Raw genomic sequence first — 114,523 nt, 5'->3', positions numbered from 1 at the left:
ATTTTTCTACAGTTTTCCCCTGTCTACGTCTACAGCAAACGGAAAATGCTCGAGAAGCAGTGAGATTGCCTAAAATGAACTGGATTACAAAAATAATTCAAGCAACTTAGTGACAATTAAAGTTGATACATACTTCTGTTACACTAAAACAAATTAGATGATGATGTCAATGATGGGCCTGTATAAAACAATATGTAGTTTTCCAGATCATTCTATATGTTTTGTAAATCTTTTTCCATAAAAAATGTCGAGCATTTGGTGAAATATTACGAAAGTCTAAAATTATAAAACATTGCCAAATGTTTAATGTGTATTGATCAAGAGTATCTCTAACTGGAACCAAAATGTGTAAATAGTTTTAATGCCGCAGCTGATGTGGCTGTTGTGGCAGCCTCGTGTTGCTAGTTGCAAGCAAGGCGGCTCGGTTTCTTGCAGGACCTCCTTTTGCGGTCGTCCTTTGTCATTCGACCGAAGACTTGCTTGCGAAGTCCAAATCCTATTTGGCCTACAGCAAGAGCAGCTGGCAAGGCCAAGGCGAAACTTTGGGCACCACAGCATTTACTTTCGCAACAAGATGGGCTTGTGCTGCTGATGCTCGAAAGTTGTCCGCCATGTTCGGACATTTTTCCGACGCTGTGTCAGCTTCAATTTGGCGCGGGATTAGCGCCGCTACCAGTTCCAATAGCATTTCCGAAATATTGATTAAATGCACAGGAGTGTCCCAAAGAGTCGGATATCCAGCACAGTGACACACATCGACCGCAGGGACAGATTTGTTGCTGTTGTGCTGACTGATTAGCGCCTTTGCCAAGTTGCTGTTGCTGTTGGCTGGTGGCTGGTGGCTGGTGAAGTTGCTCTTGCTGTTGCTGTGAAAATTGATGAGCAATTAAGGTTATTGACCAATCGCTCGGCGAAGGGTTGCTGGCTTGCAGGAGTTGGGGCGCAACGCTTCGCTGCCTCGCTGCCTCGCCGACTGACCCAATCACACACATACGAGTGCATATAGGATGTGGTTGTGCACTGAGCACAATATTTTGGCCCAAGCACAAGGCATAATTATCTCAATGCAAGAAAAGCTTAAAATGTGTAAGAGAAACCAATAGAATCGTAAGCTTAGAGTTTTTAACAAAGAAGCCTGAATTGACCACTTTTATCATTATGCTAGTTTAAGTTATCTCTTATCTGTATACTTGTGGGCTAAATTCCAAGGAAATATCCAGTTTCGCTCAGTGAAAATTTAGTCGCAGAACCATCGAAGCGACAACAATGATGACAGCCAGCCAGCCGAGCAGCAGCAATAACCAGACCACTTGCTCATCCTGCGACGGATGGGAAGCGTCAAACGGAAACGGAAGCAATTGACTGAGTGACAGGTTCTGCGATCCCGCTACCCGCATCCCGCACCCCGCACCCCGCACCTGAAAGGATGGGCAACACCCTGATTAACATTAACTGATTTAAGGTGAACGACTAACCTAAATCCGCGGCAACTCCGTTGGCAACGGAGCCGCAACTTTAGGCGCAAGTGGAGCGGAAGGAGGATGTGGCCAACAAACGAAATGAGCAAAGGACCTGCAATTAATTTTGCACATGCACTTGCCACGCCCACAACCAACCTCATCACCAATCCTACAGCCACATCCGCACTCAAGTCCTGGCTCATAAATTAAGTCAACAAAATTGAGCATTTAATTGTCGGCACACAATCCAATAAAGGGAACGCTGTGGTCACCAAAAGGGAAGCGCTTTATTTGATTTGCCTCTGGGCGCAAATATGAAAAACTTCAATTTAATTGCAAATAATAACAGGTAAAAGAATGGGTCAATATTTTCCAGACTTCAGGACTGCATCATACTGACGTAAGTATTTGTTTGCCATTTATGTACAGTACAGCTTGAATGCGATTGAAATTCATTTCCACTTTCATTTCACTCAATGAAAACCGTTATAATGCCGATGGGATAATGAGTTTTCGTTCAGAGAAGTTGTACTGCTCGCTTGCACACCCCAAAACACGTGGCCGGGCGACGAGTTAAAAATAAAGCAAGGACCTGTTGAAAAGGGATTAAGTCCACCTGTTTGTGTTCCAAAGCCACACACACACACCCATGCACGCATGCAGGACTTTTCAGGACGCTTTGAAGTCCGCTTAGTTACTGAATGAATACCTACAGTACTGGAGGTGGCGATTGACCGTGCTCGAACTAGTTGCGTGGCTACTTCCCCATGTCCCCAAGTCTCCATTCCCCAATGGGGCCGATCCTGTGGTAAAGAAACACAAAAATATGCGGAAATAATGAACTCCATTGCTGCAGAAGAAATAGTTAAAGAAACTTAACAGTATAAAAACAAGAGAGCACGCTATGGTATAGTCGAGTTCCCCGAATATCTGATACCTGTTACTCAGCTAGTGGAAGGGAGAAGGAGAGTCTTAAACACAGCTTTGGGCGGTTTGTGTGCTTTAGAGTGGGCGTGGCAGAAAGTTTTTTGGCAAATCGATAGAAATTTACAAAACCAATATAAAAATAAAAAAAAATATCAAAACATTTTTCAAAAGTGTGGGCGTAGCAGCTTTGGGCGGTTTGTGGGCGTTAGAGTGGGCGTGGCAACATGAATCGACAAACTTGCGCTGCGTCTATGTCTCTGGAGTCTGTATGCTTAATCTCAACTTTCTAGCTTTTGTAGTTCCTGAGATCACAGCGTTCATACGGACGGACAGACAGACGGACATGGCCAGATCGACTCGGCTATTGGTGCTGATCAAGAATATATATACTTTATATGGTCGGAAACGCTTCCTTCTGCCTGTTACATACTTTTTCACGAATCTAGTATACCCTTTTACTCTACGAGTAACGGGGACAATATTAACTTTTAGATGACCAAAATGTGATTTAGAGGAAAATCGATGTTCACAGAGAGAACTTTATAGAAGTTTAGATATATTTCAAATTTTTGACCCAATTCTAGTACCTTTTCATTTTTTTACAGATAGATGCAAATAATTAATTTAAAAAACTTAAAGAATAATATGGCCCTCGAAGTTGTTTTGGCGTATAAGACAAAGCTGTTTTAAAAAACGAAACACATTTCAACACTGACAGCTTTTGGCGGTTTGTGGGCGTAAGAGTGGGCGTGGCAAAAAGGATTTTGGTTTCTAGCTTTCGTAGTTCCTAAGATCTTAGCGTTCATACGGACGGACAGACGGACATGGCCATATCGACTAGGCTATTGATCCTGATCAAGAATATATATACTTCATATGGTCGGAAACGCTTCCTTCTGCCTGTTACATACTTTTTCACGAATCTAGTATACCCTTTTACTCTACGAGAAGAAGTTTTTTTATGCGGATACTTCTTTCATTTTATTAAAATCTAAAAGATAAAGTGTTGTGCTTATTAATTAAAAAAACTTGGCAAAATACAATTATTTTTGTAACACATTATTTGTATTTTTCTTTTGTCCAAATGCAGACACTCTACTGTGCAAACTAAGAACGAATGAATGAAATAAAACGTAAAAAAGTAAAATATGAAAATAATAATGCTTTTAAGTAATAATTTTCTAATTGATTCGTGCTGTTTTAGTAAGTACTTTAAATAACTCTAACACTGATCCACATTGGTTCCTTTTCCCAAAACCGTAGTATGGGGACCATTTTGCTAGTTCATTGGCAAACGTTTTGATTTACATGGGATGCACAAAGAAATAAAAAAAATGCAAGGCAATAAATAAGAAAAGTACATAAGTAAAAGTTGTTTACCATGCTCATAACTGCATGGTAGTTAATCCTTTGGCTCCCTTAAGTATGCAACAGTTTTCAAGGCGCTTTGCAATTGACTGCTTGACGCACTGCTTGGCGACTGCTTGACTGTGAGATGAAACATCCATGGAAAACAACTTTTCCCCCGCACACAAGTCCTCATTCGGAGGTTGGCAAGGCTGGACAAAGTTAGAAGTGCTCTAAAGGTGGACCACACAATTTGAATACATGTTTAAGTAAAGTGATGAGCCCTTAAAGACACTGAAAACAATATATGATACAAAGGTGATTTTCCAAAACTTTATAGGTGTGTTTCTTATATGTGTCTATTCCGCTTAGTTTCTCCTAAAGCCAAAAAAATGTTAAGTAGTAGGAATACTTGATATTTGGATTTACGTTTTCTTCAGTGTGTAACTATAACAACCCGCTGACAGCACAGACAGAAAGGAGAGCCACATCAAATATTAAAAATGTCGTTTGGCTAACTTTGCAAGAGTTTTGGCCTGGCCCGCGGCAAGCGAATGGGAAAGCTGGACATTGTCCTCTTGGGACCTTGTCCTGTTGGTCAGAAGTTGGATCCGGATCTGCGGGCACTTGCATGCATTAATTGCAGTCCCCCTATCTCACCCATCTCACCCATCCCACCCATCTCCACCATCTGTTTGCACCCAAGTCTGAAACTAAATATTCCTGAATGCTCAACCGCATACTGTCCGTTTGTTGTGGAGGAAACCTTGGTGATTCTCATGGTCGCCAACTTGAGGACAAAGAGCTTTAACTAACTTTATTTCGATTCCAAGGCTTTATAGCGAGCTTGAAATGATGCCCCACTTGTATGTAAATATAACATTACGACAATTGAGCAAGCTATGGTTGAGTGTTTCGACTATTAGATACCCTTTATTCAGGGAAATTATGTAGCGGTGATTATTTTAGAAGCTTATAACATTTAAATAGATGGTCTAACTTGAATATTTTTTATACATATATGTACATATATGGTATATGGATATTAAAAAAAAATTGCCATTGTTCCGGTGTTTTCCAAACTATTAGGAATATTTGATTACATTCCATTAACTTACCTTTTTATTTTTAAAGTCAAAGCGTATGTCGTTAAAAGTTTCGGTATCATATATGTATATATATTCCAAATATTCCAAATTGTATATTGCACAATTTTTGGTTCCGGGTATTAAGAGTTCACCGCATCAAGTCCGCTACAAGTTCAATAATGGTGCTAGTCAATACATGTTTTTATTTCATTTCCATTTTACTTTATTTTTAATTATGCTCAAAGGTACGAAATACATTGAACTATTTGTTTTGGTTTGGTTTAGTTCGGATTGGTTGTAGTTTTGTGTATGATCTATGTCGATCTGGGGATTTGTTGTTTCTAATCGTTAACTTACATACATGAGACAAACGTTGGGATCGATACAATACAATGCGCTTCAATTTAGGGGGAAATACTGTGGGTGTGAAACCAAGGTCCTGCTCTATTTCCAATGTAAATGGTTTAAATAAGTCGAGAATAGAGTATTGAAACCTCCATGAGCGGGGGTTAATTTTTTGTTTCGTTTCTGTTCCACGGACAGGTCTAGTGTATAATATTTTGGATATAATTATGGTTTTTGCAGGCGATCGTTCAGTTGTATGTATTTCTTATACTGGTTGGTTGGGTTATTATTATACCTAGCTAATGTTCAGGGTTTAACAAAATTAACCTTTGGGCTTTTATTATATTTAACTTTTTTGATTGATGCACATGCATGAATTCAGGCACATAGATACAAAAGCAACAAGGACTATCAAAGGTCTATGGGTAAACTAAATGAACACTTCTTTCGACTAACCAGCATTTCGGTTACGAATCCTTTGACAGGAAGTTTATGGTTGAGGTGACAATTTAGGCGGGAACTGTATGTAAAATTTGTAGTGATTGCTATAGGTTTAAGAAGGTTTAATCAACGATGGAATGTTCTCTAACTTTGCATCTAGCGGGGAGTAGCCACAAACATTTTTTTCGTTAACTACCCATACATAATTGTACATATGTATGTATGTACCAGTATATTCATGTACATATCGTCTATTTATAATCTGCATTTTTCACACTTAACGCTTTTGGGCTTTCTCCGATTTTTTTCGGTAATAATCTCTTAACTGTAGGGTAATAAAAAAATACATCTTTCTCCATTTAATAATTAAACATTTCATACAGTTGTTATCCTTCTAATTCTCGTTTTTGTTTGTCATTCGCCTAATCCGTAGTTTTAGCGTAATACAATTTGCAACTAGACTAGATTTAATTAATGTATAATTTTTGTATACATATATTTCAATTCTCTTTCTTAGGGGTATTCTTCTCGAGTGACTTAAAAAAATACAAATCAGAAAAGGTTTTTCTTTTGGCTACTAATTTCCAAATAAAAGAAAGCTAGTACAATATGTGTATGCCAAATAAAATACTTAACAACAATTTTGGCTTTAATATTAGCATATAAAAGTATTTTTCCATTGTCACAAACCCAATTTAAGGACAGGATAATCTGAATTAATGCCCGATCCTATAATTGAAGAATACCCATACCCAAATTGATATCTCCTTCAAATAGTATAGATATAAATAATTCTGTATAACGAGTCATGGCATTCAGGTTCCTCAGATCCTTTCTGTCGGATTTCCTCAGCATTCGTTCCTCAGTATTGCCTAAAATATACATCTAATAATACTCAAAAACACAAGTCTAAACATTTCATCTGGATCCCTCTCAAACGGCCGTTTCATGATCCGTTTCATCGATCCTCCCAAGGCGCCAAGAGTTCGGATCCCCAGCTAAAAGGTGTAGATAAAAATAAGAAAGAAAGAAAAAGAACAGCATATTTACAATTATTTTCGTAGTAATTTGATGATAAAAGGATGATAAAAGGAGGCGAAGACTAAGTTTCCCACGTTTAAGGAGCACTTTACAAATACGTTTTGCTTATCCAAGGCAATGGAAATAACAATTTAAAAACTTTTGCATGCACAATCTAAAAGCAGGCACACGAACGGTCACACTACATAAATTTGAACACTGAACATTTGAACTGAGAGAGAGAGAGATAGTTGTATACACAGAGAAAGAGACGAAGACACACACAGGCTAGCATACATACACAGTGGGCTGCAGTTGTTGTTTCAGAATACAGGGTCTACTTTTGAGACCCTTGCAGAGGGAATGGGGTTTTGCTTTTTGTATGCAGTTGCAAATGCAATCGGACCATTATCAATTAGTCTCTCAGTTACAAAATAATTAAAGTTTAAATTGTAAAAAGGCTAACACATAAATCTTTGCAAAAGGAACGTTGATGTCTTAAGGAAAGCAGTTAAAGAAAACAGTTTTTGAAAAGCTTCAACCTAAATGATCTTTATTTGTATATAACTAACAGCTGACAATGCTTTTGCTTCCCATCAACCGGTGATTTACAATTCATGGAGAAACCGGCTCACTATTTTAAGGATCAGGCAATATTCGGACTACAAATTTAATAGCAATCGGTCTGCAAGGGCACTTGTGGTTTCGGTGACCGAAACTTAGGATCCATTTCCCTACAGGACGTTCGACTTACCGCAATCGTAATACTTCGATATCCTAGGCAGGGCTGTTTCGTGGTGGTTGTTGGTTTTGATTGGTGGTGTTGTTGTTGTAGTTGATTAACGTTTATGATGGAGTTTGGTTTGGAACGTTTACGTTAGACATACAACAAAATTATAGTCACCGAAAAAATAGAAAATCAAATACATAAATTTCATCACAAATCAAACATAGATATAAACTTGTTGTTGTTTTTGTTGTTGTTGTTGATCGTGGGAAATCAGTAGAAAACGTGGTTAGGATAAAAGGGTGAGAAAATCGATAACATGAATACATGTAACACAGAAACAACTTTGATTGCGATACATTATCCATCACGTGATTAAATATTACACTAGTAAATATACACTATTTCTAAAATAGATGTAACACCTGCCATCTAATTGGAATCGAATGCCATTTTTAGACGCTCTAATCGAATTGCAAGTATTTTTAGATTCCCAGTTTACTTTCGCGTGTCTATCACTGGTGATAATAAACTAAGTTGATACAGAATAATAATACATATTTAAAAAGCACTAAGGCCCTATAAAAATATATATTAAAGCGTTTCATCTGCAAAATTATAATAGAAACTATCCTCTTGAACCAAACCGAAATAGTAAACCCAGTAGTAAACAAAAGAGCTAGGGTATCCATACTCAGTTACATATTCCCAAGAGGTGCAACTCAATACGCCTTTAGTTTTAAACAGGTATTGCGAATGGGCGCAAGTGTTCGGGCAGGGGCGTGGCCGGGTGTAGGGGGGCGTGGCATGTGCGTACTGTCGTCGGCTGCACTTTGTGAGTGAGTTTATGGGCATGCATGCTGCAATTTTGATTTCCGTATTTATTGATTATTTGCAAAGCCGATCGATCGGAGCGATGAATGCTGCACGCCCCGCACAAATCCATACCCTATACAAACGGAATCGTTCGCAATCGGCACGCGGCGATCGCGACAACAGCCAAATTGTTTAATTAAATAACAAATATTGTTTTGTTTTCCTCGTGGCGGCAGGCCAAATAATGCGAATTAAAATAAAAAACATATAAATGCCATTAATGATGTCAAATGGCCGAGCGCGTGCCTATGCCCTTTAAAACGAAACTCGAATGCGGTTCGACTATTGGATTAATCTGCAATACTTCATCTTGATTATGTGTTTTTTTTATTAGCTTTCGGTTTTTGGCTTGTTTACATTCACATTGATTCCATTACGTTTATTACACTTTCTTGGGGGGAGTATTGGATTAGGGGGTTCTTGGATTTACGGGTATTCGGGATTATGTACAGCAAATATATATAGCGTATGTACAACAACTTAGGCTATGTATTGCTTAACATTATCAAATATTATTCGATATTAATTCTAATTAGTTTTCACGCTTTCTTCAAGCTCAATTTGTATGCAAATCAATCAACGAATCAACGAAAAATACGTATGCATATAGAAATACAAAAAATAATAATGTGTTAATGGATAGATTTAGAGACTTGATGGATGTGCCAGCACAGTAAATTTCCAGTAAATGCCAAGCGGTAAGAAATCAATTTAATCAAATAAAGCGTTGAAAACTCCTGGCCCAGCGGAAAAGTTCATTAATCATCTATCACTTATCACTACACTAGACTGATCGATCTTGAGATCTGGAATCGGCAATTGAAGCTGAAGAAGAGCTGTAATCAAACCAGTTCGCATACCAGTCATTATGCTGGTGAATACTCATCATAAGTTCTTGGAAAATGGCCTGCGTCTACAAATGTTTCCTTTATTACACGAGTGTAAAGTCGCTTTAGAAGATCGACGAAGTGGTACTTAAAACCTTCTTCCATTCGTGATCAATTACTACTATAAAATATTTGTATATTGCGTTCTATATTTAAGAATACTAAATCCAATTCAAACTCAAAACCACAATCAATTAATTTCAAATTTAAACCTTGGTTGGCTTGCTGATCGTCCATAATCGCAAAACCCACTCAAACTGAAACTAATTCACGTGCAATCAAGTGTCTTGTCTGACTACAACTCAACATACAACCATGATCAGTCAAAATAAATTACAATTCTTACAACTGGTTTGACTACAGTTAACGATAGTTTTTGCGAAGGATTCAGGGAGCATATTGAATTCAACAGTGTTGCTAGTGTTGTTGTGAGTTTCCTACATGTTTTTGTATTTTCTTTTGCAAATAGTTGGTTTTTACCGTGGGATACTAGTATATTAGCACGGTTTTAATTAAATGGTTTTAGAGCAAAAAGATCTTTCTTGTTTTTTTAACAAGGGGTACATGTTATGTTGATGTCTACACTGCTAAATAGAGTTGTCAGGTGAAATTACAAAGTATTTTAGGCAGTGATGCCAGTTTCCTAGATTTTAGTTAGTTCCCTTACTATACAAATATATTAATTTTTTTTCTCTTTTTGATGAACAACTCTGCTCTTTGCTGTTAACATTTTTAAAAAGCTTGTGTAAAATCTTATGGCCTTCTAAGTGACAACACGATGTTTTAGTATATTTCCGCTGGGACGAAAAGTTTATGTTTGCCAAGACGATTAGTTTACATAAAACAAAACCTCAAGTCTCTGGCTAATTGTTTGCAGTAGTGGGGTAATACAAAGTTGGCTATTAGAACGATTAGATGTGTTAGATGTTTGTTTAGCTAGTGCTAGTTGCTATACTAGATATGAGATGATTATATATGGGACTCGGGATGCGGATTTTGATGGATAGCTATCCATCCAGATTTCTTCGACAGCTCTTTTTGCTTTTCTGATGATCGTGAAGTTGCTGTTGTTGTTGCTGTTGTGGTTGTTGTTGCTGCACATGATTGATGACTGACTGATGACTGATGGTGGTTTGCATGTGTGGGTGGTGTTGTTTATCTGGTTGTTCTTGTGCAGGTCAAAGGTGAAAAGGGACGGATGGGTGCTCTGATTTCTGTTCGTGGCAAGTTGAGCAGCAGCAGCGGGCGATTGCATAAATTCAGATTGCACTTTGCTCGATGTTGTTGGCGCTGATTGTTGCCTCTTGTACGCGTTGTTGTTCTAGTTGTTGTTGCAGTAGTAGTTGTTGATGTTGTTGTTTGTACGTGCGACCAAGTAAAGGAACATGCTCGTCTAAAATTAGAGTTTTGGCGTAGAAAAGGTAAAAGAAACGAAACAAAAAATCAAAAATGCACAAAAAATACACATAAAATGTAATACAAACGAAAATGAAAATTATAAGTTAAACTATGTTACGGTCTTTATTTAAGTGAGGTTAGGTTGTTTCGCCATGCAGAAAGCGTGCAAACAGATAGAGGGCGAGAGAGAGAGGGAGAGAGAGACATAGCGACAGGGGGGAGGGAGACACACAAAGTCGAAGTGGAGAAATCAAGAGCCCCACAACTTCAAAAATGTTAACAAAAGCGTGGGGAAGAGCTAACCACAGCAGCGGTCACTAAAATAATGCCGAGAGTACATTTGAATTATCCTAACAACACCATTTCAATAGGATATATTTTTGTTTTTTAGATTTAATACATATATTTACATGAGACGGTAATGAAATGCTTCAATGTTTAAATTGGTGATTATGACTTTAAAGACTGCTAATGTAAATGTCAATAGATTATTCAAATTTGTCTATGTTTGCATTTAAAGGTTATTTGGTTTAAGCATGTTTCAATTACAAAGTTTCGTCAAAATCTGATCTAGGATTTAAAGCTTTGTTAATTATTCTTGCCTTAGCTGAAATATTGTTATTAATTTCAGCCTGTTAGGTGATTTGGAAAATGGTTAAATAGCTTATTTCTGACATTGTTACTATTTTGTTAACCGCCGCTGTACAATATTAGGTTAACCGTGTTAAGATGGCTGAGGAGCCGACCGGGTCAAAGGTCAAGGGTCAAGGGGACTGCACTCACCCTGTAGCTGCCGGTTGATCAGGGCCGTCAGTCCGTGTCCCACATCCACACTCTTCTTGAGTATCAGCATGGGCTTGTCCTCTGCATCCTCAGCATATCCACCAGAGGGCAGGAAGCCATTGCTGGCTATCGACTCGCTCACCTAGAATCAAAAGGGCATACCGATTACCAAGTCTGGTTTATACATAAATAATAGCTTCTTCATTGATTAACATGATAAAAGTGCTATTAAATAGTTATTCGTTATTAAAGTTATTGAAGAAGGAACTAACCTGGGTGACCTGCATCAGCTTCTTGACCACATCCCGGCCGAGAATGTGATCGAAGACGGTCTGCAAGAAGGGCTCGGCCATAATTGACAGTTTGAGCTTGTCGCGATGCCAGATCAGCACGCGCGACTCCTCCATGGCCATGATGGAGACCTATGGGTATATGGTATATCGTGGAACAAAAGTACCCATATTGGTTAATGAGAAAATTGAGTTTGGTAAGAAAGAACACCCACCTGAAAGTAGTCATCGGTCGAGACGCCAAACCATTCCGGCGAGTCTAGGAACTGATGGGGAAACACAATGTGCAGGGCGCGCTGATGCTGCGACACCACCAATCTGTGAATAAAAGAGCATCAGTATTAGCCATCGCAAGCGCGGAAATGAATCCATTGAGCACTCACTTGCCGCTCAGCACCAGCGACAGGCTGTCGACCTTGGTGACCTTCTCCTGGGCGTAGACCTCCTGGTACTTCAGGGCACGTATCACCTTCATGCAGTTGAGCACCTTCTTGAACTGGTGGCGCGTCACGTGCAGCGGCTGGAAAAGTGCCAGGTACACCTGCAAATGGATCGATAATGTTGATGGTTATTGCGACAGCTACAGATCAATTTAATATATTTATTTGCATACTATATACCAGGTATTTACTGGTGTTCAATATTTGTTCGTTCAATAAATACGAGTATTCGTATTTTGACTTTTAAGTACTACTACTTAGCGCTTTTCGCTCCTGGTATCTTATTATGACTTATTATGACTTATTATGATTATTAATAATCACATAATCACATTAAACATAATGTACGCAATTAAATAAATATTTACCGACAAATGATTAATAGTCCTTAGCCGGAATGTGTAGCTTACACCCGATAAAAGCAGCATTATTTACTTAGAAACCCTGTTCTTATTTGTATTTAGTTCAAGCTAACATAAACGCAAAGTTTCTCTGAAAACTTTCCACCTATTCTTCCTAAAGCATCAATGGGTTCTAACTGCTGGCCACATAATACACCGAGTTAATGTCCGTGTGCCCAATAAAGTAAAGTGGATGCGCAAATAAAAAATGCAATAAAGTAACGGAAACTTCCGATTTTCTTGGCCAAAAGACTCACATGGAGATCAATAAGACAACAATCTCTGTTGCCAAGTAGATGTTGTTACACTCGGCACTGAAAATCAAACAAACAAACAAGTAAAATAAGAAAATATTATCGGCGATCGAGAGTGTTAACTGCTTTGCATTGCGTCAAGTACAACAAGAGCACGCCCCCTTTTCCCACCTGGTTCTCTGTTCTTATTTAAATGAGGCTACACTGGGAGAAAAGACGACTTCCAAGAACTTCTCGTCCTTTTTATGACGCAGAAACCTTTCGTATAGTTTGCAAGAAACGATGTACCACAAAAACCCAAAGACAGAAAGAAAAGAAATATGTATGTATGTATAGTAAGTTCTTGAAAAATTTAGAACTTTTACTTTAATGGTGAGAGTTTTCTTTCCGTGTGCTTATGTGGCGTGGGCGTGGATGAGCTTTGGGCCAGCTAGATAGTGCTGCGACCAGTTTTTGGGTACCACCCCACCCAGCTCCCCAACCCCTCGATATCGAAGAGCCAAGACGACGATCACATGGCCAAAATGTAAGACTCGTGGTAGCAACAGCCGCACACGACAATGTTAACTTGTTGCCATGCAAAAATATCGTGTGCTTTGCTGACGCAGCCGTTAGACGAGCCAGCTTCAAGCTGAAGCTTGAGGCTATAGCCCCCGATCCCGATCCCGCCCTGCTCCACAGGTGGGCTCCCATGGATCGGGGCAGTAGCAGCACTCACAACTGCAACATCGGAGGTGGTCGCATTGCAGCTCGCAACATGAAACGCCAGCAGTTTTCAATTTTCTGCTACCCTATGTGAAAGGTATATGGGTTCAAAGTTTAAACATACATTTTGTGCACTTTCTGTGCCATTTTCAAATACAAGAAGCAAACATATTTCAGACATTTTCTTAAGATCCAAATGATTTAGCAACAGAACTATTTATATATTGGATCTATTATATCTTTATATTGGATTTATGTTACCATTTGATGAACAACAAAAAGTATTTCGCTTCAGTAGGTTTTGACCAGGGTAATGTAAGTTATGACATTTTAGTCAGAGTTCAACGAAGTCGACTTTACACAAAGGACTTTCAAATCGGCCCGAATGCGAATGCGAATGCGGTTTTATTTCGATGGGTATTCGTCGCTTAATTTTTTCATACCGAGGCGACGCGCAGCAATAACATTAAACATTAACGAGCATGGCTAAATAAATAAATAACATAATCAAGAGGTTTGCCCGGGCGTCGGACAAATTGTGATCCGGGGCAGGTTTTGCTGGCGGATCCAGCGAATCGTTTCGATTTGCAACAGTCGCCGGTCGCCAGTCGGTCATCGGACATTGCCGCGGATTCCCGAGTCACGTAGGCCAGTCTCCACAGAGCCACAGAGCCACTGAGCCACCGAATCACCGCACCACCAAGCCACTGAACCACTGAGCACCACCACCAAGCACCAAGCACCAAGCGCAGCTCAGAGAGTCACAAAAAAGCTGTAAAAATGAAAACCAAATCCGCTGAGGCGCTGAGAACGAAGAGTCGCAGGCGCAGATATGTTTACACTAAGAAAAAAACTGCCCATTAACCAAATTGTCAATGAAATCAGCTCAAGGGATCAGCTGTCCAGCAGGCAAGCAATCAAACGTATAATACTTTTATTCAGTTTCCGATCAACCACCTGCAACTTAAGCAGTTAGGAATTAATTAAGAACTCGAAATATTTCAAGCAATTAGGGACACAGATTGAAATAGCTTAATTTCTTAGTTCATTTAGTCTACAAACGTGCGTCTTATTGACCAAAATTGCTCTCTGTGTACAGATGCGGCAGATAAGCGGCCCCTAGATGATGATGAACTGCCTGCCGGCTGGACAGCTACATATACATGATGGACTGCCGTCGAATGGGAATATGAGAACCCGGGATGGGGATGGGGTCGTTATTCCTTTGCTGTGGGAAACAAAGCACAATTCCGTTGTACAGCTCGCAATTTGCAAATTGAAATCAATGAAAGCGAAAGAATGCCACAAAAAAGTACACATAAGTATTAAAACCGAAACAGAGCAATTTGCGAACGATCGTCGGCCAGAGATAATGCTCTGCTCTACTTTGGCCAATCTCTGAATGCGATCGGATCAGCTTCGTCTCGAGGCAGATCCAACTGACTAATGGCCAAAAAGGTTTCCTGGGCCTGAAGCCATGAATGAATTGAATCCTGTTAAAGATGAATTGCAGGTCTGTTAACTTGGCCAGCGTTTCCGTTTACCGAAATGGGGAAAGATAATTCAACCGTGCGTTATAAATCAATGTTATAAATCAATGTTATAAATCAATGTGTTATCTAAAGACTGTACTTAATAATGAACTTAGTTTAACTTATAAAATACTTATAAATGCATTAATCAAGTAATGTGGGCCATACCCTAGATAGCACTAAATCATAACTTAACAACCAACTATTTAGCTCTCAAAAGCAACAAATTATCCTAAAGGCCTAAATCTGCATAATTCAGACTACTAATAACTCATTTCGCTTAACAACTTAAAGAATTCTTCTGGAATTCTGGAATTCTACCAGCTGATTGCGTTAATCTGCCCACCCAAGCCCAGCCAAAGATCACTGTGAAGAGCATTCTTCGCTCGCAACCTCTTAATTGCGAAGAATTCTCCTGGGGCATGCCGCAGATGACGATCGATCCATTATGGGGGACACTTATGCGGTTTAATTATCGCTGATCGGGTTTAATTAGTTCCCCCACTCGATCGATCGTTGATTTAATGGCTCTGTTTTATGTCTTATTCCGCTTTTTCCGCTTCTTGTTCGCTCCTAACTGACCTGCCCAAATACGCATATAGATCATAGAGAGAGCGATAAAGATCGGTGCGAAAGGCATTCAAGAGCCATTGAACCTGATGATGAGCCCCCCAAAGAGAGGCTCTCTTCCGCCTTCGCCTTTAAGAGAGTCGCAGAAGTAACGGCCGGTCGGCAACAGTGGGTCGTAAAAAACAAATAAACGCTAACAAATGTCGATCGCTGCACACGACGGCGTTGTGTGAACAATGGAGCTGGTAAACAAAATCAAAATCGATTGCCGTCAACAAGCAACTGCTGCTGATAACAACACTGACCAAACTGCAGCGGAGTTCCATCTCCCACTCTCTGGAAGTTTTCCGCCACTTTCTGGTCGCTTATCATGCCAGAAAAGCCGTTAAAATGGCCGAGCAAATGGTGAAATACCAAAATTGGGCATTTTCACCTGCGGCGGAAATGTTGATAACCTGTTTGCGGTATGATGCACACCTAATTATATTTTTAATACGTTTGTTTACATTTCAAAGTGCACTTCTTTCCTCTCTTTGAATGACGAAATACTAAGACTACGCATTTTTACCTTACTTATTTACAGGAATTCAGGATAAATCTCTCGTCGATAAAACAAAAATTTAGTACTAGCATTCAAGAAATCTTACAGCTTTTATGTCGAGTTTTAGGTATATCAAGCAATTATTATTCTTCAGAAAAGGCTTCAGAATCTTTTTTTTAAGCGCATATAACATTACTAATAATAAAAAACCAAGGTATAAATATTTCTTCACTTTAAACAGTCCCCAAATTGATTCCATTTTTTGTTTTGATTTTTCCCTATTTCCATCGCTAATTGAGCTGTCAGCGATCTGCGCCTCATTTTCCAGGTGATTTAGGTGACTCATGTGACTCCAGAAAGGAGGCGGTGGGCGTGCCCGCACCCAGTAGACATAGCCCATATATCTGGATCTGCTTAGGCCGCTCACGTGGGTCGCTGTTTTTGTTTTTTCCCCTAAGGGATTACGCCGCATTCGGGAAATGATTGAGTGGAGGCGCGTGGGTGGGTGTGGCAAAGGGGAGGCTCTGGGGGGCGGAAGAGGGTGGTGTTGACCATGTCGTGGTGTTGATCATGTCGCCCTCTTCTGTTGGATCAGTGCCACATTGGACAGCAGACGCTGACGCAGATGTCTTTCAGCAGCCCTCCATGTCTTTTTTTTCTGCGTCAGGTGCAGAAAGAAAAACATTGCCAAGTGTCGCCTAGTCATCTACTGGATCCCCCAACCCGTTCTACAAGCCCCCTCATCCGGCAACAGTTATTGGCCCATATGACGCGAAAGCCGGCCGGCACGTCCGCATTTGAGGCAAAATGGGGTGGAATTAGCCACAGTGCCCAACTAGGGAATAACGAACCAGACTTGGCCCACGTACCCCTGCTGCCGTTCGAAGAAACCAACAAATAAGCTAAACTATAAAAACTAATCGAATGACAATAAGATAATCAAAAATATTCAACGAAAACTATGAAAAAGTAAAGCGGAATAACGAATGACACAGTCTTGAAGCTTCACGATTATCGTAAATGTTAAATATTACCGAATACAAGACGTTTTTATAATTCCGCATTTTAATAGTTAATCTTCGGCATCTTCATCCTCATAACCAATAGTATTAACACCACATTGCTATATACCATGGAAACCATGGTTGACATAGAATGAATATCAATTGTATTCGGGCATTTCTTATTTTTTACCGCATTCCGTGCCACGTGGCCTAATATAATTTATAATGTAGTTAATGTCAAAGTTCTATGAATAGTTCTCTTAATCGTTATATCATTAACAAGTCCATATGTCATAAATAACCGACCTATTTGATGATTGATTTAGTGGTAGCGTTGTAAAATGTATATTATCGGTGATCGGTGTTATTCAATAGAACAACTGTAAGGAATTTAAATTATAGACTTTTAAAGGAACGTCTTAGTATAAGAACATTCTCATGTCACTACTTAAGTACAGGCTGCCTAGTTTACGGTTAACCTTTAACTTCAATGAATATAAAAACACATAAAATATATTCTGCAGTAACATTTTTCATTAGCAACCTTTGATCTCGGAAAATTGTTTCCAACTTGTTATGGATCTTTTGATTTGTTCGACTGACTGATTGATCGATTGACTGCCATTTGCAGATTTTCGACTTCGAGATTCGATTCATTCATTCATTTATTAATAATATAATTGTTTTTAATTTTTTTTTTTTTTGGTGCCGACAACTCGCGGAACGTGCGGCACATGACAAGGGGATCTCCTCGAATCGATAAGATGTACATGGAGAGTACTTTCTATATTCGATTCCTGGCATGGCCGATCGCGTCGATCGCCGATCGATGGCTGCCCACAAACTGCTCATTATCTAATTGCGGTTCACAAATCCCAGTCGCACTCCCAACCATTTCGATCCGCTTCGATTTGTCTGGCCGGACGTACATAGATCCCTCCTCCGATCGATTTTGGCCAATCGCCTCCTTATGGTGCATACAAATACTGCCATTAATTCCGCTTTTGGTCACCCAATTTGGCCGGACATCGTGCACTGCCCGTGATTTCTTGCCAACTCACCGTGGCTTTCAAGAATCGCGGTTCTGCGGATATATCGCAGGGTGCTGCGGTGGATCGGGGATAATGCCAGGCTACGGTTCGCTGATTGGCCATGATTAGCCTTTACGCGCCCAGCTTAATCAAATGACCGTTAATCAAGTAAACAATTCGTTTAGTCTATTTTTTGCCAGCACGTTCGCATTGGCCTTCATTTTTTTTTTTGCATTATTTGGGTGAAAGATTGGCCAGATCGGAAGAACTGTGGGGGACTTTGATCTGATCTGACCAGGTGCGGATCTTCGCCGAGCCCCACTGAATCACTGGGTGATTCACCCACCCAGACTTTCCTTATCATTAGCATTTCGTATCGGTCTTTGGGCTACGGCTACGTTCTAAGATTCTACGAACTAATATCAAGTTCTAAACGCATTTTGATTGCATGTATGGTTGGTAAGAACTTGCTCAAATGCTTTAATCATCGCTTTGTAATTTATATTCATTAAATGTTTAGTGGTGATACCCTTTCCTCTAGAGATTTCCAACTGCAACTGATCGTGCTTTTTTCAAATGATTCAGCAATGATTTCTTGCAGATGTCTTTCGTCAATGGTAAAGTTTGAAATCCCACAAAATCCGAGGCCCGCAAAAGTTTTTCCCCCCGAATGGGTAACAGATATTTCGCAGATATATATTGAATATCCGTTGGGAAGTTTCTCCGGAATCGAATCGAAACGAAATAAGAACGAACCACTCGACGTCAGTGATCGAAAGCTTGCGGCATTCGCCGAATTTAAACCGACGACTCACTGGTGATAAACCAGAATCGGTGGATCCAAAGTATATACTATGTAGATATGTGTGCATCAAGCGGGGATTGCTCGACCGCTGTTGACGTCGCAGGAATTCAAGGCATGTGCATTTCCCGGTGGACTCCACACTTTTTCGGCGCAACATTGTTGGAAAGTTTTTAGCGAAAAAAAAATTGAATGTCTGAAGGTTGGGCCACAAACTATTCACATGTGGCATCCATTTGTCAGGTGCTTATAAGGCGGCATATAATGCCAAACGATTGCAGCGTGACAGCCACCATTAATTGAGACTTACTCGTACTGGTGATAAGGTGGCGGCTCTCTTAAATGGTACCTCTGTGGATTTAAGAGACCCCCAGCAGATGCCCAGCCTCCCAACGCCGCTCTTCTGGGATAATCCACATCGCACATTGCATCGCACAGTGGGGTTTGCAAGCCGGCTTAAGTGGGTTAGCACCAATGTTAAAAAGAAAACTACAAACTACTACTGACTTAATGGAAACTGGAAGTAAATGCATTGTTTTACTATTGTTGGAAACCAATGTCTTCTAATCATAGACCAATTGACTTATCTAATCTTTTCTGTTCCTTAAGATTTATTGTCTGAATGGTCTGAATGGTCTGGCTTACCAGTCGCAAAACAAGTTTGTATACGATAGTTCATACATTTCTACATATTTTATCAGGGTAACTAACTGATCTAACACGATCATAGATCAAACTATTCAATTGTTTGATATGATATTTATTTCAATTCGTTAAAAATATAGATGGGTATACAGAGTTCCCATTTTATTGGTTGTCTTAAGAGTAATTGCTGAATTATATGGCATAACACATAATTACACATTCGCTCACAATGATTATACACAGTGCACTTTTATAGGCGATACAAGAATGAAGCGTTCTATCCATCCAATTGCGTGTTTTTCACATCGATGCGTTGCAAATCGGTTATACAGAGGATAAGAAAGCACGCGATCATGGTGATCTGGACTACTGGACAAGCCACTGGGTGCCGCCATTGGGCCCACTGTTGCATCAGCTCCGTCGATTCGATTTGAGTGCGAAATGTGGATCTCAAAGAGAGAGCGAAGCGTTCGCCGCGTCCAAAGAGAGCGGAAGCAGAGCGGGCAGCGCCGTCGGCGCAAGAACTGGCGTTGTCGGCGGTATATATAACACCTAATGGCAGCGGCGACTTCCCATTCAAAATCGCACACCTCAACGCGCCACGTGTCGCACTTGGTCCCCCCGGAATCCAAAAAATAACCACCCCAGAAATTAACCCAACCCCACGTTAAAATCGTAATCGTAATTAAAACCCAAAACCCAACCCGAAAGCGCGGTGTAGAAAAATCCCAAAAACCAATATCCAAATACAAGTATATAACCAAGCAAACGGAAAGTTAAGTAACACCAATACAAATTTTTTTGCTGTGCGAAGCGAGACAAAGAAGAGTGCCAAAAAGAATAGAGAGCATCTAAAGAGGATTACCAATTGAAAAAGGAGCCACAGAAACCAATGCAAAGATGTGCCACAATTCAGGGATCGTGGAGAAAAACAACGAGCAGCAGATCGAACGCTACATGGCCTGTGGGATGCCATCGAAGGCGGTGAAGAGTGTCAAGTACACGCTGAAGAAGCGCGAGAAGAAGGAGCAGCAGAGGAGAGATCTGCAGAAGGATCTGCACAGGGAACAGCAGTTGCTCGAGGAACTCGAGCTGAGCAGCAGCAGCAGCAGCAGGGCCAGCGACTCCTCCTCCTCCTCGGTCTCCGGCAGCGATAGCGAGGATAGCGGCGTAACCGAAACCGTTCTGAAATCGGCGCCAGCGGCGGTGACGACTCCCAGTCCAAAGGTCAGCTCACCGCCACCCACACCCAGAAGCGACCTCCTGCGATTCTGCCCGCGTTTTCGTAAGCTGCAGCAGGAGCAGCAGCAGCAGATGCTCAAGGAAATGGAGCTGCAGGAGGAGGAGACCCTGACCAATGCCGCCCTGAAAGCTCAGCAGCAGCGCAAGCTTAGCTCCATGGAGCCGTCAATGGATGACGCCCTGGCCATCGGCACCCAGATGACGAGGCAGGTGTCCGAGCGAATCACCTGCCTGGTGGCCCAGCTGCAGGCCAGCCGCCTCTACACGTGAGTCTCCCCCTTAAGCTCCATTCTCTACCTCTATCCCCCTAAAACACATCTATTACTTTTTAACTGGACTCCTAAGTTGTTTTATTTCAATTACCTACTGAAAGTTCAAGAGATAGAGTTCCGTTGTAACTTTCTAATATATTCGCGTACTACCAGACAAATAACTTTAGAATATTTAATACAACATTTTTCTAGTGCATCTTTTAAAATACCATAGCTGCTTGTTCTTGTTTTTTAACCATGATTATTATTATTTAATTGGTTCTGCTAACAACTCAGTTGCGAAAGCAATTACCAATTAGTTTTTCTCCTTAGACGCCAAATATTTTGTATATTAGATCTTTTATGAAGTAAATATTTACGGGACAAAATTGAATTCCCCGAAGTTAAATTAGTTTGTATATAGTATAAATCAGTTATTTTTTAGCGGTCATTGGTCGACATATTTCACGCCCCCCGTTACTAAATACCAATAAATTCATCAGCTGACAGAAGGAAACCCTCCATGCGGCACTATCTGTTCTTATCAGTTCATTGTCACGGCTGTGGATCATGCTGATCACGCCCCTTGTATTGATATTTATAAATGCAAATATAGTCGTCGAATTTTTCCACCGTCTGCTGTTGTCTAGGGTGCACACAACCGTTATGCAAACAGCGGACCACGGAACGTCTGCGGTTGGTCTATTGTAACACTAAAAGTGCGTTCCTAACATAAGAAAAAAAACAATATCTAACTGCACAGAACACCTTAGGTTTAATAATATAACTTGAATGCCACAGCTACTAAATTGAATTGCAGCAAGCCCAAATTTATGAGTAGCTTCGGAAATTTGTTGGCCAGATAGCAAAATACAACGAGGCCCATTAAACAGGTTGTTAGCACCCCATTGATAATGCCTGGCAGCAGACGCCAAACTCGTGATCTGCACGATATCAATCGTCACAGTGGAACCCCAAGAAAAGGAGCAATTGAAATTTCACAGCCATATAAGTACAATATATGTACGTGTCGACAACCTGCCGAAGATCCCCTTCCTAACCTTAGTTAACGAAAGCCCCAATTTCTGCGGGTGATTCACGGGGATTTGGGCCTCTAGGCCGCATTACTAACGACAAGTGCGTGAATCTAAAAATACGATCTAGTGATATTCGCCTTGGCCGTAATGCTGGCTCAATGTCAAGCGATAATTCAACCCTCGGGGGGGCCCGGGGGTGTATCTCGATACGGTCGTTATCTTGCGGCCAGTGGGGCGCTGTGACGACAATTGGCAAGTCAATAGAGTTCCCTAAGACCCCCTGAATCACCCGCTCTCGTAGGCTCGCTCTCTCGCGTGGTTGTTGCTGGAGTGCAAAGTGCGATCGGGTCCTACGTCATCTGGCAGAGCTTTCGCAGGCGTACAGTCAGGGTCACAACAGTAGCACACGAGGAAAATATTGAAACAGAATTGCTGCCGAGGCAGGACCCTTACCAGTCGTTTAAGTTAGCTAGTGGCAAATTTATAAAAATAATGAAATCAATTATTTGTATTGTACGTTTCTGAGGGCCTATTATGTTGACAATAACTGTATTGCCTTCCTGTCTTTGCTCCTCCTCTGTCCGTAAATCAGCCGCGTTCGCCGCGTTTTATCGTTTTATCAGCTGGTCGCCAGCTGATACAACTGAATTCGCCCCAAGTGCAAATGCAAAACTGCATTATCCACGCTCTCGTTTTATGATTACCGCCTAGAGATTGCCAATTTCTGGCTTTTAGTTCTGGTGCCCACGAGAGCAACAGAGAGGGGTATAGTGGGGGGCGGCGAGAATATACAATATTCGGTTGCATGCGTTTGCGCACGTACGCCACTTTGGCTCTATTCGCCGAGCGACAAAAACAAAAACGAACGGCGAAAAAAGTGTGCAAAAAAGACATAAAAACGTAACAGACGGATATGCAAAATGCCAGACTAAAGAGAGGTGGGGAGACGGAGACGCAACAAATGCGTAGACACGAAGAGAAAGAGATAGCCATAAAGCGAGGGAAAGGGAGACGGCGAATTCGCACGATCGCAATCGGTGCAAAAGTTCGCCGCAAATCAAATCTAATCAGACATGAGGGCCACGTGGGTACCCCATAACCCATTTTCCCGCGGAGTTTGGACCATCGGCAATTGCGTAGCCATTGCATTTAAAAATTCACAAGAGTTGAACAGGAAGCGTCACAACAGCACTTCAATTGAAAAAAAAAAACAGAGATTGCATGGCCTTGGGACAGAAACACAGCTAGAACCCTAGTTTTAGGTCATAATCGATAATAATCGACAATAATGGTAAATAGTCGATATTGTATAATTTATCGAATTTACATTTCGATCAAATTCCGATGTTCCGCTAGCAAGTTAGCTTCTCTTCCTTCAATTAATGTTTAATTCCAATTTTAAATTCTTACTATTTTACGTCTGCCTGCTTTTTACTCATCGAATACGACGCTCTATCATTGCAGAATTCTGACGCGTACGACACAACCAGCACACTTGATAGCCGTTTGCATATTGGCCTTTGTGCTGATGACTGTGGGACGCGACCTCATCGACCCAACGACAACAGTTACAACAGAAGCAGCAGCAGAAAGCGCAGCATCGTCTGCAACAGCAGCATCGACGAGAACAGCAACGGGCGGAGTTCTGGCGGCCTTGGTCTTTCTGGGCGCCTTTGCCACCCACTTTGGGTCGCAGATCTGGATGACATTTGTCTCGGGTAAGTCTCCTTAGATCGCAGGACTATCATGATCATCAGGGATCACCCATGAGCATCCCACACATTAATTGTTTCTTAGATGAAGCCCATATTACATTACCATTCAGGACATTCATTGACCCATCTCAGCGAACTGTACTTTGAAGATGCTTTTAGCCATAACTTTCAGATGGCCAAGGTTTCAGCATATAATATGGACTGATCACTGATAACTGGTTCCATTGCCAAGATCAACTCCCATAATTCATTTCTTTTAGCCAATCCACACTCGTTGCATTTGAGCCAGTCCGCCATAGATCGTAATTACATTTTGTAGAGTCGCTGGAACTTTAAGCGGATTATAAGCAAATCTAATTTATGCCATATCCTTGCAGGACTCTCGCTGTATTTCTCTCTGCCCCGCCACGTTTTCGGACAGTGCCAGCAGATCCTGTTCCCGCGCTACTTCGCCCTGAACGCCATGCTTAGTCTGACGATGCTGGTGGTGTATGCCAAGTATTTCCTTAGTGGATGGACGACATCGGCGGGCATCCAGATGGGATCGCTGGCCCTGGCGGCGGGAATCGAGGTGGTGGTGCGCCTGTATCTGGTGCCACCGATGCTGCAGCTAATGCACGAGAAGTACAGGATCGAGGATGCGATCGGCAGTGGCCAGGAGGTGGGCAGCCTCGTCCAGGGCGACCTCGTCGACTGTCCGCACTATCAGCGCATCCACAAGGGATTCCGGCGCATCCACATGACCATCGCCATTGGCAACATGACGGTCATGCTGACCACCTGCCTGCAGCTGTATTTTCTGGCATCGAAAATACGCCTTAGCTAAGGCAAGCCCGGAGTGAAGAATTTATAGATTTAGGATCCCACCACATAATGCATACACACATCATTACTACTGTATTTCCATGTTCGATAATTGTCTCAAATTCTATATTGCTTATTGAACACCATCCAATCCCAAATGCCCCTCCTCCGCCCCTCCTCCGCCCCACACACCAACACACCCATACCGACGCACGAAAATATTTAATTTCTCCCAAGGACGCCTTGTTTGCTGCGACCTTTCAATCTGATTTCCTGTGATAAACTCAGCCCGCCTCCCAATACAAAAAACACCTACCCAAAAACCACAGCACATTTAGCCTATAGTTGATAGCCAATAATTTACAAGGAGTTATTAATTAATAGCCTATTGATAATTAATTATACTGTTTTTTTTTTTTTCTCATTCATTAATTTTCTGCTGTTATTTATTAATCCACCAAAAACTATGTTTTTCTCTGTTTTAAGTGCGGATTTTAAGTGAATGTAATTTATATTAAAACAAAAGAAAAACAACAACAAAAGAAACAAAAACAAAAACCAAAAAGCACAAAAAGAAACAACAACACAAAAAAAAATAAATCAATAAAAATATCCAATCAATGTGTACAATTTAAAAGATTCTTTTTCTTGCGGTTCATTAACTCTATAAAAAGTTGTCATGTATGTAATTGATTTAATCGATTGGGTTGCCTACTTCTCGGCTTTAGAATAAAGAAGTGTAAACTTCAAAAATTACGATTACCGGAGTATGCCTGTATACTTTAAAATATTTAATTTAAATACTTTAAATCTGCATTTATAATTGCAATTTAAAACTTAAAGTCATTAAGATACTTCAGAACTAGTCTATAATGTAAATCCTTGTTTTTGTGTTTATGGTGGTTAATAGTGTTAATTTGGGCATATATCACTATCACTTACCGCCTCGATTTCCTGCTCGAATCTCACAGGCCTCAGCCGGCACAGCACCACGACGAGATAGATGAAGTTGACAAAAAGTCCCATGCCCGACCACAGCATGACGTCCGGTGCACGGGCCACCAAGTAGCCATGCATGCCCATCATCAGGCAGCCAATGAGCAGCATGGCCCGCATCCACAGGGATCCGTAGGGACCGTGTGGAGCCAAAAAGGCTAGGAAGAGAAAGGCCCAGCCGAGCTGAAAGTACAGGTGATGTGGCCCAAGGCACTGTTCGATGGACCAGTCGCCGGGATTGATCGATCGCAGGGTTCCATTGTTGTCCCAGGTGATCGTTCCGCTGCTGGCGGCGCTCGTTCCCGCCGTGCTCTGCGCGATTAGAGTGCCGGCAGATGCCTCTGCTCCAGATCCCGAACTTCCTGGTGCTCCTGCTCCTGCCCCCGTAGCTGCTGCTCTGCCCATGCCGATGCCCATCACACTACTGGCGCTGCTGCCGGCACTGTTGATCAGGGCGCCCATCCCAACGCCCGCTGCACTGCCCGCCGTGCTGGGCATTTCGGTTATCCCGGTTATCCAGGCGATCCTCCTCCTCAAGCTGTCTTCGTTTCAGTCTGTCGCTCTCCTCAGCCTGATCGTTGAGCTATTCTTTGCACCACCTTTCAATCTCTTCAATTGCAAGAAGCCTAGCTGGTTGAAATATCCGCTAACTCAACCGCTTGGTTGTTGTCCCCGCTCTGTCAATGCTTAAAATTTGTCTTCCTCTCTTTGCTTACACTTTTCTATTTCCGACTTTCTAGCCTTCAGCTCTAATTGTTGTTGTGGTTTACGCACGGTTTCCTTTAACTTTCGTGATGGTCTTGTTATTGCTGCTGCCCTTTTGAAGATGTTTGTGCTTTGCGGTTCGTGTCTCAAATATACAGTTACATGCGGTTCTTGTCCTAGCTAATTTAAAATTGAATTACATTTCATTTTACTGCTTAAGCCGCATAGTTCATGGCCTTAAACTCTCGATTCCTTCTTTTTTTTAGTTTTCAGCTGGGGCTATTGCCGCTGTGTAACCTTTGATGTGGCAGTTGCTGCTGCTGCTGCCGCCTGTCACATTTTGCATCGCTTAGGCAGCTGCTGAAATAAATTAAAAAACGTCAAAAAAATTTGCAATAACTACCAAATTAGCCAAAGAAATATTTAATGGGTGGGTGCTGAATAAATACGATGGTAATTAGCTACGCCAGTTCATTAATTAATTGTTAATAAATATTGCAACACGGTTAAGTTCCGTTGTGAACTTTTTCAGGTGCTAGTGAATGCCCCAGTTCTCGGAGATTAGCCACTTCCATAATAATTAGAGTAAACTACGACAAGGATAACACCTGACTACTGATTAAAGATGTGTACATTTTTGGCGATCGCAGATAAGTTTTAACGAAAAACTTGTTCACCTAACATCCCTACAAATGGGAATGGAATGCAATTCAAACGAATTTCAAATCAGTAATTTGTCATTGACTGCTGAAATTAATATTTATAAAATACTTGCCATACAAGTGGGATACATTACATTCCCGCGGTGGAATTTAATACAACTGATTAGGAACAATGCATACAATGTGCTGAAGTAGTCATTGGAGTAAAAGTAATTGTAATAATAAACATTTAATATGATAATGAAACCCGGCTGACTAATCGTACAAATGTACATACATATGTGGACACATGGTTCCCCAGATATGTAGTTTCTATTACTTCAGCGACTTCTTCCCGTATCTTCAGATCAAGACGCACCCAAAATTCCGCATAAATACTCGGAAATTCACAATACGGTATATCATGCGAAAATCTACAAAAAATCACGGTAATCGGGTATAAATCATACCAAAATCCACAGCAATTCACGGAACCAAAGACTATCTGCAATGTTTTTTTTTTTTTTCGGCCGACAGAGATCCGCACAACCTGTTTCCGACTCGACCAGGCCAACAAAACTTGGCCAAAAACACTCCAGAGAGTATATACACATATAGAACAAAGCAAACAACGGGTGCGAGTTTTGTTTGCTGACCCCAAAAGAGAACGGCAACCAAACACAACAAATAAAAGCACTGGGAAAGTGGCCAAAAGTGGGCGAGGGCATGGTCTATACGGCCTGTGGTCGGTGGTCCCCATATACATAGTTTATGGTATTGGGGTTGGTCTGGTGAGTGCGACTGGAAAACGAAACATTTCCGGCCTGGACATGAATAATAAAACAAAGCCAACGAGCAGGAAAGATAGCGTGGAAAGAAAAGGGAGAAATGGTGGATAAAAGAGCGACAAAGAAGGGCATCAAAATAATCAATTTGATGTCGCAAAGTTCGTGGTCGCCCATGCACAGGGAGAAAGCATTGAGGAGGATGACATTATTACATTTTTCGAAATTGCCTAATTCATAGTGTTTAATTCATTAAACCTATTGACCGAAAGTTAAACAAAAGTCAACCGAAGATTATCAAACTTAAAGGATTTCTCTCAGTGTAAGTATTGACAGTGGTCAACCAACCGATGAAAGACAGTCCGATGTCCATGATGACGATCATAATGCGCTAGTGAGTGGACTGAGTTGACGATTACTCAACACTTTGCATATTGGCTGCACTGCCACAATGTCTTTGGCGTGCGCTTAATAACGATAATGATGATAGTGGCAAGTGACATACATCAGTCACAAAAACAAACAAGGCCAACACTTCCTCGTCATTATCATCAACTCTTCGGGGGTGTGCAACACAACAAAGCAATGGAAATCAGCTGTGTGTTGCCGAAATGCACATACCCTGAAAACGAAATAAACATTTACCACCAAAAATAGGGAATCTCGGATACCTACAATGTTCAAAACAAACCTTACGAAAAATTGAAAAATTCTTATTGTCAACATATTTATGTCGGGCCCCAAAGTGGTTCGTTTTTTAGTATAAGCGAGCGACACCTGGCGGTGGTTATACGTATTGCATATATTGTTTGTCGTCATTTTTTAAACTTTTTAAATATAGGCGTCACTTGAATCTGCAACCTCATAGTTTACGGGATCCCAACGTTCATACGGACAGGCAGACGGACGGACAACCTGAATTGATTAGGCGAATTGATCCCGAATATATAAACTTATACGGATATAGTAAGCTATCTTACTCTTCGAGCTACGGGTATAAAGTTATTATTGGTATTCAAAATCGTACCCTTTATTGCACAAAGATAAGAAAAAAATGAAAATACTGATATCTGTTTCGTGTCAAAACAAAAACACTCGGACATTAGGGTAGACATATATGTATTTAATATGGTGACTGCATCCAAAAGGTTCAAAATGCTTTCTCCCGAGCGCGCCCAAGTTCAGAAACTATAAATACTCTCTATAAAGGGTATACCCACACCAACGCATGCACACACACTGTGTGGCAAGAACAAAACTGTGGGCAGAGAAGATGAAGTCATCGTTTTTGTTGCCTTGAAAAAAAACACACAGCTCGAAAAACAAAAAAACAAAAACAAAACAACAAATGCAAATACAACTAAGCGCGACTTCGCTTAAATTAAAGTCCATAACCAAAAGTAAAATTGGTACAACGCGAACGAAGCAAGTCCAAAACTTGACAAAATAAAAACAAATATTGCGTTGCGAGGGGAAAATACAAGTTAAATAAAACATGAAACTAAATGTTAAAATAAAAATAGCTGTCAATGCAACTATGAAATGCCCCGCATAAGAGTTGAAATTAATGCTAAGAACACAAAACCAATTTTTAAATAAGAATAATATTGGCCACTAAAACACTGAGGCAATTTAATGACAATGTCTAAAACGAAGAATGAATAATTTTCATGCGAAAATCCCAATAGGTTGTGGCTAATAATTGCGAGAAAGGAAAAGTCGCCGGGTGAAAATAGGTGAAATAGGGTGGGTTGAATGACATGTCAGTGGCCAGTGACAATATAGGAAAAGTGTGGGTTTAATGGCCGATATGGAGTCCCTCTCGACTTCCCCAACCCTTTAGTTTCCCACTTTTTTTTTCGTCGTAATTTCGTGTCGAAGTCATCGATTGCCTTTGTCCAGCAATTGATGTTTACTCGGTGGCAATCAACGTAAAATCGTTGTGGGGGGCATCTAATGAGAAATGGCATTTAGCTATTACATATAAGCGATTTTTTGTTTGAATTTCGCTGCAAATGATTATAATTGTGGAGAAAGTCGCGTCACATAGGTGGATATCAAGCGAAATGTAAAATTACCCTTCGTTAGCATAGGAAAAGAAGTATAAATTTCATTTCTATTCCATACATATACCAATATTAATGTTCACTAACAGCACCAATTAGGTTCCCATTGGACTTCTTTTAAAATAGGTATTAAATTCAAAAGTCAGCATTAGCTTCAAATTTTAGTTGGGTCTAAAAAACGAATTATTATTATTATTGTTAATATTAATATTGTTAAATGTCACAATGCACGAGTGCACTTCGAGCTGTTGATATTTGTTTCATCAATTGAATTGGCATTCAGATATCGATAAGGAGTTATCGGCAACCCGCACAATTCCATATCTCGCCCGATTCTAATTGGTATTTGGCCCGCAGACAAATTGTGGTCGTAATCCAATTGGAAGCGGAACTTGTATGGCAACAATTGGAAATGGAACCGGCGATAGAAGGGAAAATGAAATGGAAAACAATAAAAAAAGAGAGAGGGCCAAAAGGGAAGATCAGGCATTAAAGTCATAAGCTTCGAAGAGGCTTAATTACGTGGAATTATTTGTGTAAAACACAACGCTTTCTGCATTTCTTAAGGGTCCTCGACTGTTTCCCTTTGTTATTTGTAATTTTTAACTACATACTTTGGTAGGGTAAGTGGAGACTGGTATGCCGAAAGTGAAACGGCGGCAACTTTTTGCTGTCCTCCGTTTTTTCCCTCGCCAATTTCCGTTTCCCACGTGTAAACAAAAATAATAATAATAACAATAACCAGACAACAGGCAACATTGTCTCGCCCTATATGCCATATTAAATCTTACATCGTTTTTATGGCCCAAAACGGGCCAGCCACAGCAAAAATGTTCGAAATTATTTCGAGGCGAAAGCAGAAATAAAAAAAAACACTTAATCACTCATTGGTCATGTATGTAAATTGGTTAGGAAATGGTCGACATAAATACACATAATATACATGGAAAATTGATGGATTACCTTACTAATGATCTACAATAATTTCCGGCTGCGTCATAACTATTAGTGACAGGAAATTTTCTATTGTGAAAATCAGTTATCAACTGTTGAAGTAAGACTTTCATCCCGAGGCAACCACTGATAAGGAAACATTTTGATACTTCAGACTTCAGTCTTTTGGCACATATGGTCACTTATCTTATCTGAATGCTGCTGTAGATGCGATATCAAATAGTTTTCAGTTATCCAACAGTTTGTATGAGGTTTTAACTTTAAGGTTTGTTTAGACTTAGGAAAGATTTTGCTAAGTAAAGCAGTTTGTTTTTAACTTTTTGAAGTGCACAGCAATTTATGGTTTATCACGTTAGATCTTAGAACTTGAATTCGAAATTGGAAACTCATTTTAGAGCTATTCTCCACTATTCGCTCATTATATCTTTAAATAGAAATTTTACCAATTCATCCCCATTTCCCCTGCTCATAAGATCGTCAAGTTGAAAGCTAGAAAGCAAATCATCCCAATTGGATCTTACAATCAGAAGTGAAAAAGTCACTTCATCGATTTTTTCCCAATAAAACAATGAGATTTTACTCCTTCTGTTCTAAATTTTCGATTTTTTGGGAGCTTGGATAATAATAAATTGTAGCTCCTCGATCTTCTTTCCCTTTCTCTCGCCTAGGCACACAACTTCCATAAATATACGCACAAACACACACACATACATACAAGTTGCATGCCAGAAATGCCATGCAAATGCAAACACCCACACACACACACACACACTGAGAGAGAGAGAGGGGGTGGGGTGTGAGTGAGTGGGGGGCCCAGGGAGGAGAGAAAGAAGAAGCAGATGCAGAAGTTGGAGTTTGTTGCTTTTGTTTTCCTTCTCATCCTTCCCCCGCCTAAGCCAACAGTCGATTTCCTTCTTCTTCTTGGATGCGTGCTGGCAACTGCAATCGCTGCCTCTGCCGGCGCCGCTGCCACCACCCGCACGCACACATTGACGTCCCGATATATACATATACATAACACATGCATTTTTAAAAGCGTGTTGATGTTCGATTTTTCACCATTCTTGCTGCACTTTACACACAAACAAACATTCGCCATCGTTATTATTTAATTACTTTTGGCGCGGCTTCAATTAAAGAAAACCAGCAACAACAACGCTGCGAGTAAATACACACACACACAATACATATGTATATATTTATGTATATATTACACATAACAAAGCTGCCACTAAAAAAAAATAAAAGATTCGAACTAGCAAATCTCACACACGCAAATAGGCTTGCCCGTGTATTTGTGAGAACAATTTGTTAAATATTTGACACGTGAGTTTTTCATTGTTTAAGGTACAACTTTTTCTTCTATTTACCAGCAGAAGTCAACTTGTATTTACTCCGATACGCGTTTTTTTCGGGGATTTGGTTCTCTCGTTTCGATTGAATATACATATATCTCGAATATCTGATAAATATCAGTAGTTTTTCACTGAAAACCGTGAATTTCCTGCCCGGCGATTCATCCGATGTTTTCTTGTCATATTTTGTTCGAGATTTTTTTAAAACGCAACGAAAACACGAAGCAGCGGTGCTTTTATATGGGAAATATATGGCAATTTAAACGGCTGTCGCTCTCTCTCTCTCTGTCCCTCTCTCGCTCTCCCGCAATGAAAACGAATTTCGCGTGCACAGTGGTCGCAATACACTACAATACACTACACTACCACTAGCATATTTTAAGTTTGACAATTGTATTCAAGCTAATAGATTTCAAGGCAACAAGTTAAATTTTCGTAATTTATCTGAGAACAGTTACGTTTTTTTTGTGCTTACGGTTGCTTTAGTCTTCTCTTAGCATATACAAATGTCCTTGCCTTAGTTTCAAACTTTCGTTTAAGCGCATCTCATATATTATGACAAATTTTGATCATAAACTAAAAAAACACATATCCCACTGTGCGGTGGTTGAAATAGGTTTTTCGCTCTCTTCTCTCTACATCGCGTTCGCTCCCACGGAGAACCAAAAACAGCTGGGATATAAGCGCAGGAACAGCCGGTTATGAATTGCCGATTTGAATACCAGCCGTGCTTTTAGTAACTCACTAATAGTAACTTATCATAAATTAAGAATTAACTGTCGAAGAAACCGCAATGAGCCGACAAAGGTAGTGAATAAAGGGAAACAATAAAAACGCGCCAGCTGCCAGAGTTGTCACCCCTAATACCGATAACAAGGCAATAGCACGCAATAATCGATTGCACTCTGCGCTCTTTGCCACGAATTGCAAGTTTGCGATTCCGTCGCATTCAAGTTTCAGCCATAGTTTTGTGCAAAAACGTTAGTAATAGTAAGTTAGCAGTGCGAAACAAGTAATCCTGGACACCCGTAGTACGAAAAAAAACGAACACCGGTGACTTGGGGGCTTTTGCATCGAATTAAGCAGCGCCGAAAAAAGCCGGCAGGCGGAAGAGCGAAGAAAATGACGCTGGACGTGGGCGGCGTCGCCAGGGGACTGCTCACCTGGGACAAGCAGGAGCACCTGGTCAAGCTGGCCATTCTTATTCTGGCAGCGGTTTTATGTGAGTAAATAGCGCTTATTCGGAATTAGCCGAGTGGGCGTTGTGAAAAAGTCAAACATTCGCATCTGGTTCGAGCTTCTTCGCTATCGATAGCTACTACCGCTTGTGATGGAACTTTCTGGTGAAATTAGCCAGAGACGGTTGGATAAAATCGGCACGCTCTCTAACAGCTTACATTCACAAATAAAACAAATATTTTTTTAAAGTTTCTAAATTTTGGAACTTTATCTAAAAAAAAAGACCTAGCTATAAATATCTTCCCATTGCCATGTTGTAGAATATCGACTTTTCAGCCCTGCGAGAATATCGATAGCTCGATAAACGCTGGCATGTGTCATCACTTGCCGCCTGTCTTCCTCTTGCCACCGCCGACTGAACTTCCTTTTCCTCTTGCATTTCTGGGCAGCATTCGCCACACGCTTGTTCTCCGTGCTGCGATTCGAGAGCGTGATCCATGAGTTCGATCCGTACTTCAACTACCGCACCACGCGGTTCCTGGCGGAGCAGGGCTTCTACAAGTTCCACAATTGGTTCGATGACCGCGCCTGGTATCCCCTGGGCCGCATCATCGGCGGCACCATCTATCCCGGACTGATGCTCACCTCGGCAGCCCTGTACCGCCTGATGTGGCTGCTCAACGTGACCATCGACATACGGAACGTGTGCGTCTTCCTGGCGCCCTTCTTCTCCTCGCTGACCACGCTGGTGACCTACGCCCTCACTAAGGAGATACACGTAAGCCACCATCCCTTAAAGATTCTAGTCCATATAATCGTACTTCTCCCGACTGCCTAAAGTACAACTTTTGACACTAAAACGTACATACATAAATAATCATGTAACTAAACAATAGTCTTCCTTTAATTGCACTTGGCACCGTGTATTGTGGTAAAGTAACCAGTTCTTGAAATATATAAAACTATTTTGGGGCCTAATTCAAACTTGAAACCAAAAATCTATCTTAAATAGTCTATAAATAATGATATAATGAATCGAGTTAAGGTAGTCGGGCAGAATAATATTCCGTTTCGAGGTTAAATTCCACACGTGGTTCTTATAGTTCTTTCCTCTTTGTAGAGCACTGGAGCTGGACTGGTGGCCGCCGCTTTGATCTCCATCGTTCCGGGTTATATCTCTCGATCTGTGGCGGGATCGTACGACAATGAAGGCATCGCCATTTTCTGCATGCTCTTCACCTACTATTTGTGGATCAAAGCGGTGAAGACGGGCACAATCTTTTGGTCGGCAATGTCGGCCTTGGCCTACTTCTATATGGTTTCCTCGTGGGGAGGATATGTCTTTCTGATTAACCTAATCCCACTGCACGTGCTAGCACTGATGATTACCGGACGTTTCTCGCACAGGATCTACATAGCATACAGCACGCTTTACTGCGTGGGCACCATACTGTCGATGCAGATCTCATTTGTGGGATTCCAACCCATCCAGAGCTCCGAGCACATGCTGGTAAGTGTAACTATTTTGTGTAATGCTATGCAGTCTAGCGATGTGTGATCTGTTGTGATGAATACATTTTAAATTCTTGATAGGAAGAGTATGAAACATAATGAGTACCAAAAACCTAGCTGAATTGATCACTAAAAGAACACAAATTGAAATTAATTGCAACATCAAAGCGAAGGGAGTGTTTATCGTTTGTTTTCCTTTACAGGCATTGGGAACCTTTGGCCTGTGCCAGATTCACGCCTTCGTCGACTATCTGCGCTCGCGCATTCCCAAGGATCACTTCGACTTGCTCTTCAAGACGTTAGTTTCCAGTGTTTTAACTGTAGTGTTCATTGTGGGCACTCTGCTCACGCTTACCGGGAAAGTCTCCCCCTGGACCGGCAGATTTTACTCGCTACTGGATCCGTCCTATGCCAAGAATCACATTCCAATCATCGCCTCGGTATCGGAGCACCAGCCTACATCCTGGTCGTCTTTCTATTTTGATCTGCAGGTAGGTAACGTGCTAGTTTCGTAGGAAACTGAGCTTAAACTAAATATTAACTAAACTTGCAAACTCCTAAATCGACTATTTGTGCATTCAACTATACAGTGCCAATATCATATCTCTCTTTGTGTTTAATGAATACTTACCAAAACAAAATAGGACTTTTTTTTACCTAATGCAATTAAAAAGATCTTTCTGCCGAGGATGAGAACTCAACCACGATGCGAATGAGATGCGCCTTAATGCATTGAGTGATTACCTTGCACTTTGATCGCTGAGGCAGTTAAATAAATATTACTCCTTTTCACTAAACCATCCAATAGGTAGTTAATTCATTGGTTTCCTTTTAAATTTATCTTGCAGATCCTAGTGTTCCTCTTTCCCGCTGGCCTTTATTTCTGCTTTTCCAAGCTGACGGACTCGAACATCTTCATTATCTTGTATGGCGTCACCAGTATTTATTTCGCCGGAGTAATGGTGCGTCTGATGCTGGTCCTGGCGCCCGTGATGTGTGTGCTGTCCGGAATTGCCATTTCGCATCTGCTGGCCAAGTATATCAAGAGCGTGGATGCTGGAAGCTCGGCGAAGCAGGGAGTGGAAAGCAAGCGGCAGCACAAGAAGCTGGAGCAGCAGACGGGAGGCGTAAAGAGCGAGGTGGCCATTGGATTCGTGGGCGTCATCACACTGATGTTGATAGTGTACACGCTGCACTGCACCTGGGTCACCTCGGAGGCGTACTCCTCGCCCAGCATTGTGTTGAGTGCCAGGTCGCACGATGGCGGCCGTATCATCTTCGATGACTTCCGCGAGGCCTACTATTGGCTGCAGATGAACACTCCGGAGGTGAATATGCAGTTTAGATTGCCCATTTGTCGAGTGCTCTGTCAAGTTAGCCATAGAAAATTAAAACATTGTCGAAATGCAATCATATGTGGCTTGTACGTCTGAATTTTCATCTGGCTAAGTTGGCAACACGAGATTTTCGCATCCTTATGATGACTACATTGTAAATTCTTGATAGGAAGAGTATGAAACATAATGAGTACTAAAACAACCAAGCTGACCAAACACAGTATTCCTTTCATTTTGAAAATATACGTTAAGTCCGCGTATTGACCGTTTCGTAATGTATTTTTCAGGACGCTCGCATTATGTCCTGGTGGGACTACGGCTACCAGATAACGGCCATGGCCAATCGGACGATATTGGTGGATAACAACACTTGGAACAACACACATATATCGCGCGTTGGCCAAGCGATGGCCTCGTCGGAGGAGAAAGCCTATGAGATAATGAGGGAGCTGGATGTGGATTACGTTCTCGTGATCTTCGGAGGGCTCACTGGCTACTCATCGGACGATATTAACAAGTTCCTGTGGATGGTGCGCATTGGCGGCAGCACGGATCGTGGTGCGCACATCCGCGAAAAGGACTACTATGCGGCCAACGGGGAATTCCGTGTGGACAAGGAGGGCTCACCTACTTTGCTCAACTGTTTGATGTACAAGATGTGCTACTATCGCTTCGGGCAAATGTACACGGAAGGTGGCAAGGCCCAGGGCTACGATCGAGTTCGGGCGGCCGAGATCGGCAACAAGGACTTTGAACTGGATGTCCTGGAGGAGGCGTACACCACCGAGCACTGGCTGGTGCGCATCTACAAGGTCAAGGATCTGCCGAATCGCGGAGTCTAAGAAGGAAGTCGCAGTCATTCCGCTCTATTCTGTGTTCTGTACATTAGCTAACTCTATCTGTCTCCATCTATCTCGAATATTTGGCAATCTCTCTCGCTCTAGGAGTACTAATTGCTGCGTTCTCTTGCTTTACCCGTCATGTATTTAGTTTTACACTTGCACTTAACCACAAAAACAAAGTATTTTTTTTATATTTTTACAAATATCTCAAGTGTACCAGAAGCGTGTGGCTTCTTAAGCAAGAAAAGAGCATGTAAGCGAACCGAACGAAATACATATATATGTGGCAAACTATCATAATTATCTTGAAGTTTTATTGACACTACAAGTGGGGAGCACGTCCTACTCATGGTATCTACTTTAGAAACAAGAGAGAACGCTATAGTCTAGTTCCCCGACTATCTGATACCCGTTACTCAGCTAGTGGAAGTGCGAAGGAGAAAAGTTTTTGGCGGTTTGTGTGCGTGGTAAAAAGTTTTTCTGAAGATCGATAGAAATTTATAATACATACTAATAAAAAAATGAAAAATATCAAAACACTACGAGTAACGGGTATAATAAATCTGCTACGAGAAATTCTATAAAGGAATGGGATTGTTAGTCTCGTAAAGTGCAATGCGGCGAAAGAATGTTTAAACTTAATGTACTGTTTGGTTCAAATGGAAATTACTGCATTGCAACTTATCTGGTTTGGAAGAATCATCTCGATAATATCTGATTTTGTTGTATTCAACTAATAATTATTTAAGTTGCCAATACTTACCACTATGTAGATGGCACTTTAATACTTGTATCTCTAAACTAATAGAAACCCAACTTGCCTTTGTAATACAAAAGGTCCTTCAAAAGTTATCCCCTAAATATACGAGTATTTAAACGGAAAAATTTATTGGTTTTGTTTATAAGCATGAGAATGTAGTAAATGGACAGCCTCTTAGAAAGAAACCTATAAAGTGAATAAAGTATAGAAAGTTTTATATAGTGAACATGATTTAATATGTGATATTAATCATGTCCATAATAATGGATTAAAACCTATTAATTTTTCAAATAAGCTTGACAAATATTCTAATCTAAGTAGCCATATAGTAAATTGGATAAATGGAATAAAAACGCTAATCACTGTGATCTTTTAAGCCATTTTTAACTTTTTAAGTTGATTTCACACCCAGGTGGTTAAGTCTATGTTCATAATTTACCTTTAATTATTTTTTAATATTATGCTGTTACGACCGCATTTAACAGGCCCATTTAAAATACTTTAGAATTTCATCTTTGAGGTTTAGTTTTGTGCACTGTTCCAGACACATGTTGATTTTATAATATATAGATAGCTGAGTATATCTGGGATGAACAGATACCATACCTCGAATAATTATGTGAATTTAGCTTGATACTTTAGGATAAAACTTTATTTGAAATAATCAAAATGCATGCGGGTATAAGTTAAAAATGCGTAACGTAGTCTGCAGGTGGTTGGATTTCTAGGACACAGGTCGGGAGTTGAAAACGCTCCAGTTTAGTGGCTGCCGCCGTTGGTGGTGCCATTGGCCTTGGGCTTCTGCTTGCCGGCGGCAATGAAAATGGTCACGTCCAGCTTGGTGGCCAGAGCTTTGAGCTCTACCTTGCCGGCCGGGCTCTTGCCCAGGATGACCACACTAGGGTCCACTTCGAGGACGCGGGCCAACTTGCCCAGAATGTCGGATTCGTTCAGTTGGATTACTCGCTTGTTGAGCGCCTTGATTGCGGGATCGGACTGCTGGCGGTTCATGCTCACGATCTGGGTGAGCAGAGTCTCCTGACCCACAACGCCCAACACAGAACTAAATGGGAAAAAACAAGAGGTTATAAACGATCGGAAAAAAGGGAAGGTGATCATACCCATCATCCTGGTCCACAACGGGCAGCTGGTCCACGCGGTGTTTCTTCATCAGGGCAATAGCCTCAGCCACCGTTGCATCCGACTTGAGAATGGCCGGGGGAACGGGCAGCTCCAACTCGGCGATGGCCAGGCTCCACCACCAGTGACCGTGCTCGTTTACCGGCTCCTTGAAGTTACGCGCCTCCATCCAGTTGTCCGACACAAACTTGGTCATGTAGTTGCGTATGCCATCGGGCAGAATGACCACGCACCGCTGGCCCTTCTTCAATTTGCGGGCATGCTGGAGGGCAGCGTGCATCGCTCCGCCACTGGAACCGCCGCACAGCAGACCCTCCTCCGCGTTCAGCCGTCTGCTCATGGGGAAACAGTCTGAGTCGCCGATTTTGGTCCACACATCCACGACGGTATCATCGAAAACGGTGGGCGGAAAGTCATAGCCAATGCCCTCCACCTCGTAGAATTGCACATCGGTCTTGTTGAGTTCAGAAGGTCGAGCCAGGATGGAGCCATAAGGATCCACGCCGACAATCTGGCAATTGGGAGCCTGCTCCTTAATCTTACGCCCAATACCACTAATAGTTCCCGCCGTGCCCGCGGAGACCACAATTAGGTCGACTTTGTTGTCCAGCTGCCACAGGATCTCGGCGGCAGTGCCATCGTAGTGAGCCAGCGGGTTGCCAGCGTTGCGATACTGATCCAAGACAATCGAGTTGGGCGTTTCCCGTTGCAGCTGCTGAGCAACGTAGATCAAACCCTCCGGCGAATCGTAGGCTGCCTCCGTGGGCGTACGTATGATCTTGGCCCCGAGAGTTCGCAGCGCGGACACCTTCTCGTTGGACATCTTCTCCGGCATCACGATTATGCACTTGTATCCCTTAACGGCACAGGCCATTGCCAGTCCAATACCCGTGTTTCCAGACGTTGGCTCTATGATGGTGAATCCTGGCTTGAGGAGACCCTGCTCCTCGGCGTCCTGCACCATGCGGTACCCAATGCGGTCCTTCACTGATCCTCCCGGATTAAGGAACTCACACTTGGCATCTGTAAAGAGGGAAGAGGCAATTAAAATGTGTGGATTTTCTAAAAGATATTGGGACACAACATTATTTCTATAATGTGGCGACATTTTCTATACAATACAGAACAATACAATATTAATAAATTGTAAAATTAAACTTAGATCTGTTAAATTATTATTAAGAGGACAAATTAAGCAAATCAGGGGTATGTCTTGGGTAAGAAAATAGAAACTAAGTCAGTGGCATTCATAGACCTACACATCTCGCACTCGATGCCCTCGCTGGCAGGAATGTTGTTCAACTTGACCAGTGGAGTGCATCCGATCACCTCGAGGATGTTGGGCGTAATCTGCTGGCGGTGGGCGATGCCCCGATGAATGTGGGGCGACTTCTCGGCGGTTCCCAGATGCCATTTGCACTTGGACGGCTTGCCGGGATCGATGAAGTCCGCGGGCCTCTCGTATGGCTTCGGTTGTGGCATCTCTGAAAGGAGGAAGGAATGAACATTAAAATGTGCCTGGGAATCACAAAAGCGGATGTTTCGGTAACTAACATGGTTCTGAAAATATAGAAATTAGTTAAAGCGATTTGCCGGCAAATTTAATTTTGCATTGATTAATTGCATAATTTAATACATTCGCAGAATATAGAATGTAAACTTTAGAACACAGTTTAAGAGTGTACTATTTTTTTCTAATGACAATTATGAGGAATCTATTGGGAAATTGGGAAAACCTTTGTAGACGCGTCAATATATCTCAACTCAATCTATCACCAACAAAGATACGATAAAATATATATTTAAAATTCGAATTTTGCTTAGGCTGCATATAGTGATAACAACATAACTTAAAAAAACTAATCTGCTGGCAATTCTGGTAAATTCGGAATTTGCAAAGGCTCGCTTGATTCTCGATTTTACAAACGCCAGATGGTGCCGGAGGACCTCCGATGACCCGTACCTTATCACCACAGATTCCGGTGTGCAAATAGGGGAAAAATCTCTATCAAAATACATTTTTTGTTGTCTCATTGCGACGAGGTTGCGAAATTGCGTGAGATTACTATTCAATCGAAAGCGAAAAGGTCGGGCCTCAAAAGCGATGACGTGACAAAACTTAAAGATATGAAAATCAGATGGAAACAGGAAGAGAAACTTCAGATAGACACATCTTATGAAGGGGTATTATTAATAAGAAAAACAAAAATAAGATTCTTAAGCTCAAGGCTTTGCTTATCACAATCAACGAATTTCCAAAATACACGAGGTTGTGCGAAAACTTCATTCGATTCGATTGGAAATCGATTTTCTGTGGAACGTGGTTCTCGGATTTTCCGTTCATTGATCTTTTTGTTTATTTTAAAGAATCACTTTCCAAGTCGAAGCCCTTTAACTTGGTAAGTAAATAGGGGTTTACTTTTTATAGATAAAGTTTCCAGGTGGCACTGATTGATTGCGCCATATACGACACGCCACTCGAAACCTATCACCAACAAAGTAAACTCAAATAAGGGAACATTTATTATATGAAAAGCTTTGCTATCTGTATATGGGGCCACGATTTGTAGGTATGTATGTATCTTTTGAACTCAGGACTAATGATAGGGTAGGTCGGAATCTGTAGTAGCGGCATGTTAAGGTAAGGTAATTAATTAAGGTAATTAGGTAAGGTTGAGCTCTATCTGAAATTAAGTAATATTTAGAGAGTTTAAACCACACTTTAACTATTTTTCATAAATTATAAAAATAAAATATTAAATCTGACGACATTAGTTAAATATAATTCTAATCAAAATATCAATTAGTCGCATTTTAAAATTTATATTTTGCACTAATGTTTATATTATTTCGTTTCTATTTCTTTCCGTGTAAAATCCCAACTATCCCGATTTTTCCTTTTTTTACTCTTTCTTGTTTATCTCCCCCTGCGTAGACATGCACACACACGCACTTTTCCATATGTACTACGTATATATTTGTTTCACAAGCACGCGGCTTCAAAATAGAACAACAAAAACAAAAACGAACGGCGAATATGTGAGAAAAAAAAACAACATACGAAATAACAAGCACATGTTTCTCTCTTTGTACTTGTATTTCGCCGGCTGGAAATTTGCCTATGACTTGCGTGCAGCAAGAAAGAGGCAGCACGAGGAACTTCGAATGAAAAGGATAAGGACGAATGCACTTTGCACAGTTCTTAGCTTCAGTTTAACTTACCGGTGCTGGTGATTAGCGACTCAGGAGCGACCAACTCAATACAGGACTGCGAGAAGCGACCGCTACGATGCTGCCAACGAAGGCAATTAACTAAAAATTCATTTTCTAACCAACGCAAACAACTTGCGCCGCCGGCAGAGACAGGGGCAGCGCACAGTGGTGCGCATATCCATCACAATATAGAACAACAGTGTGGCAAATATACATATGATTTATGGACATACTTTAAATAAATAATACTGATATGATTGCCGTTGCTTTAGTATTATTTTTTATATTCATTGAATTATACCCATTGCCTGTTATTTTCCTTTACCGGTGCATAAACTTACCTAATTTCTTAAGTCAGTCTAGATAGACCTAATATTATCTTTTATTAAGAATGATATGTTTTACTTTAAATGAATAATGTATATTGTGGTCCAAAATGATTATGATTGATTCAGTGTACTCATCCCATTGTAAAGGCGAGAATGAAACAGATAGTGATAACCGGTTTTCGCTCTCCCTCTTACACAGCATGGCTTGAGCTGCGATTTCCTGCACTGAAAATAAGTGGAGAATCTGAATACTCAGACTACGCAGTAATATCATATACATTTTCTAAATAAATTTTTAATTTGTTTTATTTAGTTTGTAACTTAATGCTGAAAAACAAATCAGTTTCTTACAGCATGTGCAAAGCTCTAAACTCTTTTACTTTGAACACGACCAACTCCCCTAAAACCGTAAATCAAGAACCAATTCATCAAAAACTGTAAAGCTCTAAATTATTTCAAACTTAGCTTTCACAAGAGAGGCAAGTTAAACATTTTTTAGTGTCGTTTACTACACTATAGAATGTTATAGCATTATACAGCACTGGATGCAAAGTTTTTTTTTTATAGCTCTTAATTAAGTCAACAAACCATAAAAATGTTATAGCATTGTATAGCACTGGATATAAATTTTTATTTTTTAAAGTTCTTAAGGAACTAAAAAAATTGTATAGCATAGCGGAATAATAATAATATGTAATATTATAGCATTATACAGCACTGAATTTTGTAAAGCTCTAAACTGCATACATACGTCAACAAACTGATGAGGTGCTCATTATTCAAAAGACAACTAATTTTAGTTATGGTTTGATTTTTAACACGTGATGTGGTGTAAATTATTAAAAGTAGTTGAATTAAATTGTTTATTACTTGGTATCAATTTCGCCTTATAACAAAGACCTTATCCTGCATACGGCAGGCTGCATATTAACGAACCGCACCAGAACAGTGTTGCACACTTAATTAATTAATTACTATAGACTATTTAAAATGTACTCATTTTACAAAATACAATAGAGAGGAAAATGTCCGAAGGGCCAAGAAAATATTTGTATAAAGCGTGAAGTGCGTATATTACAAATAGTGTATTATATGATTAACTCTAATGCATAACGCATTTCGTCACAAAAGTAGATATCAGAACTTTTTATTGTTAAAGGTCATGAATCTATTGCCGCGTTAAGCGGTGTTTTTTTTTAGATATTGTGAATTGTAACACTTTTAAAAGCATTGAAAATAGTTCGTTACTGAATTGCTTTAAATTGATTTATCTTTATAAGATTCAATTAATTTTTGCCATACTGAATTTCCCCCAAGAAGAAAACAATCTTAGGTTGTTATCCAACAGCACCAAAGCCGAGGCAGGCGTAACTCTATATTTAAAAATTGATTTAAAAAATGGTTATTAGGACTAGACCTATGTGCTCAGAAGGCGGCAGAGGCGATGACTTGCAGGGCCATGTAGGCGGTGGCGGCCACGGCCACGAAGAAGGCGATGGCTCGGGATGGCTGGGGCACCACGACCACGGCGTAGACCAGGGTGTGGACAATGCGGGCGATGCCCACGGCGCGGAACAGGTTGATGGCCAGGAAGGCGGCCGGATCGGTCAGAACGTAGAGCAGACCGATGGCGAAGAAGGGCAGGATGTTCTCCAGGTCGTTGCGATGGGCACGGCGCACACGCTCCACGTTCGGGTCGTCGAACTTGACCTTCAGCTTGGGGGACAACAGGTCCTCGGGGTTGGCGAAGGTCTGAAATCGAAGATAACGATTAGAAAACCATACTTTCTTAAAGCAATATGCTACCTAAATTCATATCATTTTGTACAACCCCCAAAGTCCATGTCTATATAAATGCGTGATCAATTCGAACCTGTCTTATCTACATTATCGCTATCCCCCGATTTGGCAAAGGGAATATTACATTTTATGTTATCTGAATTACCAGTGCCCCAGCCAGAAATGTGACGTATAACTAAAAACATAGTTAAATTATAATAAATAATAACATGCAATAGTAATAGCACATTTGACTATACATAAGTAAGTTGTTAATATTTGTATTTTTAAATCCAACAATCCTAACTGCGTTAAATATTATTTCAGAATTGTGGCACAGTAGTTTCTAGAATCTAGATGATCTCTAGAACATACAAAAATGATATTATAATAGTAATAGTTGATTATAACAGAGAACTCGTAACAGTCTTCTTACATATGTATATTCATATTTACTGTAATATTTGAAAGTATTTTTTATAAAAACTTTGTATTTTTATTTTGTTCAATTCACTTATTAGTAGTAAGTAACGAGTAGTTTTAAGTGACACATTTTGAATACTAATAGATTAAGTTACATTACTAATTATCACCGTTGTTAGTTAAAACCCAATAGCTTTCATCCTTACTAAATCGACTAATTTATTTCGTTAGACCCATTTAAACTTTCACTGGCGCGAGACTTTGACCCCACTGTGCGACCCGCTCGCCACCCAGCCCTTCTCCCTCACCTTTGTCTTGAACCGCTGCAAGCCTGTCAGCAGGCTCATCGCCAGCATTTTGATCACCAACACTCCGACCCAAAAGGCGAAGCTCTTGAAGACGGGATTTGCGAGGCTGAGCAGTTCCACGGGGCTGGTCATTGTGTGTGCTTTAACTATAATTTTATTATCTTTATATTAAACTTTGAATGTCTGTATTCTACAAGCTGTTCAATCGCCGCTAAAATATCAAGTGAGCAATACTCGGGTGCGCTTTTTTCTTTTATACCGGCAAACAAAAGCTCTCTTTACGGCGAATTAATAAGTTCTGAGGCAAAGAGAAAGAGAGAGAGAGAGAGAGAGTGAGAAAGCCTTTGAATTCGCAAAGTCAAAACGAAAAAAAAGTGTTTTTTGTGATGCAAATTAAATACAGCAGCGGTCGAAATGGTAGAGCAGCATAAGCCAAATACTGAATTTACACCCTAGATCGGCAAATACGTAGAGAAAAGAAAAGGTTGTGCTTAAATTTCCTACAACAAAATAATGTAAATATAATTCTTCAATGCGATCCATCTTTCCAATCTCTAAACTCAAGTAAACATTTTACAAAAATCACCTTCAACTGATCGCGAGTGTATGTAGAAACATGAATCCAAACCATTTACATGTAGATGCAATGTAGATAGTGCAGGATTGGGTTGATAAGCCCCATAAAACATAACTTACGGCCGTAAGGAAGCGCATCAGACCCGAGTAAATGCCCGCGGCGAAGATCTTGAGCACCAGTATCGCCGACCATCCCAGGTAGCACCGGAACACCTGGTTGTCCAGCGATATGAGTGCGGGATTGAGCATTTTGATAGCAACAGGTGTACTTGCATACTGAAATCGGTTGTAATCGGGTTGCGTTTGAAAACAGAAGCAGTCGATACCTTGTATATTGGGTATACTGATTTTTCTGAATTCTTGTCCTTAAAATTCCCAATCTGTTTTTCGCGTTTTATGATTTCGCTCGATCAAATAGATCAGCTAGTTTTCCTATATTATATTAAATTTTTTTTAATTTTTTTGAAAATTTATCTGAAGATATTGTTGTTCATCATATCAAAAAATATCGGTGTAGTATCTTTTCCGACCATAGTTCGCAATCACGCATAACCAGTTTTGCTGTCACTGTAAAGTTATGGCGATTAACTTTTAATAGAACTACAATGGAATGGGAATTGGCGCTAATTACCGTCAAATTGCTGAGACAAAAAGCTTGGCAAAGCTCAATTGGATTTCGTTCTGGTAGAAAAGCCTCGAAAAATGCATTTTCAAATTCGGAACGAAAATTCGGATTAATCAGAATATTATAGCGATAAGAATACTATAAATAGTAGTATGTGTTGAATCATATCAAAAGTTGCCTTCAAGCTGATAAGCCTATCGTAAATCCCATTAAGTCCCCGGGCTTTTGATAGTAAACAATATTATACTCCTACCAGTCTAATTCCTGACTTGTCTTAAAAAAAATACTTCTTTGGTTATAAGTGGGGCACTCGAAGTATGTTAAGAAAAACCGGTTTAACCTGTGGCATAAATATTCTAAAGGGAACTAATTGTAAAATCATAACCGGTTATAGAAAGATTTCTTCATAATAATAATAACAACACCCCTCTTAAATTTTTTAAAATTACCTTAACATAGGGGATATAATTACTTCAGTCAGGAGACTCTTTTGACGACATAAATTCCAAGTCGATCTTATCTTGTTTATCAGTTTAAACTATAACTACATGTACTATATATAAGTTCGGATGGCGATGCGAGCTTTCCCCATTGCTTTTAAATTGTATTTAAAAACAAAGTAAAAGAAACTAGCCTTCGAAACAAACTCTAATATTATTTATGTAGTGGATCAAAAATATTATTTTTTTTTAATTGAAATTCTGTCTGACTTAAACATTTCAATTCCAATTTTCAGATCAGAAATTTTGCAATTTCAACTTCACATCTAATTAATACTCATAATCCACTTTGAAGTTCTCATAAAGTCCATAAAAATAATGCCCACACATTAATCATGAGTTGAGGAAGTGATTTTCTCCGTAGAATTGTTGCCCAAATCATATGTTTTCCATTATCCACTTGGTTGGCATCGGAAAATTGGCGACCCGTTGGCCCCAATTCCGCGAAATAGCTCCGATCTTGGGCCCCAAAGGTTAGGCAGCAAATTTGGGGTAATGGTAATGGTAATGCGAGCACAATGAGTCCGATTCCATAGGGCTGCTACTGCCCAATGCCCAATGCCCACCCACCGGCACAGAGCATGCATGCAGATAGCGTCATTATGCTCCACTCAATCAAGCTGTAAGGGATGGGGGTTCGAGTGCAGCTGGCAGCGGAAAACGCAGACGGTGTCCACTTCAGAGATGGAACCGAGAGGTGGGCGGATGCACAGCGATGGGAACAAGAATGAAAAGCCTATTTCCTAAGTGTAATTAATTAATTTCGCTGGCTGGGCCCAACTGCGACCAACTGCAGCCGCATTCGCCTGCCATCTGACATCTGACATCCATTCGAATCAGATTCAGATTCAGTTTGTCCAGCGCTCTGCCGTCGCGAACACGCTCCAAAGAGGCCAATCGGAAGAATTCGAAAGTTTCTTGAGTTGCGCCACCCACATTTTCAAACTGGACCACATTTTCGAGGACTGTCAGCGGCAGCAATTTCACAAAATGTCTCACGGCGAGCGGAAAGGCCGCCTCAATGTGGTCAAGTTTCTGGAGCTGGTAAAGGACTTTTTTTTCAAGTGATCGATCCCAAGTGACAACTAGATAAAACGCAAAAATAAACGAAAGCATAAATAAACGAAGGAAATTAGAATTCTAAACTGCATCGCGTATGCTTACCAAACAAATGTTTGTTTTTTAAAAACTACTTGCAAATTACAAGGAAAAACGCATCAGAAATGAAAATCCCCCTTACATTTCCAGGGTTTTGCGGTAGCGTGTCTAGTGCTCCACTTCTACAGCTTCAACGATCGCGATATAATGACCTCGTTCCTGGCCACTGGCACCTTCACGGGCTACATCATAGTGGTCATCGGGGTCTTTGCAGGTATGCCTTAATTGGGCATAATGGGATCCTTAACCATCCTAGTGCCTTAAAAATACTAATACATGTTATAAGCATTTCACATCCTCCAAAAACACACTTGAGCACACAAATCTACTTAAGATACCTCGTGTATTGCAGGTGTTCTGATGCGGGCACCCATACACAAGCGCATCGATATATTCTTCAGCGTCCTGGGCTGCACCTTGTTCGTGGCCAGCGGGGTGTTCATCATAGAGGCCTGGGAGTTCTCCTTCCGGACCCGAACTCGGGATCTCGCGCTCATCAAGGCCTCGCTGTCCATCGTGAATGGGGTGCTGTTCGGATTCGATGCGGTGTTCACATTTCGCGACAAGTGAATCGTGTATCGTTCACTTTCAAACGGAGACCACTGGCCAAGTCCTCTGGAGCTCCTTTAGTATGCATTTAATAGCTTGTAAGGTTATACATTTCTTTCCGATTTAGCTGGCCATTCCGCCAATCATACAAACAACCAACTGTTAACGTTAATCTTTATATTTAAGTGTTTTTTTTTTGTCTCAATAAAAAGTAATTCACCATCGCTCAATTAGTCATACAAGAAAGCTAGAGTCAATACTCCCGACTGTGTGGCAGTCCCGGTACTCAGGTAATCGTTTAAAAAGCGGGACATCCGACACAATACATTTGCAATACGGTTTTCTAAAATAGTCCTCATAATTACAGTACAAGTAATTCAATTGGAAATATAAAAAGGTCTAGAAAATCAATTTAAACTTAGGTGGTAAGGTGGCCAGCTTTTCCTGCTTGTTTTCGGGGAATTCGATATCCGAACTCGTAGCTGGAGCTGGTCACATACCAAATTCGATAGCCCTAGCTAAATTGGATCGCGAGATGCAGGTGTTTGCGGAACATAGAATTCTGGGGGCCTCGTGCATCGTCGAGCGCAAAACGAGAGTACCAGGCACAATGGGACACAAATGAAGGTGAGCTGGCGGCCCATTTTGTTGACATCGTAATAGTAGTTAGCGTATAATTTCTTTTTTTTTTTTATTGTGTTTTCGTTCTTCTTCTAGCTTTTGGATTTACTGATAAACGTGAGACCGCGCTTGGCTTTGTTATTCTTTTTGCTGAGTTCCACCGACGAGCTTGTTGTTATCGTTAGGCTGGGCATCTTTGGATGTCGGTTGTGTGTGGTGCTGAGTGGTGTGCAAGTGTAGGGGAGTGGAGCGCTCCTAGGCAGAGTTGTGGATGTTGAGGCGGAAGATGTCGTGGGCCACGAAGAAGGTGCCTGCGTTGGCCTTCAGGACAAAGACCTGCGAGTAGGCGTGTGGGGGATCGTCATCGCACTGCAAAACAATATAACCACAAATATGTTAATAAATGCCCAGCATTTAAAGTATCGTTTAAAGTCAATAACAAGCGTGCGAAAAAACAATTTCAACGTTTTGAGTTAGAAATGAAAGGAGTACACACAGTTTCAAGCCGAGGTCAGAGCAAAAGGGTGTACAGCTGGCAGTCGATTGATCGTGAGCAGGTGCGTGTTCACTGTACAGTTTCCGCTCAAAGAATGGAACTTAACTTGACAACACTTTTATTAAAAAATGAGACTTTAATCTAAATGTTCCAGCAAAAATAATATTCACGTTTCCTACCGATACTTGAATATATTGAACTTGAAAATATTACGGTGTATAAAGTCTACGAATTTTCTCATCTGTTTAATATCAGTTTCATTCGAAATGGAACATATGTTCTACTATTAAAGAACAAAGTATTACAATTTCAATAGTTCTGATCTTCTTAATTTCATAATTCGTATAGCTAAACTTTCAGACACCGTTTTGAGGCAAATTGAAATAAGCAATTTGGGATATTTACAATTTACTTTTTGATGAATCATGAGTTCAAATAACAATATGAAAGTTCAGGCTAGTAAATGGGTATTGTGCTTGGTAACAGATGAAAAGGCAGTATTAAGAACAATTATAAGAGTAATATCAGTGAGTTTTGAAGCATATAAAATTATAAAGAAAACATATTTGTTTCAAACCCGTTTAGTTGGAAATGTACAGCAAAATATTACAAATTTGTATTGAGTGCGTACAAAAATCGTTTGTGTTACATTAAGATGGCAATAATAGGAGGTTCCAGTTTCCCAGCGACCAACCGAAGTGGTTAGAAAGAACATTAGAAAATCCAACTCAAAATCAACGAAAACCATGCACGAAATGAAATGCGCAACATTTTGATTCGGTTAATTATCGTTGGGCATTCACGTACTGTGAGGATAATTAGAAGAAATTGGACGACGACGAGACGCCAAGGATAAATATTTTTTTTTTGGTATGTGTGGGCGGAGTGGCGTGGCTGGGCGGCATAAGGTCGGCAAACAGCAGAACTATCTTATCGGTTAGATATTGTTTTCTTTCGTTTTTTAACTGGGTCTTGTCTCTGCATCTCTGCTGGCTGATCGTTTGGCTGCTGATCTCGATCTCGATCTCGATCTCGATTTACACATATATGGCCGAGCGCTGGAATCTGTAGACTGGGCGTGGCAGATCGGGGTCGCTGGCGCTACACATCGTGCAGCGACAGCCGAAATATATCGTGCTGCACAAAGAAACTGCCGCCCACCGGCTTCAATACGAAGGTCTGAATGTAGGCATGCGGCTGATCCTCGTCGGTCTGCATTGGTTTTGACATTTGCGTTCGTTTTTTTAATAACCAGAGTTCAGATATACGATATACGATTCAGGTGGCTTGTAATGAATAAGTGATGTAGCGGCGGTCGGCAAATAGCACTGCCCTTACGACTCTACGGAAGCATGATGAATGATTTCATATCTAAAGTGATGAGCGATTGAATTTGGATTATACCCATTTCTAACAATATGGTATCATAAAAAACATTGACGCAATTGTTCTTTTTTAAAAGGTAGTAGGTAGTATAATAAAAATTGATGTGTATTCAAACTCATTCGTATTGCAATGGAAAATATGCATATGTATCTCAGAAAGCAGAATACTTCATGGAATAAAAAAGTGGCAGGCTTCAACAAAAGCAGATGAAAAACAAATAAATGGAAAACATTGCGAAATAAAAGTATTTCTCTTGCGTCAGTCAAAACAAAACATTTTAGCGGCTCTATATGTTACAAAAATATGATTGTTAAGCATTTACGTGTTGAAAAACTCAACACGAAATGGGAAAATTAAAAAGTAAAGCGATTCATTTGATCGGCAGTGCTAATATTGTAACCGCCGCCGCTGGCAGTCTATGACAGCGAGTTAGGGACATTTTTTCTGAATGAGAATGCTGGTTTTACCTGTAGTCTTCCAAGGACGTTGATCAGAACTCCGCCATCGAAGGTAGGCTGCGAGTCCACTGTGGTTATCACTCTGGTAATCTTCTGAAAGCTCAGACTCTGCGGGAATACAAAGGGAATGTAAGATATTATACATATACTCAAAAGGCTGTATATAATCAGAACTTACCTGAACTTTTTCCAGAATCTTGGGTGCTCCCTGTATTTGGTGGCCCTCAAAGGTCATGAAAGAGTCGGTAGCCTGAAAGTAAAAAAATAAGTAAATATTATCATTCAAAACTAAATTAGTTAGACAATTTTTAGTATTTTTCATTTTATAATTTTTAATTTTTTGGTTTAATTTTTTGACAAAGAAAAACAAAATGAATTCAGTTTTTCCAAGTAATTGGTGCAATTTGTTCAGTGCCTTTCGTGTATATATTTTGGGTTCTATCGTGCTGCCCTCAGTTGTATGTTGGCCATATATTTCGTATGTGTGTATTTATTTATGCGAACATGGGCGTAATGTGTCACTCGAAACTTCGAGAATCGAACGCTGTCCCCGCCCCTATCATCCATTCATCCTATTCTCCCAATATCCCGATATGCCGGCCATATATCTCCAGCTGCTTTTTCGCGCTCTTTTTCGCATTGCAACAGTTTTCTTTTCGTTTTTTGCTGAAAGGAGGCGGAATTTTTCAAGGGCGCGCCGCGCGTCACCTGTGCGTGTGAGTGGGATGGCAAGAGATAAATGCGTAGGTGAAAGAGGAGACGGGGATAAAGGAGAGATGAAAGGCGATGAGCAGCAGCGGGAAGAGCAACAACACTTACGCTGTAGAAATTAACCACGTTCGCCCGATTCGCCGGGTCATCGAATATCGCATAGTACTGCTGCACAAATCCCTTGCCAATGTCCTCGTACTGTGGATTAAGCGACATTTCACTTCAAGTATAGGCGGTACGCTCAAAGGTAATGGGGGAATCTGATCCGATCCGATCGTGACGACACGATTAATTTAAAACAAAACCAAATGAAATCAACCAAATTCGCTCAGATCAGCACTCGTTGTTAGCGCTGGAACAACATTGATTTCTGCGCGACACTATCGATGGCTGCTCTAGGTAATTATCGATTACAACGTGCTAGCAAGGACTGCAACCCGATGTGCTTCCTAAACAGTAATTTGAAATACTTAAAAATCTTCTCTGACATTATCAGGTAAATTAACACAACGCAACCAGGCATAACACTTTAATAAATGGAAAAACTTTTTTGTTTTTCCTATTTTATTTTTCGGGAGGAATGTTAATTTACTTATTTGTAACTAGTCATATTTAAGCTGAGGGAATTTACAATCCATTTTGATGTTTTAAAATGTTGTAATTTGGTAATGCCATCTGTTAGCACTTTAAAAATAAACAAATGGGAATTTTTTAAGCTGATATTCATAATTCATTGCGATTTGTATTAAGTTCTGCGATTACGATTACGATTCAGATTTCGATTTCGATTCAACAATTATGGTTACCATTTACATTACGGCGTTACGTAGTATATACTGTATAAAAACCAAAACCAATTCTTAGTTTGTTAAAATTGTTATTTTTAGATATAAAAAGTTTCTCTTTTAAGCTTACCAACTGGATTGATAACGATATCAATTAGAGTGGCCCTCAAATGCTGCGCAACAGGTGTCGCCCGCTCTGGTCACACTGGCTGTGCGTGTGCATTGCAGTAGGAAAATTTGGGTGGCGGAAAAAAAGGATTGGTGTTCCACGTAGAGCGTTGCTTTTAACGCAGCACGATTCGTGACGATGCTCACCACATTAACGGACCTCGCCCGCCTGTGCAGGATTTGCCTGCGTCACCTGCGGGATCGCGACACCCAGTGTCCCGATCCGCGACTCATCGCGATTCTGCAGAAGTTCCTGGACATCGACATTAAGCAGCAGCCGCAGGGATTTCCCACGGAGATCTGCAACCTGTGCCACAACGCGGTGGTCTACTTTGAAGAGCTGCGCCAAGTGGCCAGGGAATCCAGCCAGAAGCTCAGCGAATGGCAGCCAATGGACATTGCGGTCGACAGGGTGGATATATATGTCCTTTGCGGCTGGTTAAACCTGTATTAAAACTTTCTTAGGGCTTTCGTAGGTGAAGGAGGAGCCGCCGGACGAAGGACTCGGAGAAAACCCAGAGGAAAAGCACCAGGAACTGGAGGAAGAGCAGGAAAAGCGTTTGGACAGCCTGCAGGTAGAGCTTGCGGAGAAGCAGGAGGATCAGGAGGAGACGCTCGACGACCGTGAGGATGAGGAGTATCAAGATGAGTACCAGAACAGCCAGCAACAGCTTAGTCAAACCGCTGGCAGCAAACGGCGCGCTGGCCTGGCCTGCGATCAGTGCGGCAAGCAGGTGTATAAGCTACCGTACTTGGAGGCCCACATCCGCAGCGTCCATCAGGGCTACTCGAAACCCTTCTTGTGCCGCAGCTGCGACAAGTGCTTCACTCGCTACGAGCAGCTGCGCTCTCACATGCGCAACGCCCATCCCCAGCTGGAGCAGCTGCAGCAGGAGCTGCGCGACCTCATCTGCGAGCTGTGCAACCGGCAGTATAGCACGAAGAATGCCTTGGGCGAGCATTTGAAGCGTCATGCCCAGCGCAAGGAGCACGTGTGCGAGCACTGTGGCGTGGCCAAGGTGACCAGAACGGAGCTACTGACCCACCTGCGCACTCACAATCCCACCTGGGAGCGCTTCAAGTGCGAGCAGTGTCCGCAACTGTTTCGCCACAAGAGCGCCATTAGCCGGCACGTTCGGGTGGTTCACGAGGGCCAGCGGAGGTTCCAGTGCGGTCATTGTGAGAAAAAGTTTGGCACGCATGCATCGCAGGTGCGGCACGAGCGGTTGCACACGGAACCCACGGGCTCAGGAGAGGCAGGAATGGCCGAGGAATGGCCCTTTGCCTGCGTTCATTGCCAGAAGCCCTGCGTTTCGCGACAAACCCTCGAGTTGCATCTAAGAAGGCACGGCGCGAGAAAGACGCACAGGAAAAGAAGGGAGCAGAGTCAGGAGAGTGAAGAGCAGGAGGAGCACGATCGTGATCGGGATCAGGAGGCTCGGGAAGTCCATCAGGAGCAGCTTCGCAAGAAGAAAAAGCTACGGCAGAGGGATCTCGCCGTGGAAATCCACCCAAATGAGGCAGCCAAGCAGGCGAACAAACGGCACAATGGGAGTCAACAAGGTGAAGAGTCCCACAATCCGAAACAGGATCCTCTGCAGGAGAGTCAATGCAAACTAGAGCAGGAGGATGCACTCGATCCGGAATGGCAGCACAAATTAGAGCAGGACGCAGAATCGCAAGACGTGGTGCGACTGGAAGAGCAGTTCCATGACCATAAACTAAGCCCTTCGAAAGCCTTATGATCAACCATAACTATCCATATATATCCAATGAGTTCCCATGCAAATATCTGGGCTGGGATCTGTGCTGAGTGTTCTATGGTGTGCGGCACATTGGCGAACATTTTTAAATATCTTACTTTCAAGACACTTAAGCATTGCTGCTACAATGTATTTAATAGTTATAACTACCCGTTTATGAAATATTTTAAGTTGTTAGGGTTCCGTTCCCTTCATATATTTGAATTATCCTTGGAGAATAAAATTGTTGATAATTGCTCTGATATTCGGATGTACACCAATTTCGTCGAGTGTAAAATCATTTTCGTCACAAAAGTTGAATTCCGAACTTTTGTATACTGGGATCGTCATTCCTTTTTCCTCGAATCAGGCTTATCAACAAAAGGCGCTTTTGAGTAAAAGACACTTATAAAATGTTCAAATTAAAAAAAAAAATTAAACTTACAGTGATTTATTTTTATTCGAGTTATCTAAAAATAGCAAGTATCGATAGTTCAAAAAGCTGCCGTCGCTAGGAATATTTGGCGCTCTGCAAACGGTCACACTGAATAGGAATGTACATAAACAGGCCGACTTTCGATCGGAAAACACTTGCTAAATAAACGGCCACTTATAAACGCAAAGATGTCGGCAATTTCGGGACGTGCCCTGCACTATGTATTCAAAATCGGAGATCGGGCGAAAAACGCCTTCTTCTTTCGCCAAATCTTGGGCATGAAGGTGAGTCGTGTGGGCCGGGAATATCGCCAGAAATCGGCAGACTTCCAGACTTCCTTATCGCAGATTGTTGTGTCTGGCTGTATTTTTATCTGAACTACGTGTTAACGACGCGCGACTGCTAATTAAAAAGCCCAGATGCCTGATAATGTCATATAATGACTGTGTTAAAATTTCTTTTTTCTCCCACTATTGTTGCTCGCTTCTATCGCCATCTCGCTTGGTCGCACGGCAACAGGTGCTGCGGCATGAGGAGTTTAAGGAGGGTTGCGACGCCGCCTGCAACGGGTGAGTGCGAGGGGGACGACTACGTGCTCATGTCAGCATGTTGCGACAGGACTAACCGGTAATCGTTAACCCTTCACAGGCCCTACGACAACCGCTGGAGCAAAACCATGGTGGGTTATGGACCCGAAAGTTCGCATTTCGTCATCGAACTTACGTATAACTATGGAGTGAACAGCTACGAAATGGGTGAGACACATTCCAGATAAAAATGCTCGTGATTTCCAAATATTTCTTAAAATTAAACCAAATCTTAAACATACTAACCACCCTGTATACCGCGGCATGAAATCTAACACTTGTAAACTGGCCTATCTTAGCGTACAAATGACTTACTCTATCTTCGACCACTTTTTAATTAAGTGGTTCACTATTAATAGCTTTTCGATAAGTGACTGGGCATATTTCGCTAAAGATTGTTGGTTATTAATCGTTTGCTTTATGATTACGCACAAAGTTATCTTTGAGTAGGTAGAAATCAATCAGTAGTTTTATTTTAAACCGCATTGAGGATTTCTGTTCTTCACATAAATTGACTGATAAGGAAAATCTGAGAGCTGCATGATATTTTTAAACCCACTAAAAGAATTAAAACAACAGCTATAATTGCTTAAGTAATATTTCCCTTTTAATTATTTTTTCCCAAGTTGTAATATTTTTATAAATCCTGTTAATCAATACATACTTCTCTTCATTTAGGCAATGATTTCGGAGGCGTGACGATTCACTCAAAGGATATCCTTTCTCGGGCCGCTGAGCACTCGTATCCTGTGACACAGGTGGCTGGAAAGGCCGGTAGTCTGCTGACTTCCCCCGATGGCTATAAGTTCTATGTGATCGATCAGCCGTCCGCTAGCTCCGATCCTGTCCAATCGGTGGAGCTGAATGTGAGCAATCTTCAGAAGTCGCGCAAATACTGGCACGATTTGCTGAAACTGAAAGTTCTCGAGGAGAGCGAAGCAAGCCTGCGTTTGAGTTACGGCGAACAGCAGGCTTCACTGGAGATCACCCAGATCGCAGAGCCGATAAATAGAGCCAAGGCTTATGGACGAATTGCCTTTGCCATTCCGGCAGCCGAGCAACCGCCGCTTCACGAGGCGGTCAAAGCAGCTGGCGGCGCCATTCTAACACCCTTGATTACCTTGGATACGCCGGGTAAGGCCACCGTTACGGTGGTGATCCTCGGCGATCCCGATGGTCATGAGATCTGCTTCGTCGACGAGGAGGGCTTCGGGCAGCTATCTCAGGTGGAATCCGATGGCGAGCAGCGACTGGACACGTACATCCAGAAGGATCCCTTCCAACAGAAGTGATTCTCCCAGAGATACTGAGCACTGATATTTGTACACAGCACCTTTTGTATTTGGAATTTGTATTGCTCTAATGGTGAATGGTTGTCTTCGACGGAGATATTACACATTTGATATGTTATTGTTAAACATCACCTACGCTCGTTCTTGGTATTTTTTCAATATTTACTGTTTGCATTAAGTACTTATATTTCATTACATAAACTTATGGGTGCGTTATTCCATATTTTTCTTTGTTATGAGTATTTTTTTTTAACTCGTCTAGTAATGAATAAAACAGAAACACCTATATATTTTTGATCTAGACCATATATAATTTATTTAGTCCCCTTTATTTTTATGATCCTAGCACGTACTCGAGATTTTTCCTTCATTTTCATTTCAGTTTTAGGAGAGAGACAAATTGGTTTTGTTTCCATTTTTTGTAGCATTTTTTTTTAGGCTGTTCCCTGAATTTTGTTTTTATTTTTTTACTTGAGCGACGAGGAGGCGTTGGTGTAGGATGAAGGACTCGAGTCAATCGGCACCGGCGGGTCTTTTGGTGGCAGATCTGAAGTCTTGGGAAACCTTCGACTGGCCGCCGGAGCAGCAGCGCAGGATCTATCGCAGTTGGGGTCAGTACTTTGCGAGGATGCGGAAGAACAGCTTTGCCCAAAGGTATTTCGACAAGTGCATCACAGAGAATGTGGAGGATGTGGACCACAAGGCGCTGTATCTGCGCAGTAAGTTCAAGAGATCGGTGGCCCTGACGCAGGGCGCCTTGGAGGATAGTCTGAGGGCCATGGAGGTGAGACAGGTGTGGGACGCCAACGTATCCATGGAGCTGGCAGATGCCCTCTACGATTTGAATCGCTTTGAGGAGAACAAGACCCTGCTGCACGACAATGTCCGACGGCATGCGGGCACCGCTCTGAAGGGCTTCGAGAATCGCCTCCTGCTGGTCGATGAGAATCTGAAGGATTGCACGGGCTTCAGCCTGGCGAACTTCTTCATGGAGCACTCCACGCAGCTGCCCGGCTTCTATGAACACCAGCAGGAGGAGCTGCGAAAGGCCGACAAGCGGCCGCTCTGGAAAATCCTGAAGGAGCGAAAAGAGTGTGATGTCCAGAGCAAACTCGATCTCAAGGAGGAGATGCTCTCGCCACTGGAAACCGAGCGCAGGCGTCGCAAGACCAAGATCTTTTATCAGAACTATCTCGGTCGCAACTGGACCGATTTTATCTTTCTGAAAACACTTCGCCGGCATCCCAACTGTCTCCTGGACAATAATTTCGGCTCCTCGCCAGACCGCACGGAGTATCTGGAGTATTCGTTCCGCCGGCTGAAGACTTTCACACGGATGCTCCAGGCAAGGAAACCCATGTATAACGAGTACTTCCAGAGAAATCCCCGCATAGAGGATCGAATGCGGCAAGCGAACTTGTTCAGGATTCAGTACCAGACCAGGCGAAACATGCTAAGCATCCTGCGGACCATTAAGGTGCTGAGAAGAAGGAATGACATCAAGGTGAGCTACAAATTTGGTGTAGTGGTGTAGTGTAACACCAATAACTTAACTAATAAAATATACTTACAGCGCCTGCGCAAGTTCGTCGAGGATGTGATGGGCAGCTACGTGGTCATCAAGACCAACCGGCTGATGCCCTGGAAGGCGGAGTTCATGAACGAGGTGTACAACAATCTGGCCCTCAGCTTGTGCGAAACTTACCGCCTGCCGCCCACGCGGGTCACGCCCTACGACAAGACCGCCATGTGCCAGCTGCTCAACATACCGGTGGCCAAGCCCCTGGAGCACACGGAGTTCATCTTCGGAGACCGATCCACCTACTCCTATGCGGGCACCGACAAGCAGAGCACCGATCGATTGGCAGACCAGTGAGTTCTTGTGACTTCTACTAGAAGTATGCTTCAATTTATATTATAAATTATATATATTATATATTATATATTATATATTATTATATATATATTATTATAACACGAAATTGTGTTTTTGGTTGAGCACCGTGCATTCGTTCAAGAGACACTGGAAAACGGTTCTTGTCTGACTATTTGCGCATGTGGTGCGCAAAAAACAGTTATTTGGTGACTGCAAGAAACGGTCAACTGTTATTTGCGAGCTCTGATTTATAATAATAATATTATAATAATAATAATAGCTTATAGGAAAACATATACCCAATTCAGTAACGATTGTATTCCGCCTACAGAAACCACATCGAGTACCTGGAGAAACGGCTGCTATTCGCCCGCCTGCCGATCGAGAGGAGCTACTTGCTCCACGAGCTGGCCGATCTGCACATGCAAAAGAACCACTTTGTGCAGAGCCTGTCCTACGCCCAGAAGGCCATCGAGGAGGCCAGGGTATGCAATAGTCGGATCTGGGAGTTCCTCAGCACCATGCTGATGGCCAAGTCGCACGCGGTGCTCCACAAGTACGAGCGCCAAACGGAGGTGCTCAATGACGCATACGATCTGGCCGCCCAGCTGAAGTCGCCACAACTGTGCACCTTCATCGAACTGTGCCGCATGCTGAACAAGGACTACATCACGCTCCGCAAGATGTCCCAACTGGTGACCACCAAGCGACTGCGCACCAAAATCTCCAACAGGTCCAGCTTCTTCAGCTCACCCACCTATTCGCCCAACTATTTGGAGACGAAAAAGGATGTGGATGGTTAGGGGTCCCACTAAGTCGGCGGATTGGATGGAAGGCAGTGCTTATAGGGCGTTGCTTATAGGCAGTGCCTTCTATTCGAACCGTTGGCTTTGGTCAGGCCAAGTGTTACCAAGTTACCAAATCCTGTAAAACAAGGACGAGGTCCTTTCAGAAATCTTAACAGCACATTCTGAAGTAGGTGTGTGCCACATTGAAAGCCCAGCTTTGTATGTAACGTGACTAAATCATAGAAATGCAATGAAAAAACAAAATCCTATAAATAAATCTAAAGTTAAGCCCTCATTTACTGAATTGTGTTATTATAATGACATTATTAGTTGCATTTCAGACTCTAAAATGGAACTGCAATGTTTACCGAAGACACATTGATTTTAATAAAGACCTTCGAAAATAAATGACTTCAAATCGAGCACCTAACCCTTTTTGGCATGCAAATTATCCGAAATTAAAATGTCACTGCCCCATATTTGAATACAAATAAGCGGCATAAATAAAGTAAACAAAGTGCAGTCGCTGTAAAAACTATAACTATTAAATGGGGCCAACAAAATCAATGGCAATGACACAAAGCTAACATCAAAATAAAATCATTTAAAAAGGCATAACAATTAAAAATCACCATATCGCATTTCAACGAGATTATAACCATAACAAAACAGGTTTTTTTCTTGTATCGCCTGCACTTATTTTTAGTCAAGCGACATACAATCTAAACAAAATTCCGGACGGTCCTGGTATAAAAAATTTGTTTTCACACTCTTAAATTATTTATGTTCGATGGGGCGGTTATACGATTGCACTTGACTCCAATTTGGCCAATACCCCCTACCCCCCACCCCGCACCTCGCACCCCGCACGCCTGACCTCACCCAACTAGAAACTACGATTTGCATATTTTGTTGCTAGCATCGTTGTTATTTTTGCCATTTTTCGTCGTTGTTGTCAGCATTGAATTGTCGCATGTTGGCCAGGGTTGGGAACTGCAAAATGCAAACTGCAAACTGCAAACTGCAAACTGGAACTGGAACTGGGCCTGAAAGAGAAATTACATTTTATTTTGTCGCATGTCGCGGATGCCCAACAACAACGGGCAAAAAGCGTATAGAAATGTTGTATACGTAGTTCAGAAATAGCAGATACTCTTGTATTTGCACGGTCAAGATATTGATTTTACTCGGGAATATTTAGTTGGTGTCGCTTGTATTGGAGTATCAATCATTGGTGAAGCTCAACAACAAGTCTTTACATTCTTATAATATACCACTTAATACCCTCCTTAAGGAAAAGGGGGGGTTACGAAGATACTCCTCTTTTTCAACTGCCTTATTTATAAATGCTTTGTCTCCTTATTGTTAGTTGGTGTGCCTTTTATTGGGAAATCTTTCGTTGGTGAAATTAAACTGCAATGCTTTAAATTCCTATAATGATATCTGTATCTTAAAAGAAAGGGGCAGTGGGTGAGTAGAAGATACTCTTTTTCTTAAATGCCTCACTTATATATTAATTTTTTTCCTCATTATTAGTTGGTGTAGAGTTGATATTGGTGTATCTTTCGTTGGTGAAATTTAACTGCCATTCTTCACGTTCTTGTATAATAATACGAAGGGTGTTATTCTTAAGTAAAAAGAGGGATACCAAAATGGGGAATAGAAGACTCTCTATTCTTCAATTTCCCTTCTTGTATATTTATAGTGGCAATATTGATTGAAATGTCTAGTTGGTTTCGCTTCGGAGTATTATTGGTGAAAGCTAACTGCAATTTCTTTATATTTTTAGAATAATTTATATTTTAAAGCCTTTTCCAGTGCATAAGTGGAATTGGGAAATACGAGGTTTGGCTTTTTATATTTTTGAGATGTTGATTTCACTCGGTACCTATTTGGTGTGTCTTAGAAGATGGTATATCCTTATACTTGTATAACAATATGTATTTGTAAACTCTTTAACTAACATATAGATAGGCTGAGGTTTCAAGTTTACCAATAAATTTGTCTGGTCTTGGTATACAATATTACCTTTTGATTTTGACTGGGATCTTAGGGTATACAAGTTTTATTGGTGTCATTAGTATTTTACATTTGCTGATGATGCTTTTATCGGTTTCTCCCATTATTTTCCAAGTAAACAATGTAGATCGTGTTCTATTCGCATTAATGACACCATTTTTTTTTAAAGTGGAATACCTTTTTGAAGGGTATGGAAACATTCAAAATATGCAAAAAGAGCAAATGCGTCTATAAATGCAACGACAACAAATATTTTATTGTGTCAATGCTGGCCAAAAGGCGGTGCAAGAGGGGTGGCAAGGGGAGGGGAGGGGAGCCCGACAACAGGGGGCATTTTCAGGCAGTTCCCAAGAGGCCAAAACAAATGCAGCAAGTTCGAGTTTGGCCTGGTGGCACATGGCACACATAGCAGCTCATTATGCCAGTTGCCATTAAAAGTGAAAGAGAAACCTGCCCAAGGATCCACATTTTGCCCGCAGACACTGAGAGAAATTGCCAGAGGCGTCCTCCTCCCCAGTCCCCATCCCCATTCCCATCCCCATCCCCATTCGCCGCCTTACCTTGCACTTCAATCAGCTGCCATCGCCAAGACGGGAAGGCAATCAACAAGCTCGAAGCTCGAAACTCGAAACTCGAGGCTTGCGGCTCCCTTCACCTTTGTATTTACTTTTTTAATTTTTTGCTGACAAGGAAACCTTATTGGCCAAATTGGGGTCAGCAGAAGAAGGTCGCGATAACAGCGCAAATAATTGGTAATGGCAGCGCCACCAGAAGCCGGCCAAATTGCATCGAACGTTAAGGTTTCTGAGCCAGATTTTCGGGCTTGCCTGCAAGTCATTCGGAATTCTGCACTGACGGAGCCAGTATTTATATTTCTTTTGGGCACCAGCCGCTGGTTTTTCCCCCCACTGTTTAATGTGTGGAAAATGGCTTTGGAAGTGCATACAATATTGCATTGATTGCCGCCATCTCTTTTGTTTGGGAGTTTAAGCCACTTGAGTTGAACCTGTGGACTTCTTTTTTGCTTAATGCAACAAAATGATTTAACTGCATATACCATTATTTGCAACGTTTTCGTTTGTAACTGTCGTGGTAGCTCTTCTCTTTTGAAATGAATTTATGGAACTACCAAGTTCTAATTTAAGTGCTCCATACTATTATACTGCTTGTGAATAATTTTGAAATTCGTGACGAACAATATGTGTCAATTGTTGCTGATTATTAATTTAAATATAATTTAAATTATTGCGCAACATATTTTTTTTATTATCTATTTCTACATATATTCTAATTAGCAAACGTGTTTATTAAAATAAATTTACATCTGTTCTTTTTGTTTATTTATTTTCTCGATATTTAAGTTAATTAAGCAGTTTAGTTCGTATTTTTTGTTGTTTAAAGGGCAAAAATGTATCCACATATACATATACTAGATTCTAAAAAAAATTGTAGCATGTGGAAAAAGGCTTTCGGATCTTCAAAATCCAGGCTTAATTAGTCTTGGTCCGTCTGTCCGTATATTTGTCCGTCCGTATAAATAGAAATAGAGCTTTGACATTATACAAACAGATTCTAGTAACAAGGTTTTTTATATGTATTCAGAGTAAGCGGTTTGTTGAATTTTCTGTAGGTGTATATATAATGTATCCGAATTACAAAAACCTTTGCATTTAGTATTTATTCTCCGTGTTTCACGATAATGGGCTACTACTCCTTATTTTGGTTATTAGCCAACTTTTTGAGCCCAGTTTATGGAGGACTTTTATTGTTAGACACCTAAATTCTAACATTTTGTTATAATATACGTGTATAGTATTGTTAATGTATTTCACTGAATATTTTATTGGCGTAATCGGCTGCATTTTGTTTGGTGAAAACGGCTGTAAGTAAGTGGCTCTAAATGCAGCTCTAAAATGGGAATAATTGGTCTAGGAAAGTATGCTTCCATGTAAATATGTTAAATTAGAGCACTCTCCCCTGAACTCAAACAGGTGCACCAATTTAAGGCTACCGCAAATTTCGTGGCAAGCACTTGATAATAATTTCACCTCACACTTTTCCTGAACTTTTCCTTTCGACTTTTTCAACTTTTCTCCCTCTGCACGCTGCAACTTTTCAGCTGCAGTTTTCAGCTGGCGTTGGTGTTGGTATTGGTGTTGGTGTGATTGTTGTGGTGTTGTTGTTGATGGTGTTACTGCTGCCATTCGCAACTAATTTACGACTGCCCGTCGCGCTGGGAAGACTCTCCAAAGACTGCGGCAATTGTCGGGCAATCCCTGCAGCAACCCACCGACCTCCGACCTCCTACCCCCGACCCCTGACCCCTGAACAACCCCCCCTTCTTAGCACCCTGCACCGCAAAGTTAAATGAATGTGGTGGTGGCCGGCAAAATATGCTACAAGTAAACCATGAAAATAAATGCCCAAAAATGCAACTAGAAATTATAGTATACCCGTGCACCCGGCGAATGGCGAGTAGGCGTTGCTCGCATTAAGTGTCCCCAGTAGAGCAAAATAAAAGAAGCAAAAACGGGGGAAAATAAAAATGCAAAAACAAAAAAAAAAGGAAAAATAAAATTAAACGGCGATGAAATGTCGGCCGATGACCTCAAAGCATACACATTCAATGCGGGAGAAAGGCCACCGAGGTGCCATTAAAACCATTAGAGTTGGCAAACTTGAGCCGCACCATCATGCCGATGATGCAGCAAAACTAATAAAATTAAATTATTATGTAAAATGCAAATAAAATAATATGCAAATCGAATCCAAACCACCCCGGCAACGGGCAAACAGGGAGCCATGAAGCGATGGAGCGATGAGTAATCACAGACGCAAAGCCAAAAACAAGGCAAATAAACACATAAATAAATCAAAAATGGACTACGACAAATCTCGGTTGGCCCAAAGCAGACGGAGCAGACGGAGCAGACGGAGCATTAAAATATGGCCAATAATAACCGAAATATCCATGTGATATATCCCACTTCTCCCGACTCCAGCCAACCCTCAAACATAATGCCGCAGTTTGGGCTGGACTAAAATGGGTAATACGAGCAGGGAGTCCGGAGGTGGAGGTAAAACTAAGGAAGAACCATCACTTGGATGGATGGATCTCAACTGGTTAATACTCAGTACGGTGATGATATAAAATGCTATTCAAGTGTCCAGTATTATATACAAAATCATCAGTTTTTAAAGGCCCTTTAATTTTCCAAAAAAATTCGGGGATTTCAACTGGGTAATACTCAGTACGGCGATGATATAAAATGCTATTCAAGTGTCCAGTACTATATACAAAATAATCAGTTTTAAAGGCATTTTAATCTTCTAAAAAATTCGGAAATTTTATACAGAGTTACTAAAAAAAACAAGGATTCCAGGAAGCTACAGGTAATTTGTTCGTAACTGAAAACACTTAAATAAACACATTTGAGTCTCAACGCAAGAACTTCTATTATAGCATACTTTTAGACACCTAACTAATTAATGTGCTCCTTTTTCAACAACAAAGTCTTAACGTTCTCAGTACTAGCCAAGTGCATACTAAGCCGACGCTGTCATATTTTGTCATATGCCTCAAATGCCCCATTTCGCTACCCTTTGCAATACTTTTGCCTAATTTTTTCGGGGGAAATAAAAGATATCTGTGAAAGGCAAGCCAAAAATTCGACTTGCACACACAAATACAGTCGCAGACATTTTCGTAATCAACATAAAATCCAATCATCCGTCATGGACAGTAAAAGCAGCAAAGGGCTGTCCATTCCGGGTCCTCCCACCTCCTCTGGAAAGTCACCGAAGACCAACACCCCTCCACCCAAAAAACCCCCCGCCCGCCCATAAAAGTCGGGCTGCCCAAAAACTCCACTGTTAGTTCTATGGCCTTTAAAAATGCCAAAAACGAACAATTTTGATTTATGAGCAGACGAAAGCCAAAGTAAAAGAGGAGCCAGAAATTATGTGTGTTTGTGTATTGGCCTGGCTCATTTATAACGCGCTTAAATCTAATACGCGGACAGTACTCAAGATGGGGCAATGGTGGGGAGCGGGGAAAGGGGAGTGGGGAGTGTCGGGTTACTTGCTAGAGTCTCTTGTCTTCCGCATCCGCATCCGCGTCCGCATCCGCAGCCGGCAGACGTGCGTAAAGCGACGCGTGTCCGCTTTTTGATTAATATGCGCGACAAAACACAAAATGCTCGGAACAGGGATGCCTCGTTCGAGTGGATAAGTGTATTGAACATTTGAAGATTTCACCTGTATGAGCTAATTGTTAATGGTTTCAGTTCCTCATTACCAAAAATCTGCAGCTGGCTCTGTGGAACATGTAGCGAGTCCAACAATAGAGACAACACCTTAATAGGTCACTTTCGTTATCCTTTATCTGCAATTTTTGTGCGGGAGATATAACTACCTCCAACAGTGCACACAAGCGCCACCTAGCGCCTGCTACATGAATTGCTCATAACTTTAGGGAATGATCTTACTTAAAAAGTTTAGAGGAAGTAGATGGATATATTTAGGCAAAAAAAGTCTTATTTTCATTTTTATAACGTTTTACAATCATACGGACAGGGACAATAAATATGGACAGAACTTGTACTACCTTTTGAATTGAAGAAATTTTATTTTTTGAGCAAGTTTCAACTATCGAATGAGTACTGTCAGTGGCAGGGGTAGGTAAGGAGAGCGAGGGAGAGAGCGCTGCACAAATTTACCGTTTGACACGCAGCCAAAGCTAAAGACGAAGTAACGGGAACCGGAAAATGGGAAACACAATGCCCAGACGTAGACACTCGCCCCTCCTTTTCCTTCCCTTTCCTTCGCCATCTCTCTCTCTCTCTCTCTCTCTCTCTCACTCCATCAGATCTTATGACCAGTTGGCAAGCAGAGACTTTTCCTAGCTTTTCCGCATATTCGGAATTGCACTCCTCTGGCTTTTTGGGGGCGGGAAAATCGGAGAAAAAGTGCGTGCCATCGGTGAAAGTGAGGGGAAACTGTCTGCATGAGTTTACATAGCCGATGAAGTCCTGGATGTCAATTTATAAGGATTGGCTTACGAACCAGATGCAGCGGCAGAGTGGAAAGGATGGTGATCCGTGCAAAATTAAACGCTTCATGGCTTATCTACTCGAGTTTTTAACCCAACTATAAACTAAATGAATTTCAGCCAAAGGTTTTATTTATTCATTCCACATAAATTTGAATAAAATTGATTCATTAAAGTTTTATGAATAAAATCTAAAGGAATCATTCCCTAACAAGTAGCTGAAATTAGAACAAAAACTTCGTAGAGTTTCGATTGCAAATCCGATGTCGGATTATGTTGAGTGAACAGTGAAGCAGAATATGTGTGACTTCTGGATTGCGGATTGGGGATTGGGTCAGACTTGAATCCGGCTATTAACAATTTTAGCTCACCTTTCTCCGGCTCTGTGTCCTTCTGGTCGACTTCCTCTGACACTGGCTTTCTCTGTTTTCGCTGACCTCTTCCTCTGGTTGTCGTTTTGCTTTTGTGCCTTTGTGCGGCTGTCTGGGACAAAGGATATAGGCTGTGGGCTGTGGGTGATGGGTGGTAGGTGATGGGTGGTGGGTGGTGGGTGGTGGGCGAAGGAAAATGATAACGACAAACAAACAAATTAGCACAACTACCGCAGTAGCATTTGTGGCCTGCTGCTCCACCTTTCTCCAGGACATGTTGCCCCCTTTCGCCTTGGATCTTTCCCTTTGAATATGTCTATGTTTGTGTGTGTTTGTGTGTGTCTGTGTGTGTGTGTGTGTTAGCTCACTGGCAAAGTGGCACACTAACACCCATTTGCTCACCTTTCAGCCTTACCTTTCACAGCCGCAACCCCCGCCCATTTTCGCTCTTTTGGTGTGTCTCCGGCATAACTTTATCGCCTGCATGTCATATTCCATATTCCATTGTACTATTTGCTGTCATACGTAATGAAAAGCAGCGCACATTTGTTAAAGAGCAAACGAGCGCGCAAATGAACGTGCGAACTGACCCAGGCCGAGGCCTCCCCATCTCTGTCACTCCATGTATGCCCATCTCTTTCGGGGAACCCCCATTTCGGTTCGGGCTCAGCGCTGCCTGTGTGAGTTACGTATGCTTAATACTCGTAACTCATTCAAAGGATCTTCGAACTGGCAACATCATTTGGATGGGAATCAACGTTTAAAAAGCCCCAAGTAACTTGGCATTCATTTAGAAACTATCAAGCTGCTTTCGAATACGAAAAGTGATCATTTGATGTGATCTTTATATGTGATATGATGTGATATCTATATTTTGGGAGTAACAACTTTGAGTATTAGAAAGAATATATATAATATACGCCTCCTTAACGATAAAACTACGGCTTGGAATGATTATGATTATGATTATTTCTTTCAACTCGGTTTTTGTGTTGAAACATACTTGGCAGTCCTTCTCGTGACACGAGGTCATCTCTGTGCGAGGCCTGCTTCTGATGTTTGTTCGTGTTCGGTGTCCTTTTTTTGCGAGTCCTGCTCTGTTCGGTTTGGTTGCTTGTTGTTTTGGCCAGTGCGGTCAGCATGGCACCCCAATCTTCTGTCCCCTCTGCCCCCTCTGCCACCTGCCCCACACCTTGTGGCCCCTGCAATTCTTGTGCTCGTTTTTGCACCTTTTGTTGTATATATATTGTACATACATACATACATACATATGTACATATCTATTTTTTCCATCTGCAAGCGGCAAGCGGCAAGCGGCAAATACATATTAGAGCCGAGATTCCAGAAGGGGCAGCAAGCGCTTTCACTTGGCCATCACGTACGGCAAACATAACAACCGGGAACGGATCCGAAAGTTCGTCCCACTGTGCCTTCACAGTGGCAGCAAAAGTGCAAATGTCATTCGATGCCTGCCGCATTTAAAGTATTACGGAATTAACATTTCTTTGTGTTGCCCCAATCTCCCTTTTACTTTCCCCCTTTTTTCATTTTTTGCATATCCTGAGCAGTGAGTGTATGTGTGTGAGTGAGTGTGGGGAAATTGTGTTCCTTTTGTGCCGTCGCTTCACATTTTTCATTAGTTTAGTGGGTTTGTGGCACATGACAGTCACAGTCGGGAAAAGCCAAGGAGCAGCCATCGCCCAGGACTCCGGAGAACGAGCAATCGAGATGGCGGGCGACCAAAAGAGCGACAGAGAGAAACAGAGAGAGAGAGAGAGATAATGGTAAAGAGAGAGACAGTATAGTCGAGACCATAGTCATACCTCAGTCAGGTCCTTTTTCATCCAAAGGTCCCACTGATCTCGGGAACTACGGGTCACAGAGGTGAATTCTTTGGGATTGGAATGCAAAGACTTTATTATAAAGAATGTCCGAAAAGCATAATAATACTTAAGAACGGTTATCTTTAAGATTTTTTCTCAGATGTGAAATAAGTCTCTGTTGCAAGAGCAATTATATTAACCTGGCAAGCTGAAAGAAACTTCTTAAATACTAAATAATAAAATAGGGTGCCTCTTAGCCGTCACCTTTAGCACCGTGTTCTGCTGCATATTATAGAGCCCAAACCACTAGGTCACACTCTCATGAAGATATTGCTTTTGTTGTTGTTGTATTATTTCACTCTTTGACTTCCGTTTTCTTCTGTGCTGCATATTTCGTAAATGATTCAAATTTGTGCAGGGAATGGCAGCCACGTTGACGCCTCATTCTCTTCATGGACAGAAGACCTCAAATGCCAAAGGTTGCCAGTTAAGATTTAAAAAGAAAATAATGCATTCAGGAAAAATATACCTGGGAAATATGTTATTAATTGGTTCATTCAATGGGTTAAACATTAACTGTTTTAATACGCTTAAATAAATAATTGAGTAAATGTAATTCCATATTAAAGGTAAATTACGTAGCTAATAGGTGCTCTCGCCATATATCTTAAACGTGTACGATAAATACAAATTGATTCGTTTAAATGGAAAGAACTGGTTCCCTAATAGATTATCTCATTCTAAGCTCTGCCAACAATCCGTGCGGAGAGGACTTAGCTCAAGGACTTACACTTGCAACGTCTCCCAGCCAATTATGCCGAGAATCGAACAGCGAAGCCCTCTACAGCCATTTTGCTTCTCTGTCAGATGGATGTCGGGACTTGATCTATGCGAAGGCGTCTGTCTTTATAGCCAGTGCGACAACTTCAACTTCACATAAACAATTGCTTAACCAAACACTCACTTATTCGGCCTGGACAGATGCCACACACACACACACACGAGCAGCACACAGGATCCTAGGGAAGGGGCAAGTCCACAGCCAATCCTTGGATTATGGGCGATGTGTGGGTGTGGGTGTGGATGCTATTGTGAATGTTGTGGTGGAGGTGGAGGGGAAAACGTTTTTGTTATTGATTCATAAATATTTCAATACACATCGAACTGAACAGGAACATGGCAACCAATTTCAATGAATATATCAAACAACTATAAAAATGCCGCAAAGTGTTTTCTTTTGCCCACCAGTTTACCTTGAGAAACCATCTACCCCATGTCCCCCACGCTAATGCTTATCGGCATCAACAGTTAAAGAAGAAATTCCTTTTTTTCAGCTCTTCTTCTCTTGAATTTTCATTTTTATTTATTTGCGCATATGTGATTTCGTCCAATAGCAAAAAAAAGCTCATGAAAGTATAAGAATTATGGAATGCTCTTCAGACCGTTTATATCTGTTCGGCTATGGATTTTCTATTGCTATTTATACCCGTTACTCGTAGAGTAAAAGGGTAAACTAGATTCGTTGAAAAGTATGTAACAGGCAGAAGGAAGCGTTTTCGACCATATAAAGTATATATATTCTTGATCAGGATCAATAGCCGAGTCGATCTGGCCATGTCCGTCTGTCCGTCCGTCTGTCCGTCTGTCCGTCTGTCCGTCTGTCTGTCCGTATGAACGTCGAGATCTCAGGAACTACAAAAGCTAGAAAGTTGAGATTAGGCATACAGACTCCAGGGACATAGACGCAGCGCAAGTTTGTCGAATCATGCTGCCACGCCCACTCTAACGCCCACAAACCGCACAAAACTGCCACGCCCACACTTTTGAAAAATGTTTTGATATTTTTTCATATTTGTATTAGTCTTGTAAATTTCTATCGATTTGTTAAAAAACTTTTTGCCACGCCCACTCTAGCGCCCACAAACCGCCCAAAGCTGCCACGCCCACAGTTTTGAAAAATGTTTTGATATTTTTTCATTTTTGTATCAGTTTTGTAAATTTCTATCGACTTGCAAGAAAACTTTTTGCCACGCCCACTCTAACGCCCACAAACCGCCAAAAACTGTCAGTGTTGAAGACTCTCCTTCGCACTTTCACTAGCTGAGTAACGGGTATCAGATAGTCGGGGAACTCGACTATAGCGTTCTTTCTTGTTTTCATGTTAGCTTTTCATAAGTGAAATTGATTTGAAAACAATGCAGGCAACCATTTTATTCCAGACATAACTTAGCTAAAGAAGGCATCTGTTTCTGCTTTAAAATTAGCAATCATGCGGTTTCGGCTTTAAGCACATGTACCTTGTATTACGTTGTAATTGTAACTTTACCTAAAACTTTAGTTTTAACTGATTTGTTTTCCCTTGAACAAACCGCAATTTAAACTGGAAACTCAGCTGCAACTACTTTAGAGTAAATCACATGCTTAACAAGCAGGACAAGCCTCTGGTTCGAATTAGAAGGCTCCTTTTGTGAGTGTATGAAGGGAAAGAGTTTTCGGCCAGCGTCCCGGCCACTTCGCTCCACTTCTGGCCACTCCACTCAGCCGGCTGCAGGATGCTTATGGGTTTTTATGTGCCTTGTTTGGGGTGCTGGTGATGTTGCTGGTGCTGGTGCTCCGTCGACTTGGGCTGCCGCATCCTTGAGCATTGAGCATTGAGCCAGCATATTGAAGTAGGCGTGTGTCCGAGTCTGTCCATAATGTCCCTGTCTCCCGACTCAGTCCTCTGCCAATAAAAAAGGGCCTCAACACACACCACACACACCATATACACCACACATATTTGGATTCAGATTGCGCCTGCTTACGGCTGGCACACAGTTATAAAGCATATATCTGCTCCTTGGTCTCTTCGCCTGATTTAAATATCTCTTCGGAGTCGCAGACGGCATCGGTGTCCGTTTTTGCCGCTGTCCGTTAGTCCATTTGTCCGTTTGTCCGTTGTCCGGAGTTTGTACGGAGTCTGAGGGTTATGCTAAATATTTATGCATGACTGCTTTTCTGTGACATCAAATAAATCACTTTTATAGTTTTTGGGGCTGGAGTTGCTCAATATCCTTTACCAGGTCGTGTGTTCTTTTTTTCATTTTTTTTGTGTTTTTATACCCGTTACTCGTAGAGTAAAAGGGTATACTAGATTCGTTGAAAAGTATGTAACAGGCAGAAGGAAGCGTTTCCGACCATATAAAGTATATATATTCTTGATCAGGATCAATAGTCGAGTCGATCTGGCCATGTCCGTCTGTCCGTCCGTCTGTCTGTCTGTCTGTCCGTCTGTCCGTCTGTCCGTCTGTCTGTCTGTCCGTCCGTATGAACGCTGAGATCTCAGGAACTACAAAAGCTAGAAAGTTTAGATTGGGCATACAGACTCCAGAGACATAGACGCAGCGCAAGTTTGTCGATTCATGTTGCCACGCCCACTCTAACGCCCACAAACCGCCCAATACTGCCACGCCCACACTTTTGAAAAATGTTTTGATATTTTTATACCCGTTACTCGTAGAGTAAAAGGGTATACTAGATTCGTTGAAAAGTATGTAACAGGCAGAAGGAAGCGTTTCCGACCATATAAAGTATATATATTTTTGATCAGGATCAATAGCCGAGTCGATCTGGCCATGTCCGTCTGTCCGTCCGTCTGTCCGTCTGTCCGTCTGTCCGTCTGTCCGTCTGTCCGTCCGTATGAACGTCGAGATCTCAGGAACTACAAAAGCTAGAAAGTTGAGATTAAGCATACAGACTCCAGAGACATAGAAGCAGCGCAAGTTTGTCGATTCATGTTGCCACGCCCACTCTAACGCCCACAAACCGCACAAAACTGCCACGCCCACACTTTTGAAAAATGTTTTGAAATTTTTTCATTTTTGTATTAGTCTTGTCATTTTCTATCGATTTACCAAAAAACTTTTTGCCACGCCCACTCTAACGCCCTCAAACCGCCCAAAGCTGCTACGCCCACACTTTTGAAAAATGTTTTGATATTTTTTCATTTTTATATTGGTCTTGTAAATTTCTATCGATTTGCCAAAAAAATTTCTGCCACGCCCACTATAACGCCTACAAACCGCCAAAAATTGTGTTTAAGACTCTCCTTCTCCCTTCCACTAGCTGAGTAACGGGTATCAGATAGTCGGGGAACTCGACTATAGCGTTCTCTCTTGTTTCATTTTTGTATTGGTCTTGTAAATTTCTATCAATTTGCCAAAAACCGTTTTGCCACGCCCACTCTAACGCCCACAAACCGCCCAAAGCTGCCACGCCCACACTTTTGAAAAATGTTTAGATATTTTTTCATTTTTGTATTAGTCGTCTAAATTTCTATCGATTTGCCAAAAAACTTTTTGCCACGCCCACTCTAACGCCCACAAACCTGCACTTCTACTAGCTGAGTAACGGGTATCAGATAGTCGGGGAACTCGACTATAGCGTTCTCTCTTGTTTGTTTTATTCTTTGTAAATTTTTAGTGCGTTTGGTGTCTTGCTGAGGCTGCCAGTGGGGCTATGGCCATATTTATTGAGTTGAACAAATTGCTAGACGCAATTTGCATACATGCACAATACGAGCCCAATTGAAGGGCAAACAATGGCGACACACGTTCGAGACACTTTGCTTAACCCTTTAAGACGGGTCTTCGTCCTCAGATTTAAACATGCTTGGGATTGATGGCCGCTTGGAGTGTTGGGTTTTACCTGCAGCGGGATTCGTTGATTCGCCTGTCCCCCGGGCAAACCGGGAAAACCGGGACGACAAATGCTTGACACTTGACCGAAAACATCAAAACCCCATTAAGCCAAAGGCAGCGGGATAATTCGGGCTGGCGGACAGAGTAAGCTACGGTGCCCCGGGAAAGGATGGATTTAAGCTGGGAAATGGCTCAAAAATATATCAAAGCTGCTGAAATAGGATCAATATATTACAGTATTAACAATTTTGAATAATGTAAAATCTATGTCAAACAACATGGAAGATCATGTATTTTAATAACTTCTTTTACTCACTTACTTTCAATCAATGAACATGACAAAATGTTTGTTTATTCGTTTAAAAAGGTAAATAAAACCACTTTTTTTTTATTTCAGTTTTGATACGGGTCAACGACTTTGACAATTGTACAATAAAATCTTAGCTAGAATTAATGAGTGAACCTATCAGATAGCCGTCACTCAGCTAAGTGTTCTAGGGAATCACATAGGCATATAAGAAAGCGACTCTTTCCGAGATTGCACGTGAGCGCCACCTATCGGCACCTATTATTCGAAAATTTTGATAGTAATTATTGTGACTGTGTCAAAAAAAAACCCGGCAAAAAGAAAATACAAAGTAATATAAATATAAAACGCAATATTACAAGGCGAAATTATTAGCTAATTATTTAACCTATTGTCCGCGCATAAAAATAATAAAGACAACAAAAAAAACAAAAATGTATATTAAGTGACTGCGCAACACTACAAATTCTTTAAAATTTGGTTATTCCGTTTCAAATTTGTAATATTTGTAATTGGAAATTAAATGTTTTCATCCTATCCAGATAATGAATAAATATTTACCACGTTATATTTGATCGTATTTGCAAATTTGTTAATTTCCAAACTATTTATAGGTTGCTAATTGTCAATAATAATAGAAGTTCTTTAATATCAATGTTAGGCATATTATTTATTTATTTTTATTCGTCGCAATTTTTAGTCTATTTAAAACTTATATATTATTAAATAATAATCATACCAATCCCTATATAAGTGGTTTAAAAATGATTGCCATCTGTTAGCCCGATCTTGTGTTTTTTTTTTTTTCAATCAAATGCCGAACGTTTTCACCGTTTTAATGAGTGGAAAATGGCCGGGAAAGTGGGTGGTGGGTTGCTTGCAGATCCTGTTTGATTTTGGGGAAACACCTCGGCTTGCAACATGCCGCAAAACCGGCAAACTGAATTCTGCAAACTTAACAGCGACGTCGCTGTCGCCGCAGGCAGAGCCGTCGACGTCGGCTGAGGCAGCGCCAGCGGCAGAGAAAGCTTTTTCGCATACAGAAGTTGCTCTCCTCTGCATTTTCCCGCGCTCTCTCTCTCTCTTTCTCTAAGTTGGAGAAAAGCTCAACTTCCCTGGATGCTGTTGCTGCACATTCGCTTCCGGTTGTTGCAGCAAGTGCTGCTGCAGCTGCAGCCTATGCTGCTGTTGCTGCTGCCAGACACTGAGAAAAACTATATTGAAAATGTTTTTATTAACTGCTAATATTTTGTTTCTTAGACAGGATCCTTTCGGCTTTAGTTAGCCTTTAAAATAAATACTAATTATAAAGATTCAAATTACTGTTGTTTTAAAAACGGATTGTCCACAAATTATTTTGCTTTTATACTTTTTGTGAATTATGCCTGCATTTGTGGCAGTGCTTGTTCTGCTTCTTCTACTGCTGCTATTTCTTCCTCTTCTGTTGTTGCTGTAGGTTGAAAATGTTGTAACTTTGCAGCTTATCCTGGAAATTACGTAAGCAGCGCAGCGAGCGGAGTTTGCAGAGGGGTCGAAAGGGCAGGAAACTGGGGGGATAGAAGAGGGGGTCAAAGGACACGATTGTAAGAGAGAGCGACAAAGAGAGAGCGAGAGACAGAGAGAGAGAGAGAGAGAGAGGCAGCGGTGCAGGGGGGATTGCAATACTAGGACTACTGCAATGCTGTCGCAATGAATAAGGCGGCAAATCAAAACAAAACTAAATGAAAAATAAATCGACGACAGACGAAAGGAGGGCGGCAAAGGGAAGGGAATGGCACAGGGGGGATAGAGTGGCCGATAGAGGGGGGGGGCCATAAGGGGGGCCATTCCCAGGGAATGCAATGAAGCAGCACAAACACAGAAATTAGGAGACGACGACGACGACGACGACGACATCGTTGCACCTTTTTTGGCTAATGTCACCAGGGGCACAAGGGAAGAACAAGAAGAATTGGTGGCCAAGGAAAAGGAGTAACAGTTGGGGAATACTTGACAACACCAAATCCACGTCTTTTCAGATTTATTTCATATAATTAATAAATTTGCACCATGAGCTGGTACATGCATTACCAGAAAACAGGGCGTATGTGTGATTATTTGATAAGCTAGCGAATAAGGTTTGCAGGCAATAAATATGGTGTTAACGTATCGAACATTAAGGCTTATAACATACAAATGTATTTTAAAAAACATTTGAGTTGCTTTTTAAAGTAAACAGCTATAGCGATACTGACAGCCTGGAAAATATAATAAACACGTGGCGTATGAGTAATAATTTGAACATATCAGTACATTTGCTCAACTCGTTTTACTAAGGAGCCTCGCAGTCTCAAAACGCGAATGAAGTGTCCACGCAGGCCAGCATTCAGCTGCTTTCCTGTAAAGGACCAAAGAAGAGCAAGACGATGACGATGCTGGCGGTTAAAACTTGGCCTCGCCTCCCAAGGGGTTTCCCAAAAAAGGGGGCGGCTCGAAGGAGGCGGGGTGATATACTACAAGCACACACACACACACAGACACACCCATACATATATCAGTGCGCGCTTGTGTCTTTTTGGCAATGGCCACGTGCACTTCATGAGTGTTTGCATGCGTCCTTGTGTGTATTTGTGTGTCTCCGAGTGCGCCTATCAGTGTGTGTGTGTGTGTGTGTGTGTGTGTGTGTGTGTGTGGGGCCAGGTTGCGAGCGTTAATATGCCACAAGCTCACGCACACACGTACACACACACTCAGAGACACAGAGACATAGAGTGCCAGCCAAAAGGATAATGACACTTGGCGCGCATTTACCGTTAGTTGGCAACTAACCTATGGCTGGGTGCCATTGCACAAGTGTGTGTGTTTGTGTGTGTGTGTGTGTGCGAAGAAGTTGGAGTTGTCATTGCGATGCGATAACTCTGATAAGGTCCTTCAGTCCATAGACAAATGTTCAAGGGATGCTCCATAATTTTCGGCTTGATAATTGTCGTCCAAAACTCGAAATGGCAGGAAAAAGTGGCTCTTAAAAACATTTAAAGATCAATGAAAATAACAATTTGCTTGTATGCGGTGACCTGGCAATGACTAAGACTCTTCAAGAAAAACTTATTTAATATTATCTTTTCCTAAATGACGGCTTAATCTAAAATGCTTACTAAATTAAGTAACAAGAGCTTTTAAGGACCAATGAAATGGTTCGAAGTATTAGTGCACATAAAGAAATGGCTCAATAATAATATTGTTAATCTAGCTTTTTATGTCGATAGCATTTCTTTTGTAAATTTCAGCAGCCTTCTTGATTTTCTCTTTTGGAGAGATTACTTCAGGAAGATTCATTTGCTAACATATTATCTATGCTTTAAAAAGGCCTATAAGGCAATGGACTAACTGGCTGGATTGACTTTGCTGTCGATGCTGGTAAAAGAAGTTTATCTTCTATACAGGAGAAAATTATTTATTTATTTGTCACTGCAATTAGTTTTATTTTATGCGTAATATAAGAATAAAATGGTTCAAAAAGCAATGAACCATTCCTTATCCAGGCAGGAAGTTAATCCAAAAAGCAAGGATTCGGAGAAACAGAATCTCAATGTTTAAAAAAATTTTTTTTTATGACGGCTTCATGGTCAGTGAATTCTTATGTTGAAAACCGTGGGCATGTGTACACTTATGACTTTGATTAAGTAATTGCAATAATATTTAGGCATTAAACGGAGTTTTTAGAAAAATAATATTATATAATACTCGCATGTGCATCGTAACAAGGCAATTTTTACGGCCCAAACGTGCGAGAACATGGTTCTTGTAAAACGCGTCTAAGGTTTTTTAACTCTTTATCGGAAAGGGGAACTGCACTTGGTACCACCTTATTTAATTAATTTGTGAAGCGTGATTTCGGTTTTAATGACTGTCATTATTATCCGAAACGCAATCATGGCGAAAGTTAGATTGTCTCTTTGCAGGTGGCAAGTGGTTGGCAATATAGCTCTGTCTGCCGATTTACCCTATGCCTTATGCCTTGCACCTTTTCTGGCCGTGTTATCTTGTTAATTGTGCACCGGCTCCGATTGCAATTCTGAAGTGGGTCTTCGCTGAAGTTTTCGCACCTCGAGCTGCTGTGCCCGGGAATCCGTGGAAGTCAAGTTTGAAGTTCTCTAGAGCGAGAGAATCTATCCCGCTTTGGGGCGCCTCTTCTTGCACTCAAAGAAGTGGCAACCAAGTTGGGCCACCTTTGCAGTTTGCCGTCGACTTAATTAGTTTGTTATCCCGCCGCTCCCCTCCCGTTGCACCATCCATGTGGTTGTGTTTCTACGTCTATGTCTCGTCTAGTTCTTGGTCCCCGGTCCTTGGTCCCTTCCCTTCCCTTCTCCATTACTCCTTAGCGGAAGTGGTTTGACAATGGAACTTAATGAGTATAAGCGGAAATTTAATCAGCAGTATAAATAATGAAATGACAGCTGAATGGCTCAACCACGTTTCCCGCTCTTCCCTCGCTTTCCCAAGGGTCTTCCCTCGCTTTTCCGTCCCGTTTTTGGTTTCATTTTACGCTAAATGAATCAAAACTCATTTGCTTCGCTTGTTGATTGCGAATTGGTTTATTGACGCTTCGTGTTGTTTGTCAGTTGTTGGTCAATCTGGATCGGGAATTAGTTTAGTAACAGTTCATCTGCAAGATTTCGTATTTCAAGTTCAAAATAACAATATTTGTTTAGGTGTAAGGCAAGCTCCCCAAATCTGGAAGTTCATACGGACAAACGGACAGACAAACGTACGGACAAAAGGACTAAGCTCCATTCGGCTCAATAATATATATATTTCATGATTTATAGGTCCGGAAACACTGCCCAGTTGCTCTACCAGTACCGCGTATAAGTAATGTATACTTAATACTCGTAAACAAATTACTCATTGTTCCTACTAAATAACCAATAAAAACACAGTTAAGACAAACATTTATCAAACCGTATTTTATTTTTGAAAATGCGAAACATTTATACAATGGCTCTGCAGTATGCACTTTTTGGTTGGACGCATCGATTGAAGTTTTAATTTGTTGGGTCGACTTATTATTCTGTTTTCGATTTGGTTAATATTTTTTAATTTGCATTGTAGCATCAGAACATCAGGTACCCCTGCATTTACTTGTTCGTCCAATTGGCGCAGGAATTGAAATATAATTGCGGCTTTTACATGTTTTTAGCATTCTGGTAATTGAGCGGACTTTTGGATGTGGAAAGACAAGAATTTAATAAGAGCAGCGAAGATAGAAATTTATTCAATAGATGCATTATATTGCGAAGTGATTGTTGCCTCGGCCTCGATTTAAAGGTGTTGGGTTTGATACCACTTTTTTTCCTGTTTTTACACAGGTTACCCGTAGAGTAAAGAGGTATCCTAGATTTGTTAAATATAATGTAACAGGCAGAAGGAAGCGTTTGCAAATATATTAAGTATTTATAAACTTTTAAAAAATATTTTGATGCATTTTTTCATTCAATTCTTTTTTTTTCCATATTGTCCAAATTTCTTGCTAGCTGAGTAACTGGTATCTCATAGTCGGGGAACAGGACTTTAGCATTCTGTCATGTTAATTTTTCATTTAAAATTAAAAATGCATATTTAAAATGGAAGGTAGATAAAATCTATTTTCGGGCTTTTGTTATTAATGTTTGAATTAAAAAATGCAAATGCTGCATATAATTTGTAGTACAAGAACTTTTGAATGGTATTTATCAAAGTCTCTGAAACTAAAAGAACTATATTGTCGTTTCAAAATACCAGAACATATCCATTTCAATAAGGAGCAACTCTCCTGGTTGTTTGGAAATAAAAGAAAAGTCAATGCTGGCAATGAAGTCGCCAAGGAAATTGGAAAATTGTGGGCGAAGAATTGGGGTGTGGGGAATTCGCGTTTATGTTCTATGTGTGTGCGACAGAGCATGCAATTCGAATTGAACTTTCTGCATGCAAATAAACTTTGGGCTCCCCCCTAACCCCTTTCAAAGGGGCGCGGGGTGGAAAAAACGGTGGGAAGCAGTAAAGAATTTAATTTACCAATTCATAAACAATTTTAGCAATAAAAGCCAAAAGCAAAGTAGCAGCAATAAAACTGAAAATAATCCAAATACGAAAAACAATCAAATTCCATTAAGATGTGAAGAAGTAGACACACACTGATACCCTATCTGCATTACCTGCAACTAGCAATTTTATTTGAACATTTGAACATAATTATTACATTTAATTATTATTTGAACAAAGAACTATTTTTATTGGAAGTTAACACACTCAATGTTCATATGAGACTTGCCGCCGTAAGAGCTTCAATCGGTTCTTATAAAAAGTGTATTTCAACCGACAGTTTTTCAGTTCCCATGTGATGAGTGGGCGTGGCAGTCATTGCCGCCTTCCGATGAGCTTGATTTGAATTTTTCTTCTTCTGGCGCAGACAAATTTCCACTTCATTGTCGACCCTGCTGACTTTACCACCTCCTTGGTCTCCAGAAAAGGGTTATTCTTCTCTACTTTGGGTGTTGCAAGTTTATGCTGCCTTTCTTGAGTGAGGATGTTCCTTTTTTTTGTGGGTGTATGTGCTTGCCACATGATGACACTTAGGATTGGAAACGACCGAAAGTTATGCGAATTTTTTCGCCAGTTTTATTTTTCTGATTTTCACGTCGTAAACTTTGCAACTTTTCACGAAGAAAACGAATCACAACCACAAGCCAGCCGCATTGCGCAAAAAATGTAATTATAGCCCTAAATAAAATAAACGGAAATAAAGAAAAAAAAAAGAACCTGAAGATGAGTCGATGCTGTTTTCTTATGATTAGAAGGCAAAGAGCTATACACTTAGCCAATCCAACAAATTGAAAAAACGTTCAAGATCAAGATTTTATATATTATACCCTTCGAATGCCAATTTTACGAAGAAGTTGGCAAATTAAAAATATGTTGTAGTTTGCCCTTTCGGATTTATACACATTTCTATGCTTTGCTATTTTTGCGCTTTCTGTACACAATGTTTTATGTAATGTATTGCAACATTGCAAATATCGCTATAAAGGATCTTCTGGTTAAGGAATTGGTGTGATGAAATGAAGGTAGTGCAAGGAAAAGCTTTGGAAATCCTGGAACTAAACCCTAGCAACCCTAGACATATATCGAAAACTATCGAAAATCTATGCATGAAAAACGGATTGGGAATCATAACCCAGTAGGTGAAGTTTAAGGAGACACATAGAAGCTGTCATTTCGCCGCCGGTGGTAGCTGAGTGAGTTAAGTTGACCTCTCAGGTGTAACATCTATCGCCACCGGTCCGGGTTCGAGTCCCGGTAGATTTAAGAAGCATGGTTATGAAATGTATACAACACAATACTGGAAATATTATACACATATGAAAAAGACTGCTGATTGGAGCACACTGAACTAAGGAAACGAAACGGAATCTAAGGGCTATTGCAATAAAATGCTAAGAGTTTACTGTTATCACGATGGAAAGCAAGTAATTAGAATTAAGTAAAAAGTGAAACTAATAAATAAATTTTTGTTCTAATAAAATCCGTTTTAGGCGGTACTAATATTCTAAAGATTTTTTTTTAAGTGAGAATAGAATGTGGAATATTATTAAATTAAATTAAAATGTATTGCAACATTGCTGTCTAAAGATGTGTTTAGAAGAAAAATATTCTCCCAACACTTCAACAAATTAATGGAACTGGAGTGCTTGCTGCCCCACGATGAGAAAAATTTAGGGAAGTTTTTGGATACTGCGACCGAGAGCATATTCATCATAAAGCAAAAAGGAAAAACAGGAAGCTCTGCTGACGTAATTTTAGCTGAAATTCTGCTGCGGAAATTCGCCAGAAGCCTTGCAGCTGTATGAACAGCATGTAAAAAAGGCAAGAGCTATACAGTCCTTACAAGATGTACTAGAGTTTGTTGAGCAACAATACAACTCAGTAAATGCCATTACCAAAAATACCGCTCAGCTTGCTACAAGAAAAGTGCAAGTTAGATCGTGTGCCTTTTGCTCTAAGGATGGCCACGATATGATAAAGTGTCTCAAATTCAGAGCACAATCAATCGAAAAAAGAAAAGAATTCATTCAAAAGAACAGCATGTGCTTTAGATGCTTTGGAAAGCATAATGCTATCGACTGCAGAAAGGAAATTTCATGCAATCGATGCTCCAAAAGACACAACAGCCTTCTTCATGAAGACACAAAACGCAGTATCAACAGCAATAGCCTTAAGCAAGGCCAAGACACACTATTGGCTACAGCTGTTGTTTTAGTGAAAAACAAAGCTGGAGGTTACAACGAGTTGAGGGCGCTTATTGACGGTGGATCCCAGAAGACGCTGATTTCAGAGGAAGCAGCACAAATATTAAGGATTCCCAGAGTAAGAAGTACTATAGAGGTCGAAGGTATCTCCCAGACTACTCAATTATCAAAAAATAGTGTCCACCTGACGATCAAACCAAAAATTCCAAGCAGCTTCAAAGCATCAACGGAAGCATTGGTTTTACCAACACTCCATAGAGCCCTTCCCAGCAAAAAGTTTGATATTGATATCAACAAAGAGTGGAAGGGCTACAGGCTAGCAGATCCACGATTCAACGAGCCAAGCAGAATTGACATGGTGATAGGTGTGGATCTATTTCCCCTGATTATGATGGAAAAAATAAAAACCGTGAATGGAATCTTGGGACAAAAAACCAAATTTGGATGGATTGTGTCCGGAAATATAACTCGAGCAGCAAAGCACAAAATTATAAGTGCCACTACAACAATAAATCTAAAGGACCTGGATCGCTTTTGGGAATTGGAAGATGAAGCCGATGAGACAATTACAGACAATGCAGAATGCGAAAGAAAATTCCAAGAAACAACTGTCATCAACGAGGAAGGCAGATTTGTGGTGTCAATTCCATTCCGCCAAGAGGCAAAGCTGGGGGACTCTCGCAAAAAGGCAATGGCAAGGCTCATGCAAATGGAAAAGAAGTTTCAAAGAAACCCAAAAAACTGGGCTGCATACAACGAATTCATGAACGAATACCTTAAGATGGGACATATGGAATCTGTAAAGGCAACGGGTCAAGGTAAATACTATTTACCCCATCAAGCAATCATCAGGCCTGGAAGCTTAACTACGAAGCTACGAGTAGTTTTTGACGCATCCGCAAAAACGACAAATGGACTAAGCCTAAATGACGTTATTATAGCTGGTCCTAAGATTCAAAAGGATATATTCGATATTCTAATTAAATGGCGCAAGTGGCAATATGTTATGGTAGCTGACACTGAAAAAATGTATCGCCAAATAAAGGTTGCTGAGAAAGACCAAGAATACCAATATATCCTATGGAGAGATGATCCAAAATTGCCGATCAGTGAGTTTAAGTTAACAACCGTAACTTATGGCACCTCGGCAGCACCTTTCTTAGCAGTCCGATGTCTACGAGAGCTGGCAGACCGGTTTTGCCAAGAGGATAGCGTCTTAGCAGAAACAATAAGAGACGACTTTTATATGGATGACCTCATAACTGGTGGAGACACAGTCAACGAGTGCTATGAACTTCAAAGGAAATTGAGACAAGTGATGGAGAAGGCCGGCATGCATCTGCGAAAATGGGTTGCAAATGACGAACGCATTTTAGCCGACATTCAGGACGACGGTGCTACGGAGAAAATCTGCATTGAGGAGACTGGATTGATCAAAACCTTAGGACTTCAATGGGATCCGAAGAAGGATACATTTACGTTTTCGGCAGAAAACCCAATGCTAACACGCATAACAAAGCGGTTAGTGTTATCACAGTTGTCCAGAATTTTCGACCCACTAGGATGGTTGGCACCGGTAACGATTCAAGGCAAATGTTTCATTCAGGAACTGTGGAAGTTACCGATGACTTGGGACGTTGAATTGGAAACCAACTTAGCAAACTGGTGGATGGAATATGCTAAAGGTCTATCAGATTTAGAAGAAATTAGCATTTCACGCTGGACTGGATGCTCCAAAGGTATTATGGAGCTACATGGATTCTGCGATGCATCAGAGAAAGCATATGCAGCGGCTGTGTATACAAAAGTAGGCGGCAGAGTTACCTTGCTAGCAGCAAAAAGCAAAGTAAATCCTATAAAAAACAGGAAAACAATTCCAAAGTTGGAATTATGTGCTGCGCATTTACTAGCAAAGTTATTAGCGAAAGTGCAGGCTATATGGAGCAACAAGATTAAAACGCATGCATGGAGTGATTCGCAAATTACTATTGCCTGGATACAGAACAAGCGCAGCAAAGATAAGTTCGTCAGAACTAGAGTGGAAGATATCAATAAACTAATTCCCAATGTCAAATGGAATTACGTTAAATCGGAAGAAAATCCAGCAGACGTGGCTTCAAGAGGGATATCACCGCAAGCTCTTAAAATCTGTGAAATTTGGTGGAGAGGGCCGAATTGGCTATCTATAGATGCACAACACTGGCCCACTCAAAAGGAATCGGAAATGGTTGTGGTATCCACATTGATAAAATCCGAATATCTGCAAAACCATCTTTTATCAAAGTATTCATCGATCGACAAACTTCTTAGAGTAATGGCGTATGTATTACGCTTCATAACCAAGCTGAGAGGAAAATCGCAACAGCAGTCACATCTTACGGTGGAAGAATTAAAGCTAGCGAAGATTGTTGTGGTAAAGATACAACAACAGCTAGATTTTGGACACGAAGTCAGACTACTCAAAAACAAAAGACCTTTAGACCCAAAGAGTAAGTTGCAGGCGCTAAATCCGTTTTTGGATAGTGATGGCGTACTTCGAGTTGGTGGACGACTACAAAACGCAATGATACCGTATAATGTAAAACATCCAATTATACTGGATAAGTCACATTTGACTTGGTTAATTGTAAAGGATTCTCATAAAGAAACTCTGCATGGCGGAATTAACATTATGAGAACTTATATTCAGAGGGAGTTCTGGATATTTGGCATACAAAATTCCTTAAAGAAATATTTAAGGGAATGTATTGTATGCATACGATACAAGCAAGAGATGTCCAGTCAACTGATGGGAAATTTACCAGTTTATCGAGTAACGGCTGATTACTCGTTTCAAAATACTGGAATAGACTACGCCGGACCGTTCCAGATTCGCTGCTCAAAGGGAAGAGGTCAAAAAACGTATAAAGGATACATTTGTGTATTTGTTTGTATGGCAACAAAAGCAATACATTTGGAAGCTGTTAGCGACCTTTCGTCAGACAAATTCCTGGAGGCTCTTCGACGGTTCTTTGCAAGACGAGGCAAGAGTGAGAACATATACTCAGATAATGGAACAAACTTCGTAGGAGCTTCAAGAGTATTGGACAAAGAATTTGTAGCTGCCATTAAAAACAATAATGAGTTAGCACCTTCACTAGAAAAAGAAGGCATCAAGTGGCACTTTATCCCCCCGGGAAGCCCCCACATGGGAGGTTTATGGGAAGCCGGTGTAAAATCAGTGAAGCGACACCTTAAACGAGGTATTGGTGAAAACAGCTTTACATATGAAGAATTTGCATCGCTGCTATGTCAAATCGAAGCAGTGCTAAACTCGCGCCCATTAGTCACTGTAAGGAGCGAAAACGATGGTGAGGAAATATTAACGCCGGGTCATTTTCTGGTGGGAAGACCTCTAATTGGAGCTCCTGAACATTTTGACGAAAGTAAGACAATCAGCTCTTTGGATAGATGGAAGCTTATTCAACGCATCAGAGGTGATTTTTGGAAGAAATGGAAAGAGGAGTATCTGGTGTCATTGCAACAGCGAACCAAATGGCGCCAGGTAAAGCCAAATCTGAAGGAGGGACAGTTGGTTCTTATAAAACATGAGAACACTCACCCTGCAAGATGGCCAATGGGAAGAATCATTAGTACGACTAAAGGACAAGATGATAAAGTCCGGGTAGTCACGGTTAAAACAAGCGATGGGGAAGTAAAAAGATCGCTAAACAAGATCTGTCAACTTCCTGTTAGCGAAGCAAAACCAGCTGGAGCTGCAACGCCATCTAGAACGGAGTCAATGCAGCTACGCAAGGACAAGAAGCTTAGGCAGCGAGTTCCAAAAGGCAAAAGGAATGGCACTGGAAGCATAGCTACTGTGCTATGCTGTTTATTGATGTTGCAAGCTACAACTGCGACAAAAAATTCGGAAGAAATTCCCAAAGAACTTGGGAAAATTTACGACATCGACGCAAAAGCTGCAGTTATGGTAAACAAAATTGGTAAAATTGAAGTCGCTACATCCAGTTCCATTATTATTGTTTTATTATGACATGCAAGCCTATTTTGATGTCATAAAACAATCAGAGGACTTCCTGGAAAAATCCCGCCAGGTTTGCGAAAAAATGGAAGACTTCAAGGACTACTGCGATTTCTTCGGCACGACAATAAGGACAAAAATTGACAACATAAAAGAAAAAGACAAAATACTACGGCACCGTACCAACCGAAAGAAAAGGTTTATACTGTTCTTTGATATCGGAAATGCAAATAGAATACAGGAAAATATGCAAACGATCATAAAAAACGAAAAACATCTAATGGAATATGTTGACAATCAGACCTCGGTCATCAATGCCACGGAAGAATTAGTAAGAGCAACTACGATAGAAGCAAACCGGAATTTGGGAAAACTGACCCAACAAGTCAATATTATTGCAGAAACCATAGTATATAAGGAGTCAATTAAATTCCTTATGTTATCAAATCAAGTGCGAAACTGGATTGAAGAGGCAGAAAGCCTACAAGCAACAGCGATCTCAATGGTAACGGACATTAGTGAAGGAAGAATTCATCCTACACTAATTGCGCCTAACAAAATGCTGGAGGAGCTCGAAAAAGTTAAGCAAAAATTAGGACGAAAACAAATGCTACCGGGTGGAAATTCAGTTATACAATTACCACTGATCTATAAACTGATGAAGGCACAAGCTATGTTGAAGGATAATGTCCTATTCATTGAAGCAAAATTGCCGATATACAACAATCAGGAAACGGATCTCTTTGAAGTAATCCCAATACCACTGTGGACAAACGGAACAAAGCTTATTCCGAAATTGAATTCTAAATATTTTGCGTTCAATACAGACATAAACGCTTATCACCTAATGTCTGAAATGGAAATTAACCAATGCAGACAAGAGGATTCGACAACATGGCTTTGCGAAAATAATTGGGCATGGAAAAACGCGGATGATCACTCTTGCGAAATATCTCCATTGAAACCAAGCAAGGCACACTCATGCGAAATGATGGAATTCCAAGGCAATTCGTTCATCAAAGAGATAAGTGGATCCAACCGTTGGCTATTTAGACTGTTTCGGAATACAACAGCTTATATAAGATGCAACGAACAGCATCAAGTTATAAGACTGCCCAATCAAGGCATTATACAACTACCTGCAGGATGCACAGCAATATTAGGGGATACAACAATAATTACTCCTCAAAAAGTAATTTCGACAGCGTCTGAAATGTCTATCTTTCCCAGTTTACGAATTATAGATGACAAGGAGACATGGAACGTGGTCCCGCTGAAGCACTTGATTGCACTTGATTGCCGTACACTTTTCCCCCCGGAGAATGTCTAAAGATGTGTTTAGACATGATAAGTAGACAAACTATAAATATGTTCTATTTATGGGCTGCAATAAACATGGCAGGGGACAACATAAGTGGCAACCACAGATAAGTACGATTGCAGTGGTCTATTGCCGAAGTGTTAAGAGATATGATCACGCGGGAGGTGATTAGCGCAGTCATAGGTCACAAATATAGATTTAAGATAAATCTCAGCTGCATTGACCAACGCAGACTGCAGCGTCTTACAAGCGCTGCATTATATAATTAGATGATAAGAACCTATGTAAGAATGAACAAGAGAGAACGCTATAGTCGAGTTCCCCGACTATCTGATACCCGTTACTCAGCTAGTAGAAGTGCAGGTTTGTGGGCGTTAGAGTGGGCGTGGCAAAAAGTTTTTTGGCAAATCGATAGAAATTTAGACGACTAATACAAAAATGAAAAAATATCTAAACATTTTTCAAAAGTGTGGGCGTGGCAGCTTTGGGCGGTTTGTGGGCGTTAGAGTGGGCGTGGCAAAACGGTTTTTGGCAAATTGATAGAAATTTCCAAGACCAATACAAAAATGAAAAAATATCAAAACATTTTTCAAAAGTGTGGGCGTGGCAGTATTGGGCGGTTTGTGGGCGTTAGAGTGGGCGTGGCAACATGAATCGACAAACTTGCGCTGCGTCTATGTCCCTGGAGTCTGTATACTTAATCTCAACTTTCTAGCTTTTGTAGTTCCTGAGATCTCGACGTTCATACGGACAGACGGACAGACGGACAGACGGACAGACAGACGGACGGACAGACGGACATGGCCAGATCGACTCGGCTACTGATCCTGATCAAGAATATATATACTTTATATGGTCGGAAACGCTTCCTTCTGCCTGTTACATACTTTTCAACGAATCTAGTATACCCTTTTACTCTACGAGTAACGGGTATAACCAGCGAGCAAGAAAGTGCGTCCGAGCTATCCGAAGATAAAATATAGTGATCTCTCAAACAAACAAAAAAAAAAAAGAAAAATTCAATAATCCAACCAATTCAACCAAAACCCAGTGAATCGAAAAATTTATATTTCGATTAACTTTAGTGCCAACCCCTAGAGGGTAAGTTTTGTGCGTGTGTTGTGGTTCAGAATTTTTTTGTTAAGGGCATAAAATTACAGGTGGCACCTAGGAAAATATTTAATGTCAAGAAAATAACCATTGCCAGTGCGACCAGTGAAGGAAGCATAAATTGGCGACCAGGAGGTCTATTTCTGGATTGCATCAGTCAGCAGCGCCATCGTTAAGCGAAAAAACTTTATTTCATTGAATTCAACATCGTTATATTATCTACATCTATACCCATTTTACCTTACACCGCTTTACACCTGACCGACTGCTTGTTAAGCAGATCGGCAACCAGACAAGCAGATCAGCATAAGTTATTCCGATAGAAAAAATAAATTCCGCCTTATGTTAGGAAATTAATTTAAGTTATGTTGTAAGAGAAATTGTATTCATTTAGGGCAATTCCTTTCTTTTCTTTCCTTCTCCCTTTATCCCATATTCCTTCCTCTTCCCACATAAGCGAAAGCCCGCCTAAACTGGCGTGAGCACAAGAAGAAGAAAAAAGAGAAGAAAGAGTACCGCAGTAGGAGAGCGGCTCAAAAGAGCAGATCAAAAAGAAATAGCTCTCTTAGGATTAAAAGGCGGTGTAAGCTGATTTCTCTTTCACAGGCAACCACTTGAAGCGCTTCATCGTGGGAAATGCAGAGTGAGTAATATAAATGTTTTATTTAAATGAGAAAGCAGCTGCCGGAAGAAAAATCAAATAATTAGCTACTGCGGCGCTACTTGTTTCCAAGTCCACTCTTTAACAATAATAAATAAAAAAAAAGGGGATTTAAAAATGGAAATGAAAATTGCTCATGTTTAAATTTTACCCTTGCCCCAATCTTCGCTTTTTCTAAGATCTTAAAAGAATAAAAACCAAAAATTTAAAAATTAAAATGCACATCCCTATATAACCTACTTCCCCTATTCTTAATGCCCTGCCGAGCGTAAAGATTCCTTTTTTTTAAGCAAACAAAAAACTTTACATTTTTACATACATATCTGTTGCGATAATATCTACATGAACGCCACAGTCCAAAAAGTCTTTTAAAAATTTAAATCTAGATGTTTAAAATTTGTAAGTTAGGGTAATCAGTTAGGATATGTTGTATAAACCTGTTCCAGTTAAAACATTGTCGGTTTTTAAGCTTATTCTATGTTAAAAATTAAATTTTATAATGTTTAAATCCGAGTAATCTCTCTAGGGGTGCCATGCGTCGACGGAGGGTGTATGTCGTGTAAAATATAGCATACTTGTAGGGATCACCGGTTATGTCAAATGGTTAGTGGTGGTCAAGGCCTTGCAAGGTAGGGTGGGCGTCGACAGCTTAACAGCTGCTGTCGTACAAGTGTGCTATGTCCTTGTTTGTCCTTAGTCCTGTCGTCCGATAGTCCTTTAGTTTTTTTGTGGAGATCAATTCCAAAGCACGCGAAATAAATAAGAGTGTGATACGAGACGAGCAAGTAGTCGCGATGTCAAATATTCCCCCCCTTTACTCTACCGAGAATTGGTAGCCGGAACCAGCGCGTGCTTGATCGCTCAACTGCAATTTACCATCTGCTCGGGGAAGTTATACTCGTAGTTCGCTACAAGGCGATGCCCTCGCAGTAGCGAGTCAGTTAGATTCAAACACCCGAATTGAACTCATTAAGTGTACGCATTAGTTTATAGTGTGAACATTGCAAATATCGCTATAAAGGATCTTCTGGTTAAGGAATTGGTGTGATGAAATGAAGGTAGTGCAAGGAACAGCTTTGGAAATCCTAGAACTAAACCCTAGCAACCCTAGACATATATCGAAAACTATTAGCCATCGAAAATCTATGCATGAAAAACGGATTGGGAATCATAACCCAGTAGGTGAAGTTTAAGGAGACACATAGAAGCTGTCATTTCGCCGCCGGTGGTAGCTGAGTGAGTTAAGTTGACCTCTCAGGTGTAACATCTATCGCCACCGGTCCGGGTTCGAGTCCCGGTAGATTAAAGAAGCATGGTTATGAAATGTATACAACACAATACAGGAAATATTATACACATATGAAAAAGACTGCTGATTGGAGCACAGTGAACTAAGGAAACGAAACGGAATCTAAGGGCTATTGCGATAAAATGCTAAGAGTTTACTGTTATCACGATGGAAAGCAAGTAATTAGAATTAAGTAAAAAGTGAAACTAATAAATAAATTTTTTTTCTAATAAAATCCGTTTTAGGCGGTACTAATATTCTAAAGATTTTTTTTTAAGTGAGAATTGAATGTGGAATATTATTAAATTAAATTAAAATGTATTGCAACATTGCTGTCTAAAGATGTGTTTAGACATGATAAGGGCTGCAATAAACATGGCAGGGGACAACATAAGTGGCAACCACAGATAAGTACGATTGCAGTGGTCTATTGCCGAAGTGTTAAGAGATATGATCACGCGGGAGGTGATTAGCGCAGTCATAGGTCACAAATATAGATTTAAGACAAGAGAGAACGCTATAGTCGAGTTCCCCGACTATCTGATACCCGTTACTCAGCTAGTGGAAGGGAGAAGGAGAGTCTTAAACACAATTTTTGGCGGTTTGTAGGCGTTATAGTGGGCGTGGCAAAAAGTTCTTTGGCAAGTCGATAGAAATTTACAAGACCAATATAAAAATGAAAAAATATCAAAATATTTTTCAAAAGTGTGGGCGTAGCAGCTTTGGGCGGTTTGAGGGCGTTACAGTGGGCGTGGCAAAAAGTTTTTTGGTAAATCGATAGAAAATTACAAGACTAATACAAAAATGAAAAAATTTCAAAACATTTTTCAAAAGTGTGGGCGTGGCAGTTTTGGGCGGTTTGTGGGCGTTAGAGTGGGCGTGGCAACCTGAATCGACAAACTTGCGCTGCGTCTATGTCTCTGGAGTCTGTATGCTTAATCTCAACTTTCTAGCTTTTGTAGTTCCTGAGATCTCGACGTTCATACGGACAGACGGACAGACGGACAGACGGACAGACAGACGGACGGACAGACGGACATGGCCAGATCGACTCGGCTACTGATCCTGATCAAGAATATATATACTTTATATGGTCGGAAACGCTTCCTTCTGCCTGTTACATACTTTTCAACGAATCTAGTATACCCTTTTACTCTACGAGTAACGGGTATAATAAATCTCAGCTGCATTGACCAACGCAGACTGCAGCGTCTTACAAGCGCTGCATTATATAATTAGATGATAAGAACCCACGTAAGAATGAATAAAAGGCGATGCCCTCGCAGTAGCGAGTCAGTTAGATTCAAACACCCGAATTGAACTCATTAAGTGTACGCATTAGTTTATAGTGTGAACATTTTGGTCCTTCGAGAAATTCTGTTGTTTTCCCCCACCAGTGGTAAGAAACACAGAAGAAGAAACCAGCGCCTTAAAAGTAAAAAGAGCAAGTTTATTCGAGTGATTCTGTTGTTTCCCCCACCAGTGGTAAGAAACACAGAATAAGAGACCACGCCTTAAAGTACTAGGACTATAAGGTGAAACATTGTGTTCTTGCTTTTCTTTGGCTGATCAATCAGCTGTGAGTCGAGGCACAGCTAGGTCAACTGGGCGACCAATCAAAAAATCCTCCAACGGATCACGCCAAAGAATACAAGCAGAAAGTACAAGTCACAGTAATTGTTTTCCCAAGATGTTGTCGGAAAGATCTGTGAAATTGATGCAAGACCAAGGAGTGCTGCAGAACAAAATACTGCAAGCCATCAAGGACAAGGCATCTATACCAGCAATAGAAGCATTGGTAGACAAATTTACTACTAACAACAATGCACTGGTAAAATTGGGAGTTGGCGATCATCAATATTTTAATGATAAAATATTTATTAAAACTATGGATGCTGTCAAGGCCTACAAGGAGTCGCAATTAAAGGTAGAAACACTTGAAGAAGTGGATCAAAATTATCAGATTCCGCATCAGCTCGGAGCTCCAGTCCAGTTGATAATCTGGTTCAACTGGTGGACAGAAGAGCGGACAGGGTGAGGCAACAGATAAGCCTAATATACGAAACCCTGGATAGTTCAAGTGAGATTGAACTAGTCAAGCAGCTGGCAATGATGAAAAGTCATTGGTCCAACGTGACGGACACACTGAAACTGCTTGAAAACAAGTATGACAGAACTGCCTTTGATCAAGATGAGGCAGACATTCTGCAATCTGATGTTGCCGCACTAGAGATGGTACTTCAGAGGAAGTTGGAACAGTTCAAAAGTTCCAACTACGACGTGCCAGAACTCCCAAAAGTGGACCTTCCAACGTTCAATGGAAATGCGAAGGAATGGCCAACATTTTACGAGCTGTTCTCTGAACTAATAGACAGCAGGAAGGATCTCAGCAACACAAGGAAGCTGGGATATTTAAGAGCCTGCTTAAAAGGAGAAGCTCAAATGGTGGTTAGCCATTTGATAACGGGATCAGCGGCTAGCTATGCAGCAGCGTGGGAGCTTATCTGCAAACGCTATGAGAATAGCAGAAAAATATTCTCCCAACACTTCAACAAATTAATGGAACTGGAGTGGAACACGATGAGGAAAATTTAGGGAAGTTTTTGGATACTGCGACCGAGAGCATATTCATCATAAAGCAAAAAGGAAAAATAGGAAGCTCTGCTGACGTAATTTTAGCTGAAATTCTGCTGCGGAAATTTTCGCCAGAAGCCTTGCAGCTGTATGAACAGCATGTAAAAAAGGCAAGAGCTATACAGTCCTTACAAGATGTACTAGAGTTTGTTGAGCAACAATACAACTCAGTAAATGCCATTACCAAAAATACCGCTCAGCTTGCTACAAGAAAAGTGCAAGTTAGATCGTGTGCCTTTTGCTCTAAGGATGGCCACGATATGATAAAGTGTCTCAAATTCAGAGCACAATCAATCGAAAAAAGAAAAGAATTCATTCAAAAGAACAGCATGTGCTTTAGATGCTTTGGAAAGCATAATGCTATCGATGCACAAAGGAAATTTCATGCAATCGATGCTCCAAAAGACACAACAGCCTTCTTCATGAAGACACAAAACGCAGTATCAACAGCAATAGCCTTAAGCAAGGCCAAGACACACTATTGGCTACAGCTGTTGTTTTAGTGAAAAACAAAGCTGGAGGTTACAACGAGTTGAGGGCGCTTATTGACGGTGGATCCCAGAAGACGCTGATTTCAGAGGAAGCAGCACAAATATTAAGGATTCCCAGAGTAAGAAGTACTATAAAGGTCGAAGGTATCTCCCAGACTACTCAATTATCAAAAAATGGTGTCCACCTGACGATCAAACCAAAAATTCCAAGCAGCTTCAAAGCATCAACGGAAGCATTGGTTTTACCAACACTCCATAGAGCCCTTCCCAGCAAAAAGTTTGATATTGATATCAACAAAGAGTGGAAGGGCTACAGGCTAGCAGATCCACGATTCAACGAGCCAAGCAGAATTGACATGGTGATAGGTGTGGATCTATTTCCCCTGATTATGATGGAAAAAATAAAAACCGTGAATGGAATCTTGGGACAAAAAACCAAATTTGGATGGATTGTGTCCGGAAATATAACTCGAGCAGCAAAGCACAAAATTATAAGTGCCACTACAACAATAAATCTAAAGGACCTGGATCGCTTTTGGGAATTGGAAGATGAAGCCGATGAGACAATTACAGACAATGCAGAATGCGAAAGAAAATTCCAAGAAACAACTGTCATCAACGAGGAAGGCAGATTTGTGGTGTCAATTCCATTCCGCCAAGAGGCAAAGCTGGGGGACTCTCGCAAAAAGGCAATGGCAAGGCTCATGCAAATGGAAAAGAAGTTTCAAAGAAACCCAAAAAACTGGGCTGCATACAACGAATTCATGAACGAATACCTTAAGATGGGACATATGGAATCTGTAAAGGCAACGGGTCAAGGTAAATACTATTTACCCCATCAAGCAATCATCAGGCCTGGAAGCTTAACTACGAAGCTACGAGTAGTTTTTGACGCATCCGCAAAAACGACAAATGGACTAAGCCTAAATGACGTTATTATAGCTGGTCCTAAGATTCAAAAGGATATATTCGATATTCTAATTAAATGGCGCATGTGGCAATATGTTATGGTAGCTGACATTGAAAAAATGTATCGCCAAATAAAGGTTGCTGAGAAAGACCAAGAATACCAATATATCCTATGGAGAGATGATCCAAAATTGCCGATCAGTGAGTTTAAGTTAACAACCGTAACTTATGGCACCTCGGCAGCACCTTTCTTAGCAGTCCGATGTCTACGAGAGCTGGCAGACCGGTTTTGCCAAGAGGATAGCGTCTTAGCAGAAACAATAAGAGACGACTTTTATATGGATGACCTCATAACTGGTGGAGACACAGTCAACGAGTGCTATGAACTTCAAAGGAAATTGAGACAAGTGATGGAGAAGGCCGGCATGCATCTGCGAAAATGGGTTGCAAATGACGAACGCATTTTAGCCGACATTCAGGACGACGGTGCTACGGAGAAAATCTGCATTGAGGAGAATGAATCGATCAAAACCTTAGGACTTCAATGGGATCCGAAGAAGGATAACACGCATAACAAAGCGGTTAGTGTTATCACAGTTGTCCAGAATTTTCGACCCACTAGGATGGTTGGCACCGGTAACGATTCAAGGCAAATGTTTCATTCAGGAACTGTGGAAGTTACCGATGACTTGGGACGTTGAATTGGAAACCAACTTAGCAAACTGGTGGATGGAATATGCTAAAGGTCTATCAGATTTAGAAGAAATTAGCATTTCACGCTGGACTGGATGCTCCAAAGGTATTATGGAGCTACATGGATTCTGCGATGCATCAGAGAAAGCATATGCAGCGGCTGTGTATACAAAAGTAGGCGGCAGAGTTACCTTGCTAGCAGCAAAAAGCAAAGTAAATCCTATAAAAAACAGGAAAACAATTCCAAAGTTGGAATTATGTGCTGCGCATTTACTAGCAAAGTTATTAGCGAAAGTGCAGGCTATATGGAGCAACAAGATTAAAACGCATGCATGGAGTGATTCGCAAATTACTATTGCCTGGATACAGAACAAGCGCAGCAAAGATAAGTTCGTCAGAACTAGAGTGGAAGATATCAATAAACTAATTCCCAATGTCAAATGGAATTACGTTAAATCGGAAGAAAATCCAGCAGACGTGGCTTCAAGAGGGATATCACCGCAAGCTCTTAAAATCTGTGAAATTTGGTGGAGAGGGCCGAATTGGCTATCTATAGATGCACAACACTGGCCCACTCAAAAGGAATCGGAAATGGTTGTGGTATCCACATTGATAAAATCCGAATATCTGCAAAACCATCTTTTATCAAAGTATTCATCGATCGACAAACTTCTTAGAGTAATGGCGTATGTATTACGCTTCATAACCAAGCTGAGAGGAAAATCGCAACAGCAGTCACATCTTACGGTGGAGGAATTAAAGCTAGCGAAGATTGCTGTGGTAAAGATACAACAACAGCTAGATTTTGGACACGAAGTCAGACTACTCAAAAACAAAAGACCTTTAGACCCAAAGAGTAAGTTGCAGGCGCTAAATCCGTTTTTGGATAGTGATAGCGTACTTCGAGTTGGTGGACGACTACAAAACGCAATGATACCGTATATAATGTAAAACATCCAATTATACTGGATAAGTCACATTTGACTTGGTTAATTGTAAAGGATTCTCATAAAGAAACTCTGCATGGCGGAATTAACATTATGAGAACTTATATTCAGAGGGAGTTCTGGATATTTGGCATACAAAATTCCTTAAAGAAATATTTAAGGGAATGTATTGTATGCATACGATACAAGCAAGAGATGTCCAGTCAACTGATGGGAAATTTACCAGTTTATCGAGTAACGGCTGATTACTCGTTTCAAAATACTGGAATAGACTACGCCGGACCGTTCCAGATTCGCTGCTCAAAGGGAAGAGGTCAAAAAACGTATAAAGGATACATTTGTGTATTTGTTTGTATGGCAACAAAAGCAATACATTTGGAAGCTGTTAGCGACCTTTCGTCAGACAAATTCCTGGAGGCTCTTCGACGGTTCTTTGCAAGACGAGGCAAGAGTGAGAACATATACTCAGATAATGGAACAAACTTCGTAGGAGCTTCAAGAGTATTGGACAAAGAATTTGTAGCTGCCATTAAGAACAATAATGAGTTAGCACCTTCACTAGAAAAAGAAGGCATCAAGTGGCACTTTATCCCCCCGGGAAGCCCCCACATGGGAGGTTTATGGTGTAGGAGGCGATTCAAATGCGGCCGTTCTCTCTTCTTGTCACAAACGAAGTGTTCTTTATTTCTTCGTTCCGTTCCTTCTTAGCCTATTACATGTATGTATTGGTGTGTCAGTTGCTGATCGTGCGAACGGGACGCACAAAGTAGTGTCCGTAAGCACGATCTTAACATTAGCGTAAAATTGTACTTAAAACTAAGAGTATGTATATCTAGGACTGTATGTACAATCACTGTGTGTATGTTACGGTAGTGTGCCTGCTTGCTACAATCGGCCATCCTGACCGGAGAGCTCCTGATCTCTACAAACATGTTAACTTTTACTTTTGTTTATCCATGGGCGCATATTTGCTACTGCCCAAACTCCCTTGTATGGAAGTCTAGACTGTTGAAAACCTTCAACGTCCTCCACGACATACCTATCGTTACGCAAAACTTTTGTTATTCTATATGGACCTTTGAACTTGGGGATTAATTTTTTGGATACGCCTATATGCGAGTCGAAATTCTTGATCATCACCAAATCTTCTTTTTCATACTTATAAGGATCTTTCCTTTTCGAGTCTGTTCGTAACTTGTTGTATTCTTGCAATTTATTGATGTTTTTGCCAGCATTTTCTCTAATTTTCTCAAAATTTATGTCATTATTTGTTTTATTTATTTCTTCTAACCTTTCTTTTAAACTATCTATAACTCTGCCTTTTTGAGATACTCCAAACAGAACTTTACTTGGATGTTGGTTAATTGATCTTTGCATTGTATTATTTAACGCATATTCGACCATTTCTAAAACAGTGTCCCAATGCAGTCCTTTGTCTGGTTCAGTTAACTTAGCTATAATGGGCCCTATGCTTCTGTTCACCCTTTCGACCTGACCATTAGCCTGTGGAGAACCGGTAGCTATCTTTATGTGTTTTATTTCACTTTCTTTCAAGAAATCTTGAAATTCCCCAGAGGTAAAACATGTCCCGCGGTCCGAAATAATACATTTTGGCCTACTGTAAGCCCTAAAATAGTCCTTTAATGCAACTATTGCTTCCTTTGATTTTGTTGTTTTTGCAGGATATAGTCTTACGAACTTTGTAAACGCGTCTATAATCACTAATATGTGTTTGTTCGACCTACTTTTATCAACAGGACCATAATGGTCTATATGTACTACATCAAATGGAATATTTACTTTGGGAATGTTGTGAAGGAATCCCTCTTCTTTTCCAGACTTTTCAGAATAAGCTATACACTTCAAACAATTGCTAATGTGTATCTTGCATTTCTCTCTAACTTTGGGAAACCAATAGCTTTTTGAAATAACTTCTACCATTTTGTCTATTCCAACGTGTCCTAATTGATCATGATAATTAAACAACACGTGGCTTTCCATTTCGTTCGGTACATAGAATAAGAGAACTTCCTTATCCTTCTTTCGATAAACTATTCCATTACGCATTTCGTAACCTTTGAGTTCTGATTGTTGTAGCTGTTTAGCTATCGTTTTGATCTTCTCGTCTCTGCTTTGACAAATAATTAAATTTTCCTCAAAAGAGTTACAATCAATTGTTAGTATGTTTGTATTTCTACTTAGTGCATCTACGTGCTGCATGCGCTTACCGGACCTATGTTCTAAGATGTAATCATAATCTTGTAGAAACAGCGCCCACCTGGCTATTCTTGGACTTAAATCTTTTTATTTAATGCTAGAGTAAAAGCACTACAATCTGTGACTATTTTGAACTCAATTCCTTGAAGATAAATCCTAAAACGTTGCAAAGAGTAAATCACCGCGAGGGTTTCTAATTCGAAACTGTGGTACTTTGCTTCAACATCAGTCGTTCGTTTTGAAAAGTAAAATACTGGATGAAACTTATTGTCTTTCTTTTTCTGCATAAGAATAGAACCGAACCCTAAAGCGCTAGCGTCGCAATGTAGTTCTGTTGGATCTGTAGGGCTGTACAATGCTAAAATAGGAGCTTCTAGAAGATTTCTTTTTAATGTTTCGAAACAATCTAACTCTGTCGCACCGAAATCGAATTTTCTATCTTTTCGTACAAGATCGTATAAAGGTTTTGCCTTTGTTGAAAAATCTTTTACAAATCGTCTAAAGTAGGAGCACAACCCCAGAAAACTCTGAACTTCATGAGTTTTTGTCGGCATTGGAAAATCTCTTACTGCTTGCATGCCTTTTGAATCTGGTTTAATACCATCACCTGATATTACATATCCTAAGTACTTTATTTCACTTTGAAGGAATTCGCATTTGTCTATTCTTAATTCCAGTTTGTTATCTACTAATCGCTTAAACACTTCTGTTAGTATTTCTATATGGCTTTTACTATCTTTTGTTGCTATCAAAATATCGTCCATGTAAATGAGGACCTTGTCCTCTTTTACCAAATCTGCGAAAATTCTATTTACAAATCTCTGAAAAACTGCGGGGGCATTTCGTAAGCCGAACGGCATTCTGAGCCATTCGTACTGTCCCATAGGTGTAGTGAACGCGGTGTATTTAATTGAGTCCTCGTGCATATGCACGTGAAAGAACCCGTTTCTAAGATCTAATTTGGTGAAAATTACTTTTTCAGAAAGTTTATCAATAAGGTCGTCTATCAATGGAGTAGGGTAGTTGTCTTTTAGCATGTTTTTGTTGAGAGTTCGATAGTCAACGCACATTCTTAATTCTCCTGACTTTTTCTTAACTAGAACAATTGGTGATGCATATTCTGACTCGCTTGCACGTATAATCCCGTCTTTTAAGTAATCGTCTAATAAATTCTGAACTTGACTTTTTTCTGCATATGATAATCGCCTTGGAGGATAATTGAATGGTTTTGTGTTGTCAAAATTAAGTTTCATTTCCCATTTTACTGCTGGGATTTCTGGACGTTTCGCATTCACATAAAGTTTATCAAATACGTCTATTAATCTGTTTCTTAGATTCGATTCACACTTCTCGTTAATATTTAACTGACTGCATTCTATTGGATCGGGGTATTCAATTGATAGTATTTCTAATCCGTCATAAGGACTACTTGTTTTGCTCTCATTTCCATTATTTATATTAATTGAACACTTATTTCCATAATTTTTGACATTAGCCACGTCATTTTCAGATTTTCTATCATTTAAACCATTATCTTCAGAATTTTCATTATTTAAAACAGCATTTCCGGAATTTGAATCATAATTTTCACAATATCTATCGTTTGCAATAAAATTTTCAACATTTCTATCATTTGAACAATCATTTTCGCAATGTCTATCATTTGAACTATCTTTTTCCCTAACAATCTTAAAATTACTAATTTTCATAAAATCTCTTCCCAAAACTGTTCCATATGCCATCGATCTGTCTGTCACAATTAGTAACTCAAAATTTAGAATTTCTTTATTGATAATAACGAAACATGATATTTTTCCAATTATATCTAAAGGGCTACCGTTTAAGCCAAAATAATTTTTAAGAATCTTTCCATTTAACGTAATATCTTCCTTTTTCAAAATTTTTTCGACGTATGACTTCTTTATGAAACTAATTGGACTTCCAGAATCGATTAGGCATTCTAAAAACAGGCATTCATTAGGTTTTGAACTAAAATAAATCTTAAACGGTCTTACATATTCGTTGTCGGATACGAACTTCCTCTCAGTGCAGTTGTACACCAGATGATCCTTACTGCCACATGCGTAGCAGGCTCCATACTCGCGCTTGGGCTTGCGGCAGTCGGCGGCGAAATGCCCAACAGCATTGCAATTGAAGCACCTTTTTGGAGGCGCCGAACCAGGTTCCTTATCGAACGAAACCTTAACACGTCCAGCCGGAGAAAGTAGCGGTTTACGTAACGAGACCTTGGCAAATGCGTGCAACATCTGCGCAGACGAATTAAAACAGTGCATGTGTGCCTGTTGTCGTAGAAGGGAGTCGGGAATCCCTTCAATGATGTTGTCGATTAGCTCCTCATCGTCTATTCGAATCTGTGTAGCCAACAGCGTTTTTTCTTTGAAGTATGTGGAGAAATCTTCCGACGGTTTCCACTTGCGCTCTTGAAACTTGCGTCGAGATATTATTTTGCTCTCCTTACCGTGGAAAGCTTCACCAAGTTGAAATAGAAGTTCTTGAACCGGCAAAGTCAGCAAACGTTCCGAAGAGTGCAACCAAATTTGAGCATGGTCCTTTAATTTGGACATCACTAGCATGCGAATTACATCGTCGCTTAGCTTAAACATTTTTGAGACCGCGTTGAGCTGGGCGACCCATGTGCTAACATTGAGTTTGTTGTTAGAAGCACCGTCGAATATCGGAATCATTTCCTTGGCCATTGCTAGCAATGTTTGTTTATTTACAAATGCTTCCTCCGATCTGGCATCTCCGCCAGCGACTTCTTGATCTTGAGTGGCATCCTTGTGTTGATTTGGTTTGGCAACACTGCTTCGAATTAGTGGGGTAGCCTTGTTATGACCCGATGTGGCAGCGCTGTTTTGATCCGATGTGGCAGCGCTGTTTTGATCCGATGTGGCAGCGTTATGGCGTCGAGCAGATTCCAATTTCAACATTTCGTTTTCCAATTGGAGCAGCCTTAGTTGACGCTGCATGGCGTCGAACTGCGTAGAAACTTCTGGAAAATGTTCCTCGCGTGCCAACTCCGAATCGCGATGATTGGTAGATGTTGAGGGCCTGGCGTCGTCATGAACATTCATGCTTTCAGCATTGGTGCAGTGTTCGCTGCTTGGCGGCACCACTCCAGCGGCGGCGTCCTCGATCATGCTCCTTGGGCTTTCCATGTCGACCTCTGGTGCTGACTCTCCGACGATTTCGTGCTCCAAATCATTGTTAGCGATTTCGCCTTCTAATTCGCCAATCACCGGGCAAACTCCTCGGGCTTCTGGGGGCACACCGTTCAATCGCGCCGCAAGCGTGGCCTTGTTACCGCTTTTCTGCATGCTGAGCTTTTCACACCAATTGCGCAGTTCTGCTGTTGTATAATCGTCCGCACCGATGGTTTCCATTTGATTATATTTAAAGATATTGTTTTTACTTTGCTTCGTAGGTTGAGTTTTTTGTGAAAAAAAAATTCACAGTAATCCCACTTCTGAATTTGTAGGAGGCGATTCAAATGCGGCCGTTCTCTCTTCTTGTCACAAACGAAGTGTTCTTTATTTCTTCGTTCCGTTCCTTCTTAGCCTATTACATGTATGTATTGGTGTGTCAGTTGCTGATCGTGCGAACGGGACGCACAAAGTAGTGTCCGTAAGCACGATCTTAACATTAGCGTAAAATTGTACTTAAAACTAAGAGTATGTATATCTAGGACTGTATGTACAATCACTGTGTGTATGTTACGGTAGTGTGCCTGCTTGCTACAATGGGAAGCCGGTGTAAAATCAGTGAAGCATCACCTTAAACGAGTTATTGGTGAAAACAGCTTTACATATGAAGAATTTGCATCGCTGCTATGTCAAATCGAAGCAGTGCTAAACTCGCGCCCATTAGTCACTGTAAGGAGCGAAAACGATGGTGAGGAAATATTAACGCCGGGTCATTTTCTGGTGGGAAGACCTCTAATTGGAGCTCCTGAACATTTTGACGAAAGTAAGACAATCAGCTCTTTGGATAGATGGAAGCTTATTCAACGCATCAGAGGTGATTTTTGGAAGAAATGGAAAGAGGAGTATCTGGTGTCATTGCAACAGCGAACCAAATGGCGCCAGGTAAAGCCAAATCTGAAGGAGGGACAGTTGGTTCTTATAAAACATGAGAACACTCACCCTGCAAGATGGCCTATGGGAAGAATCATTAGTACGACTAAAGGACAAGATGATAAAGTCCGGGTAGTCACGGTTAAAACAAGCGATGGGGAAGTAAAAAGATCGCTAAACAAGATCTGTCAACTTCCTGTTAGCGAAGCAAAACCAGCTGGAGCTGCAACGCCATATAGAACGGAGTCAATGCAGCTACGCAAGGACAAGAAGCTTAGGCAGCGAGTTCCAAAAGGCAAAAGGAATGGCACTGGAAGCATAGCTACTGTGCTATGCTGTTTATTGATGTTGCAAGCTACAACTGCGACAAAAAATTCGGAAGAAATTCCCAAAGAACTTGGGAAAATTTACGACATCGACGCAAAAGCTGCAGTTATGGTAAACAAAATTGGTAAAATTGAAGTCGCTACATCCAGTTGGCAATTATTGTTTTATTATGACGTGCAAGCCTATTTTGATGTCATAAAACAATCAGAGGACTTCCTGGAAAAATCCCGCCTGGTTTGCGAAAAAATGGGAGACTTCAAGGACTACTGCGATTTCTTCGGCACGACAATAAGGACAAAAATTGACAACATAAAAGAAAAAGACAAAATACTACGGCACCGTACCAACCGAAAGAAAAGGTTTATACTGTTCTTTGATATCGGAAATGCAAATAGAATACAGGAAAATATGCAAACGATCATAAAAAACGAAAAACATCTAATGGAATATGTTGACAATCAGACCTCGGTCATCAATGCCACGGAAGAATTAGTAAGAGCAACTACGATAGAAGCAAACCGGAATTTGGGAAAACTGACCCAACAAGTCAATATTATTGCAGAAACCATAGTATATAAGGAGTCAATTAAATTCCTTATGTTATCAAATCAAGTGCGAAACTGGATTGAAGAGGCAGAAAGCCTACAAGCAACAGCGATCTCAATGGTAACGGACATTAGTGAAGGAAGAATTCATCCTACACTAATTGCGCCTAACAAAATGCTGGAGGAGCTCGAAAAAGTTAAGCAAAAATTAGGACGAAAACAAATGCTACCGGGTGGAAATTCAGTTATACAATTACCACTGATCTATAAACTGATGAAGGCACAAGCTATGTTGAAGGATAATGTCCTATTCATTGAAGCAAAATTGCCGATATACAACAATCAGGAAACGGATCTCTTTGAAGTAATCCCAATACCACTGTGGACAAACGGAACAAAGCTTATTCCGAAATTGAATTCTAAATATTTTGCGTTCAATACAGACATAAACGCTTATCACCTAATGTCTGAAATGGAAATTAACCAATGCAGACAAGAGGATTCGACAACATGGCTTTGCGAAAATAATTGGGCATGGAAAAACGCGGATGATCACTCTTGCGCAATATCTCCATTGAAACCAAGCAAGGCACACTCATGCGAAATGATGGAATTCCAAGGCAATTCGTTCATCAAAGAGATAAGTGGATCCAACCGTTGGCTATTTAGACTGTTTCGGAATACAACAGCTAATATAAGATGCAACGAACAGCATCAAGTTATAAGACTGCCCAATCAAGGCATTATACAACTACCTGCAGGATGCACAGCAATATTAGGGGATACAACAATAATTACTCCTCAAAAAGTAATTTCGACAGCGTCTGAAATGTCTATCTTTCCCAGTTTACGAATTATAGATGACAAGGAGACATGGAACGTGGTCCCGCTGAAGCACTTGATTGTTAACAACACTAATGAACTACAAAATCTTCAAATGCGCATCAAGACTCTGAAAAAAACCAAAGTACACATTGATGACTTGATTTTCCACACGGCAAGCGGACACTCGGCTCTAGCGTTGACAACGATTATCATAATTATAATGGTCATTTATATCCGGAGGCAACGCATAAATGAGAGACAACTACTGGCCGTACACTTTTCCCCCCCGGAGAATGTCTAAAGATGTGTTTAGACATGATAAGTAGACAAACTATAAATATGTTCTATTTATGGGCTGCAATAAACATGGCAGGGGACAACATAAGTGGCAACCACAGATAAGTACGATTGCAGTGGTCTATTGCCGAAGTGTTAAGAGATATGATCACGCGGGAGGTGATTAGCGCAGTCATAGGTCACAAATATAGATTTAAGATAAATCTCAGCTGCATTGACCAACGCAGACTGCAGCGTCTTACAAGCGCTGCATTATATAATTAGATGATAAGAACCCATGTAAGAATGAATAAAAGGCGATGCCCTCGCAGTAGCGAGTCAGTTAGATTCAAACACCCGAATTGAACTCATTAAGTGTACGCATTAGTTTATAGTGTGAACATTGCAAATATCGCTATAAAGGATCTTCTGGTTAAGGAATTGGTGTGATGAAATGAAGGTAGTGCAAGGAACAGCTTTGGAAATCCTAGAACTAAACCCTAGCAACCCTAGACATATATCGAAAACTATTAGCCATCGAAAATCTATGCATGAAAAACGGATTGGGAATCATAACCCAGTAGGTGAAGTTTAAGGAGACACATAGAAGCTGTCATTTCGCCGCCGGTGGTAGCTGAGTGAGTTAAGTTGACCTCTCAGGTGTAACATCTATCGCCACCGGTCCGGGTTCGAGTCCCGGTAGATTTAAGAAGCATGGTTATGAAATGTATACAACACAATACAGGAAATATTATACACATATGAAAAAGACTGCTGATTGGAACACACTAGACTGCACACTGAACTAAGGAAACGAAACGGAATCTAAGGGCTATTGCAATAAAATGCTAAGAGTTTACTGTTATCACGATGGAAAGCAAGTAATTAGAATTAAGTAAAAAGTGAAACTAATAAATAAATTTTTGTTCTAATAAAATCCGTTTTAGGCGGTACTAATATTCTAAAGATTTTTTTTTAAGTGAGAATAGAATGTGGAATATTATTAAATTAAATTAAAATGTATTGCAACATTGCTGTCTAAAGATGTGTTTAGAAGAAAAATATTCTCCCAACACTTCAACAAATTAATGGAACTGGAGTGCTTGCTGCCCCACGATGAGAAAAATTTAGGGAAGTTTTTGGATACTGCGACCGAGAGCATATTCATCATAAAGCAAAAAGGAAAAACAGGAAGCTCTGCTGACGTAATTTTAGCTGAAATTCTGCTGCGGAAATTCGCCAGAAGCCTTGCAGCTGTATGAACAGCATGTAAAAAAGGCAAGAGCTATACAGTCCTTACAAGATGTACTAGAGTTTGTTGAGCAACAATACAACTCAGTAAATGCCATTACCAAAAATACCGCTCAGCTTGCTACAAGAAAAGTGCAAGTTAGATCGCGTGCCTTTTGCTCTAAGGATGGCCACGATATGATAAAGTGTCTCAAATTCAGAGCACAATCAATCGAAAAAAGAAAAGAATTCATTCAAAAGAACAGCATGTGCTTTAGATGCTTTGGAAAGCATAATGCTATCGATGCAGAAAGGAAATTTCATGCAATCGATGCTCCAAAAGACATAACAGCCTTCTTCATGAAGACACAAAACGCAGTATCAACAGCAATAGCCTTAAGCAAGGCCAAGACACACTATTGGCTACAGCTGTTGTTTTAGTGAAAAACAAAGCTGGAGGTTACAACGAGTTGAGGGCGCTTATTGACGGTGGATCCCAGAAGACGCTGATTTCAGAGGAAGCAGCACAAATATTAAGGATTCCCAGAGTAAGAAGTACTATAGAGGTCGAAGGTATCTCCCAGACTACTCAATTATCAAAAAATAGTGTCCACCTGACGATCAAACCAAAAATTCCAAGCAGCTTCAAAGCATCAACGGAAGCATTGGTTTTACCAACACTCCATAGAGCCCTTCCCAGCAAAAAGTTTGATATTGATATCAACAAAGAGTGGAAGGGCTACAGGCTAGCAGATCCACGATTCAACGAGCCAAGCAGAATTGACATGGTGATAGGTGTGGATCTATTTCCCCTGATTATGATGGAAAAAATAAAAACCGTGAATGGAATCTTGGGACAAAAAACCAAATTTGGATGGATTGTGTCCGGAAATATAACTCGAGCAGCAAAGCACAAAATTATAAGTGCCACTACAACAATAAATCTAAAGGACCTGGATCGCTTTTGGGAATTGGAAGATGAAGCCGATGAGACAATTACAGACAATGCAGAATGCGAAAGAAAATTCCAAGAAACAACTGTCATCAACGAGGAAGGCAGATTTGTGGTGTCAATTCCATTCCGCCAAGAGGCAAAGCTGGGGGACTCTCGCAAAAAGGCAATGGCAAGGCTCATGCAAATGGAAAAGAAGTTTCAAAGAAACCCAAAAAACTGGGCTGCATACAACGAATTCATGAACGAATACCTTAAGATGGGACATATGGAATCTGTAAAGGCAACGGGTCAAGGTAAATACTATTTACCCCATCAAGCAATCATCAGGCCTGGAAGCTTAACTACGAAGCTACGAGTAGTTTTTGACGCATCCGCAAAAACGACAAATGGACTAAGCCTAAATGACGTTATTATAGCTGGTCCTAAGATTCAAAAGGATATATTCGATATTCTAATTAAATGGCGCAAGTGGCAATATGTTATGGTAGCTGACATTGAAAAAATGTATCGCCAAATAAAGGTTGCTGAGAAAGACCAAGAATACCAATATATCCTATGGAGAGATGATCCAAAATTGCCGATCAGTGAGTTTAAGTTAACAACCGTAACTTATGGCACCTCGGCAGCACCTTTCTTAGCAGTCCGATGTCTACGAGAGCTGGCAGACCGGTTTTGCCAAGAGGATAGCGTCTTAGCAGAAACAATAAGAGACGACTTTTATATGGATGACCTCATAACTGGTGGAGACACAGTCAACGAGTGCTATGAACTTCAAAGGAAATTGAGACAAGTGATGGAGAAGGCCGGCATGCATCTGCGAAAATGGGTTGCAAATGACGAACGCATTTTAGCCGACATTCAGGACGACGGTGCTACGGAGAAAATCTGCATTGAGGAGAATGAATCGATCAAAACCTTAGGACTTCAATGGGATCCGAAGAAGGATACATTTACGTTTTCGGCAGAAAACCCAATGCTAACACGCATAACAAAGCGGTTAGTGTTATCACAGTTGTCCAGAATTTTCGACCCACTAGGATGGTTGGCACCGGTAACGATTCAAGGCAAATGTTTCATTCAGGAACTGTGAAAGTTACCGATGACTTGGGACGTTGAATTGGAAACCAACTTAGCAAACTGGTGGATGGAATATGCTAAAGGTCTATCAGATTTAGAAGAAATTAGCATTTCACGCTGGACTGGATGCTCCAAAGGTATTATGGAGCTACATGGATTCTGCGATGCATCAGAGAAAGCATATGCAGCGGCTGTGTATACAAAAGTAGGCGGCAGAGTTACCTTGCTAGCAGCATAAAGCAAAGTAAATCCTATAAAAAACAGGAAAACAATTCCAAAGTTGGAATTATGTGCTGCGCATTTACTAGCAAAGTTATTAGCGAAAGTGCAGGCTATATGGAGCAACAAGATTAAAACGCATGCATGGAGTGATTCGCAAATTACTATTGCCTGGATACAGAACAAGCGCAGCAAAGATAAGTTCGTCAGAACTAGAGTGGAAGATATCAATAAACTAATTCCCAATGTCAAATGGAATTACGTTAAATCGGAAGAAAATCCAGCAGACGTGGCTTCAAGAGGGATATCACCGCAAGCTCTTAAAATCTGTGAAATTTGGTGGAGAGGGCCGAATTGGCTATCTATAGATGCACAACACTGGCCCACTCAAAAGGAATCGGAAATGGTTGTGGTATCCACATTGATAAAATCCGAATATCTGCAAAACCATCTTTTATCAAAGTATTCATCGATCGACAAACTTCTTAGAGTAATGGCGTATGTATTACGCTTCATAACCAAGCTGAGAGGAAAATCGCAACAGCAGTCACATCTTACGGTGGAGGAATTAAAGCTAGCGAAGATTGCTGTGGTAAAGATACAACAACAGCTAGATTTTGGACACGAAGTCAGACTACTCAAAAACAAAAGACCTTTAGACCCAAAGAGTAAGTTGCAGGCGCTAAATCCGTTTTTGGATAATGATGGCGTACTTCGAGTTGGTGGACGACTACAAAACGCAATGATACCGTATAATGTAAAACATCCAATTATACTGGATAAGTCACATTTGACTTGGTTAATTGTAAAGGATTCTCATAAAGAAACTCTGCATGGCGGAATTAACATTATGAGAACTTATATTCAGAGGGAGTTCTGGATATTTGGCATACAAAATTCCTTAAAGAAATATTTAAGGGAATGTATTGTATGCATACGATACAAGCAAGAGATGTCCAGTCAACTGATGGGAAATTTACCAGTTTATCGAGTAACGGCTGATTACTCGTTTCAAAATACTGGAATAGACTACGCCGGACCGTTCCAGATTCGCTGCTCAAAGGGAAGAGGTCAAAAAACGTATAAAGGATACATTTGTGTATATGTTTGTATGGCAACAAAAGCAATACATTTGGAAGCTGTTAGCGACCTTTCGTCAGACAAATTCCTGGAGGCTCTTCGACGGTTCTTTGCAAGACGAGGCAAGAGTGAGAACATATACTCAGATAATGGAACAAACTTCGTAGGAGCTTCAAGAGTATTGGACAAAGAATTTGTAGCTGCCATTAAGAACAATAATGAGTTAGCACCTTCACTAGAAAAAGAAGGCATCAAGTGGCACTTTATCCCCCCGGGAAGCCCCCACATGGGAGGTTTATGGGAAGCCGGTGTAAAATCAGTGAAGCGACACCTTAAACGAGTTATTGGTGAAAACAGCTTTACATATGAAGAATTTGCATCGCTGCTATGTCAAATCGAAGCAGTGCTAAACTCGCGCCCATTAGTCACTGTAAGGAGCGAAAACGATGGTGAGGAAATATTAACGCCGGGTCATTTTCTGGTGGGAAGACCTCTAATTGGAGCTCCTGAACATTTTGACGAAAGTAAGACAATCAGCTCTTTGGATAGATGGAAGCTTATTCAACGCATCAGAGGTGATTTTTGGAAGAAATGGAAAGAGGAGTATCTGGTGTCATTGCAACAGCGAACCAAATGGCGCCAGGTAAAGCCAAATCTGAAGGAGGGACAGTTGGTTCTTATAAAACATGAGAACACTCACCCTGCAAGATGGCCTATGGGAAGAATCATTAGTACGACTAAAGGACAAGATGATAAAGTCCGGGTAGTCACGGTTAAAACAAGCGATGGGGAAGTAAAAAGATCGCTAAACAAGATCTGTCAACTTCCTGTTAGCGAAGCAAAACCAGCTGGAGCTGCAACGCCATCTAGAACGGAGTCAATGCAGCTACGCAAGGACAAGAAGCTTAGGCAGCGAGTTCCAAAAGGCAAAAGGAATGGCACTGGAAGCATAGCTACTGTGCTATGCTGTTTATTGATGTTGCAAGCTACAACTGCGACAAAAAATTCGGAAGAAATTCCCAAAGAACTTGGGAAAATTTACGACATCGACGCAAAAGCTGCAGTTATGGTAAACAAAATTGGTAAAATTGAAGTCGCTACATCCAGTTGGCAATTATTGTTTTATTATGACATGCAAGCCTAAAACAATCAGAGGACTTCCTGGTTTGCGAAAAAATGGGAGACTTCAAGGACTACTGCGATTTCTTCGGCACGACAATAAGGACAAAAATTGACAACATAAAAGAAAAAGACAAAATACTACGGCACCGTACCAACCGAAAGAAAAGGTTTATACTGTTCTTTGATATCGGAAATGCAAATAGAATACAGGAAAATATGCAAACGATCATAAAAAACGAAAAACATCTAATGGAATATGTTGACAATCAGACCTCGGTCATCAATGCCACGGAAGAATTAGTAAGAGCAACTACGATAGAAGCAAACCGGAATTTGGGAAAACTGACCCAACAAGTCAATATTATTGCAGAAACCATGAAGGAGCACTTTATGGTATATAAGGAGTCAATTAAATTCCTTATGTTATCAAATCAAGTGCGAAACTGGATTGAAGAGGCAGAAAGCCTACAAGCAACAGCGATCTCAATGGTAACGGACATTAGTGAAGGAAGAATTCATCCTACACTAATTGCGCCTAACAAAATGCTGGAGGAGCTCGAAAAAGTTAAGCAAAAATTAGGACGAAAACAAATGCTACCGGGTGGAAATTCAGTTATACAATTACCACTGATCTATAAACTGATGAAGGCACAAGCTATGTTGAAGGATAATGTCCTATTCATTGAAGCAAAATTGCCGATATACAACAATCAGGAAACGGATCTCTTTGAAGTAATCCCAATACCACTGTGGACAAACGGAACAAAGCTTATTCCGAAATTGAATTCTAAATATTTTGCGTTCAATACAGACATAAACGCTTATCACCTAATGTCTGAAATGGAAATTAACCAATGCAGACAAGAGGATTCGACAACATGGCTTTGCGAAAATAATTGGGCATGGAAAAACGCGGATGATCACTCTTGCGCAATATCTCCATTGAAACCAAGCAAGGCACACTCATGCGAAATTATGGAATTCCAAGGCAATTCGTTCATCAAAGAGATAAGTGGATCCAACCGTTGGCTATTTAGACTGTTTCGGAATACAACAGCTAATATAAGATGCAACGAACAGCATCAAGTTATAAGACTGCCCAATCAAGGCATTATACAACTACCTGCAGGATGCACAGCAATATTAGGGGATACAACAATAATTACTCCTCAAAAAGTAATTTCGACAGCGTCTGAAATGTCTATCTTTCCCAGTTTACGAATTATAGATGACAAGGAGACATGGAACGTGGTCCCGCTGAAGCACTTGATTGTCAACAACACTAATGAACTACAAAATCTTCAAATGCGCATCAAGACTCTGAAAAAAACCAAAGTACACATTGATGACTTGATTTTCCACACGGCAAGCGGACACTCGGCTCTAGCGTTGACAACGATTATCATAATTATAATGGTCATTTATATCCGGAGGCAACGCATAAATGAGAGACAACTACTGGCCGTACACTTTTCCCCCCCGGAGAATGTCTAAAGATGTGTTTAGACATGATAAGTAGACAAACTATAAATATGTTCTATTTATGGGCTGCAATAAACATGGCAGGGGACAACATAAGTGGCAACCACAGATAAGTACGATTGCAGTGGTCTATTGCCGAAGTGTTAAGAGATATGATCACGCGGGAGGTGATTAGCGCAGTCATAGGTCACAAATATAGATTTAAGATAAATCTCAGCTGCATTGACCAACGCAGACTGCAGCGTCTTACAAGCGCTGCATTATATAATTAGATGATAAGAACCCATGTAAGAATGAATAAAAGGCGATGCCCTCGCAGTAGCGAGTCAGTTAGATTCAAACACCCGAATTGAACTCATTAAGTGTACGCATTAGTTTATAGTGTGAACATTGCAAATACCGCTATAAAGGATCTTCTGGTTAAGGAATTGGTGTGATGAAATGAAGGTAGTGCAAGGAACAGCTTTGGAAATCCTAGAACTAAACCCTAGCAACCCTAGACATTTATCGAAAACTATTAGCCATCGAAAATCTATGCATGAAAAACGGATTGGGAATCATAACCCAGTAGGTGAAGTTTAAGGAGACACATAGAAGCTGTCATTTCGCCGCCGGTGGTAGCTGAGTGAGTTAAGTTGACCTCTCAGGTGTAACATCTATCGCCACCGGTCCGGGTTCGAGTCCCGGTAGATTTAAGAAGCATGGTTATGAAATGTATACAACACAATACAGGAAATATTATACACATATGAAAAAGACTGCTGATTGGAACACACTAGACTGCACACTGAACTAAGGAAACGAAACGGAATCTAAGGGCTATTGCGATAAAATGCTAAGAGTTTACTGTTATCACGATGGAAAGCAAGTAATTAGAATTAAGTAAAAAGTGAAACTAATAAATAAATTTTTTTCTAATAAAATCCGTTTTAGGCGGTACTAATATTCTAAAGATTTTTTTTAAGTGAGAATAGAATGTGGAATATTATTAAATTAAATTAAAATGTATTGCAACATTGCTGTCTAAAGATGTGTTTAGAAGAAAAATATTCTCCCAACACTTCAACAAATTAATGGAACTGGAGTGCTTGCTGCCCCACGATGAGAAAAATTTAGGGAAGTTTTTGGATACTGCGACCGAGAGCATATTCATCATAAAGCAAAAAGGAAAAACAGGAAGCTCTGCTGACGTAATTTTAGCTGAAATTCTGCTGCGGAAATTCGCCAGAAGCCTTGCAGCTGTATGAACAGCATGTAAAAAAGGCAAGAGCTATACAGTCCTTACAAGATGTACTAGAGTTTGTTGAGCAACAATACAACTCAGTAAATGCCATTACCAAAAATACCGCTCAGCTTGCTACAAGAAAAGTGCAAGTTAGATCGCGTGCCTTTTGCTCTAAGGATGGCCACGATATGATAAAGTGTCTCAAATTCAGAGCACAATCAATCGAAAAAAGAAAAGAATTCATTCAAAAGAACAGCATGTGCTTTAGATGCTTTGGAAAGCATAATGCTATCGATGCAGAAAGGAAATTTCATGCAATCGATGCTCCAAAAGACATAACAGCCTTCTTCATGAAGACACAAAACGCAGTATCAACAGCAATAGCCTTAAGCAAGGCCAAGACACACTATTGGCTACAGCTGTTGTTTTAGTGAAAAACAAAGCTGGAGGTTACAACGAGTTGAGGGCGCTTATTGACGGTGGATCCCAGAAGACGCTGATTTCAGAGGAAGCAGCACAAATATTAAGGATTCCCAGAGTAAGAAGTACTATAGAGGTCGAAGGTATCTCCCAGACTACTCAATTATCAAAAAATAGTGTCCACCTGACGATCAAACCAAAAATTCCAAGCAGCTTCAAAGCATCAACGGAAGCATTGGTTTTACCAACACTCCATAGAGCCCTTCCCAGCAAAAAGTTTGATATTGATATCAACAAAGAGTGGAAGGGCTACAGGCTAGCAGATCCACGATTCAACGAGCCAAGCAGAATTGACATGGTGATAGGTGTGGATCTATTTCCCCTGATTATGATGGAAAAAATAAAAACCGTGAATGGAATCTTGGGACAAAAAACCAAATTTGGATGGATTGTGTCCGGAAATATAACTCGAGCAGCAAAGCACAAAATTATAAGTGCCACTACAACAATAAATCTAAAGGACCTGGATCGCTTTTGGGAATTGGAAGATGAAGCCGATGAGACAATTACAGACAATGCTGAATGCGAAAGAAAATTCCAAGAAACAACTGTCATCAACGAGGAAGGCAGATTTGTGGTGTCAATTCCATTCCGCCAAGAGGCAAAGCTGGGGGACTCTCGCAAAAAGGCAATGGCAAGGCTCATGCAAATGGAAAAGAAGTTTCAAAGAAACCCAAAAAACTGGGCTGCATACAACGAATTCATGAACGAATACCTTAAGATGGGACATATGGAATCTGTAAAGGCAACGGGTCAAGGTAAATACTATTTACCCCATCAAGCAATCATCAGGCCTGGAAGCTTAACTACGAAGCTACGAGTAGTTTTTGACGCATCCGCAAAAACGACAAATGGACTAAGCCTAAATGACGTTATTATAGCTGGTCCTAAGATTCAAAAGGATATATTCGATATTCTAATTAAATGGCGCAAGTGGCAATATGTTATGGTAGCTGACATTGAAAAAATGTATCGCCAAATAAAGGTTGCTGAGAAAGACCAAGAATACCAATATATCCTATGGAGAGATGATCCAAAATTGCCGATCAGTGAGTTTAAGTTAACAACCGTAACTTATGGCACCTCGGCAGCACCTTTCTTAGCAGTCCGATGTCTACGAGAGCTGGCAGACCGGTTTTG

At 40.8% G+C, this 114,523-nt stretch overlaps 12 protein-coding genes and 2 non-coding genes across 19 annotated transcripts; 9 read left to right on the top strand and 5 right to left on the bottom strand.

The window, feature by feature from the left end:
* Positions 1-5,039: 5,039 nt before the first annotated feature.
* Positions 5,040-32,427, bottom strand: LOC120457087 (blood vessel epicardial substance). 4 transcript variants are annotated; one of them, XM_039644268.1, is made up of 8 exons: positions 32,081-32,427; positions 25,506-26,624; positions 11,973-12,130; positions 11,805-11,907; positions 11,572-11,721; positions 11,300-11,441; positions 7,383-7,415; positions 5,040-6,606 (listed from the first exon to the last, which is right to left on the bottom strand). In XM_039644268.1, the coding sequence occupies exons 2-8, from the start codon at positions 26,055-26,057 to the stop codon at positions 6,542-6,544; spliced, it is 1,203 nt and encodes a 400-aa protein (XP_039500202.1). In that variant the 5' UTR covers positions 26,058-26,624; positions 32,081-32,427; the 3' UTR covers positions 5,040-6,541. The 4 variants fall into 4 exon arrangements, with proteins under 4 accessions (XP_039500202.1, XP_039500203.1, XP_039500200.1 ...); XM_039644269.1 differs by lacking the exon at positions 7,383-7,415 and having other exon boundaries at positions 32,081-32,425; XM_039644266.2 differs by lacking the exons at positions 5,040-6,606; positions 7,383-7,415 and adding an exon at positions 8,542-10,511 and having other exon boundaries at positions 32,081-32,400.
* LOC120457085 (transmembrane protein 205) lies at positions 20,080-25,156 on the top strand. 2 transcript variants are annotated; one of them, XM_039644264.1, is made up of 3 exons: positions 20,080-21,022; positions 23,509-23,762; positions 24,137-25,154. In XM_039644264.1, the coding sequence occupies exons 1-3, from the start codon at positions 20,415-20,417 to the stop codon at positions 24,583-24,585; spliced, it is 1,311 nt and encodes a 436-aa protein (XP_039500198.1). In that variant the 5' UTR covers positions 20,080-20,414; the 3' UTR covers positions 24,586-25,154. The 2 variants fall into 2 exon arrangements, with proteins under 2 accessions (XP_039500198.1, XP_039500199.1); XM_039644265.2 differs by lacking the exon at positions 20,080-21,022 and adding an exon at positions 23,179-23,335 and having other exon boundaries at positions 24,137-25,156.
* A 532-nt stretch (positions 32,428-32,959) lies between the features above and the next one.
* Positions 32,960-37,235, top strand: LOC120457084 (dolichyl-diphosphooligosaccharide--protein glycosyltransferase subunit STT3A). The gene is made up of 6 exons (XM_039644263.2): positions 32,960-33,287; positions 33,694-34,022; positions 34,365-34,754; positions 34,960-35,247; positions 35,605-36,084; positions 36,381-37,235. The coding sequence occupies exons 1-6, from the start codon at positions 33,188-33,190 to the stop codon at positions 36,933-36,935; spliced, it is 2,142 nt and encodes a 713-aa protein (XP_039500197.1). The 5' UTR covers positions 32,960-33,187; the 3' UTR covers positions 36,936-37,235.
* Positions 34,802-34,883, top strand: LOC120457423. The gene has a single exon (XR_005616948.1). It is a non-coding gene; the product is annotated as a small nucleolar RNA Me28S-U3344 (small nucleolar RNA).
* On the top strand, positions 36,227-36,311 carry LOC120457424. Its single transcript, XR_005616949.1, has one exon. It is a non-coding gene; the product is annotated as a small nucleolar RNA Me28S-U3344 (small nucleolar RNA).
* A 1,084-nt stretch (positions 37,236-38,319) lies between the features above and the next one.
* LOC120456000 (cystathionine beta-synthase) lies at positions 38,320-42,188 on the bottom strand. Its single transcript, XM_039642556.1, has 4 exons — positions 42,058-42,188; positions 40,095-40,319; positions 38,817-39,858; positions 38,320-38,758 (listed from the first exon to the last, which is right to left on the bottom strand). The coding sequence occupies exons 2-4, from the start codon at positions 40,315-40,317 to the stop codon at positions 38,455-38,457; spliced, it is 1,569 nt and encodes a 522-aa protein (XP_039498490.1). The 5' UTR covers positions 40,318-40,319; positions 42,058-42,188; the 3' UTR covers positions 38,320-38,454.
* A 1,523-nt stretch (positions 42,189-43,711) lies between these two features.
* LOC120456001 (microsomal glutathione S-transferase 1) lies at positions 43,712-45,737 on the bottom strand. Of its 2 annotated transcripts, none has more exons than XM_039642558.2 (2): positions 45,584-45,737; positions 43,712-44,129 (listed from the first exon to the last, which is right to left on the bottom strand). In XM_039642558.2, the coding sequence occupies exons 1-2, from the start codon at positions 45,710-45,712 to the stop codon at positions 43,803-43,805; spliced, it is 456 nt and encodes a 151-aa protein (XP_039498492.1). In that variant the 5' UTR covers positions 45,713-45,737; the 3' UTR covers positions 43,712-43,802. The 2 variants fall into 2 exon arrangements, with proteins under 2 accessions (XP_039498492.1, XP_039498491.1); XM_039642557.2 differs by lacking the exon at positions 45,584-45,737 and adding an exon at positions 44,888-45,114.
* A 1,162-nt stretch (positions 45,738-46,899) lies between these two features.
* On the top strand, positions 46,900-49,034 carry LOC120456328. Its single transcript, XM_039643096.1, has 3 exons — positions 46,900-47,632; positions 47,837-47,960; positions 48,099-49,034. Exons 1-3 carry the CDS (start codon positions 47,579-47,581, stop codon positions 48,314-48,316), a joined length of 396 nt encoding a protein of 131 aa, XP_039499030.1. The 5' UTR covers positions 46,900-47,578; the 3' UTR covers positions 48,317-49,034.
* Positions 48,970-52,336, bottom strand: LOC120456330 (probable nuclear transport factor 2). The gene is made up of 4 exons (XM_039643097.2): positions 52,076-52,336; positions 51,435-51,506; positions 51,266-51,364; positions 48,970-49,285 (listed from the first exon to the last, which is right to left on the bottom strand). The coding sequence occupies exons 1-4, from the start codon at positions 52,181-52,183 to the stop codon at positions 49,172-49,174; spliced, it is 393 nt and encodes a 130-aa protein (XP_039499031.1). The 5' UTR covers positions 52,184-52,336; the 3' UTR covers positions 48,970-49,171.
* A 601-nt stretch (positions 52,337-52,937) lies between these two features.
* LOC120455668 (zinc finger protein 135) lies at positions 52,938-54,900 on the top strand. The gene is made up of 2 exons (XM_039642063.2): positions 52,938-53,332; positions 53,397-54,900. Exons 1-2 carry the CDS (start codon positions 53,060-53,062, stop codon positions 54,663-54,665), a joined length of 1,542 nt encoding a protein of 513 aa, XP_039497997.1. The 5' UTR covers positions 52,938-53,059; the 3' UTR covers positions 54,666-54,900.
* A 298-nt stretch (positions 54,901-55,198) lies between these two features.
* Positions 55,199-57,265, top strand: LOC120455669 (glyoxalase domain-containing protein 4). Its single transcript, XM_039642064.2, has 4 exons — positions 55,199-55,382; positions 55,618-55,667; positions 55,747-55,853; positions 56,364-57,265. The coding sequence occupies exons 1-4, from the start codon at positions 55,287-55,289 to the stop codon at positions 56,975-56,977; spliced, it is 867 nt and encodes a 288-aa protein (XP_039497998.1). The 5' UTR covers positions 55,199-55,286; the 3' UTR covers positions 56,978-57,265.
* An 80-nt stretch (positions 57,266-57,345) lies between these two features.
* On the top strand, positions 57,346-59,936 carry LOC120455667. Its single transcript, XM_039642062.2, has 3 exons — positions 57,346-58,481; positions 58,551-58,849; positions 59,185-59,936. Exons 1-3 carry the CDS (start codon positions 57,477-57,479, stop codon positions 59,654-59,656), a joined length of 1,776 nt encoding a protein of 591 aa, XP_039497996.1. The 5' UTR covers positions 57,346-57,476; the 3' UTR covers positions 59,657-59,936.
* A 26,932-nt stretch (positions 59,937-86,868) lies between these two features.
* Positions 86,869-104,645, top strand: LOC120455842. The gene is made up of 2 exons (XM_039642311.1): positions 86,869-87,396; positions 104,250-104,645. Exons 1-2 carry the CDS (start codon positions 87,023-87,025, stop codon positions 104,536-104,538), a joined length of 663 nt encoding a protein of 220 aa, XP_039498245.1. The 5' UTR covers positions 86,869-87,022; the 3' UTR covers positions 104,539-104,645.
* On the bottom strand, positions 100,206-102,457 carry LOC120455841. Its single transcript, XM_039642310.2, has 2 exons — positions 100,462-102,457; positions 100,206-100,406 (listed from the first exon to the last, which is right to left on the bottom strand). Exons 1-2 carry the CDS (start codon positions 101,848-101,850, stop codon positions 100,398-100,400), a joined length of 1,398 nt encoding a protein of 465 aa, XP_039498244.1. The 5' UTR covers positions 101,851-102,457; the 3' UTR covers positions 100,206-100,397.
* Positions 104,646-114,523: the final 9,878 nt, after the last annotated feature.

Source organism: Drosophila santomea, chromosome X (genome assembly GCF_016746245.2).
Source record: "Drosophila santomea strain STO CAGO 1482 chromosome X, Prin_Dsan_1.1, whole genome shotgun sequence".
NCBI lineage: Eukaryota > Metazoa > Arthropoda > Insecta > Diptera > Drosophilidae > Drosophila > Drosophila santomea.
Note: the sequence above shows the minus strand (reverse complement) of the source record. Positions and strands in the feature narration are given on the sequence as shown.

Bases quoted from the DNA above. Each gene is read 5' to 3' on its own strand.
- LOC120457085 (XM_039644264.1), top strand. From the start codon at position 20,415: ATGTGCCACAATTCAGGGATCGTGGAGAAAAACAACGAGCAGCAGATC. The intron at 21,023-23,508 runs GTGAGTCTCCCC...CTATCATTGCAG, and splicing joins CAGGCCAGCCGCCTCTACAC to AATTCTGACGCGTACGACAC. The intron at 23,763-24,136 runs GTAAGTCTCCTT...ATATCCTTGCAG, and splicing joins CTGGATGACATTTGTCTCGG to GACTCTCGCTGTATTTCTCT.
- LOC120457087 (XM_039644266.2), bottom strand. From the start codon at position 26,057: ATGCCCAGCACGGCGGGCAGTGCAGCGGGCGTTGGGATGGGCGCCCTG. The intron at 11,442-11,571 runs GTTAGTTCCTTC...TTTTGATTCTAG, and splicing joins AGCTGATGCAGGTCACCCAG to GTGAGCGAGTCGATAGCCAG. The intron at 10,512-11,299 runs GTGAGTGCAGTC...CTCTAATTTTAG, and splicing joins GATCAACCGGCAGCTACAGG to ACGAGCATGTTCCTTTACTT.
- LOC120457084 (XM_039644263.2), top strand. From the start codon at position 33,188: ATGACGCTGGACGTGGGCGGCGTCGCCAGGGGACTGCTCACCTGGGAC. The intron at 33,288-33,693 runs GTGAGTAAATAG...ATTTCTGGGCAG, and splicing joins TATTCTGGCAGCGGTTTTAT to CATTCGCCACACGCTTGTTC. The intron at 36,085-36,380 runs GTGAATATGCAG...TGTATTTTTCAG, and splicing joins TGCAGATGAACACTCCGGAG to GACGCTCGCATTATGTCCTG.
- LOC120456000 (XM_039642556.1), bottom strand. From the start codon at position 40,317: ATGCCACAACCGAAGCCATACGAGAGGCCCGCGGACTTCATCGATCCC. The intron at 39,859-40,094 runs GTAGGTCTATGA...CCCTCTTTACAG, and splicing joins GGGCATCGAGTGCGAGATGT to ATGCCAAGTGTGAGTTCCTT. The intron at 38,759-38,816 runs GTATGATCACCT...TTTCCCATTTAG, and splicing joins GTTGTGGACCAGGATGATGG to TTCTGTGTTGGGCGTTGTGG.
- LOC120456001 (XM_039642557.2), bottom strand. From the start codon at position 45,019: ATGACCAGCCCCGTGGAACTGCTCAGCCTCGCAAATCCCGTCTTCAAG. The intron at 44,130-44,887 runs GTGAGGGAGAAG...CTTCGATTTCAG, and splicing joins TGCAGCGGTTCAAGACAAAG to ACCTTCGCCAACCCCGAGGA.
- LOC120456328 (XM_039643096.1), top strand. From the start codon at position 47,579: ATGTCTCACGGCGAGCGGAAAGGCCGCCTCAATGTGGTCAAGTTTCTG. The intron at 47,633-47,836 runs GTAAAGGACTTT...TTACATTTCCAG, and splicing joins TGGTCAAGTTTCTGGAGCTG to GGTTTTGCGGTAGCGTGTCT. The intron at 47,961-48,098 runs GTATGCCTTAAT...CGTGTATTGCAG, and splicing joins GGTCATCGGGGTCTTTGCAG to GTGTTCTGATGCGGGCACCC.
- LOC120456330 (XM_039643097.2), bottom strand. From the start codon at position 52,183: ATGTCGCTTAATCCACAGTACGAGGACATTGGCAAGGGATTTGTGCAG. The intron at 51,507-52,075 runs GTAAGTGTTGTT...TTTTACTTTCAG, and splicing joins ACGTGGTTAATTTCTACAGC to GCTACCGACTCTTTCATGAC. The intron at 49,286-51,265 runs GTAAAACCAGCA...ATTGTTTTGCAG, and splicing joins ACGTCCTTGGAAGACTACAG to TGCGATGACGATCCCCCACA.
- LOC120455668 (XM_039642063.2), top strand. From the start codon at position 53,060: ATGCTCACCACATTAACGGACCTCGCCCGCCTGTGCAGGATTTGCCTG. The intron at 53,333-53,396 runs GTGGATATATAT...GGGCTTTCGTAG, and splicing joins TGGACATTGCGGTCGACAGG to GTGAAGGAGGAGCCGCCGGA.
- LOC120455669 (XM_039642064.2), top strand. From the start codon at position 55,287: ATGTCGGCAATTTCGGGACGTGCCCTGCACTATGTATTCAAAATCGGA. The intron at 55,668-55,746 runs GTGAGTGCGAGG...AACCCTTCACAG, and splicing joins TGCGACGCCGCCTGCAACGG to GCCCTACGACAACCGCTGGA. The intron at 55,854-56,363 runs GTGAGACACATT...CTCTTCATTTAG, and splicing joins AGTGAACAGCTACGAAATGG to GCAATGATTTCGGAGGCGTG.
- LOC120455667 (XM_039642062.2), top strand. From the start codon at position 57,477: ATGAAGGACTCGAGTCAATCGGCACCGGCGGGTCTTTTGGTGGCAGAT. The intron at 58,482-58,550 runs GTGAGCTACAAA...ATATACTTACAG, and splicing joins GAAGAAGGAATGACATCAAG to CGCCTGCGCAAGTTCGTCGA. The intron at 58,850-59,184 runs GTGAGTTCTTGT...TTCCGCCTACAG, and splicing joins ACCGATCGATTGGCAGACCA to AAACCACATCGAGTACCTGG.
- LOC120455842 (XM_039642311.1), top strand. From the start codon at position 87,023: ATGTCTGAAATGGAAATTAACCAATGCAGACAAGAGGATTCGACAACA. The intron at 87,397-104,249 runs CTTTCCCAGTTT...TGAAATGTCTAT, and splicing joins ACAGCGTCTGAAATGTCTAT to CTTTCCCAGTTTACGAATTA.
- LOC120455841 (XM_039642310.2), bottom strand. From the start codon at position 101,850: ATGGAAACCATCGGTGCGGACGATTATACAACAGCAGAACTGCGCAAT.